The sequence below is a fragment of the Geotrypetes seraphini genome, chromosome 2 (genome assembly GCF_902459505.1).
Source record: "Geotrypetes seraphini chromosome 2, aGeoSer1.1, whole genome shotgun sequence".
Taxonomy (NCBI): Eukaryota; Metazoa; Chordata; class Amphibia; order Gymnophiona; family Dermophiidae; genus Geotrypetes; species Geotrypetes seraphini.
Genome location: NC_047085.1, coordinates 81,934,630 through 82,057,622, shown reverse-complemented (window position 1 = coordinate 82,057,622; position 122,993 = coordinate 81,934,630). Strand labels below are relative to the sequence as shown.

Below are 122,993 nucleotides of genomic sequence, written 5' to 3'. Positions count from 1 at the left end.
ATCCCCATCAGCTAAGCAGGTTTCGGAGATTCCTGCTAGCTCAGCTGTTGGGGGATTCCCCTGCCAGGATCAGCTGAACTGGCAAGGAGATCCAATTTCTCTCTTCCTCCCTCTCTCTCTCACACTTGCTGATCTCTCAGTCCTACACCCCTCCACTCCAACAACCCCCACAGGATGCACTGGGAAGGGGAAGGCCGCCATTATGAAGTTGGGCCTGCTAACGGGAGGGAGTGGGCATTCCTCCTGGTGGATTGTCATTGAAGGTATGGAGTTGATGTCGGGATGGGGAGTTTGGGAAGTGTCAGGGTGGGGTGCTGGGTGTTTGGTGAGTGCTGCCAATTGTGCCAAGGAAAGGTACCGGGGGGGGGTCTTTGTGTAGGGGGCTGCAGGATCGGAGGGAGGGAGAGTGGAATTGGATCTCCCCACCAGTTTAGCTGATCCTGGCAGGACTCCCAAAACCGGCTCAGTAGATCAGAATTCCCCTGTGATCAGCTGATAGGAAGCCTGGTTTTTTTTCCACTCTGGGTGGTGGGAAGGGGTCATGACACTTAAACCCTCCAGTGGTCAAGTTGTCAGTTTGGTCACCTTGGGACACTTAGATCTGTTTTACATTTGTCTAAGTCTCAGCATGTAAGTTTCACCTAGGACATCCTGGGAAAGCTTCGCTATTAATTTAGGACCTCCAGGTTGAACCCCTCCTGGTGCCGCCTGTAACACACCTGCCAACATGCCCCTTTGTTTTGATTATCGGCACTTGGACCTCTCTGCTATTAGGACATCCAAGTGCCGACTTAGATGAGTTTTTGGAAGTTTTAAAGTTTTGATTATGCCCCTCATAGTAGATGACGTAGATGGACAAACTATAGGTCATATGGTCTTTATCTGCCTTAATTTTTTTATATTTCTATGACAAATGAGATTATGGCATTTGATAGTATTGCAAAACTACTGAGCAGTTCATTGTGAACAAGTGCAAAACCTGTCTGTATTCAGGGCTTCTCAAGAGTGCTTGTCGGACCATTTGCTTCGAAATCTGATTGAATGCAATATCATATTTCCCATCCAATGCTGGGGACCTCTGCTAGTATTTGATAAAGTATGTGCATAAACAGTAGTCCTTCCCGAACACTGCCTCCATAATACCTCCACTGAGGTCAGGTAAACTTGTGCGCATAAGCTTATGCATATACAGTCTGGCAAATTTATAAAATGCTATTTATGTATAGAACACTGCTGTATTTTTAGTGATGTTTTCTAAAATAACTCCTGTAGTGTATAAAAGTGAAAATGTATTTAAAAGTAAAATTAACACTGCAAAACAACATAAAAGCTAAATCTTTTAAAATTAAACTGCAGTGATGTCTGTCCTGGAAATACAGAAAGCAGAAATACCAGCAGTGGAGAAAAGAAGGCAGCATCTTCTGTTATAATAATGATAGACTACTTGTAGCATGTGCAGTCTCTCACATTTCCAGACAGAAATCAGCTGATTTATTTGCACCAATTGCAGTGGCAATGGTTAAGGTACTGGTGGAAGAGGGGCAGAATGCAGGGCAGATGCAATCGGTTGAATCTGTTTTGTTAACAATCATTGCCATGGAGTCATGTGTCACCTCACCGCAGTACTGTAAGAGAGCACATTTTCGGTGAACCTAAAAGAAAAATGGGTGGGTGCTAAAAATGTGCTCTCTACCTCCTTCCTCCCCTCAACCACAGCTGCCGCCAAGGAGCGCCTGCTCCCCCACCCCTTGAAACTCAGGCTTCTCAAAAGAAATGATAAGTCCCTGAGCTGGTGGAGATCCCCAAGCCCTGCCAGCTGAAGATCTCCCCGATGGCAAAAATATCAGTGTTCAGTTTAATAGTCGAGAGCTCCTTCCTAAGCTGCTGATGCTGACACGCTTGTATCTACTTGGATTCTGCACATGTGTGAAAACTGAGCTTGCACAGAGTACCAGCATTGGGATAGGGTAATTCAGAAATTGAGAGGGAACTTGGAAGAATAGGGTTTGAAGACTAAGGGCCAGATTCTGGAAATGGCACCTACAAAAAGGGTGCTGGCCCTGTGTCAATCACATGTAGGCGCCGTCAACAGAATCATGGTCAGTGTCAAATACAACCCACAAGACTGCACTGTAACTACCAGCCCTACCCTTTCTTGTTCCAGAGCAGAACCGGCAGCTGCGGGAAGGTAGAGGAAGTGAAAGAGTTGGCAAGTTTTAAGTAGACACAGTAAAAAGAGGGAAATTGAGGATTGGATAGAGGCAAAAAATAAATTAAAGAAAGCTGAAAAGAAAAGGAGATAAAATTGACAAATGAACAGGAAATCCTGGCAAGACGAGGAAAACAGAAATAAGAGACTGGTACCATCACAATTGAAAAAAGTAAATAGCTAGACAACAAAGGTAGAAAAAAGAATTTTATTTTTAGGTTAAGATAAAGTAGCGTGGTAGCTGTGTTAATAAAAATTAATAAGTAAAAATACAAACAAAATGGAAATAAGATGTTATCTTTATGTTGGATTAATTGTAATACCTTTTTGACTAACCTTATTGACCAAAACCACCTCCTTCAGGACAGAACAGGGTACCATAATAGCAGTATACTATCCTGATCTGAGGAAGGAGGTTTTGGCTTCTGAAACCTTACTGAAAAATACATTTAGTCCAATCAAATGGTATCATTTTCCATTTTTTTGTTTTATTTGCATTTGTTAATTTGTAATGTAGTGGTTGGAATATGTCAGTCTGTTATCACATTTTGCACAGTACAGGGGGACATACATAACTATCTTTTCTGGTGTTGCATTGTATGAAGAGTGGCTTCTTGGGGGTTCAGTTTAATTTTTATTTCTATTTGGATATTTATTCTGTACTGGGTGAAGGTCTGTGTTCTCTATATTTGAAAGAGACATGTTTTATTGTTAGCATTGATTGCTTAATTGATCTGTTTTAATCTGTTTGATACTGTCTTTTCCTGGGTAGGTACTTGTGAGACTGCTATTATGGTATGTTGAAATTGCTTTGTAGGTCCTGAGTGACATTTGTAATGCTTTGTATTACCGTATTTTTCACTCCGTAAGACACACCTGACCATAAGACGCACCCAAGATTTAGAGGAGGAAAACAAGAAAAAAAAAATTCTGAACCAAATTCTCCCTGCCAGGCTCTGCACCCTGTCCCCCTCCCTGCCAGGCTCTGTGCCCTGTCCTCCCCTTGGTGGTCTAGTGGTTGGCCGGGACAGGGCAGGCAGACCTAGAGGCAGGCAGGGCCACCCCACCCCTGCCATATCCTAGGGTCACCAACACAAGACTCAAATCTGCTAGTTATGATGGTACCTCACATTCATTCCTTTAATTCCATAGCGAATTTTATCTAGCATTTATTTTCTCTCACATAAAATCACTCACTCGCTTTTTTTTATTTTCTTGACTCCCTAACTTAGCATGTCACTATAATCACATAAACTTCATAATTAACACTGTAGTACCTCCCATACCTTATGCAGACCTAAATAATCCATTTGGTTTTTAAATGAAGCCTCTTAAGAAGTTTCCAAAACAGATTGCTGTCAAGAGTTTCCCGCAAAGCCTGAATTTACCAAAGACAATTTCCCAAAGCACAAGCCAGGAAGAAACCCCTTAACAAGCAAACTAAACTAATCAGTCTATTATAGGTCGCAGATCAGGGCCCATCACATGCCAACCTGGCTCCGAGCTATCAAGGATCGTGTGCGGACTCCAAATGCAAACTCACAATCACATCAAAGAGTTGGCTATCATTTGAGTTTACAAAATGTATTTCTTCTTTCCAGATGCTTCATGAAAACGGTTTCCGATAATCGGTTCTTGAGTCACACCCTCCCTTCCCCCCCTCCCCCCAAGAACAAAAAATACCTTGTAGCTAAAAATATTCCCCAAGCTCAACTCTATCAGAATTCCCAAATAAATCAATCAGGAAAAAGAAAACCAATTGCAATGAAAGCTGAGAAGAGCAAGAAGAGGCAATCTTGCAGGGAACGTCGGGAAAGACTTTGCTCCCCTTACCGTGTTTGTTTTCTCTGCATGCAGGACCTCTTTGCCCCACCGAGGGGATATAGACCGATCATACTGAGAAGTGCAAGGAAGGCGCCTGCAGTACCCTACACCTGCAACTGAAATCCACCAATGGCTGCCACTGCTGCTGCTCTAAAGCACCTGTTTAGCCAAGGGTGTGGAAAGACCTTGCTGCACATTCCATCGGCAGCCAACACAGGGATCGGGTGAACTGGGGCAGCCATTCACAGAGCGGCGCAGGACAAGGCAGGAAATGAAAAACTCGCATCTGCCTGCTTGCCGCTGCTGGTGCCGCTCAGGGGGGAGAAAGCAGGAGAGAAGGACTGGACCGCCATTCATGGAGCAGCAAGGCAGGAAGCGAAAAATTCGTGCCTGCCTTCTTACCACTCCGACTCTGCCTGCTGCTGGGGAGAAAGCCGGAGGGAAGGGCAGGAGGCTGAAAGCTCCTGCCCTACAGCGCCAGACCACCAGACAAATTAAGGTAGGGGAGGGGGTTAGTATTCGCTCTATAAGATGCACCCTTATTTCCACCCACTTTTTTTTGGGGGGGAAGTATGTCTTATAGAGCAAAAATACGGTACTTCACACTATATCTGGTATTGGATTTAGATCATATATTTCTCAGTAATGGTTCAAGGCAAGTTACATTCAAGTACAGTAGGCTCCGGTTAGGAAAGTGTACCCATAACCAAAGCTGGTTTTTAGACGTATCTAAAAACAGCTTAGGCCTTTCCCCTGCCTCTAGATGCACAGGGAGAAAAGAGGTGTGTTTAGAGGAGGGGAAAGGGCGGGAGGTGGGCCGACCTACACCTAGGCGTACAACAGGTATAACCAAAACATTTACAGGTTGCCTAGTCGGCACTTAGACCTTTTTGACTTAGACGTACCAGGTCTAAGTGCCGAAAAAGGGGCCGCTGAGCTGATGGCCGCTGGCGCCATCAGTTCAGCGGCCCGGCAACCTACCCACCGCAACCATTGCGGCAGGAGAGATGCCTCATCTCCCCTACTGCGATGCCATCACTCCTCTACCCGAACTACCGCTGCAGGAGAGATGCCCTATCTCTCCTGCCGCGGGTCACGGCAATTCCGGTAGAGGAGTGATGGCATCGCGGTAGGGGAGATGAGGCATCTCTCCTGCCGCGATTCATCACCCCCCACCTCACAATTAACATCAGGCCAGGAGAGAGCCCAAGCTCTCCTGGCCTGCGGTGACCCTGGCCCCGGAAACACCCCCCCCCCCCCCCCCGGCCGCTACTGGAATGGGCCAGGAGGGAGCACAAACCCTCCTGACCCCGGTAAACCCCCCCCCCCCCCCCCGCCGCTACTGGAATGGGCCAGGAGGGAGCACAAACCCTCCTGGCCCCGGCGACCCCCCGCCGCTACTGGAATGGGCCAGGAGGGAGCACAAACCCTCCTGGCCCCGGCGACCCCCCCCCCCGCCGCTACTGGAATGGGCCAGGAGGGAGCCCAAACCCTACTGGCCCTGGTGACCCCCCCTGCCGCTACTGGAATGGGCCAGGAGGGAGCCCAAGCTCCCCTGGCCCCGGCAACCCCCTACCGCCCACCCCCCACTACAATACGGGAAGGAGGGAAGTGAGGCTCAAAACTTTGCAGTGTTCCCTCTAAGCTGAGCAGGTGTCCTCCAGCTGCATTGCTACCACTAGGGGGTGGAATATTTTCAGTCGCTAAGGACAGGTATGTTCCCTGGAGTCCTGCAGAACTTGCCTGTCCCTCACAATTGAAAAATGTGACAGTAAAACAGCACCCTCTATTGGTGAGACTGTGGGTGGAGGACTCCTGCTCAGCTTAGAGGGAACAGTGGCAGGGAACCCAGGCCTTCCTGCCCTCGATGCAACCCCCCTCCCCCCAACGATCGCCCCCCAGAACCCCCGATCGCCCCCTCGCTGACCCATGACCCCCATGGCCGACCCCACCCCCAACCTCTTCCCCGTACCTTTTCTAAGTTGGCCAGACAGACGGGTGCCAAACCCATCCGGCAGGCAGCCGACTCCAGAATGGGGCTGGATTGGCCCAGCCGTCCCAGAACCCCGCCCACAGGTGGGGCCTAAGGCACCTGGGCCAATCAGAATAGGCCCGGGAGCCTTAGGCCCCTCCTGTGGGCGAGGCCTTAAGCACATGGGCCGGGTTGGGCCCACGTAACCGGTGTTGATTTTGACAGACACCGATTACAAAATCCATCTTTTAGGCGAAGGCCTGGCTCCTCCTTCACCTAAAAGCCCTTCTGTTGGACGTTTGGGGCTTAGGCGTTTTTTGGTTTCATTATGGCTAAAAAGTGTAGACGTCGTGTGGGTGTACTTTTAGATGTAGTGGTGATTGGGCGTTTAGGCAGAGGAAGGCCATAATCAAAACAAGGACGTATGGTTTGGTTATGGACACTTTCCCTGCTTCTGCTTTGAACGTTTAAGGACTTAGGCCAAAAAGGGACTTAGACGGTTTTTTTGATTATGCCCCTCCACGTTCTTATGTTAAGCCATTGGTCTCGACCTATCACTTTAGAACTGTTGTACAAGGAATGGTTTTGTCAAGGTTGGACTATTGTAATGCACTCTTATCTGGGAATTTCCAAGACAAGAGGAAGAGCGTTACAATTGATACAAAATGCTGTGGCCAGGTTAATTTTGGGTGTAGATCAGTTGACATATAAGACACCAATTTTGAAGAAATTACACTAGTTAACAGTTTTATTTTGAGTACAACACAAGGTTATTTCTGTGATCCATCAAACTGTTTACCATCAAACACCGTGGTATTTTCAACAAATCATTGCAAACTATAAACCAGGCAGATCTTTATGATCTGAAAATAAAAATTTATTAACCTCAAGCAAGCAAGGTAACTATGCAGACACTAAATCTATAACATTCTGCATATCTGGTGTTAAGTTGTGGAATGCTTTGGTGGGTCAGTTGCGACAATGTATTGATCTGTTTCAATTCAAGAAATAGCTAAAAGCCCAATTATTTGTCACTGCATTCTTATGACTTAATAGTTCTTTGGAAAAGAAAAGATAGTTCTCCCCTGTTGATTTTAAGCTTTTAGTTTGTCATAATTATGTTTGTTTGACTCATGTGAACCATTTAGTTCATAAGTGGTATAGAAAAATTTTAAATAAATACACATTTTTCATGTCCCTGGAGGGCTTATAATTAATAAGATTTGTATCTGAGACATTGGAGGGTTAAATGCAAGTCCAAGATTTCAAGCAACATCAGTGGGATTTGAACCCTGGATTCCCTAGTTTCAAGTTTATTAAAATTTTTGATTAATCGCTTAATCTTACTTCAAAGCGATGAACATACATTAAAAAAAACAATTAAAATTACAATATTAAAAATAATACATTATTTAAACATAAACATTAAAATAAACTAGACTATATACAAACTTAACAAACAAGAACAAAAGGCGAAGGGGATTTGAACTACAAATTATTATAGAAAAGGTGGTCAGGTAAAAACACAAGGTTAGGAATTTAAGATGGATGGTCAAATACAACATTATTAGTAAGTTCAAGATTAAGAATTATTGCTCAAAAGCATCTTTAAAAAGGAATGTTTTTAAATTAATCTTAAATTTATCAATATTATTTTCTTCTCTTAAATAAATTGGAAGAGAATTCCAGATTTGTGGGGCAGTAACGGAAAAGATAAATTGTCTTCTAGTATTGATGATCTTGAGAGAAGGAATTGTCAGTAAATGTTGTTCGTTTGACCGCAATGTTCTGTTTGAGGAGTAAGGAATCAGTGATTTAAAAATAAATGCGGGTGTTTTAAAAAGTATTGATTTAAAAGTTAGTAGGCATAGTTTATAAGTTATTCTATGAGATACCGGAAGCAAATGAGCGTTTTTAAGAAGTGGTGTTACGTGATCAAATTTTTTTGTCTTTGTTATAAGTTTGATGGAAGTATTTTGTATGATTTGTAGATGTCTAATTTCACTTTGTGCAATTCCTTTAAAAAGGGCGTTGCAGTAATCGATTTTAAAGATTACTAAGGAGTGGATAAGGATATTAAGTGATTTAGAACAAAGATATTGTGAAAGGGAACGGATTTGACAAAGTCTATAGAAAGATGATTTGACAATACTACCAATATGTTCGTGAAAAGTTAATTTACTGTCGAATATAACTCCTAAGATTTTAATAGTATTAACCAATTGCAAGGAAATATTTTTTATAGTAATAGGAGCAATAAGTTTAGGAGTTTCTTTCCATGGGAAAAGCATTGTCTTTGTTTTTTCAATATTAAGGGCCAACCTATTTATATCTAACCATTGATAAATTTGTTCAAGTTTATTGTTAATTGCTATGATATCTGAAGAATTGTTGGGATCTAAAGGGTGTAAAAGCTGAATATCATCAGCGTATGCAAATACATGAAAACCTATAGATTGGCAGACGGTCATTAAGGGAGCAAGAAAGATATTGAAAAGTAGGGGAAAGAGAATAGATCCTTGGGGAATACCATGAGAAGTTAGTGAACTTTTAGAATTTGAATTATTAAATGCAACAGTAGATGTACGATCAGAAAAATAAGATACAAACCAAGATAAAACTTGGTCGGTAATACCAATTGAATGTAATCTGTCTAATAGAAGTTGGTGATCTATGGTGTCAAAGGCTGCAGAGAGGTCGATAGAAATAAGTAAGACCGATTGATGATGGTCTAAAAAGTAGTGTATTGAAGAAGACATACCAATCAATGAATGTTCAGTACTATGATGCTGTCTGAACCCTGTTTGGTTCGGATGAAGAACATTAGTTTTTTTAATGAATTCAGAGATTTGATTAAAAACAACCTTTTCTGTCAACTTTGCCATGAAAGGAAGATTTGCTATTGGTCTATAGTTAGAAACTTCTTCCGAACTAATCTTACGATCTTTAATAATGGGTCGAATAACAGATGTTTTCCAGAGTTTTGGCATAGTACTTTGAATTAAACTTTCGTTAATTAATTTTAAAATGAAAGGACCAAAGATTTCAAAGTATTTTTTTAGGATAAATGGAGGAATTAGGTCTGCTTTGGAACCCTTAATATTGATGGACTTAAATATGGATTCTAATTCTTTAAGACTAGGTAAGTTAAAATGGGAACATGTAGAATATGATAAATTTGTGATAAGATGATCATGTTCAATTATGGGCTGCTGTTTTGTAAAAGATTTTCTAATATTCTTAATTTTTTCAATAAAATGATCGGCAAGATCCTGAGCAGTCGGTAATGAATTGTGAGCTTGTATTTGCTGCTTTTTTGTAGTTGTTAATGAATTTAGTAACGCGTAAAGTACTGATGGATTTTTGGCTTTTAGTATTTTTCCTGAATAAAATTTTGCTTTTGTTTGGTTAATTTTTCATTTATAAGATTTTGAGTGTTCTTTAAATAGTTGAGTGTTTTCATGTGTTTTATTTTTCCTCCATTTGCGTTCTCTAGATCTAAGCTGTTTTTTCATAAGAGAGAGGTCTGCTGTATACCATGGGTTTTGAATTCTTTGTGCTGAGATTATTTTAGTTTGCAGTGGAGCATGCTCATCTAATAATGTATTTATGGAAGAGACCCATTGAGTTAATAGGTCTTCCACATCAGTGTTTTTTGAATCGGAGAAATCAAGTTTGAATGATAAACTAATTAATTCTAGAGTGAGGTTATTAAAATCTCTGATATTTAGCGTCTGATGTTCAGAGTATTGTGGGAAATGGAATATGATATAGAAATTAGAAAATGGTCAGACCATGGAACTGGCAAAGATGAATTTACAACATAGTTTGAAATTGAAGAACTAGGTACGATAGCTATATCTAATATATGACCTGCTTGATGAGTTGGTTGTATTAATAGAGGATATAGGTCTAAATAGTTAATTTGAGATAGTATAGCTTTGGTGTAGTTATTAGTAAGATCATCGAAGTGAATGTTGAAATCTCCCAAAATTAATAGGTTTAGCGTAGAGGAACCATAGTCAAAAAGAAGGGACTGTAAATGATTAAGGGTTTCAGTGTTGATAGGTGGTGGTATGTATAATAAAAGTATGTCTGTTTTCGGCCTAGTTTGAATGGAAAATTGTAAATCAGTTCTCGGCTGGTTGCTCTAACCTTGTTTTGTAATTGGCAAACTAAAAGCTAGTGGAGCTGAAGCCTGGTATCCACTTGGCAAACTACCAAAAATATTGCTAGATAAATTATTTTATGGTTGTCAGTAACCTCATTTTCTATTAGAGTACTGCTAAATAGTTCATATGACCAACAAGAAGATGCTGGACTGGGGAGCTAGGGCCTAGATGCACTAAACAGTATCATAAGACCACGTAGGTCCGCTCTGATCCGATTTTTGGCTGTTTATAAAACAGCTATTGATGCACAAAAAATTTTGCATGCAAATGATTTGCGTGGAGGTTCGTTGTAATCCCCATCTCTACCGTCAGATTGATCGCTGTGAGAGTGACTCACACATGCGCAAAGCAGGCAAGGGAAGCCCGAACAGCTGAAAGGCAGGGGAAGCCTCTTGCCACTCAGCTGTTCGGGACAGGAAACTTGGGGGTTTTTTTGTAATGGACACAGATGCTGTGTCTGTGTTATACATGCATAGTAGTGCTGCCCGATTTCCGATTCAAATCAGGTGAATCAAATCGATTCGTTTTGTAAAAAAATCGGCCTGGCCGATTCAGTGGCCAACCCTTCTCCCCATGTCTCCTGAAGCAGGAGCGGCAGCACTATCTCTTGCTGGCCGTCCACTGCCGCTCCTGTTTTAGGGGGCGACACTAGAGGATTAAGTCATGTGATGTCAGCGCCTAGCTGAACTGACATCTTACTCTTAACCTCTTCACCCAAGCTTTTCCTGAAAGGGGCCTTCGACATTTTGGCCTGCCCAACCGCACCTGATTCAAAAGCTGTAATAAAAATACACAAACTGCAGCAAATGGTTTTACCGATCTCATTCATTTTGTCCACTTTCAACTAAACAACAAAGAAAATGCCCGAAAAATGAAGGCGTGCAGCAGCAGTAGCGAAGATCTAGATGCAACAGTAGTGCTGCCCGATTCATGATTCGAATCGTTTCATCGATTCACTTCGGGTGAATTGATTCAAATCAATTTAAATTTTTAAAAAATCGGCGTCCCGATTCGGACCCTCTCCCCTCGCCCCCTAAAGCAGGAGCGGCAGTGCTGCTCTTGCTGGATGGCCGCTGCCGCACCTGTTTAGGAGGGCGAGGAGGGAGGTTCAGTCGGGAAGTGCTGCTGTCCGGCTTCCCTCTTGGCCTCCCCGAAGGACTGCACCCCCCCTCCCGAAGGACTGCGCACCCCCACCCCCGGAAAGGCCTCCGTGTTCCCCCCGGCCTCCCAGAACCGTTTACCTTATAGTTTCAGCCTACAGCGAAGCTCGCGGTTACAGCGTCTTGCAAAGTGCTTTGCGCTGTTTCCTCTGCTGTGGTCCCGCCCTTCCTCTGACGTCAGAGGCAGGATCGCAGCGGAGGAAACAGCTTAAAGCACTTTGCAAAGGCGCTGTCACTGCGATCTTTGCTGCAGACTGAAGCTATAAGATAAACGGTGCGAAGAGGCCAGGGGGAACACGGAGCCTTCCCGGGAGGGGGGGGTGCGCAGTCCTTTAGGGGCGTAATCCTTCAGGGGGTGGGACAGGCCTTCAAAGGGGGGACAGGCCAGGGATGGTGGCATAGGCCTTCAGGGGGGATAGGCAAGCCTTAAGGGGGGCAATCCTTCGGAGGGGCAGTCCCTCGGGGGGTGGGACAGGCCTTGGGGGGTGCAGGCCTTTAAGGAGGGTGCAGACCTTTAAGGGGGGGACAGGCCTTCAAAGGGGGGACAGGCCTTCAGAGGGCAAGGGTACAGGCCTTCAGGGGAGACAGACCTTCAGGGGAGGGGGGGCCCTTGTGTAGAAGTACACGGAGGGAGGGAAGGGGGTTCAAAGAGACGTGCATATGCCGGATTTTGGGGGGGAAGAAATAATGGGTCTAAAAACAGGGAGAGAGATGATGGACAATGGGATTTAGGGAGGGAGACGGGCAGAGAGTCTCGGCAGGCGTGGTGAGCAGGCGAGGCGAGCGGCAAAAGCCTGGGATTTTTTTCTTTTCCTTTTTAGCATCGGGGAAGTGGCGAGAGTAGCTCCGCCCCCCCCCAACGCATCAGCAGTAGGCGCAGACCCCTCCATAAAAGGAGGCAAGGCGACGGTCCGCCACTGCTTAAAACGCCAGGCAAGGGGCTGAGAGAGACGGGCAGAGAGTCTCGGCAGGCGTGGTGAGCAGGCGAGGCGAGCGGCAAAAGCCTGGGATTTTTTTCTTTTCCTTTTTAGCATCGGGGAAGCGGCGAGAGTAGCTCCACCCCCCCAACGCATCAGCAGTAGGCGCCGGGCCCTTCCATAAAAGGAGGCGAGCCGACGGTCCGCCACTGCTTAGAACGCCAGGCGAGGGGCTGAGAGACGGGCAGAGAGTCTCGGCAGGCGTGGTGAGCAGGTGAGGCGAGCAGCAAAAGCCTGGGATTTTTTTTCTTTTCCTTTTTAGCATCGGGGAAGCGGCGAGAGTAGCTCCGCCCCCCCCCCAACGCATCAGCAGTAGGCGCCGGGCCCCTCCATAAAAGGAGGCGAGCCGACGGTCCGCCACTGCTTAGAACGCCAGGCGAGGGGCTGAGAGACACGGGCAGAGAGTCTCGGCAGGCGTGGTGAGCAGGCGAGGCGAGTGGCAAAAGCCTGGGATTTTTTTCTTTTCCTTTTTAGCATCGGGGAAGCGGCGAGAGTAGCTCCATCCCCCCAACGCATCAGCAGTAGGCGCCGGGCCCCTCCATAAAAGGAGACGAGCCGACGGTCCGCCACTGCTTAGAACGCCAGGCGAGGGGCTGAGAGACGGGCAGAGAGTCTCGGCAGGTGTGGTGAGCAGGTGAAGCGAGCGGCAAAAGCCTGGGATTTTTTTCTTTTCCTTTTTAGCATCGGGGAAGCGGCGAGAGTAGCTCCGCCTCCCCCCAATGCATCAGCAGTAGGCGCCGGGCCCCTCCATAAAAGGAGGCGGGCCAACGGCACGCAGCCGTTCAGCGCGCGGCGAAGGCGAGCGGCAAAGGCGCTCGCCTTAGCGAGAGCGCCTTTGCGAAGGCAGAGCCCTTCCACATTCATCCAGATACACTCCTCTCTTCTCTAAACAGAGCCAAGTTTCAAGTTTCAAGTTTATTTAACTCTTGATATATCGCCTATTTTAAATATTCTAAGCGATGTACATAATATAATAAAACATAGAAACATTAATATACATTTAAAAACAGCAAATTTCAATAATGACTAACAAGAAAGCGAGGAAAAGGGTGCAAAGTTACAATAAGGGCATAGGAAGAAAGGGAAAAAACGAAAGGTTGGGTAAATAGTTACAAGGCACTCTTTAAAAATATTAATTTAAACAAAGTAGATACATTAGAGTTTTAAAGGTCATAGGCGTCCCTAAACAAATAAGATTTTAAAAGATTTTTAAAAGCTGAGATATCATGTTCCATTCTAATATACTGAGGAAGGGAGTTCCACGATTGTGGACCTGCTACAGTAAATATGTCTGCTCTTCTCGTACCGATGATTTTTAGAGAAGGGATAGTTAGTAAATTTGATTCGGATGAACGTAAAGATCGTTGTGGTTTATAAGGGATCAGAGATTTTGATATGAATTGTGGCTCGCTAGATGTTAGAGTCTTAAAGATTAGAAATATAATTTTGTACAATATCCTATGATTAATTGGTAACCAATGCGCGTCGATCATCAGTGGGGATACATGGTCAAATTTTTTAGCGTTGTAGATAAGTCTGATAGCCGTATTCTGGATAATTTGGAGTCGCCTTCTTTCCTTCTGAGTGATGTTTAAGAATAGAGCATTGCAATAGTCGATTTTTGCAATGATAAATGAGTGTATTAAGATTTTTATGGAAGAAGGGTTTAGAAATTTGGAAATGGCTCTTATCTGACGTAGTTTGAAGAAACAGTTTTTGACGATAGAAGAGATATGATCATGGTAAGATAAACTGTCATCTAGTATAACCCCGAGAATTTTAATTGATGCTTCAGTACTGATAGGAAAGTTATTAAGAAAAAATGGTTTTGCAAGACAAATGTCTTTTTTCCAGTTGAATAAAATGGATTTGGTCTTATTAATATTTAATGATAATTTGTTTGAATTCAACCAATTGTGTATTTGTTCTAGTTTATGGTTTATGGAAGCAATGTCTGTGACATTTTCGGGATCTAAAGGATGGATTAGTTGAATATCATCAGCGTATGCGTATGGAATAAAACCTATGGCCTGACAAGTTTCTAATAATGGCGATAAAAAGATATTAAATAATAGTGGAGATAAAATGGATCCTTGTGGGATTCCAAATGTTGAAGTAAAAGTAATAGAGTCTTCGTTGTTAAATTTCACAGATGAAGTACGATTGTTAAGATAAGACTTAAACCAATCTAGAACTGTGCCGCTTAAACCTTTTTCTTCTAGTCTATTTAAAAGCAAGTCGTGATCAATGGTGTCGAAGGCAGCTGAGATGTCTAAGGAAAAAAGGATTACGGATTTGTGGTGGTCAAGATAGTATTGAATGTTGGAGGTTAGACCTATTAAAGAGTGTTCTGTACTATGATATTTTCTAAATCCAGTTTGATGTGGATGTAGTGCATTTGTTTTTTCAAAAAAGTCGGAAAGCTGGTTAAATATTAGTTTTTCAGTGAGTTTGGCCAAAAATGGAATATTCGCTATCGGGCGGTAGTTAGATAAATCGTTTATGCTGGATTTATAATTTTTAACGATTGGGGTGATTGATGAAGACTTCCATTGAGATGGTACTATTGATGTAAGTAGGCTGTTTTGGATAATGGACAAAATAAAAGGGCCAAAGTGTGAAAAGTATTTTTTCAGATAGAAAGGAGGGATTATTTCCGATCGAGAGCTTTTTGTGTTGACTTGGGAGAAGAGGGATTCGATATCTTTTAGTGATGGGATTGAAAAGTTTGAACATTTAGCTGTCGGAAAGAAATTTGGTTGATTAGGGATAGTAATAGTGGTAGATGTACTTTGAGTGAAGGAATTCCGAATATTATTTATCTTAAGATTAAATGCATCAGCTAGATCTTGGGCTTTGAGAGAAGATATGCGAGAGGAGGTTTTTAATTTATTTATGGGGTCCATTGATTTTAAAATATTGTAGAGAACAGAGGAGTTTTTTGCTTTTTCGATTTTTTTAGAGAAGTAAGACTTCTTAGCCAAATTGATTTTAGTTTTGTATATAGTAACCATATCCCTGAAATTTTGTAGATTGTCTGGTGTCTTATTTTTACGCCATTTTCTTTCTAATGAACGTAATTGCTGTTTAATTAAATGTAACTCTGCACTATACCAAGGATTGTTAAACTTGCGCATGGAGATGGTTTTAGAGATCAGTGGTGAAATTGAATCTAAAAGAAATGTCAGGGATGAATTCCAGGCTGATAGTTGACTTGTGATAGAATTGGAATGAGTAGTTAGAATGTCAGGGTCAAGGATGGAAGTTAAATCTTTATCTTCCAGATTTTTAAATTCTCTATAGGTAATAGTTTTAGTTTTGGGTGAAGTGTCAGTATGAGTAATTCTAGGCATGTTAATTCTAAAAGTTATAAAATGATGATCAGACCAAGGAATGGGAGAGACCATCAGATCAGAAAAGTTTGACTTTTGTGAAGATGGTAAAAAAATCATGTCCAATGTATGGTTTGCAATGTGTGTAGGGACAGTTATTTGCGGGTGGATGTTAAGAGGGATAAGAACGTTCAGTAAATCTTGTGTAATAGGGTTCGAGGGGTCGTCAAAATGGATGTTTAAGTCACCGAGGATGTATGGAATATTGGTAGCTGAAGAGAAATCGAATAAAGTGTCTTGAAGTAATGAGAGTTTGTTAGAGTTTAAAGGTGGTGGAACGTATAATAAAAGAAAGTTAATTTGGCTATTAAAATTACATTTTAATTGTAGGTATTCGATTGAGGCGGATTTTGGAGATTTATCTAATATACTTAGGAAATTATTTTTAAAAATGACGGCTATGCCTCCACCCTTGCGGTTATGTCGATGGTTGAATATGTAACTAAAATTTGGGGGACAGCAGTATGATAGGTAAGCCTCTTCTCCATCTGCAAGCCAGGTTTCTGTGATGAATAAAGCTTGAAGGTTATTATTTTCAATTTCATCTTTAATTAAATGATATTTATTTTTGACGGATCTGACGTTAATGAGACCGAAGCTGAGAATGTTGGCATTGTTGGTTTCTAAGCTATTAGGTACAAATGTGGTCGGGATATTTATGAGAGAAGAATAATGAAGGTTATTAGGTTTAAGTTTAATGGGGCGATGACCCCAAAGGGATGGGATGTTGTATTTCTCCATTGAGTCTGGCATTGTTAAGTTTGGTTGGAAAAGTGGTGATGATTGTTTATGAAAAGGGAGAGAGCCTAACAATATAAAATATAATAGACCAATGATATAAAGAGTTCTGGATCTAATGGAAGTGTGAAAGGAATAAATATATTGCAGTTTTGTGGCGCCCTCTGGTTGCGCACGAAGGAGCGCACTAAGGAGCAGAACCTGCTCCTTTTGCGCGCTCCTTCGGCGCGCGCCAAAGGCGCGCGCCTCTGCGGCATGCGCCGCAGAAGGCTTGTTTAAATAGAACATCAGCTGACCTGATGGGGGAGGTGTCCGGCTCGCCGCCGCTGTGCGGCGGCAGAGGAAGCTGAAAGCTAAAAGGATTAAACAGTAGAACAAATTAAAACAAGGTAAGATTAAAAGTTTAAAATAAAAACATAAAACATTAGTGAGACAAGGCAGCAGAGTTTCTAAAGTGCCAGGTAGGTAGTGCAGGAGTGCAGTGAGCCCTTCCACTTTGAGCCAGAAACACCCCTCTCTTCCCACACACAAAAACAGATACTCTCCCTTATCACACGCAAGCAAGCACTCAGGCAAACACACTCTTTCCTTGACTTACATTCCTTTTATTTTTTATTTTTTTCTTTCTTTTTCTTTTTTGAAATGGCAGGGAGAACTAGGAGCGCCAAGACTACTATCAAGTTCAACACTCCAGCATCTGGAGAGACCCGGGGGATGGCCAAGGACTCTACACAGAAGGCAGAGAGTGCCACTGAGCGGGGAACAGATGTCTCAGTGCTGACCGAGGCCATCCCCCTCCCACGGTATGCTTCGGTCTCTACGCAGACAGAGGAGATGAGACAGGTAGAAGCGGACAAGGACATTATGCAGGAACTTCGGAGCCTCAGGGAGGAGGTGAAAAGCCTGAGGTGCATCAGGGAGGATGAGGCCTTCATCGACGATGCCATCCAGGAACTGTCTCATATCACAGAACAAAGCCTCGACAAGACCATCCTTGGCACTCCCAAACCTACAGCTCTAAATTCAATGATTGGAATACAGGAAATGATTGGAGATGCCGGTCCCTGGCAGCTGGTAACCTCTTCTACTGGCAAGCAAAGAAACCCCTCCCCCCCATCTCACTTTTTTCTTCTTTTTCTCTCAAACAGGGCAGTTCTACACCAAGCCCACAACTTTCCCTGAAGAACAGATTTCATGTCCTTCAAGAGGATGAAACAGAGGGGGCTCAGGAGGATTCCGAATACAGAACATCGGCTACAGTTCTCGCTGCTCGATCCCCCCCCCCTCGGAAGGAGCGTAGAGTGCTGGTCATCGGAGACTCAATGCTAAGAGGCACCGAAGGACCAATTTGCAGACCAGATTTGCAGTCGAGGGAGGTCTGCTGTCTCCCTGGAGCCAGGATCCGGGACATCACCACCAGTATAGACAAACTTCTGAAACCTACTAACCATTTCCCTATGTTTCTCATTCATGTAGCACATCAGACAGCATCCCTAAAGACTTCGAGGCCCTGGGAAGAAAGCTGAAGCAGACAGGAGCACAGGTGGTCTTCTCATCAATTCTCCCAGTAAGAGACAAAGGCAGAGACAGGGAAGAGCGTATCCATCGGACCAACGAGTGGCTTCGCGAATGGTGTTTAGAGATGAACTTTGGATTCCTGGACCACGGAGAGGCGCTACAAGGACTACAGGGACCTGACGGACTACACCTAACAAAGAGAGGCAAGAAAGTTTTTGGACATCGACTAGCACGCCTACTTCGGAAGGCTTTAAACTAGGTAAGTTGAGGGAGGGTTCATACATACATACCAGAGCAGCAAGGATCCACCCTGGGGAAGCAAGTAAAACCCACACTTCTGAGCCTAAGGTAAGTGCCCATAGTATACACAAAAAAAACAAGAGTCACACTAACGGGGATAGGCATCTCATCACAAATTTGGAGAGCAATGTATGTTAATGCACACAGCTTGGGCAACAAAATCCTGGAACTAGAAACAGAGATAAGGAATGCTGACCTTGACATAGTAGCGATATCCGAGACCTGGTTCACAGACTCGCATGGGTGGGATATGGTTATACCAGGCTACAATCTACTTCGTCGGGACAGAGAGGGCAAATTAGGAGGGGGGGTAGCACTATACACTAAGGATTATATCAAAACTACCAGGATCACAGAGGTTAGATACACAGGGGAATCACTTTGGGTAAACCTGGCCAGAAGGAATGAAAAATGCCTTTACCTCGGTGTGGTATACAAGCCTCCAAGACAACAGGAAGACAAAGACAAGGAATTGATTGAGGACATAGAGAACATCACTTTGCGTGGTGACACAGTACTGTTAGGGGACTTCAACATGCCAGATGCAGACTGGAACACCCTCTCCGCGACTACGAGTGGTAGCAGAAGAATTTTAACCTCCATTAAGGGTGCACAACTCAAACAAATGGTATTAGAGCCCACCAGGGAAAAGGCAATACTGGACCTGGTACTCACAAATGGAGACAGTGTCTCGGAAGTATAAGTGGGAGACACGCTGGCCTCCAGTGACCACAACATGGTATGGCTCAACCTCAGGAAAGACTTCTCTAAATCAAACACAGCAACGAGGGTCCTCAACTTTAGGGGCGCAGATTTCGACCACATGAGAGACTTTGTCCATCATGAGCTGCAAAACCATGCAGAACCTGACAATCCTGAAACTATGTGGTCAAATCTAAAATCCATCCTGAACGAAGCATCTAGCCGCTACATAAATACAGTAAGCAAACGCCGGAGAAACAAAAAACCACAATGGTTCAGCAAGGAAATTTCGGACCTCATTAAAAAGAAAAAAGAAGCATTTATCACCTACAAACATCTTGGGAAAAGGGAGGCAAAAGAAGACTATCTGGCCAGATCTAAGGCTGTCAAAAAGGCAGTCAGGGAAGCCAAACTTCGAACATTAAAAAGGGACAAATCCTTCTTCAGGTACATTAGCGACAGGAAGAGAAACAAAGATGGGATAGAACGCCTTAGGCAATCAGATGGAAACTACGCAGAATCTGATACTACCAAGGCAGAACTGCTAAACGAATACTTCTGCTCAGTATTCACCTGTGAAGCACCGGGAGCTGGTCCACAACTACAGATAAGAAACAGCCAAAATGACCTGTTTCATGATTACGAGTTTACACCCAGTAGCGTCTACCACGAACTTTCAAGACTCAAAGTAGACAAAGCCATGGGACCTGACAATCTACACCCCAGGGTACTCAGCTGAGTGAAGTTCTGGCTGAACCACTATCCGTGCTCTTCAATCTTTCCATGCGCACGGGAAAAGTACCCCTAGACTGGAAAACAGCTAACGTAATTCCACTCCACAAAAAGGGCTGCAGAACAGAGACAGAAAATTACAGACCGGTGAGTCTTACATCCATAGTGTGCAAACTCATGGAAACACTGATCAAACAGAAACTCAACAAAATTCTAGACGAAGAAAATTTACGTGATCCACACCAACACGGATTTACCAGGGGAAGGTCCTGCCAATCGAATCTGATTGACTTCTTTGACTGGGTGACCAGTCATTTGGATGCCGGGGAGTCCCTGGACGTGATATATTTGGACTTCAGCAAAGCTTTTGATAGCGTCCCACACCGCAGGCTGTTGAACAAACTAAAATCGATGGGATTAGGGGATATATTCACTACATGGGTAAGGGATTGGCTAGATGGTAGGCTTCAAAGGGTGATGGTAAACGGTACCCCCTCCAAAACGTCAGCAGTGACGAGTGGAGTACCTCAGGCTGCGTCTTAGGGCCGATTCTATTCAATTTATTCATAGGAGATTTGACCCAAGGGCTTAGAGGAAAAGTATCACTGTTTGCCGACGACGCCAAATTATGCAACATAGTAGGCAAAAGCAGTGTGCCTGACTTTATGACGCAGGACCTACGGCAGCTGGAACAGTGGTCATCAACTTGGCAGCTAGGCTTCAATGCTAAAAAATGTAAAGTAATGCACCTAGGCAAAAAAAATCCACACAGAACTTACACACTAAATGGTGAAACCTTGTCCAGGACCACGGTGGAACGTGATTTAGGAGTGATTATTAGCGATGATATGAAGGCTGCCAATCATGTGGAGAAGGCTTCGTCCAAGGCAAGACAAATGATGGGCTGCATCCGTAGGGGTTTTGTCAGCAGAAAACCTGAAGTCATAATGCCACTGTACAGATCCATGGTGAGACCTCATCTCGAGTATTGTGTTCAATTCTGGAGACCACACTACCGGAAAGATGTGTTGAGAATTGAGTCAGTTCAGCGAATGGCTACCAGGATGGTCTTGGGGCTCAGGGATCGCACGTATGAAGAAAGGCTAAAAAAACTGCGGATGTACTCACTGGAGGAGCGAAGAGAGAGGGGGGACATGATTGAGACCTTTAAGTATATCATGGGGCATATAGAGGTGAAAGATGATATCTTCAGTCTTACAGGACCCTCGGTAACCAGAGGACACTCGCTGAAAATCAGGGGAGGGAAATTTCAAGGTGATGCTAGGAAGTACTTCTTCACCGAAAGGGTGGTCGATCATTGGAACGAGCTGCCTCAGCAGGTGATTGAGGCCAACAGCTTGTCAGATTTTAAGAGAAAATGGGATATTCACGTGGGATCTATAGGGGAGTAAAAGTCAGGGAGTGGGTCATTGGTATGGGCAGACTCGATGGGCTATGGCCCTTTTCTGCCGTCAATTTCTATGTTTCTAAAGGGAGATAAGTTGGACACAAGGGATGGTGTGGAGGGGGGATAGAGATACTGGATAGGAGGGTAGTTGGGGGGGAAAAAAAGGGAGAGATGGTGGACCCTGGGGTAATGGGGAAGGAGGGAGAGATGCTGGATGAAAGGGTAGTTAAGAAAAGGTGGATCTGTGGATGGAGACGAAAAAAAAGAAAGATGCCAGACCTCTGGGGGAGGGAAGGGAAACGGAAGGGGAGGACAGAGATGGCAGATGGATGGTTAGCATGGAGAAAGAAGAAAGGAGACCCTGGCAAGCAAGTTATCAGAAGACAACCAGAGCCTGGGACCAACAAGATTTGAATAATGACCAGACAACAAAAGGTAGAAAAACTAATTCTATTTTCCATTTTGTGATTACAATGTGTCAGATTTGAAATTTGTATCCTGCCAGAGCTGGTGTTAGACGCAAACGTGAGCTAGGATGTAACAGAGAAAGGAAAAGTCTTTTTTGTTTGTTTATTTTGTTTACACCACAACACCAGTGTGGTTAGGAGAAGGCAAAGGGGGTGAAGAGGCTATAAAATAAACCCTCACAAACCGAAAAAAACTTAAACTGAAGCTTTATGAAGCTAGATGAATTAAGGAACTAAACGATATAAAGCTGTTATTTGCTTCATTTTTATCTATTTATTTATTAATAAAAAAAATATATATGAGGTTGATGAAATAAGTAAGCACTAAGCACTTTGATACAGAAGTATTAAGAAATGTGCAATAATATAAGGCACAATGCACTTTTAAAATAGTTGGAAAAAGAAAAAAGTAGAAAGTAGAATGAGCCAATGAGGAAATCACGTAAAGCTTGCCGCAATGAGAGTATTTTGAGGCGGTGAGTGGTGGGGCTGAGGTTCAAAAATTAGTTAAAAATTAAAAAATTGTTGAAGTGCTCAGAGTATTAAAGTACATTATAAATTCTATTCTCTAGGCAAAGAATACTATTATATATTCATCATAAGTTTCTGGAGAATATTAAATAAACTCACCAGGATGTTTGAAAAACACACCCAATTGGGCAGGAAAATCGAATCAAATTAAATCGAATTGAAAAACCAATTCAGTAGGCTGAATCGAATTGAATCAAAAATTTTTTTCCTGAATTGGGCAGCACTATGCAGCAGTACTTAGGAGTAGGACAGCTTATCTCAGAGGTCCTGCTGTGACCTCCAGCGGTAGTGGTGAGAGCTCAGGGCTTCATACGGTGCGCGGGTTAGGGGATTGCTTTCTTCTTTTCTTGTTCAGGCTGTCTTAAGACCGGTGACGGTTTCCTGTCCTGTCCTAGTTAGTAAAAAATGTATTAAAATTAGTCTAATAAAAAGCTTACTTGATTTCCATTTTCTATTTTTAAAACATTTATCAATACAGCTACAATAAAAAAAAATATATATTTTTTTCTACCTTTTCTTTCTGCTTCAATCATCCTCGTCACTCTACTTTCCATTCAGTGTCTGTCCTCTCTCTCCCTTCCATGCAGCTGCCTTCTCTGCCTTTTCCATCCACTGTGCCCCATCCCTCCCCCTGTGGTCCTGCCTCTCCTGCCCAGCTTTTCTCTATTCTCTCTCCTGCCTCACCACTCATCCCAGGCCAAACATCTCTCTCTCTCTTTCTCTACATTTGTGGATTTAGCATCTTTTCCACTCTCCATTTCTCTCTCTTCCCTTTGCTTTTCCAGCTCCCTGTCTCAGCATCTCTTTCTTTTCCTTTTTCCTTGACTTCAGTCTCCCACTCTTCCCCACTGCCTTATCTAATCTCTCTCGTTTCCAGGCCTTATCTAATCTCTCTCATCTCCAGGCCATCTCCTTCCATGCCTGCCCTATAGTAAGGCATCTCCACCCCCCCTCCCCTGAGATTCAACAATCCTCCATTCATGCCCCCAAGGTTTGATAACACCCCCTATTCTCTTCCCCATTTCTCCCTCACTTGCTTTCTTTGTCATACCACACACACACCATCGGCAGCGCAGCCTTCAAAACTTGCTGTTCTTGCTGGCTTCCTGCCTACTTCCAGTTTCCGCGAAGGCAGGACCCAGCAACTTATAGAGGATTTGAGGGCATGTAGTTCATGTATGCCATTGCAGAATAGCACTTGTATAAGGGAAGGGGATTGGGACTTGTATACTGCCTTTTTTGTAGTTATACAGCCACACTCAAAGCAGTTTACATACAGGTACTTCAAGCATTTTCCCTATCTGTCCCAGGGTTAGATGCACTAAGAGAATCGGTAAGACCATGTGGGTCTTCACTGATCCCATTTTCTGGCCAATTCAGAAAGAGCTATTGATGCACTAAAGAGTTTGCATACAAATTGTTCACAAGGATCTTAATTGTAATCCCTGACTCTGCTGTCCGATGAGTACAGAGCCGGCAGGGGAAGCCCAAACACTTGATAGGCAGAGGAAACCCCAAAAGCGGCCTCCTGCCACTCAACTGTTTGGGGCAGGAAACCTTTTTTTCTTTTCTTTTTAATGTGCACAAATGCTGTGCGTGTTACACACATACAATATCTACCTCATTAAAAAAGAAAAAAAAAACAAAAACGCAGCACCGGGAATACCCCCCTCCCCCCACACTAGCGAAAAACTGCAGGATGGATGGCCATAATAAATACAGTAAATAGATTTGATATGCCATTGTTTCTGAAACAATGTCAAGGGGGTTTCAAAGACTGTTACATAACAAGTGACCAATAAAAATCTGTATAAACAAAAAACATAAATCATGTTATACTGGCTAATAATATATACTGGAAAGGATAAAATAATAAATTAAATGAAACTCGGAGGGAGTTATCAGTGGGCTACAGTTGAGATAGGTTTTCTAATCTCTAACTTGCACTGGTTTAAGAACATAAGAGCTGCCATACTGGGACAGACCACAGGTCCATCAACACACCATCCTGTTTCCAACAGTGGCCAACCCAGGTCGTAAGTAGAGAATGACACGGGAACATATTTTTCCCCATCCCTGCAGGAACTCAAATTTCCTCATCCTGTCCCCGCCTCTGCCCTATTCCTGTAAGCTCTGCCTTAACCGCACAAGCCTCGAACACTTGTGATTTTAAAGTGTTTGAGATTTGAGCGGATGACGGCAGAGCTTGCAGGAATGGGGCAAGGGCAGGAAAAGAACTCTGGGACGAGATGGGAAAATGAGTTTCCACGGGGCCGGGGAAAAATTTGTCCCCCTGTCATTCTTTAGTCACAAGTACCTGGCAAGATCGCAAAGAGTAAAACAGGTCCCATTTTATACAACGAAGCCTGGTTATTAATAACGGGCATTAACAGTACAATAACATGCCTACGAGAACTGACAGCAGCCATTCAGATAGCGGCACAGGGCCAGGCGGGAGCATGAAAAGTTTGCGCCTGACCTCCATGCTCCTGACCTATGTGCCGCTGGCTGGGAAATAGGACAAGACAGCCATCTAGGGAGGGAGGGATTTTAAAAGGTATGGCGGGTACGGGGGATGATTTAAAAAGGTACTGGGGGGTGTAAAAAATTGTTAATTGGCTGGGACGGATCCCTCCTGTCCTGGCCTACCACTAAACCACCAGAGGGAGGGGGGTGGGGTATCAGGGTGCAGAGCTTAGAAAGGGGTGTGGGGTTGGGTGCAGAGCCTGGCAGGGAGAATTTGGTTCAGAATGTGTTTTTCTTGTTTTCCTCCTCTAAATCTAGGGTGCATCTTATGATCAGGTACATCTTATGGAACGAAAAATAGGGTAGGTCTTTTTTCACCAGCTTTAACCACTGTGCCACACTCTCCCCCACTAGGTGCAATACCATAAATGGCACCTAGTGGATGATTGACAATTGCACTCAATGGCACCAAGGAGTTAAGCACCATTTATAAAACCAGGGCCTAAATGCACAAATAGTAAACCTCCACTCATAAATAAGTAGCAATAACAGTTTAATCACTGCACTAACTGAAAAGAGGAAGAAAAAGCCTCAGAATTTTCTCTGACACTTCAGTTTGTTTAGTGCCTTCTCATTCAATTATTGGCAAAAAAAAAAAAAAAAAACCTCCTTTGGCATCACAATTCACACAATCTTTTGGTTTCATCACTTTATAATAATTTTAATTATAAAGAAGGGACTTAGCTGCTATCTGCCACAAGTCCACAGGTCCTCCCAAAACTGCTACTCAGGAAATTATTTATAAACCGGACCAGCTGGCTATCAGAGTGGCTTCATACAGAGCTTCTGCGCATTCGTACTTTTGGATTGTTTAGCTTTTCCACATATCTTCCACATCAAGACTAGCAGGGACACCTGAGGAAGACAGTCTTGTTGAAACACGGACTGTGTTGGGTCCAACGCTTCCAGCGGCCTGGGCCCTGAAGGTTTTTATGTGGATTGCTATACTGTTTTTTTTTTATTTCTTTATTGTTTTTTGAAAATATTTTTATTAAGGAACAATGCACAGAAGCAATACAGAAAGGTCAGACAAGGTACAGTAAACAAAACAACCAAACTGATAGAAAAGCAACCAAACTGATAGAAGGAGCCTCCGGGCAAGTTCCATTATAAGATGTAAACACCCCCCTCCCCCCCCCCCCCATCCTGGGAGTCAGGCCACTCTAGAAAGAACTCCAGCAGTCCAAATAGGACACAGCAGTCCAGCCAGTTGCACCCTTCCAGCACAGACATTCCCATATTGCCATTTGGGACATACTAGACCTCCACTGTTGCACTGTAGGATACTTCTCTCCCACCCAATGCTGCAGAATAAGCTTCTTAACTAGACCCAAGGCCACCAGCACAAAACGCCGACGGGGTTCCGGTACACCAGCCTCGATCAATGGACTTGTGACACCCAGCAGCAGAATTTTATAGGACTAGTTCAAAGAAAGACCAAGGACGCCCTCCACCACCCGAAGCGCCTGCACCCAAAGGTCCCCCAAGCGAGAGGATTCCAAGAAGTGGTGCACCAGCGTGCCCCGTAAGGCAAGGCAACGAGGGCAAAAATCGTCAGGCCACAACCCCATCCGATGTCCCTGACAGCGCGTGACATAGGCCTTATGAAGAATATTAAGATGTACCTCCTGCAAGCCCACATTAGGGGAAGCCCGAGCACATTCCACAAAACTCAGGGCCAATTCATCCGCAGTAACCCCTTCGTTCAAAGCAGTACCCCATTCCACCACCAGCAAATCCAAAAACCGAAAGTCCATATCAGGAACATCGTTTCTCCACAGTGTTTCTTTGGTTTTACTTAGCTGCTATCTGCTACAAGTCCACAGGTCCTCCCAAAACTGGCTAGCATTTTGCAGCTCAATTACTGCTGCTCAGGAAATTATTTAAAAACCAGACCAGCTTTAGACACAATAAAAATTTCAGCTGACACTACAACTTACAGTCAATAATGGAAAAAAAAGAACTTCAGCATTTTAGCATGTCTTGTGAAATTCTACAAAACTAGCATCTTGGTGTTTTTATAAAGCTCTCCACCTATCTCAGGAGCAACTTCCAATCATAGGATAGGAACTACTGCTTATCAGCTGTGGGAACCAATCATAGTTAAGTAAAATTTAAAGGGGGCATTACTGCACATCAAAACAAGACAGCTAATCCCAATGGACAACAAGTAAGAACTTATTACAATCTTCACTTCCAAAGGTTGGATAAAGGTGAGACGGTCGATATTGTCTATCTGGATTTTCAAAAGGCATTTAACAAAGCACTTAATGAAAGACTTCTAACTTACAGCGCTGTTTTTAGAATCAGGGGAGGGGGAACAAAAGACACATAGATGCTGGAGCTAGTCCAGCGGCCCCTGCCCCACCAAAATTTGTGCCAGCTGCTTCTTTCTACTACCTACCTACTCACGTGGGATCTTTAAGGGAGTAAACTCAGGGGGGGGGATACTTGGAATGGGCAGACTTGGTGGGCTATAGCCCTTTTCTGCCGCTTTTTCTATGTTTCTATGTTTTACCTAGCCTGGCACCACTCAATCAGCAGTAGAGTAGGGAGCCTCTTTATTTGCTCCAGCTGCTGGCACTATATATAGCTGCTAAAATTAGTTTCTGCTTTCAACTTCTGCACGGTGCCAGCAGCTAGAGGCACTGGATCAAAGAAAAGAGCTCACCATTCTGCAGTGGATTTAGTAGTGCTGGGCAGATAGGACTTAGGAGATGAGAGCTGGGGTTTGGAGATTGGCACTGGTGGGAGAAAGATATTGTTGGGTGGGGAAAGAGAAACATGGGCTTATGCAAGGCAATGTGAAGATGGAGGGGCACAGAGATGAATACTGGGATTACGATGGAAGAAATATAGGTTAAATATTAGAGAAGGAGATGAATGGAGGCTGATAGGAAACTTCTCAGTGGTCCAAACCAACAAACACTTATGCTTCTTTTCAGGGGCTAGAATGCCTGTGCCCATTCCACTACTTCCATGATGGTGGTAGTAGATGCTATAATTTCCCACTAAGCTCATATGTATCATATATAAGGGCCCATCATGAAAGGAGGAGCAATATTATACCCCCCAATGAAACAGCAAGAACTTCAGAGAACTTTTCCTGGCCTGGCCTGAGCACCAGTTACCCTGGCAATTAAGCCTTGCTGGTAATATATTGAGCTGTTTAGAATGGAACCATCCTAGAAAAGCAAGAATTTTGAGTTTAAGCACTAAAACTCATTCTAAAAATCAGTAGGTTATTCATTAGAATTTAACTTTTATGCTGAAACACCATGTAGCAGGCTATGCACTGTTACACACAAATATCTCCATTGTATGTAAATAGTATTAGCCTGTACAGTTTCACAAAATTGTGATGACTTGAGTGCTATATATCATCAGAAGATTAAATAGCACAGCTAAGCTAAACTGAACATACTTGGCTCGCTGTTCCTCATGTCTCTACATCGTTCCTTTATAAGGATATAAAAATAAACCTGACAAATGTAGCTCCTTGCCAATGCTAAATGGAGAAATAGGATTGCAAGTGGACCATAGAAGAGGAGGTGAACAAAGAACAGACAGAACCACATAGAACAAATATGTCTGCTGTTTCAAGACCAGTTGGCCGAAAGAGAGGATGAGGCAAATGGTGACGAGCTGGGAAGGTATCACAGCTGGAGGGTAAAGCAGGTGTTCATGAGACTGGTGCCTGACCACACCAAGTTCGGACATTAATCAACCTGAAAATAAGAGGCTTCTCTTCACCCTAGCCAAACCATTCCAGGCGCTTGTGTTATGCACCCCTACCAGCAGATGAAGGCAGAGACCAGTGCTGATGTCACCCTATATAAGGTGCCTGTGCAGCCGTCAGATTCCAATATGGTTAATGCACTTATGATCATTGGTGGGGTCATGGGGAATATATTGCTAATCACTCTTCCTTCTCTTTGCAAAGAATGTTATAATGCCTCTGTATCACTCCATGGTGCAACCTCACCTGGAGTATTGGTCAGATTCCAGATGGTTGGGAAGTAAACCCATGCAGCTGGGAAGGTGTCTGGTAGGACCAAAGATATATCTATGGGGAGGAGGGGCTGGTATAATTATCCATGTTGAAATCATCCTCCTTGCTGAAGTTGTTTCCAATTAATTAAATTTAGAGGTTCTCCTTTGTCTGAGGTGATAGGCAGTCAACTGCCTGCAGGAGCACTAAAGTTAACAAAAAAAAAAATACCAGGAGCTGAATGGCAATGAAAAGCTGGAACGTGTTTCAGGCTAGCAGAAGTAGACCAGTAGTCATCCATCTGTGGGCCAGGGTTATCGAAGGACACAACGACCATTAAGGTGAGCAGACTGTGAACCCAGCTGTCCTAACATACCAGTCTCCAAAGATGGATCCTGCTCCCTATGGACATCAGAACGCTTTTTTGTTGGGGGGCAAAAACTCCACATTAGACCCTGCCCAAGCTCTGCCTCAGACCCCCTACCCCCATAATAACAGTACTAAATATAGGACAACAAACTAAAAGTACTAATATACACAAACAAAACCCTAAGATGCCAGATTGCATGCAGTACAACATCAGAAATATAGAAAGAAATGCATGTTCTCCTATACCAGTGTATCTCAAACTGTGTGCCACGGCACAGTGGTGTGCCCCAAAGAGATTCCGGATGTGCCATGAGAGATTCCAGAATTTTGCTTTATTTTAAAAAAATTCCTTTCATAAGTATTCACTAGGAAAGATGACATGTACATCGCATATGCATGATTCAGCCAGTGTTATAAGTGTCTGTGTGCGTAAGGTTACAACCGCCCAGACAAGCCTTATTCTTTGATGTGATTGGTCCTTGAAAACTAACAGCAAGTAATTTTAGTTTCCCTCCAGACCAGCACAGAACGGATGGGTTTATGTTTCTCTGCCAGCAGGTGGAGACTGAGACACGTTGACTTTTGGCATTAGTACAAGTAGGTTGTGCAGTCCCATCTACAATCAGTCTGTTCTTAGTCTCCAGCAGCTGTACGCCTGGCCACCCTTTAAGTACATACTACATCTTTGAGAGCCTGTGGAGTCTGCTTTCTTATCCTTTACAGCTGTTTGCTGTGGGAACATACAGTCATGTGAAAAAATTAGGACACCCCATGAAATATTCAGTTCTTTCTTAAGAAATGTTCACATATCATGTCAAACCCTTTTTTAATTTATCTCTGGAAAAGAAAGTGATTTAATTGCAGGTAAACAACATAAATTTTCCTTGATTTACTCATGAAACAAAAAATATCCACAAAGACATAAGAATAGTCTTACTGGGTCAAGCCCAGTAGCCCGTTTTCACAGTGATTAATCCAGATCCCTAGGAGTAGCAACATTGCATGCTACCAATCCAGAGCACACTATGGACTTTTCCTCAAGGAACTTGTCCCAAACCTTTTTTAAACCAACTACATTATCCATTCTTACTACATCCTCTGGCACCGCATTCCAGAGCTTAACTATTCTCTGAGTGAAAAAAAAATTCCACCTATTGGTTTTAAAAGTATTTCCCTGTAACTTCATCAAGTGTCCCCCAGTCTTTGTAGTTTTTGACGGTGTGAAAAATCGATCCACTTGTACCCGTTCTACTCTGCTCAGGATTTTGTAGACTTCAATCATATCTCCCCTCAGCCATATCTTTTCCAAGCTGAAGAGCCCTAACCTTTTTAGTCTTTCCTCATACGAGAAGAGTTCCATCCCCTTTATCATCTTGGTTGCTCTTCTTTGAACCTTTTCTAGCGCCACTATATCTTTCTTGAGATAAGGAGACCAATCCTCCAGGTGAGGTCGCACCATGGAGTGATACAGAGGCATTATAACATTCTTTGCAAAGAGAAGGAAGAGTGATTAGCAATATATTCCCCATGACCCCACCAATGATCATGAGTGCATTAACCTTATTAGGACTCTACACCTGAATAAGGTTTTGCCACTGCATTTGTGTCTTTCATTCCTTAGCTACTCTTCTCATAGCGCCTGTTGCTCCACAACCACTTGTCCTTCATCTTGAGGTGTCAGCTGTTTTTGGCTCTGCAAATTATATATTGCATTTGATATAATTCTACAGGGCTAATACAATTTTAACCTTTTTGATATTTCGGGATAGGGGTCTGGGAATGGGTAGTACGGTACTGTTTCTCTCTCATTTTGTTTTATCTGTACTGTGTTGATTGGTGTTCCTTTCTTCCTATGAGAATATTGATTGATCTAAGCTGCTCTGCTATTGTAGACAAAGAGTGGTATATAAAGTCAAATAAACTAACAATAACCATATTTATACCTAAGCCCATCTTAGCATTCTCTCTGTGAGAAACTGCCCAGACCCTATATGTCCTGTTTGTCTAAATTAGATTGTAAGCTCTTCTGAGCAGAGACCGTCTATTACATGCTAAGTGCACATGTACAGCGCTGGGTATGCCTTTCAGTGCTTTAGAAATTATAAATAGTAGTAGCAACTTTCTGTGCATGAAGACTGTAAAGTGTTTACTGCAAAAGGACACTGCTGAGATACAGCGCCTGTGTGTATGCAATCACACAAGGCCACTTTTGTTAATCTCATGCTAAACTAAAACAGCTGGAGAAACATCTTCTTGCAAAGACACAATAATCCTGAGTGGAAAGTTCCAGTCTGCTCAAAATGCTAGTAAAGTGACAGACATTCTGCTAGAAAGGTATAAGAAATGATACCAGAACGTGGGAGGAATTACCATTATTGTCATGAAGCAAGGGTGGACTCTGCCTTCCCTACCCCTATGACCTACAGCAAGCAGTTGGCCACTATAAATAAGTATTATGTATTCACAGGGACTTATTCAATAGAGATGTTTTCCATAGGCAGAGAATGAGAAGCATCCGTTCTACACAAGGTCTATAGTGTTGTAACTGAATACCGTGAAGTGTTTTGTACTGTCTGCAAGGTCTGTTCCATGTATTCACCGAGGGCAAACTTTTCACAGCTGCCTTTTCAATAACGTAATCCAGATCTTATTCCTCTGAACTTCCAAGAAGACGCATGTTTTGTCAGGGACCTGGCAAATTACTGAAAGTAGCAGAGCCTAGCTATATTGCTCAATCATGACTCTTTGAAATCTCATTTCAATAAAATCTCTGTGCACTAGCCTTTATTATTTTCGGTGCGTTGTAGCTGAAATGGATGACACATAAGGCAGAACACCCATGCCTCTTGACCGAGAACACTAATATTCGTATCAATTACCACACGGAGAACCAGCTGCTAAATTAAACCTTTGGAATACTCACAGTTATTTCAGGGCAGAGCTAAGTAAACATTTACTATCCTGCACTCTGGGTAGCCTGGGCACTAAAGTACAGTATCATAAAGGTAAGATTTGACTTTATGTTGTAGTTTGTCTCAGGTTTTGGTGAATGGCTTATATATAAAAGGAAAATATAAGCAACTATCTTGATCATAAATTAAAATTGTCTAGTCATTTTAAATAAACAGCTGTTATAGTAGACAGGTTACTGTAGAAAAAAAAATACAGACGTGCAAGACATATTTGTATGTGGGGTTTTTTTTCAAATTTCAGCTGCTTAAACGCCCCATCAGTACTTAAAATAAAATTTTACAATTTCTCCTGAAAAGTATTTTGTTGGTTTATGGGCCAGTTACTAGACTTTTTCCACAAAGCTTCACATCTCTTCAAAAACACATGTATCACATTGCTCTGTTTTTGCTGTAGCTCAGGCATGGTGTCTGGTCTTTAATGGTGAGTTAGAATACTGTGACTTGTACATCTGTTAACTGGAAAACAACTGATTCATTGGACTTGGGCTAGACTCCAAGCATTTCATGTTTCAGTTCAGTTTTGTATGACTAAATGTGGAATTGACAATGTATTATGTTAACCTCTTTTATTTAACTTCATAAATTATACGATATTAATACATCCAATATTTCTGTTAGTAGTCATAATAATTCAAAAAAATAATACAAAAATAATCCATTTCCTATTGGACCAATATACTAACAAAAAGAGAAGTAACCCTTACTTTTTTTTAAACATAGTCCTCAATAAGAGAGGGAGGAGACAAAGAAAGAGAAATTCTTCCAGGAAAGACCACATATTAAAAATTTTAAAGGAAATTAAGTGAAGGCCGATGGCTTAATAATAACAGACTTGAGTTATACCGAAAATCACTATGGTGCAAATGAAACTCCTTTTCCTTCTAAAAAGAAACGTAACTGCTGAGAATCATAGAAAATATATCTATTGTTTTGAAATACAACAAAACATTTACAGGGAAATCTTAACTGAAAAGAAGCTCCTAATGATAGAACTTTTTCCCGGTATGTAAGAAATTCTTTCCTTCTGGTCTGAGTCCATTTTGAAACATCCGGATATATATATATTCTTTCTCCCAAAAAAGAAGCTTGGAAAAGATATGGCTGAGGGGAGATATGACTGAAGTCTACAAAATCCTGAGCAGAGTAGAACGGGTACAAGTGGATCGATTTTTCACACCGTCAAAAACTACAAAGACTGGGGGACACTTGATGAAGTTACAGGGAAATACTTTTAAAACCAATAGGAGGAATTTTTTTTCACTCAGAGAATAGTTAAGCTCTGGAATGCGGTGCCAGAGGATGTAGTAAGAGTGGATAATGTAGTTGGTTTTAAAAAAAGGTTTGGGACAAGTTCCTGGAGGAAAAGTCCATAGTGTGCTCTGGATCGGTAGAATGCAATGTTGCTACTCCTAGGGATCTGGATTGGTCACTGTGAGAACGGGCTACTGGGCTTGATGGAGCATTGGTCTGACCCAGTAAGACTATTCTTATGTCTTTGTGGATATTTTTTGTTTCATGAGTAAATCAAGGAAAATTTATGTTGTTTACCTGCAATTAAATCACTTTCTTTTCCAGAGATAAATTAAAAAAGGGGTTGACATGATATGTGAACATTTCTTAAGAAAGAACTGAATATTTAATGGGGTGTCCTAATTTTTTCACATGACTGTATGTTCCCACAGCAAACAGCTGTAAAGGATAAGAAAGCAGACTCCACAGGCTCTCAAAGATGTAGTATGTACCTAAAGGGTGGCCAGGCGTACAGCTGCTGGAGACTAAGAACAGACTGATTGTAGATGGGACTGCACAACCTACTTGTACTAATGCCAAAAGTCAACGTGTCTCAGTCTCCACCTGCTGGCAGAGAAACATAAACCCATCCGTTCTGTGCTGGATGGAGGGAAAGTAAAATTACTTGCCGTTAGTTTTCTTTTTTTTTTTTTTTTAATTCTTTATTTAGATTTTTCAAATAAACAACAATTTGTGCTTAACAGGCAACATACGATATTAATACATTCAATATTTCTGTTAGTAGTCATAATAATTCAACTTCATAAATTATAGATGAGCAGTAATTAGATTTGTTTTTTTTTCCCAAATGAAGAACTAGAGTTCCACATAGCTAATGTGAACTTGTGGGTTTCTTTGGGTCTGGTTTGGTCTGCCAGTTTTCTCCTACTAAGTCAGACTTGCAGTGCGGTTGGAAGGTGATCTGGGATCTAGTGTGAGGGCTTCCATTGGCAACTACTTGATGATTTTTCTTCTTTTTTCTATCCCCTCCCAACTCTTTTGGTCCAGTCATTGAAGTGAGAATCCTCAGCAAGTCATCACATCACAGATCCTTCCAAAACTGCAAATGTGGACCCTAAATCTAACCACTAGGTGATGTTGTTTCACAATGGCAATAACCCTCTCCTGCCCCCCTGAGGCTACTGGGGGCATGGTTCAGACCGCAGGAGTTAGCTAGGCTGACTCCCGCAGTTGGTGCTGAGTTTGGATATTCAATACTGGGCTGCTTCTGGTGAGCTGCATTGAATATCAGGTCTACTCGTATTTTTAGACACTAAAAACTTAGCCATCCATGTCAATACCCAAATCTAGATGATTTTCATAGCAGTCAAAGATAGAACACCTTTTTAAGCAGTCCAATTTGGCCGCTCAACTTAGCCGGCCAGTGGTCTGAATTTCATGGATAGCCAGCTATTCACTAACCGCTAATGGTGGCCATCTCATGCTGAATATTAGTGTTTAGGTGGATAAGTGCTATTTAACTAACCAGGAGCTGTTCCTGGCCAGCCAAATAGCTCTGAATACCGGACAGTGTCTCAGCTGTATACACATCCTTAGCCCCAGCTGATACAGAAGCTGATCTGGGAAATAAGCTTAGGTCCATCTACATGGCAATGCACTGTACTGCCTACAACCTACTGGATTACAATGGGCATTTTTCCAAGTGTATCGCAAACTAGTGTGCCTCCTGAGATTTCAAGTGTGCTGCGTCACACTGGAGAGGAGGAGAGGTGCCGATTGACTGCCTATAGGACGTGCCTCTTGCGGCGAGAGGCATGTCCTGGAGGCCAGAGGTTCTCAACACGCAGTGCCAGTGCAGTATGTCTCACAACTTCCTGCTGCTGTCGCCTATCTCCTAGGACTCCCGCCTTTCTTGTCTTCTCTCCCCACCCCAGAACTGGCAGCATCAGCTCACTGTGTGCTTTTAACTTCTCCACAGAGCTGCTGCTAGTATTAGTTTAGCCGCGGTTTCATCAGGCAGCCTCGGCCGGCCCGCTTCGATAACACAACTTCCTCTTTCATCAGAGGTGGGCCGGCTTAGCAAAGGCCCCAGGCTGCCTGATGAAACCACGGCTAAACTAATGCTAGCGGTAGCTGTGTGGGGAAGTTAAAAGCACATAGTGAGCTGCATTTAGGGAGAGGAGAGGTACTGCTGAACAGGGGAGGAGGGAAAGTGAAGGGAGGAGAGATACTGCTGGACATGGAGAAGCGGGAGGAGGGAAAGGGAAGGGAGGAGAGATACTGCTGGACAGGGGGAAGGGAAGGAAGAGGGAAGGTAGACAGGAGATGGGAGAAGGGGTACTGCTGGACATGGGGAGAGGTGCTGCTGGACAGTGGGAGGAGGGAAAGGGAAGGTAGAAGAGGTGTTGCTGGAACTGGCAGAAGAGGAGGGAAAGGAAAGGTGCTATATACTGGAGGGGAGGGTAAGATTGTACATGCGGAGAGAGTATATTAGTTGTGAGGGGTTGGGGGAGGAAAGGAAGGAAGGAAAATTGTTGCAGGAGGAGAGTGATGAGAGAAGGAGAAATGGACATGAGGTAGAGGAGAGAAAGAAATGGTGCATGGGGATACAGCATGTTGGGTTGTGGGGTGGGAAGGAGGGATGGCACTCAAGGGAGGAGGCAAGGAGAGAGAGAAAGTGTGTAGGAGGCAGAAAGTGTTGGACTCATGGAGAGGGAGAGATGGATGGGGAGGACAGAAAGGACCGAAAGAGAAATGTCACACTTGGAGGAAGGAGGAGAGGGCAGACAGTGAAAAGTTGTACTCATGGAGGGAAAGAGTGAGATGTTGGTTGGGAGAGGGAAGGAGGACCGGAGGAGAAGAAGCATGCTGGAGGAAGAGAGAAAGAAATGTTGGACTGTCGAAAAGGAGGGAAAAATGTTAGACTGGGAGGGGGGACAGAAAGGAGGAAGGGAGGGGAGATGGACTGCAGGAGGCAGAAAGGAGGAAGGGAGAGAGAAATGTTACACTGGGGGGGGGGGAGGAGAGATGACTCAAGGAAGGTAGAGATACCAGCAGGGAATGGAAGGGAAGGAGGGGAGTCTGGTATGCTATAGAAACAATAATAATAGTAGTAGTAGTAGAGAAAGATGCCATACTGGGAAAGGGGGAAAGGAAGGAGAGAGATGTCGAACCACTGGGAGGAGGGAGGGAAGGCAAGAGATGTAGGACTACTGGGGGGAAAGGAGAGAAGGAGAGAGATGTTAGACTATGGAAATGCGGAGGGAAGGAGAGAGAGATAAGAAGGGAAGGGAAGACATGGAAAAGTAGATTTTGAGAAAAAAGCAGAAAAATGGAAAAACTGAATGTTAAGTTAATGCCAAAGATGGATGCAGGTGAAGGAGAGAAAAACAGCCAATGAATAAGAAGGCCCTGGAAACACAGTTAAGAGCACAGAAAAATAAAATCACCAGACAACAAAAGTAGGGAAAATGATTTTATTTTCAATATAGTGATTGAAATATGTCAGTTTTGAGAATTTATATCTGCTGTGTATATTGTGTGTAAATGGAAAAAAATGTATTACAATTAGTAAAGGGGAAGGGGTCTGGTGCAGAACTTGGGTTGGTCTAAGGCAGAGCTTAGACAGTCTAAGATTGGGGGTACTCAGTTGATATTTGTTAGACTTAGGGGGCACTTAACTTGAAGTAGTTGAGAAACACTGCTGTAGGCAATCAGCCAGCACCAGTGTCTCTCCTTTTCTCTGGCCCTCTTCCCTGCTGGCACTCACCACAGGCATCTCAGGGCCCGTCTGGAGGGCCTCTACCCATGTGCAGACATCGACATAATGATGTTGTGCTTGAAGCAAGTCTCTTTCAATTGAAAGAAAACATGAGTGAAAGGGCATAGGATGAAGTTAAGAGGATAAATCTAAGGAAATACTATTTTACAGAAAGGGTGGTGGATGTGTGGAACAGTCTCCTGGAGGAAGTATTGGAGACAGAGACTGTCTGAAATTCAGAAAGCAAGGGACAGGCCTGTTGGATCTCTTAGGGAGAGGTGGTAATTGTGGATGCTGTGGGTGACCAGAGTGGATAGACCATTTGGCCTTTATCTGCCATCATGTTTCTATGTTTCACTTTAACCCAATTTTGAGTCTTTTTTTGCAACTGAAGCACTAATCTTGTGCTTACCTGAGAGCTAAAGGTCATTTTGGTTCCTAGAAATTTGTCCACATGGCGGCTAAATCAGTACGGAAGGACAGGGAGAAAGTACTAGGAGCAGAGCCCAAGATGGCAGATCAAATGTCCCCTCCGAGCCCTTCCATCAGCTCAGCCTGATGAAATTGTTGTGGAAGTCCAATTGGCAGTGGAAGAGGCATTCGCTTAAAAAGCTGCAGCAGCTTCAGGACTTAATTGATTCTGCACATGAGCAATTAGATAGTATGGAACTAGAGATGGACGCTCACCTGCTTCGCATGGACGCATTGGAGAATTCACTTGATTCTGTGGCACAGGAGCAACAGCAACTTCAGAAGTGTGTAGCGGTGTTGGAACAGAAGGTACAGTAGAGGACCTGGAGAACCAGTCCCAATGTAACAATGTGTGGTTCATTGGACTCTCTGAATCGGTAAAAGACCTAGAATTTTTTGGGGGGAGGGGTCCTGAGGCCCTGTTTACCTAGTTGTTATAGGTGGATATACCTACCTTGAGTTGGTGAAATTAGAACACTCAGGCTTAGAGTGCAGGGAGGAGAGCATAACCGGCCATGTGTAGCGATTGTGTGGTTGTTGAACTTTGCGCACAAACAGACCATTTTGTAAGCCTTCTGTCTTCGTAAAACCTTGGAATATCAAAATTAGTTAGAGTGCAGCGCAAGGCTTTTGATCCTGTGTGCTCCCAATTGTATACCTATAAGATTTATTTTGCTCTGCTCTACCTGCATGTTTGCATTTAGTCTACAAGGGCATTGGAGAATGCATGTATTTGAGAATGTCACTACTGCCAAAGGCTTCTTGAAGGCTCTTCCTGAAGCAGTGATAAGCTCATGTTTATTTTTTCACTCAGAGAATAGTTAAGCTCTGGAACACGTTGCCAGAGGATGTGGTAAGAGTGGTTTATGTAGCTGTTTTTTTAAAAAAAAGGTTGGACAAGTTCCTGGAGGAAAAGTCCTCTCCCATAGGCCACTCTCACTGCATCCCAGAATGCACAGGGAAGGAGGCCTAAGACTCCAGTTGGCCCATGTGCCTAAGGCCCTTCCTATGGGAGGGGCCTTAGGCATCTGAGCCAATCAGAGCCTTAGATCCCTCTCCGGTGCATCCCAGAATGCAGCTCACCATTTTGGAGTTGCAGGTCGGCCGGACAGAGGGTGTGAACATCTCTATGGCTGGACATTCAACTGAAAGGTAGGGGGGGGTTTGGGGTAGAGTAATGGGGGGGCCTGAGCCTTGGGCTGCTTAAGGAAAACCACACCCACGTCCAGCCGTGGGTGAGCTTAAGTGTCCCAACGCGTCTCCCTGCACCTATGACAGATGCCTACAGTGTAGGTGGCCTGTCTCAGAGTATTTTTTTTAAGAAAACATGCATCCCGATTAGCTGGTTAGACAGCAGTAGAATGCCTACCACTGCCTAAAATCGGGATGCCGTTTATAGAGTTTGCCCCTGAATGTGTACAATAAAGGTTTTTACCTGACTACTGAAGGGTGGCCAATGATTGCTGTTTTTTAAAACGGGTTTCAGGGAAGATCCAGGAAATTACAGACCAGTAAGCCTGACTTCAGTGACGGAGAAAACAGTGGAACCAATTATAAAAAAATAAAATTGTGGAACAAGTAGACAAACATGATTTAAGGGGACAGAGTCAGCATGGGTTCAGCCAAGGGAGATCTTGCCTCATCAATTTGCATGACTTCTTTGAAGGTGTGAATAAACGTGGATAAAAGTGGGCCAGTTTATATAGCGTGTCTAGATTTTCAGAATGCTTTTGACAAAGTTCCTCATGAGAGACTCCTACAAAAATTAAAGTCATGGTATAGGAGGCCATGTTCAATTGTGGATTAGGAATCGGTTATCGGACAGAAAACAGAAGGTAGGGTTAAATGGCCATTTTTCTCAGTGGAGAAGGGTAAATAGTGAAGTACCACAGGGATCTAGAAATTGGAATTATGAGTCAGGTGATTAAATTTGCAAATAACTTTAAACTGTTCCAAAGTTGTTAAATTGCATGCAGACTGTGAAAAATTGCAGGCAAACCTTAGGAAATTGTAAAACTGGATCTCCAAATGGGAGATGATGCAAAGTGATGCACATTGGGAAGAATAGCCCAAATCATAGTTACCAGATGCTAGGGTCCACCTTGGAGGTCTGCACCCAAGAAAAAGATCTGGGTGTATTGTAGACAATACGATGAAACCTTCTGCCCAATGTGCAGTGGTGGCCAAAAAAGCAAACAAAATGATCAGAATTATTAGTAAAATGATTGCAAACAAGACTAAGAATGTTATAATGCCTCTGTATTGCTCCATTGTGCAACCTCACCTTGAATATTCATTCAATTCTGGTTGCTTTATCTCAAAAAATTATAATGGAATTAGAAAAGGTTCAAAGAAGAGTGACCAAGATGATAAAGAGGATGGAACTCCTTTCATATGAGGAAAGACTAAAGAGGTCAGGGCTCTTCAGAGAATAGTTAAACTCTGGAATGCATTGCCATAGGATATGGTACAGTAGCTGGTTTAAAAAAAAAGTTTTTGACAAGTTCCTGGAGGAAAAGTTAATAATCTGCTATTGAGTCAGACATGGGGGAAACCAATGCTTGTGCTGGTCAGTAGCATGGAATGTTGCTACTGTTTGAGTTTTTGCCCGGTACTTGTGACCTGCAGTGGCCATTGTGAAGACAGGATACTGGTCTAGATGGACCATTGGTCTGATCCAGTAAGGCTTTTCTTATGTTCTTACCACTCTTTATTGTCTCACATTTTACCCTTTGAGAACGGAGGTTGGAGGCGATTTCAATATGTTTTGGGACCCAACTATAGATTCCTCTCATGGCACTCAAGGGGGTATATCATATGTGTCTAAGGCAGGGGTAGGCAATTCTGGTCCTCGAGAGCAGGAGCCAGGTCAGGTTTTCAGGATCTCCACCATGAATATGTATGAGATGGATTTGCATGCACTGCCTCCTTGAGATGCAAATCTATCTCGTGCATATTTATTGTGGATATCCTAAAAACTTGACCTCTCGAGGACCGGAATTGCCTACCCCCAAGGGTTTGTCACGCTTGGCACTAAATCAATCTTTTAGATATCTAGAGAATGTTACTTCCCTAAGAATGGGATTACACACACCATTCCAGGGCACATTCCACCCAGACTCACATTATATTTAGTTTCGTGAGATCTCATGACTTGTGTATAAGACCTTATGAAGTCTCTGACCATGCTGTGCTATGGGTGGTCTGGGACCTGGATGGTGGTAATCCTAAAACCTGGAAATTTCCCTTAGACTTGTATAGAGAGAAAATATAGAAAATACTTGCTCTCTCAGTGGAAGGATTATTCAGCCAATAATGCTGAGCATAGGACAAACCATTGTTTGTTTGGGGAAGCAGCAAAGGCTGTTATTAAGGGGAGTATTCTAGACATAAGAAAAAATCCTGAGCAACAAGTAGTAGCTGCAAGGCATCTTTATGGTAGGACTTCCACAGCCACAAATAAGGCCCAGTTATTGGAATCACTGGTTTCCCTGAATGAGTTGTTATATCAGAGATCTCACAAATCTCAGTTATATTAATTATATTAAGACTGCCTTCCTTATTAAATTTATCACAAATTATAGTTCTTTTGAAACCAGGAAAGGATCCTCTGGAGCCTGGATCTTATTAATCCATTTCCTTACTTAACTTTGAAGCCAAATTGTTTGTGAAAATACATGCAAACCGCATGGCAAGAGTTCTTTCTGAGGTGACACACTCATCTCAGGTGGGTTTTGTTTGAAACTGCTTTGCGGTGAAGAATGTGAGAACTATATTGGCTTCATTGGAAACGATTGAGAGAATTCAAAGACCTTTTCTACTGATTTAGTTTTGACGCTCTAATAGCTATGACTTTACAAATGATTCTGTCACACTGGTAATTTGCCCAACTATTAAATACCTCTTTTTGGTGGGCTTCGGTCCTGATTATTCATAATTATGAATGTAAAGCTAATTCCCTCACTAATAAGAGCTTTAAAACTAATAAAATATGATCACCAATAAAAATTGTCTCTTCTCAGGCCTGAATTTTAGATACATTTCAACTGGGTTATATATTGGGTACAATATTTAACTCTAATGTTTTTCCTATTGTTAGCTTAGATTAATTTGTGGTGTTGTACCTTAATATCCTGGTCTCCATAGGAATTGTTTTTATATGGCTTCAAATTTATATTAGAGTAGATTACACGGATGCTTGCTGGTCCTTTATGCATCTGTGATTAATAGATATGTATTATTTGTACTGTAAAATTTCCTTTTGATATATTTATGTAATGATACATTTCATATGTTAAGATTCCAATAAAAAATTTTAAAAAATTAAAAGGCCTTTGACTGAGTTGACTGGGGATTTACTATATGTATTCAGTTTTACAGAAGTATGACATTGAAGATACATTTTGGACACCGTTCGAGCACCTTATGTTTGCCCCAAGACTCAGTTGTTAATGGATGTGTGTTTGCTGATTTTTCTGTTTAAGAACATAAGAAATGCCTTCCCCGGATCAGACCTAGGTCCATCTAGTCCGGCGATCCGCACACGCGGAGGCCCATTTAGGTACTCCTTTAAGGAGACCCGGTTTTCCCGTATCCCTCAATATGATTAGCAAGAAGGTATGCATCCAACTTGCATTTGAAACCCAGAACAGGAGTCTCCATCACAACCTCTTCCGGGAGAGCATTCCAAGTGCCCACCACTCGTTGTATGAAACAGAACTTTCCGACGTTAGTCCTGAACCTGCTGCCGCTCAGTTTCAGGCTATGACCTCTTGTCCGTGTCACATCTGAAAATGTTAGTAATGCTGATTCCTGATCTATTTTGTCAAATCCTTTTAATATTTTAAAAGTCTCTATCATATGACCCCGCAGTCTTCTCTTCTCGAGGGTGAACAGTCCCAGTTTCTCGAGGCGTTCTCTGTAGCTCAAATTCTCCATACCTTTGACTAGGTATGGAGAATTTGAGCTACAGAGAACGCCTCGAGAAACTGGGACTGTTCACCCTCGAGAAGAGAAGACTGTGGGGTGATATGATCCCCTCTCCAGCAGAGTTATATCCTTCTTAAGGTATGGAGACCAATGTTGAACACAGTATTCTAAGTGTGGTCTAATCATAGCTCTATAAAGAGGCATTATAACTTCTTCCGATCTACTCGTGATCCCCTTCTTAATCATGCCCAACATCCTGTTTGCTTTTTTCGCCGCCACTGCACATTGAGCCAAAGGTTTAAGGGTTCTATCAATCACTACCCCCAGATCCTTTTCTTGTTCGCATTTGGTTAATGTCACCCCCAACATCCTATATTCATGTTCTTTGTTTCTCTTTCCCAGATGCATCACTTTGCATTTGTCTAAGTTAAAATTCATCTGCCACTTTTTCGCCCACGTTTCCAGCTGGTTGAGATCCTTCTGCAGATTCTCGCAGTCTCCTAGAGCTCCAACTGCCCGACATAATTTTGTATCATCTGCAAGTTGTGATCATCCAAGTGTTGTACAATGGTATCTTTAATTAGCGCTTCAATTATCTTTCCAGGAACAGAGGTGAGACTCACAGGTCTGTAGTTTCCTGGTTCCCCTCTTGTTCCTTTTTTGAAAATTGGGATGACATTTGCTATCTTCCAGTCATCCGGTATTTGCCCGGTTTTTATTGACATGTTAGCCAAGGATTGTAATAGTTCCCCAATTTCCACTTTAAGTTCCTTTAATACTCTCGGGTGAATTCCATCCGGTCCAGGGGATTTATCACTTTTTAATTTGTCAATCTGGACGTATACCATGTCCAACTCCACATTTACTGTTGTTAGGCTTTCCTCAATGTCGCCGGTGAATATAATCCCTGTGTCTGGCATTGTTGTTGTGTCCTCATTCGTGAAGACAGAAGCAAAGAATGAATTTAGTTTATCGGCTACCTGTTTGTCTTCTTTAATTGTCCCTTTTCTTCCTTGGCTGTTGAGAGGGCCCACTGCCTCTCTTGCTGGTTTCTTTCCCTTCACATATCTAAAGAAGGGTTTGAAGTTTTTTGCTTCCTGAGCTATCTTTTCTTCATAGACCTTTTTTGCTTTCCTTACCACTTTATGACAATTTTTCTGGTCGGTTTTGTGACAGTTCCAAGCCTCCGTCGTTTTTTCTTGTTTCCATTTTTTAAACGAGTTCCTCTTTTCCCTCACTGCATCCTTCACCTCTTTGGTTAACCAAGCTGGTTCACCTTTTTTCTTATTTCGCCTTCCTTTAGATATCCTTGGTATGTAAAGATTCTGTGCTTCTGTGATGGTTTTTTTCAGCAGAGACCAGGCTTGATCTACTGTCTGGATTTCTGTTTTTCCCTTCTTCAGCCGTTTTCTAACCATGGTTCTCATACTGTCATAGTTTCCTTTTTTGAAATTAAAGGTTGTGGCTTTAGTCCTGATTGGTTTCCCCTTACCGATGCACTTGATAGGGATGTCCTTTGTCCCTGCCCCCTCTTTTATTTGTTCTATCTCTTGATCCCTTACTGAGTGAGATACACATAAATTCTGAGATTGAAGGAGTGGGATTGGGAGAGCATGTCTTTAAATTATCGGCCTTTGCCGATGACCTACTGGTCCATATTACTAATCCAGTTCAATCTACCAATTTTAGAATATAAAAACTTAAGAGTTGCCATACTGGGACAGACCAATGGTCCATCAAGCCCAGTATCCTGTTTCCAACCGTGGCCAACTAAGATCACAAGTACCTGGCACGATCCCAAGGAATAAAACAGATTTTATGTTGCTTATCCTAGGAATAAGCAATGGATTTCCCCAACCCATTTTAATGGAAAGTTTTGTGAAATATAGTGAATTCTCTGGATACAAATTAAATTGGCTCAAATCTGAGGACCAAGCATCAGATGCCACTGATAAATTTTGGAGGGGACACGTTTACTTTACATTGGGCAGGCATTATTCTCTCCGTTTTGGTTTTCACTATATATTCCTTAAATATTCACAGATTATAGTTTATTACTAGCTGATGCCCCGGCGTTGCACGGGTATTTAATTATAGCAATAACACTGTAAATGGATTCAAATAAAGATACTTTATAGTGGTGAATGAAATTATTTTTTAACAGCTTTATAAAAAGTACAATATTCAAATTATAATGTGAAATATTTGACAAAATGAATACAATACAACTAACACAAAACTTGATTATAAACAACATTTTTAGTTTCACCTCCAGGAGCAAGAACATATAAATTCTTGGGTGAACCCACCCTTGAGCAAGCAACATAGAGTTGTCCATGGGAAAAACAGGGGGATCTTAAATCCAATCCACAGTATGTAATAGTCTGTCCCTGTGATTTGTTGATTGTGATAGAGAATGCAAGTCTCACTGGAATTTGCAATCTCTTAAACTGAAAAGGAAGATCTGTTGGAATAAGTGGCATCCAAAAGTTTCAGTATTGATTTAAACAACTCAATATGTGGAAACTCAGGTTGAAAAGAAACTCCATGCAGTTTTTTCCCGGTTCAGAATGGAACCTGTGTTCCTAGTTCAGCATATGTGAGTACTCATGTAATGTAATAACATTATGAACTGGGGTGCATGAAGGAAACAGTTACAAACACAGTTAGAACATACAAACTCTATATGTATGGTGTCCGTGGTAGAATAGAAACGATGTCTCTAGTGGTTATAGTGTCATAGAAAGTGTTTTATAGTTGGAATTACTGTGAGAATGGCAGCTTTTTACATCCTTTCCATTGACATGAATGGGTGAAATCTCAGTTTCTGTTTGTAGCTCCGCCCACGTGTGCAGGTGGGCCGCGAGACCCCCAGAACATATCACCCCAGGTAGTGAGGGATCTGCATACCAAGTTTCGTTCAATTCGGTCAAGCCGTATTTGAAGTACTGTGAGAATGGCAGCATTTTATAATTTTAGCATTGACATGAATGGGTGAAATCTGATGTTCTGTTTGTAGCTCCGCCCACGTGTGCAGGTGGGCCGCGAGACCCCCAGAACATATCACCCCAGGTAGTTGGAATTACTGTGAGAATGGGAGCTTTTTACATTTTTACCATTGACATGAATGGGTGAAATCTGATTTTATGTTTGTAGCTCCGCCCACGGGTGCAGGTGGGCCACGAGACCCCCAGAACATATCACCCCAGGTAGTGAGGGATCAGCATACCAAGTTTCGTTCAAATCGGTCAAGCTGTTTTTTAATTACTGTGAGAATGGCAGCTTTTTACATTTTTTCCATTGACATGAATGGATGAAATCTGATTTTCTGGTTGTAGCTCCGCCCACGTGTGCAGGTGGGCCGCGAGACCCCCAGAACATATCACCCCAGGTAGTGAGGGATCTGCATACCAAGTTTCGTTCAAATCGGTCAAGCCGTTTTTGCGTGATCGCGGCACATACACACACACACACATACATACCTCCGATTTTATATATATAGATTTCTAGACCACTTTTGTCCAAAGCAGGTAACAAATTATTGCATACACTTTAAAACATTTAACAAGTCACAACATGTAAATATCTGAGTCAAAAACTATCAGACTTCTCGTCAAAGTGCTGTAGAAAGATATGAATCAATACTTCAATCAAAGCTATTACTGAGTAGCATACTTCATTTGACAGCAAAGATATTTTTCAATATTTTCCTAAATTAATATAAATCTATCTGTTACCAAAGGTACACTGGCAGTCTATTCCACTCTGATGGTCCACCACATGAGACCACACTCTTCCTTATAGATTCATAATGCAAACATTTCTCAGTAGGAACAACCAATCCAGATTGAGCTGAGGAACGCAAGTTTCTTGAAGGTACATAAGGCAGTATAATTGCCTCTTTATAAGACACAGAGTAGACCCTTCCCCTTATTAAGGGCTCCTTTTACCAAGCTGCATTAGCGTTTTTATCGCACGCAGCATTTTAGCGCACGCTAAACCCTCGCTACACAGCTAGAACTAATGCCAGCTCAATGCTGGCGTTAAGGTCTATCGCTCGGGGCAATTTAGCGAGCGCTATTCTGCGTGTTAAAGCCCTAACGCGGCTTAGTAAAAGGAGCCCTAAGTGTAGTATTGGGTTTGTAGGAGTACCTTTTGTTGCTTCAGAGTGTTCCCATTTTGTATATTTTTACATATTCTGAGTTGGACATTGTTTGTAAAATGTTGCTTCATGTGTCTATTTAAAGTAGACCCATAATAAGCTCCTGCTTGCCATCTCAACCTGGAGGCCCTATGATAAAATGACCCTCTTTATGTAATTTCTGTATGATTTTAATTCATTTTTACATGTCTTATATTGCTTCTCCTGTCTGTGTTTAGGTAATGAGAAGAATTGAAGATGTCAGGATTCTTGACTCCATTCTGCAATAAGCAACCTACAACGAAAAATGAAAAATACAAAATGGACAATCATAAAGCCTCCAACACCAGTGAAGACAAGATGCAAATGAAGAAACAGATTACTTTGTTCAATGGCATTTCTTTAATAGTGGGAAACATGATTGGCTCTGGAATATTTGTGTCCCCCAAAGGGGTTTTGATGTACAGTGCTTCCTATGGACTGTCCTTGCTTATTTGGGCAATAGGAGGAATCTTTTCCATGTTTGGTGCTTTATGCTATGCAGAGCTAGGAGCGTCCATCACTAAATCAGGTGCCAGTTATGCCTATATACTGGAAGCCTTTGGTGAATTTATTGCCTTCATCAGACTGTGGTCTTCTTTATTAATTATAGAACCCAGCACTCAGGCAGTCATAGCAATAACTTTTGCTAATTACATTGTGCAACCAATTTTCCAATCCTGTGAGCCACCATATGGAGCAGTCAGATTGATTGCAGCAGCCTGCATGTGTAAGTAAATCTATGAAAAAAGGGCATGGCCCTTAAAAAGTGTAATATGATTAGATGTTGTAGGAAAAATGCATTTTTGTAAAAGTATTTCAACCAGTTTTATTTTCAATTTCTGAATATTCAAAAATGAAAATTCTTAATATGAAAAAATTTTAAAATATTGGGGGGCCAATATCCTATGGAGAATTTGATGTTAAGAATGCCTAGGTCAAATTATCTAGACATCTTTAACCATATGTTTAGTGAGATACGCAGTTATCTTGAATCGCTGAATATTGCATGTTAAAATTGTCCAGATAAATTTATCCGGATATCATAGGCCCTCAATTTCCACAGCTAAAATAAACAAATAAAGAGGTCCTCTAATTAAGCTGTGGTGAACACTAATGCATGCTTACCACAAATTAAAAAGCCCTACCACGGGGTGCACTCAGACGCCTCATGGTAGTTATAGAATTTATTTCTTAGTATGTTAATCACAATTACTGCCATGGTTAACACGTTAATTATTAATCATGATTAATAATTGATCACATGTACCCCTTCTGCCTGCCTTTTCCCCTCTCTTCCTGCAGCAAGGTCTGGCATCTCATTTTCCCTTTTCTTTCCTCCTGGACCCAACCAGAATATGCACTCCTGCCTCAACGCCCTTTACCTTTTCAAAGTCCATCTTCAGCCCTGCAGCCAGTGGCAGCCCTATTGAAAGGCTGTTTATAGCCTGCACCAGGCCTTTTTGACCTAGCTTGCTCCCTTCTGATGTAACTTCCTGTTTTGAGAAGGAGACAGGTCAGGTCAGAGGGAAGGGCTAGTGTAGGCCACAGGCAGCTCATCAATAGGGCTGCCTCTGGCTCTAGGCTGAAGACTAGCTTTGAAAAGGTAAAGGGTGCCGGAGGGATATGTGGGGGAGGGGGGGTGTTACAATCAGTGGATGGGTCCAAGTATGGGGTGTAGAAGGAAGATAGAGAATTAGACCTGGAGATAGAGGGGAAAGAGAGAGTTGGACCTGGGGCCAGGATAATGGAAGATACTGAGCTCTTTCCATCACACTCACCCACCCACCCAAGCTATAGTGCATGATCAATGGCTGATGTGGTAGCTAAAGCCCCATCAACCAAAGAAATCTACTACCTGTGTCGCCCCTTTCCTCCTCATATTACCTCAGAAATAGAGAAGTCAGCGGCAAGCCTCCAGTCACTGAGACTTGTACTCCATGAACTGAGCATGCTAGGGGAATGCCGGTATCAACAGCTGGAGGCACTGAGCCCGCTGACTTTCTCGGTCTTAAGGCAGCAAATGGAGGAAGGAGGCCATTTTGGGAATGTATTTCTTTGGCTGGTGGTTCTTTGGCATCCCCACCAGCAAAGGTATGATGTGGGAAGGAGGGAGAGGAAATGCATGGTTCCCAAATCCCTCCCTGAGTCCCCCACCCCCACCCCATGGACTGCTGGCCTTGCCCCATCTTTAATCGCACAAATAATCATGAGAGTATGTCTGAGGATGGAGAGTAGACCTGTTCTGCACTAATTGGTTAGTACAGCTACATTGCCATATGCTAGCCAATTAGTATGTATTTAGCATGTGAGCCCTTACTGACTACAAAATAGGTGTTGGTAAGGGCTCACGCTAATGTGGAAATTAACATGTGGCCATTAAAAGGAAAAAGGAAAAATAGGGCCATTTTACTGCATGCTAAAATTGGCTCTGCAGGCGAGAAAGACCTACACTGAGGATAGTACCGGTCACTTTTTAGTGCTGCTTAGTAAAAGAGCCCTAGCAGGGGCATAGCCACGGAGTGGGCCTGGACATCCTGGCCCACCCAGTGTGGACTCGGGTCTGCCTGCCCGGTAGGCACAGGCTGCTGGCAATAGTTCCTCCGTGCTGCCATCGGCTGACCAGAAATTTGTATTTTGCGTCAGAGGGAAGGCTTCTGGGTCAGCTGCCGGCAGTGTGTAGGAGCCACTGCTGATGACCTGAAGATGCTGCATGGGCTGGGGGGGGGGAGGTAAGAAGGAAGGGAAAGAGAAGACTGCACAGGCTGGGAGGGTGTGGGAAGAGAGGGAAAGAGAGGCTTCTGATGGGCTGGGGGATGGGAAGGGAGGCAAAGAAAGAAAGATGCCTGCCTACTTTGGGCTCAGGCCCAACCAAAATTGACTGTCTGGCTACGCCACTGCTAGACAGTGACTGAATATTGTTTCTTATCTTATTAACTTTGGACCCTTCCCCTGGATCATCTTCTATCCCTCCTGATGCTTTACACTAAATAGCTATCTCTTAGCTAGTCATTGAGTTGTCCAGTCAAAGCTTAAACAGTCTGCAAGGCCAAAATTTATAAAACCCATAATGTTATGTATATGCTGTGGCTTAATGAGGTGAAATGATTTTCTTGATGCCTCAGAATGAGCTCCATGGAGATTCTGTTAAATGATAGCTCACACAATTAATCCACAGCAAAAATGTATTGCACATCACATAGCAGCCATAATTTGTTCTATAAATAACTGTGGCGAGAAAAAAGCTGCAGATTCTGCGAAAAGACTGCTGCATATATTTAGACCCCCAAAGAGCTGGCACAGCAACCCCTGTTAAACCTTTAAATAGTCCATCTTCCAAACAACTGCATTTTTCTGCTTGCATTGGCTTCATTTTGATATTAGCCCTCTGGAAAACTGTGTCTGATTGCCCAGTTGAAGACCATGGGATCTGAACAAGCAAATTTTGGGCTCCACCTTAGGGAATGTACTCCTGAGCTAAAGGAACAGCAGCACTGACTGAAAAGAGAAGACTGAGAGGGGACATGATTGAAACATTCAAGATAATGAAGGGAATAGACTTAGTAGATAAAGACAGGTTGTTCACCCTCTCCAAGAGTTGTGGAAAACTGGAATGCTCTTCTGGAGGCTGTCTAAGGGGAAAACATCCTCCAGGGATTCAAGACATAGTTAGACGAGTTCCTGCTGAACTGGAACATACGCAGGTAGGGTTGGTCTCTGTTAGGGCACTGGTCTTTGATCTAGGGGCCACCGCGGGAGCGGACTGCTGGGCACGATGGACCACAGGTCTGACCCAGCAGCGGCAATTCTTATGCTCTTAACTGTCTACTGTAACCAGCTCGGTCCCCTTAACATTCTGCCAATTCCGTAACGAAAGCGCACGGGACATTGGTGCATCAACAATCCTGCCTGGACTTCAGCGCACCGTGTTCAAAGTGTTCCTGTTACCGCTGTGAGTGGGAGTCTGGGTGAGGAGAACCCCCCAGTAAACTGACAAGTGTTCTGCTATGTCATACTCATGTTTACCATTAAGATAGCCAGACGTCTTTTGTGGATTCGTTATAGCTGTCCTTTATCTTTATCTTTATTTTCCATTGTTTTAGCACCCACATATCCAGGGGAGAGAGGGGGTGTGGGAGGGGGGTATATCTTTTATTTGGTATTATTCCATGATGATAATGTTGGATGGGGGAGGGAGTTTTATTTTTGTATAGATACTAGTTGATTAGAAGTGCTTATTTGATTATTATTTGTATGAGTGGAGGGGCATAATAAAAAAAAAATGTCTAAGTCCCCTTTTGGCCTAAGGCCTTAAACATTGAAAGTAGAAGCAGGGAAAATGTCCATTATCAAAAAAAATGTCCAAAAGGAGGTTATTTTTGATAATGGCCTGCCTCTATGTTCAGCTGTTTAAACGCCCAGACCAATAAAACAAAAAGAAAAGTTCCAACCTAAACTGCAGTCAAAAACAACCGGGAGCAAACAAGACAAAACTGCAGATCTGTACAAGACGTAGGCAAGATTTATTTGTGACAAAAAGATATATATGCAAACCCTTTTACCAATCAGGGGACCCGACACAGTCCGTGTTTCGGACAAACCTTCGTCAGGGGTCCATGGTAAAAATAGAGGGAAAAACAAAGAGTCACAAAAAACTGTATAGTGGCAGCTTGGTCACATATGTAAAATATGGATAAAGTCTTCCCATAGACCAGGGGTGTTCAATGTCGGTCCTTGAGGTCCACAACCCAGTCAGGTGTTCAGGATTTTCCCAGTGAATATGCATGAATACGCCCAGACCACCACTACGTCTACACTAACACCATATAACAACCTAAAAAAAGCCTAACTCCCAAACGCCCAAAACAAGAGTTTTTAGGCAAAGGAAGAGCCAGTCCCTTTCCTAAAAGCTGGATTCTGTAACCTGTGTCTGTCAAAAACAACACCAGTTACAGATTCCCCTCCCCCCCCCCAACGATCCAGGAAGGAGGGAGCCCAAGCCCTCCTGCCCTGCAGCACCCCCGAACCCCCCGACATGATCAGGGCAGGAGGGAACCCAAGCCCTCCTGCCCTGGCGAACTGCGACACCCCCCACCCCCGCTGACATCAGGGCAGGAGGGAGGCCAAGTCCTCTTGCCCGGCGGCACTCTCACCCTTCCACCGGCCGATTCCGATGAGGCCAGGAGGGAGCCCAAGCCCTCCTGGCCCGGCAGCACTGCGACCCCCCCCCACCCACCCAACATGATCGGGGCCAAGAGGGAGCCTAAGCCCTCCTGGCCTGACGGCACTGCGACCCCCCCGCCCGACATGATCAGGGCCAGGAGGGAGCCCAAGCATTCTTGGCCCAGTGACACCCCCTAACCCCAACCCCCACTAAAATACGAATCTCCCCCACCGAACCCACAACCTCCCCAACCCCCCTACCTTTATATCATTGGTCAGACGGACGGGTGCCAAGCCCGTCCGTCCGTCAGGCCAGCCATCTGTTGAATGGCTGGCCTTAGGGCCTGATTGGCCCAGGCAGCACAAATCCCACCCACAGGCGGGGCCTGAGACGCCTGGGCCAACCAGAATAGGCCCAGTAGGCTTAGGCCCCTCCTGTGGGTGGGGCCTTAGGCATATGGGCCGGCTTGGCATCCGTCCATCCGATCAATGATTTAAAGGTAGGGGAGTTGGGGGAGTCGTGGGGTCGGCAGGGGAGTTTTCGTATTTTAGTGGGGGTGGGGGGCAGGGGCTGTCACCAGACCAGGAGGGCTTGGGCTCCCTCCTGGCTCCATCAGAATCGGCGGGGGGGAGGGGGGTTGGGGATCGCCAGGCCAGGAGGGCTTGGGCTCCCTCCTGGCCTCGATCGTGTCAGGCAGGTGGGGGGTCATGGTGCCGCCGGGCTAGGAGGGCTTGTGCTCCCTCCTGGCCCTGATCGTGTTGGGCGGGTGGGGGGTCACGGTGCCGCCGGGCCAGGAGGGCTTGGGCTCCCTCCTGGCCCCATCGGAATTGGGCGGTGGGGGATGAGGGTGCCGTTGCACAGGAGGGCTTGGGTTCCCTTTTGCCCGCCCTGCCCCGAAGTGCCGCGTTTCGGAGGGGGGTGTGCAATCATCATCTCGGCAGGAGAGATGAGCCATCTCTCCTGCAGCAATAGGCAGGTTGCTGGGGCCGCTGAGCTGCAGCGATCAGCTCAGCGGCCCCTTTTTCAGCACTTATACCTGTTTTGACTTGGTCTAAGTCAAAACGTATAAGTGCCGACTAGGCAACCTGTCAAAATCTTTGGTTATACCTGTTGTATGCCTAGGTCTAGGTCGGCCCACCTCCCGCCCTTTCCCCGCCTCTAAAAATGCCTCTTTTTTCTCTGTGCGTTTAGAGGCAGCGGAAAGGCCTAAGCTGGTTTTAGATACATCTAAAACCAGCTTTGATTATGGGTACTTGGACGATCAGGCTTTTTGATCGTCCAAGTACCCAGTTAGGCCACTTTTTAGACGTTTGATTTTTTTTTTATTATGAGCCCCATATTGTTTTGCACTTTCTGTTAGCATTGAAAACTAAATAAAGATTAAAAAAAAAAAAAGATAGCCAGAGAACGTGAATTTAGATCTACAGATCTAATATGTCTGTGCTGTCAATATTTCTAAAGATCAGATTTACCACTTTACCCAAGGAGTGTTCACCAGTCCTGGTTTTGAACTTATAGGCCAAACTTAATGTGACATTTTGAAGTATTTGATTCTGTTGTTAGGTGCCATCGACTCGTTCTCGAGTCCTAGCAACTTGGTGAATTGCGGATCTAAAAAGAAATCGGTTATGTGCTAGTCCAGAAAGGTCTTCCAAAGCCCATTAATGAATCAGATGAGGTTGCCAGATAAAATCTCCCTCCTGGAATTAGGAAAGTGTTGATGAAATCCCTTTTAATTAATTATTTATTTGGTTTATTTCATTTTCTATCCCATTCTCCCCAATGAGCTCAGAAAAGGTTACAGGTTAACATACATACAATACATTCAAGACAGATTACAGTTGTTATTTTTACAAAAGCATATGTTCATCCTAGTTTGATTTATACAGAGGATCTAGTCCCAATACATATTCCTTCCTTCATAGTCACTCATATCGCAATAGGCTGGGGATTAGGTGAAGAGGTAAGTTTTTATTGCTTTCCTAAAGTTCAGGGGTCCTTTGAGGGATCTGGTCTGTGGGGGTAGTTGATTCCAGTAGATTGGGAAGAACTGGGAGTAGGATCGTCGTGTGGCATTTTGTGGAAGAAAGGAGGCGTGTTTCCTCCTGGGAGCGGAGTGGTCTGTTTGGCATGTATAGAGGTAGCTTAGTTGCTAAGTAGTTTGCTGCTGTGTTGCGCAAGGATTTGAACGCTAGCTTCAAGCCTTTAAAGATGCAGCATTTGGCTATGGATAGCCAGTGGGCAGATGATAGAGCCTGAGAGACAGGGTCATGGGTGTGACCATTTTACTGCATTGCTAAAATCTTTAGACGTGTGATTGCTGCATTTCGCACACGTTGGAGACGCTGTACATTCTTTGCTTTGAGACCGTTGAACAACGCGTTGAAGTAGTCCATGCGGGAGAGGACAAGAGCACAGTGAAGTCGGATTCCGAGAAGTAGTTCCTTAGTTCTCATAGTTGTCTCAGGTTGTCATTGCAAACAACAACAAAGAAGAATTACGGTAGCAGTATTTTAAAAAACTTAACTTTTTTAAATCTATAACTATATCTATAGCTATATCCTTTTTGCTAGTGATTACAGTGAATATGTACATTAACAATTAAAAATAGACCCTGCAGACAAATTCAAGTAATCTTGGAAGCTGCACTAGTATAAAAGGTATTTTTGCAGGTGCTAACACACTATCTCTTCTCCTTCCAGCGATCACTCTTTCTCTCCCTTCCCTTCTCACCCTACTCTTATTTCCCCTCTCCCCCATATTCTGATTACTTCCCTTCTCTACCCCCAGCACTTAGTCTCTCATTCCCTTTCCTTCTCCTAAAGTGCTCACTCACTGTTTCCTCCCCCCTGGGGATACCAGATTTTGCATCTGGTAAAAGAGGATGTGTGGCCCCGCTGTGTTCCGCCCTGGCCCCGCCCCTACTCCACGTAAACCTCCTCTTCGGGCCATGTCTGGAATGCATCTGTGCATGCACAGATGTGACGTGATGATAGTGCACGCATGTGCGCATGCATGTGATGTCACCGCATCCACGCATGTGCAGATGTGCTCCAGAATTGGCTCCGCTTATCAGCTTTTCAAAACCCGGACAAAGTGTCAGGTTTTGAAAAGTCATCCGGATGCCTGGGTAAATCCGGATGTCTGGTAACCCTACTCCCTGTCTCACCAATTAGGCACTAAAGGCAGAAAAAAGCATTTTTATTTTGAATGTTTTAAATCAGGGATCTCAAAGTCCCTCCTTGAGGGCCGCAATCCAGTCGGGTTTTCAGGATTTCCTCAATGAATATGCATTGAAAGCAGTGCATGCACATAGATCTCATGCATATTCATTGGGGAAATCCTGAAAACCCGACTGGATTGCGGCCCTCAAGGTGGGACTTTGAGACCCCTGTTTTAAATGGAATGTTAGCTTTGGGAAATGTGCATAGCGGATACCTTTGTATTTTGTTCAGCCCCGACCCTTGCTGTAGTTGGTTAAGATCCTGAAGCATCGCCAGCTGAGGTCCTCCTCCAAAGATGACTAGAGATCCCTTCTATCAAGCTCTGCAGTTTGCAGTAGCATCCATAAGGCAGCAACTAAGTGTGTATGGGGTGCTGGCATTGGTGGTTTAGGTATGTTGCTGCTCCCTGCCAAACTTAGTAAAAGGGAGTCCTGATTGCCTTTGGAAGAAGACTTCAGCTGACAGAGCTTGGGGATCCTCATTAGTTCAAGTATTTCTATTTTGAGGTTGAGGTAGGGTTGCACTTCCACCTACTTGTTGGCTCAGGAGCACACCAAATTGACTGTCTGGCTATGCCACTGCTGCCAAATTTAAAGGTCCCATGGACTACACAATCTGGCTCCTTGCAGTAGCACTGGAAGACTATCGCTAGGTATCACCATTTTGAAGAAGGCAGCTGCTGGGCAGGATATGAAGTGAAACAAAAGTGTCAATAAAATTGTGGAATAACTTGTAAGTTTCAAGGCTTTACATCATTCTCTTCTTGGTTGGGCTGAGAACTTTTCAGCAGCCTTTCATACATATAGAGCAGTGGTCTCAAACTTGCGGCCCGGGGGCCACATGCGGCCCGCCAGGTACTATTTTGAGGCCCTCGATATGTTTATCATAATCACAAAAGTAAAATAAAAGAGTTTCTTGATCATAAGTCTCTTTAGCTATAAATGACAATATGATTATTAAGACTTAGCCAAAAGGAAAGATTTATAAACTATAAAGAGTTTTACCTCATGCAAAATTGCCATTTCTTTAATAAGACATTAACTATTTTTTCTGAGGCCCTCCAAGTATCTACAAATCCAAAATGCAGCCCTGCAAAGGGTTTGAGTTTGAGACCACTGATATAGAGCAACACTGAATATTGTGAATGAACTGATATTGTCATGGCCGGCATTAAAATGCTGATTATCAATGCTGCCGGGGGATAACTTAAAGTTATTTGATACATCATTGTTTAGAAACTTTAAAAAATAATATTTTACTCTTTCGCTTTACTTACAATTTTATTTTATTTTTTTACCAAACCAAGTTAATGAATTCATATTCTCTTCTGTTCATATTGACTTTTGTAGGTACCTTAACTTTCATAAACTGTGTCCATGTGAAGTGGGGAACAAGAGTACAGGATCTTTTCACATATGCAAAAGTGTTGGCCTTAATCTTGATCATATCAGTTGGTCTTTTTAAGTTAAGTCAAGGTAAGAAGCACATACTTGTATATACTAATAATTGTTCTCCAAGATGTACATAATACATTAATACAAAAGTTAAACTAAATACAGTAGAATAGTAAACTAGATTTCAGATTAGTTGGAACATAGAAATACTTGGTCAGAATGCTCATGTTGAAAATTTCTTTTTGGAAAATATTTAGCAGGATTGATTCCACATTTCTAAATGAGCATTCACATAGCAGAGTCAGAGGATGCTATGAAGCATTATGTGCATTGGTAGGTAAAATACTTTGATGCTGAACCAGTAAAATCTGGTTTAGCATTGATCGTTGAAGACAAGGTGAGTTTAGAGCATGGAGGCCTCACTCCTTAAAGGGGATGTTTACTACAGTGCAGTAAGTTTTTGCACTTAACACACCTTAAGTCCAAAACAAGGAGTAGTACAAGGAAAACCCTGTGGTAAATGATGGGGGGAGTAGGGAGGGGAGGGCTGAAGTTCATCATATGCTTTGCATTACCTTTACAGGGCAGACACTTAGGCCCTGATTCTATATAGGATTCCCAGGAGGGGCGTCCTCTATAGAATCGGTCCTACTCTAACCCCAATTCTGTAACCGGCGTCCATGTTACAGACGTCGGTTGGAGAATCGGGTTAAAGTAGACACGGCTGCTACACTTATTGCAGCAAGGGATCTCCCTGCTGCGATAAGTATAGCGGCCGCCTGTCTGATCGCTGGCAGGAGGGTGCCGAACCCCTCCTGCTGGAAGGCCACCCCCCGACACTCCCGATCGCCAGCAGGAGGGTGCCCAACCCCTCCTACCAGAAAGCCGCACCTCCTCCGGACCTCCCACGCTAACCCCCCCCCACCGCGCTACCTCCTCCCCAACTAACCTCCCCCCCAACTAACCTCTAAATTGTTGGCCGGCCAGATGGGTCTTGCTGCCGTCCAGCCGGCAGGCCCGCCTCGTCGAAATGAGGCAGGCCCGCCCCTTCCAGGCCCATCCCCGCTAAGCCTAAGGCCTGATTGGCCCAGGCTCTAAAAGCCTAGACCAATCAGGCCTTAGGCATAGCGGGTCCGCCCATCCCCACTAAGCCTAAGGCTTGATTGGCCCAGGCAGTTTCAATATGGTGAGGGCAAAAATTTAATTCACTTTAGTAAACTGGCCCTATGTGGGGGTTTTCCCACAAATTTTGTATACATGGAATGTTAAAGTTTAAAAATCCTTACAAACTGCTATTATGTAGTTTGTTCTTGGGATTTTTAAAATTATTTACTTGCTTTTTCAAAATCCAAGCAGAAGGTGAATTACGTTTGGTCTAAGCGAAATAGTGTGGTAGCCGTGTTAGTCCATCTTTTAAGATAATATAAAACAGAAGGAATAAAGGTGATTTCTTTTTTATTGGACTAAATGAACTGTTTGGTTAGCTTTCGAAGGTAACCCATCTTCTTCAGATAAGGAATAAGCAAATGTTGACAAATACCAGTATATATAAGTGAAACATACTATAACAGCATTCCAATGATAGTCTCACAGGAGAAGGGAGGGATGGACAAGGCAAAACACAAAGGGCTAGATTCACTAAGCCCACCGATCGTGTTTGCGATCGTGTACCAACCCGATTTTCCTCCGACCCAATTCACTAACCTCTGTGCCGATCATCCTCCGATCTAATCCGATCCACGCATGCAAATGAGGGGAATTGGCATGCAAAGTAGGAAGGCAGCAATTCACTAACCAAAATCAGGAACCCCAACTGGGCTGGCCAATCAACAAAGAAGCAACTGCTGGGGACCAGTCGCTCACGTCCTTTCCGACTGCCCTGCTCTCTGCCCTGACTCTCCTGTTCTCTGCCAACTTCAATAAACTGCATCTCCTGCTCTCTGCTGCCCTACTCTCTGCCCTGATTCTCCTGCTCTCTGCCGCACCGCTCTCTGCCCCGACTCTTCTACTTCCCCTTCCCCTCAGTGCGAGCCCGTGGTTTTAACCCGCAGGTTTAAAGTGGGTTAAAACCATGGGCTCGCAAAGTAAAAGTAAAAAAAATAAAAATGTTTCCAGCTCTGTAAGCATGTGCAGACCATCTACAGGCAAAGAAGATGGTCTGCACATGCGTCAGGATCGCTCTGTAGCAATCTGTGTGGTCGGTGGGGGTGTGCCTCCGATTGCCCCCATTTGCATGAGGGTGTGTTGAGAATCAGTCGGCCTGCCACGGATCGCCCACGGATCGGGTAGGATCAGTGGGCTTAGTGAATCTAGGCCAAAGAGAGCTGAGATATGGAATCTAGACCAAAGAGAGACAGAGATATGGATAGGTGATAAGAAGGTAACAAAGCAGTAAAATATAAAGTAATGCAATAGAAAACCAAGGTCTTTGTTGAGTCCTGTCTGGTGGGAGTCAAAATATTTTATTCCTTTGATTTCAAAGGTCTTGTGTTACTGGATTGTCTTAAGACTTCCTTTTAGTATTCTCACCAAGTTATATATGCAAGTGCACAGGTGGGTTCATAATCTAATTTTTATCTATGGCAATAGAAGATGAATCGCCCACGGTCATAAAAACTGTTGGTGGGAACAGTGGGATTTAAACCCTGGCTTCCCTTTCATAATTCACTACACTAGCCATTTGGCTATCTAGTTGAAAGCTTCCATTATAACTTCTATGTTCAGATGAAAACCACAAAGGAAGATCAGGAGAGTACCGGGACATATGCAGTCAATTGAATCTGTTTTTTTGTTATTTTTTTTCTGAACAGTCAGCTTGCAGTACCAGGAATGATCTGGGAAATTACAGACTAGTATGCTTGATGTCAATACTGGGCAAAATGGCAGAAATTATTATAAAGTACAATATTACTGAAAACATAAACAAACCTAGTTTAATGGGACAGACTCAACATGGATTCAGCTAAGGGAAGCTTTGCCTTAAGTATTTGCTTAATTTCTTTGAAGGCATGAATAAACATATGGATAAAGAGGATCTGACTGATGTAATATATCTAGATTTCAGAAAGTGTTTGACAAAATCCCTCATGAAAGACTCCTGAGAAAATTAACAATGTGAAGCAATGTTCCATTGTGGACTTCAACTGGTTAAAAGATAGAAAACAGAAAGTAAGATTAAGGGCTCCTTTTACAAAGGCACACTGGTGGTTTAACGCGCATAATAGCGCGCGCTAAACTGCCGGACACGCTAGCCGCTACCGTCTCCTCTTGAGCAGGCGGTAGTTTTTGGCCAGCATGGGGGTTAGCGCGTGATGAAAAGTCGCCTGCGTTAAACCCGCTAGCGCGCCTTTGTAAAAGGAGCCCTAAATGGACAATTCTGGAGTGCCACAAGGATCAGTACTGGGACTAGTGCTTTGTTAACATATTTATAAATTTTGTTAACATATTTATAAATGATTTAGAAATGGGGATGATAAGTGAGGTGATCAGTTATCAAATGGCACAAAACTGTTCAAAGTTGTGAAATTATGGGGTCCTTTTACTAAGGCACGTTAGCCGTTTTAGCGTGCGCTAACCGCTAATGCATCCATAAACTATAATGTTCAGCTACTTTCAAATTGATTTCTGCGGATCCCACAGGGAGATGGGTTCTGGTGGATATGAGCTTGGGGAAAGATATTCTGAGGCTTGTTAATGTCTACGCATCTAATTCAAATCAAAATATATTTTTTTAACTCTTTAACAGTTGATTCTGCCACTGGCTGCTTCTAATTTAGTGGTGGCGGGGGACTTCAATGCAGTTATGGATCTGATATTGGATTTAAAAAACCTAGTAAAATACTAAAATCATTAGGGCTAGATAATGTGGTACAATCCTGTGGTTTAAAGGATATACGGTGGATTCTTCATTTTAATGAGCAGGAATTTTCATTTTTCAGAATAGATTATATATTTGTATCAGATCATTTAGGACTCATTTTACGGAGGCGCGTTAGCGGTTTAATGCGTGTAATAGCACGCGCTAAACTGCCAGCCGCGCTAGTCACTACCGCCTCCTCTTGAGCAGGCAGTAGTTTTCCAGCTAGCGCGGGGGTTAGCACATGATGAAAAGTCACATGCGCTAAAGCCTCTAATGCAGCTTTGTAAAAGGAGCCCTTAATGCAGCAGGTTACAAAGACTGCCATAGATCCAATCATTTTGTCAGGTCATGGTGGAATTTGGATTGAACTGAAAATGGATGAACAAAATTACAGTAGACCTGGAGTAGGAGGAATGTGTGGTGCAGTGGTTGGATCTACAGCCTCAGCACCCTGAGGTTGTGGGTTCAAACCCCGCGCTGCTCCTTGTGACCCTGGGCAAGTCACTTAATCCTCCATAGCCCCAGGTACTTTAGATAGATTGTGAGCCCACCGGGACAGATAGGGAAAATGCTTGTGTACCTGATTGTAAAAACCACTTAGATAACCTTGATAGGCGGTATATAAAATCTTAATAAAAACTTAAAACCTGTCTGGAGATTCAATAATACATTGTTTGTAGATTCCAACTTTATTGAGAAATTTCAATCAAAAATTACTGAATATTTTCAACTCAATGTTTCAGATAATATCTCTTTAGAAACCTTATGGGATTCTTTTAAAGCTACTACGAAAGGGCAAATAATCTCATATTCGGCACACGTCAGGAAACAACTCAATAAAGAATTTTCAAATTTGGAGCAAAATATTAAAGACTTGGAGTCACAATTGGCCTTGAAATGGGAACAAAATACTTTGCAGGCCCTCTTAAAAGTTAAATATAAATACAATGAGATTTCCTCTCAAATGGCTAGGAAAGAGTTGTTCTCTCAGCAGGCTCTGTATTATGGAAACTCGAATAAAGCGGGGAGAGTATTAGCTAATTAACTTAAAGCTAAAAGAAGGAAAGTAAAAATTGTGGCTATCACAGATGAGAATGCGGAAACTCATTCTCAAATTGGAATTATCTTAAAACAATTTTTGAAATATTATAAAACTTTGTATTCTTCCAAGCTTTATTCAAATACAGAATTTGAGGATTTAAAGTTTTTGGAGTTAATTAAGGGGCCTAAAATTCCTGAGCATATAAAAGGAACTCGATGCGCCTGTATCAATGAAAGAATTACAAGCAGCATTGAAGTCCCTTAGAGTTGGATCTGCTCCAGGTGGTGATGGTTTCACTGTAGAGTCTTACAAATCATTTCAAAGTACCCTATTACCTCATCTATTAAATTTATATCAGGTTCAACTGACTAAAGATTGCATTACAGGTACTATGGCAGAATCGTTAAGATCCTTATGTTAGTTTCAAATTACAGGCCTATTTCTTTGATAAATGTAGATGGCAAACTTTTGGCTAAGTTTTTGGCTTTGCGCTTGGCCAAGGCTCTCCCTTATATTATTGGTATGCACCAAACGGGGTTTGTTGCTCAAAGACATTCTTCAAATAACACCAGGCTGGCTTTTCATATGTTAAATTTAACAAAAACCATGGATGATCCAGCCTTCTCTGTATCCTTGGATGCAGAGAAGGCCTTTGATCAGGTAGAATGGACCTTTATGTATCAATTGGATTGGATTGGTTTGGTATTGGTTCAGGATTTATACAAATGATTCAAAACTTTCATAGTTCCCCTTCTGCCAGATTATATATAAATAATACTTTTTCGGAACGTTTCTGTCTGGAGAGGGGAGTTAGACAAGGATGTCTGTTATCTCATTTGCTGTTTGATATTGTTTTGGAACCCTTGTTATTGGCTATACAACAGGCAAAGGAGAACCAGGGTATTCCTTACCGCAGATCGGGAATACAAGATCTCTGCTTATGCAGATGACATATTGCTTCATTTAAGGAATCCAGAAACAACCATTCCACATTTACTAGATTTGATTGAAATATTTGGAAAATTTTCAGGATATAAAATAAATTGGAGTAAATCAGATTCTTCTACTTAATGTACATTGTCAAAAAGGATTGTTTGATTCATTCCCCTTTCTTTGGAAGGAAGAGGGTATATAATACTTAGGAATTTGGATTTATAAAACATTGGAAGAAATGATGAAAGTAAATGAAAAGTCTTTATTGCTAAAGGTCACGGAAATGTGTGAACAATGGAACCTCTTACATTTGTCTTGGTGGGGGAGAGTCCAAACAGTTAAGATGATGATTTTGCCTGTGGTTTGTTACCAAATGGGTATGTTATCAGTGTTTTTTCATAGGTCCTTTTACATTAAATAGTATTCTCACAAAATTTATTTGGCTGGGGAAAGCAGCAAGAATTGCCTTAGTATCTTTACAAAAGCCAATTGTGGAGGGTGGGGTAAATTTTCTAAATTTTTATAGGTACCATCAAGCCTATATAATGCGTCAGGGTATGCATTGGATTCTCCCGGAGCTCATGGAAAATCTTCCAGACTGGTTATGGTTGGAACGGCAACTCCTGTCTCCATTGAGATTGTGTCACGTTTTGAGTATCAAGCTACCTAGGTTGTATAATGACAATAAAATTTTATTGGACACTTGGGAAACATTAAAATTTATTAATAATTTAACAGCTATTTCAATTCATAAATCCACTTGTCAGTCCCTTTGGTTGAACTCCAAGATTCAAATTGGTGGGTTTAAGGTCATCTGGAAGCATTGGATTAAGGCAGGCATACATACTCTAGATCAGGAATCTCAAAGTCCCTCCTTGAGGGCCGCAATCCAGTCGGGTTTTCAGGATTTCCCCAATGAATATGCATTGAAAGCAGTGCAGGCACATAGATATTCATTGGGGAAATCCTGAAAACCCGACTGGATTGCGGCCCTCAAGGAGGGACTTTGAGACCCCTGCTCTAGATGATGTAGTATCAGACGGAAAGCTGCTTGATTTTTCATGGCTGCAACAAACATTTGGTATTGCTAAATCTTAAAGTTATAGGTGGTTGCAGTTGAAGCAGGCCATTCAGGAGGGGTTCCCTAATTGGAAAAATCTTAAAACTCAGTATAGTTTGCTGTTCCTGTGCTTCCAGATGGATTTCCTGGGTCACCAGGCCGCTTAGTTGTATAAATTAATATCTGGATTTTTGAATAAGAAACCAAAAACTGGTCTTCGTGACATTTGGAGCATTGAGATAAAGAATCAGATTACTGCTTCTCAATGGCCACGAATCTGGACTTGGAGGATGAGATGTATGGTGTCTGCATCTATGAGACAAACATTTGTGTTTTTTTTTTGTTACATAGAGCATTTTGAACTCCGGTTAGATTACAGAAATTAGATAGTTCCAAGTCTAATAGATGTTAGCACTATCATCTTGAACCTGGGACATTAGATCATTTATTATATTATTGTCCCTTGATACTTCAATTTTGGAGATCCATTTGGGATCAGGTGAACAAAGTAATGGAAAATCCAGTGGCACTAACATACGACACTGTGCTATTTGGCACTTTGATGAGAGCTAAAAGCCAAATATCATCTCACAATAACAAACTTCTCTTTATTATGACAGGGGTTGCCATAAGCTTATTTTAAGGAATTGGAAAAACTGGGATCCCACCTTTTGGTGGGAGTCTCTGTGTCACGTCTTTAAAATGGAATGTATTATGGCTATACAACAGGGACATTATAAAAAGTTTCTGAAGATTTGGGAGCAATTGACAAAATTTTTGCAAAGAGTGATTGTTGATTTTGCCCTTTGATCATGCACGTCCAGGGTGGGTGGCTGGGAGGTGTGGTTGGAAAATATTTTTAATTCTTTAATTTGAGTGCAATTTTTGAATATGAGAATGGGGGGGTGATATATCTATTTGTCATAGATTACAATTTTGATTGAATTTAAGTGCTTTTATCGTTTAATATGATTGTATAATATGTTACACTTATTTATGGCTTCAAAATGAATAAAGATATTTAAAAAAACCAAACCAACGGCTAACGCACCTTAGTAAAAGGACCCCTAAATGTAGTTTGTGTGAATTTGCAAAAAGACCTTGGGAGGCTGGAAGACTGGGCATCCAAATGGCAAAGGAAATTGAATGTGGCCAAGACGAAGTGATGCACAGTGGCATGCAGTGAGGGACTTCAGGGAATCCTCAGCTTTAAAGCTCTGCTTTTTTTGTTTGTTTGTTTATTTTTTGCATGATACAATTTGATTTGTTGAGTAGGCAGACTGCTCAGCCAGTCAAACAGCATCAAACAAAACGTAAAACAAAAAAAAAAAGCAGGGCTCTTGGATTGGGGATTCTTCAATCCCCCTGAAGGCCCTGACAGTACTGATCTGAATTTGATTGGATGAGCAGCATTTGCTTGTTGCCTGCTCAACCAATCAAATTCAGAGCAGTGCCCTCAGGGTCTTTAGGGGGTGAGACAGATCCCCTGAAAGTCCTGATCACACGCCACTGGTGTTGCATATTGGGAAGACAAACCCAAATTACATCTACATGATGCTAGGATACATGTTAGGATTTACCATCAAAGAAAAGGATTTTAGCAGTCATCGTGGATGATATGTTATCTTCTGCTCAGTGTGTAGTGGCAGTGGCAGCCAAAAAAATCAACAAATAATATCATAATTCCTCTGTATCATTCTATGCTGAGACCACACCTTGAGTATTGCATGCAGATTTGGTTGCCATATTTCAGAAAGATATAGTGGAACTGGAAAAGGTATAGAGAAGGGTGACTAAAATGATCAAGGTGATGGAAGGACTCCGATATGAAGAATGCTATAGAGGTTAGGGCTCTTCACTTTGGAGAAGAGATGGCTAAGGAGAGATTGAGGTCTATAGGATCCTGAATGGAGTGGAACCATTAAATGTAAATCAATTGTTTACTCTTTCAAAAACTACAAAGACGATGACACTCTATGAAATTATGCAGTGGCCCATTCAAACAAAGAGGAGAAAATATTTTTTTCATAGTGTATAATTAAGTTCTGAAACACTTTGCTAAAGTAACTGGTAAAAGCAGTTAATGTTGGCAAATTTCAGAAGGAAAAGTCTAAGGAGAAAGCCACTGCTTATCCTTGGGATTAAAGAGGGCAATTATTAAGCTATGCTGGTGCTTTTAGTCACATTATTTAACCCTTAATGCAACTTAAAATAACTAAGTAACACAGTTTGACTTAATTGACTGCAACAATATGGCCCCAGAAATCAAGTAAATCATAGTAAAATAATCCCAGCTTTTATCTGGGGTTATTTTACTTCTTAGGAGCATTGGGCCTCAGAGTTGTAGCCAGAAGCTCCTGGGCACAACCTGAAAGGGGTCAGAGGGCTGCCTGTAGGCTTTTGGTCCCACACATCTGTTAGACGGAGCAAAAAAAAAAAATAATCAAGTGTGATAAAGTACCAATGTCATTTAAACAAGACCAACATTTATTTTATTGATCCTTAGAAATTATAGCTAATTTGGCAGGAGTCCAGAATACTCTGTGCATAAGAAATTGCTTTCATTGAGTGATAGAAGATGATTTAGAAACTCAAACTAAGGAGGGTCATAACTTCCCCTAGTCTTTCCCATAATTGTGCTTCTAGATACCTTCTGTAAAACAAAGCACAATACCTTTGGAATAACCTGAAGCTTCTGATAAAATCTCAATGCCACTTGTCATTGGGAAGATGCAATCACTTCTTCTAAAAGCTGGTCATCAAGCCGTGGGGCAAAGTCTGGATATACAAGTCAAGCCTGTCGCTATTGCATCCAATGAAAGTATTGCATGTCAGGAAAAAAAGCTCTCGCTGCAGACATTCTAAAAGATTTCAACCCATTACATTCAAGTAATTGGCCTACTTGACAGATATCTGAATCCTGTCATAGTCTGAAATGAATTACCGGTACCTTTTTATTTATTCAAAACTTACCCCCCTTTTACAAAAGTGTGGAAGAGGATTTTAGCGCCGGCTGGTGCGCTGAATGTTCTGCGCTGCTCCGATGGTCATAGGAACCCTATGACCGTTGGAGCAGCACAGAGCATTCAGCGCACCGGCTAAAAATCTCTTCCGTGCTTTTGTAAAAAGGGGAGTTAGGGTTATTCTGGAGGGGCATTAACTTGTTAAAGAAGGAGGGTTCCTCTTGACCAAGCATGTTGATTAATTCTTTACATTCTAAATTGGGAGTCATCATTGGGAGCATTTTCTGAAGTTTCTGTTATTGGGGTAATTTAATGGGAAAGCAGGCATTTATGACTCCTTCCAAATAGACAGTAGGGTCTATCCTTAATTAACAGCAGCTTAACCCAATTACTACCCTGCTTCAACAAGAAAGCAGAGTCATATTTGGCAAAGTCTAGGAAGTTAAATCCTCATATAACTTTAGGAAACTTTCTGAAGAGCTATTATTGGTGGTTCTCTCCCCTCCCCCCCAAAAAAAAATTAACAAGGATTCTATTCATACAGAATCTCACTGAATTGATTCATTTTCATGGCCTGTAGATATCTAAGCATCTTCATTGTAATTGAGTATGGGAACTTAGCAGTAAGGCCTTGTCGCAAGGTGGTTATATGTACCCTCTTGATTTCAAAGGAGGTTTCAAAGATTACATTAAACAACTGTGGGACCCACTACTGCAAAAAAGCAACCAGGTCTATATCTTCTTTTCCTTTGAAAACTCCCAATATGCAGACATTATTATACCTTGACTAATTATTCATATCTTCCATTTGAGATTCAAGCATCTTCACTGACTTTGTCAAGCATTACTTAGCTTGTAATGTTTCAACTTGATCTCCAGCTTTCAGCACACAATTTTGTTTCAGAAGTTCTTTAATGCAGAAAAGCACCTGAGGCAAAATTTGCAATGTATTTTCAAATTCTGTGGTTGAGGCCTTTGCAGAGGAGGGTGGGTTATGCTTCATGCTTGCTCATCAAGGATATTATTTTTTGGTTTCATCTTGATCACTGGTAAGACCTCAGGATTGAAGACCAAAGGAAGCCAGTAAAATATGCTGCTTAAAATTTGGTCTTCTGGAGTGTCAGCTTCAGACTGCTATCTTTGTTGAGCTTGCTAGCAGCCCCACCACAATTAGCTGCTTTGTAATCAAATTAGAATAATAATGTATTTATTTACCACTTATAGCCTAAGTCAGGGGTGGGCAACTCCAGTCCTCGAGGGCTGGAATCCAGTTGGGTTTTCAGGATTTCCCCAATGAATATGCATTGAAAGCAGTGCATGCAAATAAATCTCATGCATATTCATTGGGGAAATCCTGAAAACCCAACTGGATTCCAGCCCTCGAGGACCGGAGTTGCCCACCCCTGGCCTAAGTGGTTTACATTCAGGTATGCAACAATTTTTTTCCCTATCTGCCCCGGTGGGCTCACACTCTACTTAATGTACCTAGGGCAATGGGGGATTAAGTGTCTTGCCCAGGGTCACAAAGGGCTAGATTCACAAAGCAAACTGATCGTGTACCGATCGGTTTGCGACCCCTTTGCGACCAGATTTCCCTCCAGCCCCATTCACTAACATATATATGGGCAACTCCGGTCCTCGAGGGCCGGAATCCAATTGGGTTTTCAGGATTTCCCCAATGCATATATGCATGAGATCTATTTGCATGCACTGCTTTCGATGCATATTCATTGGGGAAATCCTGAAAACCCGATTGAATTCCGGCCCTCGAGGACCGGAGTTGCCCATGTCTGCACTAACCTCTCCTGCGATCCACTTCGAATCTGTTCATGCAAATGAGGAGAAATGCATGCAAAGTAGACAGGGACGTGATTCACCAACCAAATTTTTCAAACCGACTGGCTGGCCGATCATCCCAGGAAGTGACTGCTGGGGACCAGTTGAAAACAGCTTCCGACTCTCCGAAGCCCTGCTCTCTGCTGCCCCGAATCTCTCCTGCCTGCCGCCCTGATGCTCTTCTCCTGCCTGCTCTGCCCCGATGCTCTAAAAAAAAGCAGTTTAAAAAAAAAGTCATGGCCCCGAACATCTCCTGCAGCCCCAACTTTCCCGCTGCCCCAGATCACCTGTCTGCCCCAACTCTTCCAACCTTCCCCACAGTGTAAGCCCATGGTTTTAATCCATGGGCTTAAGTGGGTTACTACCACAGGCTCAATTAAAAAAAGAAAAACAAAATCTCTGCCGGGCCTGGAGATCCAGCGTATGCACAGACCATCTACAGATGGTCTGCGTATGCGCTGGGATCGCTATAGAGTGATCCGGGCAGGCAGATGGGGGCATTCCTCCGATCACCCCATCTGCATATTGTCGTTTTGAGAATTCATTGGACCTGACTGGATCGGGCACGGATCGGGCCCGATCGGGCAGGTTCGTGAATCTAGCCCAAAGAGCAGTGTGGGATTTAAACCCACAACCTCAGGGTGCTGAGGCTGTAGCTCTAACCTCTGCACCACATACTCCCACTAATGATAATGATAATGATGATGATTCTGGGTGAAAAACAAGGTGAATTTGAGACCTGTGATTGATATGATTCAGAGATTCAACATGGTCTGCACTTTCTTAGCCATTAGATATGGAAAGCAGTTACTGACAGTAACAGGATGCATAAGGCAATCTTTTCCCCTCTTTGAGAATAAAGAGTAGGAAAGAAATAGAAATAAAACTGTGTTTGTTGTAATTTCTCCAGTCTAATATTGTTTTGGGGGTATTTTTAGGCCTTTACACTTTTTCTGATTTTCAAAGCAATCGTACAAACGACTGCTGAAATAAAATAAATGACTGGTTTACACATATTTTCCCAGGAGAAACAGAAAATCTAACATCTCCATTTGAAGGTTCAACAACTGATGCAGGTTCGATAGCGCTTGCTCTGTATTCTGCCCTCTTCTCCTACTCTGGATGGGACACACTGAATTTTGTCACCGAGGAAATAAAGAATCCTGAGAGGTGTGTACATATGAGCAATAGATCAAACAACACTGAGGCTTGTTTTATCTAAAAAAACATGAAAATATGTTAAGAGGAAGACTATTGCATTTATGTTTCTATATTATACAGGTAATAGATTCCACATGGAGCAGTAATATTCATTTCAAATCTGCATTAATGGCCTTAGTCAATAAAGATATTTCCAAAGGCACGGGGGGGGGGGGGTGGAATTCTGTAAATTGATGCCTCCATAAGTGTTCTGATAGCATGCAGTGAGCAACAGTTCTATAAAGGGATTTCAAGATGCCATTATAGAATACTAGTCTTTAAGCCCATTACATTAATGGTTGCTAGAATAGATGTCTGTCTGTCTTTCTTTCTTTCTGTCTCTCTACCTCCTGCTGTATTTCTCTCTCCCTGACCCCCTTTCTCTGTCTGTCTTTCTGTTCCTCTTCCTGCCCCTGTGTCTTTTTTCCTTTCTTTCTGTCTCCCTCCCTCCCACTGTCTGTCTGTCTCTCTCCCTGCTCCATATGTAACATTCCCTCCCCTTCATTTCCCTATGCAGCAGCATTTCCCTCACCCGACCTCACTTCCCTGTGCAGCAACAGCAGCAGTATTTCCCTCTCCGTCCACTTCTCTGAACAGCAGCAGCGTTATTTACCTTCTCCTAAAGGACCCTGTGCAGCAGCATTTCCCCCAACCCCCCCCCCCTCCTTTGCTTCCCGCGGTCTGGCCTACCATCGCACTCACTGTGATAAAGGAGATCGAGAGGGCACAGCAGGAAAAACGGCACTACCGGTAGAAGTTTATTGTTAAGTTTAAAGTTGCCGTCGTGGCTCCTCTCACAATCGCTGCCTGCGTCGGAAGCCTTCTCCGACGCAGGTGCGGCTCGTGAGAGGAGCCGCCGCAGCACCTTTAATCTTAACAATAAACTTCTACCGATAGTGCCATTTTTCCTGGATTTAGGTTTGCACGAGGTGGAGAGCAGGGAGGCCAGCGGTTTCCAATTTGTTTTGTGGCCACCAGGTATAAGATTGCAAATAAGGCCCGTCTCCCATTTTACTTGCCCCTGAGCGCCAATTCTGTGCACGTGTCCGCCGCCAGTACTCCCAATGACCTCCTCGCGGTCCAATGCGATCAGCCATAGCGATGTTTCTCTGGTGGTGGGTGAGTGAGGGCGGGAGGGGGGAGTTGCGGCGTGTTTGCTGCCTCTGTCAATCGGCCACTGCCACAGCTAAGCGCGCATGCGCACTCCTACCTGCGGGGACCTACAGCGCACAGAAAACAGGAGCACGCAGTTAAGAGTGCGCATGCGCGGCTTAGGCTTTTATTATATTAGATTAATGTACACCCAAATTGGAATGCCTAAATATAGGCATAACCATTTATGCCAGGTCAACGGCATGCCCATGTGCACCATGCAAAGTGCATAATTTATAGTATTCGATAAGTTATGCATGTAAGATAGAGGCACGCCCATACTTCATCAATGTTCTGCCCACATATATGCAACCTTCGCAGTCACGTGCTATAGCTGTTAGGTGTGGCCTTATAGATAAGCATCCAGTGCACTTACCTATGTAATTGCCAATTTTGACACCTTTAAGCGTAGGTGCCAATTTATATAGTTGCCCATTGAATGGAAAATCAACCTTTTTCAATAAGGCAAGGGTCCCAAAACTTGATCCTTGATGGCTGCGCTGCACTCAGTTTTCAGGATTTCACTGTGGATGTGCATGACTTCTAATTGCATGTCCTGACTCCATCGAATGCAGGTTCTTCTCAGGTACATTTAGGGGGTAGTTTTATGAGACTACAGTTTATGTTTCTGTTAGATGTGCTGCATAGAACAAATCAGCTACCTGCCTTCATTGTATGCAAGTTGATCTCATGCATATTCATTATGGATATCCTGAAAACCAGACTGGCAAATAGGTACTCCAAGACTGACTTGGGAAATACTACAATAAAGTACCTAAGATTCCAGTAGGCCCAGGTGCCTAGGCCCCTCTTCGGTATATCCCACAATACACCGGGAAGGTACAGGCCCACCATTCAGATGAAGGCAGGGATGCTGGCCAGATAGAGAGAGGACCCGTCCAGCCAGCTATGAAAAAAGGTTAGAGGGGGGGGTCTGGAGGGGGAGTTGGGGGACTAGGGGGTCTGGGGGTGGGTGGATGGAGGGTCATGGGGGGGCTGGGTGGTCCAGGGGAGGATTGACTGGGCATCCCTCCTGCCGGTGAAAAGCATTTTGGGGGAGGTGTCCAGTAGGAGAGATTGGACATCTCTTCTGCTGGTGAAGAGCATGCCAGTTTTAGGGGGGGTGTTTGGGCAGGAGAAATTGGGCATCTTTCCTGCCACAATCGTTATGAGTGTAGGGGGGATGGATTGCCTGGGCCACTGAGCTGATCGCGGCAGCCACAATCAGCTCAGCGGCCTGATCCAGAACTTATGCCTGTTTTGACTTCGTATAAGTCAAAAGGTATAAATTCCATCTGGCAACCTAATCTAATCTAATCCTTAGGTTTGTATACCGCATCATCTCCACGTTCATAGAGCTCAACGCGGTTTACAGTAGGAGAAATAGGAAGGAACTACAACAGAGGGTTAGAGGTAGAAGTGTGAAGAAAATTTAGAGGACTTGGGATGCCAAGATATAAGAGTTTCCTTGATTCCTAAGTTGGAGGGAGACTTACATTTTTTGAGAAAAGCCAGGTTTTCAGATGTTTGCGGAAAACTTGGAGAGAGCTCAAGTTCCGAAGAGGGGAGGTAAGGTTGTTCCAGAGCTCAGTGATTTTGAAGTGGAGGGAGGTCCCTAGCTTTCCTGTGTGGAAATGCCTTTTAGCGAGGGGAAGGATAGTTTTAATTTGTGGGAGGAACGGGTGGTATTAGGGTTTGAGGAATTCCAAGAAAGAGGGATAAAGGGAGGGAGGATACCATATAGGATTTTGAAAGTTAAACAGGCGCATTTATAGTGGACCCTGGCGATTATCGGAAGCCAGTGGAGCTTGGCCAGGAGCGGGGAGACATGGTCAAATTTACTTTTAGCGAAGATGAGCTTGGCCGCGGCATTCTGAATCCGTTGGAGTCTGTGGAGGATTTTCTTAGTTAGGCTTAAGTAGATAGAGTTGCAATAGTCCAATCTGGAGAGGATGATGGATTGGACAAGGAGGGTAAAATGTTTTTGATGGAAGCAGGATCTAACTTTCCTCAGCATGTGAAGGCTGAAAAAGCATTTTTTTTACCAAGGATTGGAGGTGGTCATTGAAGGACAATGTGGAATCAATGATGATGCCCAAGACCTTGCTCGAGAACTCAAGCTGCAGAGAGGAGCCAGAGGGTAGTGGGATGGAGGTGGGTAGGTGATCTAGTTTTGGACCGAGCCAAAGAAGTCTTGTTTTGGACTCATTCAATTTCATTTGCACAGTGTGGGCCCAGGATTTGGGTTATGGCTTGCCAGATGACTAAATCTAGGTCGGCCCACATCCTGCCTACTTCGCGCCCTATCCTCTTCTCCAAAAACGCCCCTTTTCACTCTGGGCGTACAACAGCACAGAAAAGGCCTAAGCTGGTTTTAGATACATCTAAAAACAGTTTTGATTATCGGTACTTGAACAACCTGTCTTTTTGATCATTCGTCTAAGTAGCAACTTAGGCCAATTTTTGAACCTTTTTTAAAAATTATTATTATGAGCTCCATTGTGTCTATCTTTTTAGGAGCTACCTGGACAGAACTTGAGCTCTCTCCAAGTTTTCCGCAAACATCTGAAAATCTGGCTTTTCTCAAAAAATGTAAGTCTCCCTCCAACTTAGGAATCAAGGAAACTCTTATATCTTGGCATCCCAAGTCCTCTAAATTTTCTTCACACTTCTACCTCTAACCCTCTGTTGTAGTTCCTTCCTATTTCTCCTACTGTAAACCGCGTCGAGCTCTACGAACGTGGAGATGATGCCGGATACAAACCTAAGGATTAGATTAGATTAGAAGGGGGTTCTCCAAGTTCTTAAATACCTTATGGAAAGGTACTTTATTGCAGTATTTCCCAAGTTAGTCCTGGAGTACCCTTTTGCCAGTCTGGTTTTCAGGATATCCATAATGAATATGCATGAAATCAATTCGCATACAATGAAGGCAGGTAGCTGATTTGCTCTACGCAGCACATCTGACAGAAACAGAAACTGCAAACAAAAGCTGTTTGGACAGAACACACTTTGGATTTTAGAAAACTTGCTCCAAAAGGGTATATTAGATAAACTGCACCAGAAGTATGTTTGCTCACAAATAAAAGATTCAATACCAGTCAAAAAAGAGCTAGATAAAGATAATTTAAAGTGGGTTGAACTGAACTAAAATTTAAAAATAAACAAGGAATATGTTATCTTATTGAGATTCTGGGGGATATTAAGAATACTGTCTGCCTCATGAAAAGTACTGAGCTATAGAAGGACAAGGGTCTTGATTCACAACATCCTATATTTATGGGCTTTGCAGATTATTCAGGTTTTCTTATTATGAACTACTTTAAAAAGGTATAGTTTCCAAGTTTATTAAGACTTTCTATCCCACACATTATGGTAAAACCTTCTCGTGGCTTACAATTCTAAATAAAATTTGGGGGATGTATCATTTAATATGACTAGACCAGCGTTTTTCAACCGCTGTTCCGCGGCACACTAGTGTGCCGCGAGATGTTGCCTGGTGTGCCGTACGGTCAGGGCCGCCATCAGGGCAGTACCACCAGTCTAGGGAGAGGGGCAGTCCGCCCCACGTGGACAGGAGAGAGCTGGACGGGGGACCCGCGGAGTTCAATACATCTCCAGCCGCGAGGCTCGTCTTCTGTTCCTGCCTGCCCTGCAGCTAACATATAGCCGATCGCAAGCGTTCCCCGATGTCAGCGCTGACGTCGGAGGGAGGGCTTAAGCAAAGCCTGCCCTCCGACGTCAGCGCTGACGTCGGAGAATACTTCCGTTCGGCTATTTGTGCGCGGCAGGAAGCAGAAGACAAGCCTCGCGGCTTGAGCTTCGTTTTGCTGAGAAAGTTGCAAAGATGGGACGGAACACAAAAGGGGGGGAGGGAGTGCGTTTTGGACACAAGGCATAAACTTGAGAGAGAGGAAGGGAGGGAAAGAGATGCTGAGGTGGGGGAGGGAATGGGTTTTTGGACACAGAAGGCATGGACTTGGGAGAGAGGAAGGGAGGGAAAGAGATGCTGAGGTGGGGGAGGGAATGCGTTTTTGGACACAGAAGAAATGGACTTGGGAGAGAGGAAGGGAGGGAAAGAGATGCTGAGTTGGGGGGAGGGAATGCGTTTTTGGACACAGAAGAAATGGACTTGGGAGAGAGGAAGGGAGGGAAAGAGATGCTGAGGTGGGGGAGGGAATGAGTGTTTGGACACAGAAGGCATGGACTTGGGAGAGAGGAAGGGAGGGAAAGAGATGGTTGTGTACACGGGGAATAGAAGAAAGGAGAATTTTTGGTCATAGGGAGGGAGTGAGGTACAGTTAGTGGCATACCAGGGTGGGGGGAGGGCGGTCTGCCCCACCCCGGGTTTACGTCCCAAGGGGGTGCACAGCTGGCCACCCTCCAGTGTTGTCCCTAGGCCGGCAAACTGCGGCTCTTTAGCCATTTGAGTGCCACCGCCGCCAACGGTGTTGTTGGCAGTGGCAGCATTATAAAATACTTTCTTTGTGTTTATTTGATTCCTATTCAAGAGAATTACTTTATATATAGTCAATATAGGCACAGAGTTAAATTTTTTAACATTTTCTAATGGTGGTGTGCCTCGTGATTTTTTTCATGAAACAAGTGTGCCTTTGCCCAAAAAAGGTTGAAAAACACTGGACTAGACAGTGAGGAGATGTGGAGATATTCAAGGAGGACTCATAAGAGTTTGAGGGGGAAGTTATCAATGTGGGCTACCATTAAGACAAGTTATTTACCATAACTCATGCTATTTTAGCACAAGCACTCATTACATCAAATGTTAAAATAACATGACTTGTGGCAAAAAAAAAAATCCATCTTAACGGAAGCCCATATTGATAACAATGCCCCCCCCCCCCCACCCCCATATATGAGGACTCGCGGCCACTGCCAGATAGGAGTTTTCAGTGCGCTTTAAGGTTTAACTTATTTTGAGTTGTATGGTACAACGAGTTTATGCCACTAGATCAATCGGACCCCTGAGGAAGGAGTGTGGACTCCCACTTGGATCCTGCAAACTCACACTTGCAAACCATTTTTTGGGTCCTGTGGACTCACTTTGCTCCCTCAGATTAACCATGCCCCCTAACTGTATCCATGACATTCTGTTTGTCTATCTCGTTTGTCTGTTTAGATTGTAAGTTCTTTCGAGCAGGGACTGTCTTCTTTGTGACTCTGTACATCTGGTAGCGCTATAAAAATAAATAGTAGAGCAGCAACTAGGTCCCTGGAGTAGCTTTGTGGTCAGTACCATGGACTGTAGAAAAGGGGATCTAGGCCCATATCCAACTAACTGGCACATTTGTGGAAGAAATTGTGAGTGCCCCCAAAACCACAAAATACCTACCAAACCCACAAATAATTGACATCTGCGGGCATAAGAGCTATTGTGATGTACTTTTTGCTATTCCTGGAGGGCTCACCATACAATATAAGGGAGTTATGTTATGGTGTGTACTTAGGATGCAAAGTTCACTGCAGTGCCCCCTAGGCTACCCCCAGTGTTCTGCTGGGATGTCTCTGTGGCTAGTCTAGTAAGACTACTGGCCCCTAGATGTCCCAATAGCTTGTTTTTGCGCCTTTTCCCTTGGATGCTTTTTGTTTGAAAATGGCCTTTAAAGAAAGACACACTGAACAAAAAATCATCTAAATAGGGTGATTTTTGAACCAAAAAAATTGATACTTTTCTGTTTTGAAAATGCACATGTTTGGCACTGGAGTTTTGAACGTTTTATTGCAAAATGTCCAAAATCGGATAGGGATGTCATATTGGATATGTCCATCTTTGTGTTTTATTAAACACCAGCACAAATTCTGCAGACATTGTGGCTAAGACAAAGCAATGGACATTTATGTCTCCTTGGAAACAGGTGTAAATATTTGCTGGTAAATTACACGAGTAGATCATGATTATGCATGCATGCTACCCATAATCTATCCTCATTGAAGGATCTAAGCCCTTACTGGGCAGGCTTGCACGGTCTGTGACCCGTATATGAACATTCAGTTGAGGACAGGCTGGGGAGGGCTTTGATGGCTGGGATGGATAAGATGGGCTGGAGCGAGCTTTGATGGAGACTCCAGTAGATAGAACCTAAGCACACTACTGGGCATAGCTCTGGGTTTCTGGCCCAGAAATATCTAAGAAAAAGGACCATTTAAAATAAATGATTAATTTATGGAGCATGTATGGTTGGGCAGACTGGATGAACCATTCAGGTCTTTATCTGCCATCATTTACTATGTTACTCAAACATGCCTACAACTGTGTCGCAAAGAAATACATGCATTGTAGCTATCATGCATACCTTTACAAGGATGGGGATACTTTTATAACTGTCATTTTACAAGCCTATCCTCTCATACACAAATGAAAATGTCTTTAGACAATTGCTACCCTAGGGCTCCTTTTATCAAACCGTGGTAGAGCTTTTAACCATGGGCCGGTGAGGTAAATGTTCCAACGCTCATAGGAATTCAATGAGCATCGGAATATTTATCTTGCCAGCCCACGGTAAAAAGCTCTACTGCGGTTTGATTATAGGAGCCCTTAGTTAGCAAATACCATTGCTAATAATAGGGCTTCCATTAAATAACAGTCATTTAATCACATTAATGCACATTAGTAAATCATGAAACTTTAGTGGAGAATCCCAGGAAAATAGGCAATACCAACTTCCCAAAAACTCAGAAACTAGTAGACAAACAGCGAAGGAGACTCTGGTGTCCAATCACTTTTATTATATATCAAGACTCAACACGATCGTGTTTCGGCCCTCAAATGGGCCTGCTTCAGGAGTCTCAGCTGGCAAGGTGTGAGAACAGTATAGAATATGAAGTCAGAACTTTCCTTTCCTCTCGGCTCTATGCTTCCTTTAGGACCTCAGAGGTCCTAGGAGCAAAGAGCCAAGAGGAAAAAGAGGTTTGGGAACAGTTTGTGAGCCCTTCAGAACTGTACCTGAATGTAACTCACCTTGAACTATAGCTTAAAATGATGTGAGCCAAATCCAAATAAATATGGTTTCTCCACTGAAGTTGTACTAGGCGAACAGCGAAGGAGACTCTGGTGTCCAATCAATTTTATTATATATCAAGACTTGACACGATCATGTTTCGGACCTCAAATGGCCCTGCTTCAGGAGTTTCAGCTGGCAAGGTGTGGGAACAGTTTAGCATATCAAGTCAGAACTTTCCTCTCTTTTTCCTCTTGGTTCTTTGCTCCCTCTAGGACCTCAGAGGCCAATTAGGCCCTAGGCCCTTCCCCAGTGCATCCCACAAAGCACTGGGAAGGTTCAGGCCTGTCATTCAGAGGAAGGAAGGCCTGCCTGCTGGACAGAGGGAGGGAGGACCCTTCCAGCCAGCCATCTATTAAGGTTAGAGGGGTGTTCCTGGAGGTGGGTGCGTGGTCAGGGGGATGGGGGTTCAGCAGGAGGGCTTGGGCTCCCTCCTGTCGATGATCGGTGTGGGTGGGGTTGACTGGCAGGAGGGCTTGGGCACCCTCCTGCTGATGATGCGGGCTCCCTCCTGCCGATGATCAGTGTGGGTGAGGTTGACCAACAGGAGGGCTTAGGCACCTTCCTGACGATGATCGGTGTGGGGGGTGGGGTTGTCTGGCAGGAGAGATTGGGCATCTCCTGTTTCGGGGCAATGGGTTGCCTGGGCTGCTGAGCTGATCGCGGCAGCTGCGATCAGCTCAACGGCCTGAATCAGAACTTATATCTGTTTTGACTTGGTCTAAGTCAAAATATATAAGTTTTGTCTGGCAACTTGTCAAACCTTTTTGGTTATGGCTGACAGGCGACTAAGTCTAGGTCGGCCCACCTCCCGCCCTATCCACTACTCCAAAAATGCCCCTTTTTGCTCTAGGCGTACAGAGGCAGGGCAAAGGCCTAAGCTGGTTTTAAATAAGTCTAAAACCAGTTTTGATTATCGGTACTTGGACAATCCGTCTTTTTGATCATCCACGTGCCAACTTAGGCCGCTTTTTGGACATTTTTATTTTTATGAGCCCCATAGTAAATAAGGCAGATTTGATCAAATATTGGCTAATAAAGATGGAGCTGGAATTTCTATTTTTAACCATTTTAACCAATTTCTATTTTTTCTATTTAATCCATCAACTGGATTTAATAACTTACTGTTGTGTTAATGATATTTCTTTCTCTGTTCTAATATAGACTCTCACATTATGGTCAGATCATTCTCTTTCTGATTTTGTATTATATTGGAGCAATTGAAAATGAAAGTACAGGGACATTTAAATCTGACATATTATACGGTATAACAAGGAGGGTGATTGATCAAGAATGGTGCTGGTCAGCCATTGAAGAAACTATCCCCCTCACATTCCTGATCAAATAGTTTGGGTAGACAAGTGGAATACTATAAGTTACTGGGGTGTCCAACCTGCTGCTTGAGGGCCGCATGCGGCCCCGTGAAATATTTTGTGTGGCCCCGGTCAAGGGCGATGCAGTGTTTTCCTCTGCTGCCCCGGGGTATTTACCGTCTTGCCGGCTCCATCCTCTGTCTTGCTGCAGTGTTTGTGTGGCCCCAGAAACACTTTTTTCGGCCAATGCGGCCCAGGGAAGCCAAAAGATTGGACACCCATGGACTAGACTTTAAATTCAATTGCTTCCCCCCTCCCTCGTGTCAAAGAAAGGTAAATAAATAAATAGTTTATGGCAGACCTGATTAAGCGGAAATAGAATTGTAGAAAAATGGAGTGCAAGTATCATACAGAATTGACCATATTCTAATAAACAAGAATGGAGGAAGGCGGTAAGGGCCTTATTCTATAAACAGCACCCAAGTTAGGCGCCACTTAAGTGCCCTAATCATGGCTGCCTAGCAACACCTAACTAAAATTCACAAGCAACTAAATTGTTTTTTAATTGGTTAAATGGTGTGGTAATTGACTATGCCACTAAAAAACATTTTTTTTTATTACTAATTACCCTCCTCTTTTACAAAAGCCAGCAGTGCAGGCTGGCGCAGTAAATGCTCCGACGCCCATAGGAATTGAATGGGTGTCAGAGCATTTGCCGCGTGACACTCAGCTGGCAAGGCTTTGTAAAAGGAGTCTTAAGGTTGCACATGGATATCTGTGTGGCACCTAGCAATGCCTAAATCAAGGCACTCTCCAATGCCTAATGACACCTACTTAAAAAATAGGCATGGTCAAGGGTAGAGAACAGACAGCAAAAGATCTCGCTGATACATGCTCTGTTAATAATTCTCTGGATGTGCAATCTACAGCTTCTCAATTGGCAGTTTATTTTAAATCACATATAGAAAAGCTTCAATCAAAGCTGAAGACAAAAGATCTGCTTAGGACATTGATCTGGAATCCGATTGGTTGCCAGTGGACATGATTTGGCATTCTTGTTCACCTTTATTAATAGAAGACCTTGACAGGCTGCTTAAAAAAAAATTCTGAGTCACATTGCATTCTTGATAATTGTCCTACACATTTGATGAAATTGATCCCAAGTATCTTTAAGTAACTACTATTACAGTGGCTTATTTCCAATTTTAAAGTAGAAGAATTTCCTTAAAACATTGGAAAATTTGTTCTTACCCTAGTTAGGAATAATATGGCCAATTTCTGTGTCAGAGATTATAAATGATAAATTTTTAGCTTCCGTAACTAATATTGCTAAAATAATGGAAGGCTTAGTCACTGGATATTTAGAAAATTACCTGGATCAATTTAACATCTTGTATGTTTCTCAGTTGGGCTTCCATGCTCTGAATATTGCTGAGATCTTGCTATCTATATATTAGTTACCCAAATTAAGTATATCATGAGTCATGGTAATCAAGCTTTAATAATGCACTTGGATCTTTCAAGTGCTTTTGATCTTGTTCATCATGATATACATTTAAGGATGCTGGATAGTATTGGAATATCAGGTAGGGTCCTAAATTGGTTTAAGGGTTTTCTTTCATTAGATCATATGTGGTTAAGATAAACGGGGATTTTTCAGAGTGTTGGTCGTCTAGTTGTGGGGTCCCTCAGGGATCCCCATTATCACCTATCTTATTTAATGTGTTGTTATCCTCTTTAGGAAATTTACTTGAACAGGCTGGTTTCCAGGCTTATATATGCGGATGATTTTACTATTCTGCTCATTATCGATTCAACATTAGAACACATACTTCCCAAGGTAATTAGATGTATGTTTGTCAGAGCTTGGATGAAACAAAAAATTTTTTACAAAGTAATGGGGAGAAAACAAAATTTTTATTGATTGGCAACAATGTCAAAAGGGATAGTCACTTTGGGAAGGGGTAAAACGCGGACCTTACGGACCTGACGGACCTCGCGGATCTAAACCCATACGGCCTTAAAAATCTGAGGTCCGTGTCGGTCCTTGTCCGTGGCGCTTGTAGTTTCTGTCGCTGACAGACCTTGATGAGATTTTAGCACTGACGGATCTGTCTCAGCATAGGGAGGGAAAAGTGTTAGGATCCGTCAGCGCTAAAATCTCTTCGAGGTCTGTCAGAGCCAGAGACTCGTGCTGGAGTTTGGAGACCTCTTTTCCATAACGCACATCCAAAACCTATGTCCCTGCTCTCTTGGCTTCTGCTCTGCCGCTCCAGCACTAGTCTTTGGCTCTGACAGACCTCGAAGAGATTTTAGCGCTGACGGATCCTAACACTTTTTCCTCCCTATGCTGAAATCTCATCAAGGTCTGTCAGCGACAGAAATTACAAACGCCACGGACACGGACCGACATGGACCTCAAATTTTTAAGGCTGTACGGGTTTAGATCCGCGAGGTCCATCAGGTCCATGAGGTCCGTGTTTTACCCCTTCCCAGTTACTTCTCCTTTCAGATAGGCAATATAACTTACACTCTGGAAGAATCAATTAAGATGTTAAGTATTATTTTTGATTCTAAATTAGTCATGATGAAATGAGTTAATCATTTGATTAAAAGTTTTTGGACCATGCAGAAACTAAGAAGGATCCAAAAATATATTTCTCTGGATCTATTTAGGGTAGGTGTGCAATTATTTATCTTAAATTAGATTACTCCAATATAGTTTATCTGGGAGTATTTAAAAACTCACAGGAGCAATTACAGACAACCCATAATATGGCAGTTCACCTAATTCTTGCTTTAAAAACTTCAGACCTTGTCATCCCCTTTTATATGACTTTGAACTGGCTTCCAAATCAAGCTCGTGTGATGTTCAAATTATCGAGTTTGATTGTCAAGATATTATATGGCCTACTTCTGTCATATATGATAGTTGATCTGCAGACCTGTATTTACACAAATTCATCTCATTCAGCATTTTTATCTATTGTTCTTTCTCAGTCCTAGAAATATTCAATATAAGAAACATTCAATATAAGAAATAAGAATATATTTCAATCCTCATTCTCATATGTAGCAGCTAATTTCTAGTAAGCACGCTCAAGCAAGTTTAGGGGGCTCATTTCTAAAAGAGAAAAGCATCCCAAAAATGGCATAAAGTGGCATTTGGACATTTTTTTTCTTGCTAAAATGTACAAATCATTATTTTCAAAACCCATATTTTAGGTGTTTTTCTAGGCTGCCATCTCCTGTTCATCTAAATTCCAATGGGACTTGTTGAAGGTATGTTTTGGGCGGGCTTAGGATTTGGACATTTTGCAACAATAATCAAACATTTAATAAAACATCTAGGGCCCCATTTAGATGTTTGGAGCTAGACCTGTTTTAAAAGCAAATAAGGGACAAAAAGATGCCCAAACTGACCAGATGACCACTGAAGGGATTAAGGAATGACCCCCCTTACTCCATCATTTGTCAATGACCCTTTGCCATCACCCAAAAAATATGAAAGAAATGGTACATTCCAGTCTGTTTGATAGTTCCATTTGAGTAGAACAGAGGTGGTACTGCAGTGAACGTCGCACCATAACCTGCTTATATTGTATAGTGAGCCCTCTAAAACCCACCCAAAACCTACTGTACCTACATAAAAATGGGTGTCAGGTCAAAAGCGCGCCGGGACAAAGGCGCGCACAGACAACTGAGCGTAACGCAGAGGCGCGCACCGAAGAAAATCACTGTTTTTAGGGGCTCCGATGGGGGTGTGTGGGGGGGAACCCCCCCACTTTACTTTATACAGATTGCGCCGCGTTGTGGGGGGTTTGGGGGGGTTCTAACCCCTCACATTTTACTGAAAACTTTACTTTTTCCCTAAAAACAGGGAAAAAGTTAAGTTTCCAGTATAATGAGAGGGGTTACAACCCCCCAAATCCCCCACAACGCCGCCGCGATCTGTATTAAGTAAACTGGGGGGGTTCCCCAACAAAACCCCCGTCGGAGCCCCTAAAAACACTCTTTTTCTTCGGCGTGCGCTTCCGTCTTGCGCTTAGTTGTCGGCGCGCGCCTTTGTCTTCCGCGGTTTTGTCTATGAACCTGCAGACATAAGGGCTATTGTAGTGGTGTACATGTGGGTACAGTAAGTTTTGGGTGAGTTTGGAGGGCTCACTATGTAATATAAGTGGGTTATGGCGAGATGTATACTGGGACTTTTTAATATGATTTTCACTGCAGTACCCCTTAGTGTGCCCCTCTGCTCTGCTGAAATGTCTTTGTGGCCACTGTCCTAAAATACTGGCTGCTTGTAGTCCCAATGGTTTGTTTGTATACATTTTTCTTTTGGATGGGGTTTTTGGTTTCTGTTTTTGAAAATTATCCTATAAGATAGATGCAGAGAGCACAGAAATGTCTAGAAATGGTCATTTTCAAAATTAAAGATAGACCTTATTATTTTCTCTACAGGACTTTTGGATGTGTTTCTCAAAACATCCAAACTTGGACTTGGACATCCTATCAAAAATGACCCTCCACATCTCTTTAGTTTTGCTTTATATAAAAAGGCTGCTAAAACTCAGTTATTTCAGAAGCATTTCATTGGTAACCATTAACATGTATTAATTATTATGAATATTCCTAGATAAATGATCTAGTATCGCTTTTGTTATCCTCTTAGATATGATATTTCTTGTTTTATATATTGGCTAAATTGTAAATTAATTGTGAATGATTATATTAGCTTCTTGATGTCATTGATTTTTGTCAATTGTAAATTACCTCAATCTATTTTTGCTACAGGCAGGAAATAAGTGTGAAATTTAATGTAATAGCAGAATATAGGATCTGTAACTATAACTTAACCCTTTACTTTTGAGGCACTGGTCATTTTTCCATTTTTGTCTCTATTTTCTAAATGCCAGTGTGTTTTTTTTCTCTTTGTTATATAAGTGCCTCTGGGTACATCTACGCCCCCTTAGGAAGAAGTGCACCTATAAAATTTATACATGTTCAATAAAAATGTTCTAAACATGTTGTAATTTACAGTATATTTTTTTAAAATTGTGAATGTACAACACTATTTTTTGTAAATCATGTAATATTTTGTCATCGTTCAATATATCCAATATAATTATAATTGCTTAAAGGGTACCATCTAGTGGTCAGATTCAATGTCCATGTTTTCAGGGATCAGGAAGAATCTGTGGTGCCTGGCGCCCAAACAGGACTCTTGTAATGAATAGACAAGCAGTGTAATAAATAGACTATGCATGTTGGGAGAAGATGAGGGGGTGGGGGGAATCTCCTGAATAGTTGAAAATAATGGTCCATAGTACCAGATCTCAGCTCTGATTGAAGTATTATGGTGCAGGGGGAACTGAGAAAATTGCCAAAAATCAGCATTTTTTCATGGGATCTCTTCATTTCTTTTCTTTCTTCTCTCTCTAGGAACCTCCCTCTTGCCATTGCCATTTCTATGCCCATTGTGACTATCATTTACTTGCTCACCAATGTTGCATACTATGTTGTACTGGATATGCCAGCTGTTCTTTCAAGTGATGCTGTTGCAGTGGTAAGTCAGCCATTAATAAGTATGATGTTAATGTTACTTTAAATATTAGCAGAAGACACTTTTTTTTTCCTCAACTATTACTTGGTTTATTTGTATTATCAAATGATTGTTTTGGGTGTAACATGGCGGGGATGGGTGGAACTGGGTGGGCCTGGGGCTAGGGGGTCTGGATTTTACATATGTAAAATCTGGTAACCCTATGATAGAATAATGCTTAGGCAACCTGCTGGCACTTTCATGGGCAAGTGTACACTTGCACTCATAAGTTCTAATATTCTGTACATTTACACTTGTAAGGGATAAGTCCAGCGTTAGGGGTGGGCAAACAAGGCAATTGCCCTGGGCCACCATATCACAGGGGCCTCAAACCTGCCTGAAGTTGAAAGAGGGACAGCCTGCAAACAAGCCTTGGGGCTCCCTCTTCATAAGAACATAAACATAAGAATATAAGAAACGCCTTCACTGGATCAGACCGAGGTCCATCTAGTCCGGCGATCCGCACACGCGGCGGCCCATTTTAGTACTCCTTTATGAATTCCCGGATTTACCGTATCCCTCAATATGATATGCAAGAAGGTGTGCATCCAACTTTCACTTGAATCCCAGCATAGTAGTCTCCTCCACAACCTCCTCCGGGAGCGCATTCCAAGCACCCACCACGCGCTGTGCGAAACAGAACTTCCTGACATTTGTCCTGAACCTGCTGCCACTCAGTTTCAGTCTATGACCTCTAGTCCGTGTCACATTTGAGAATGTTAGTAATGCTGCTTCTTGGTCTATTTTATCAAATCCTTTTAATATTTTAAAAGTCTCTATTAAATCCCCTCTCAGTCTTCTCTTCTCGAGGGAAAACAGTCCTAGTTTCTTGAGTCGATCTTTGTAGCTCAAATGCTCCATCCCTTTGACAAGTTTCGTGGCTCGCCTCTGAACTCTCTCCAGCAGAGTTATATCCTTCTTAAGGTATGGAGACCAGTGTTGGACACAGTATTCTAAGTGCGGTCTGACCATTGTTCTGTATAGTGGCATTATGACCTCTTGCGATCTACTCATAATCCCCTTCTTAATTATGCCCAACATCCTGTTTGCTTTCTTCGCCGCCACCGCACATTGTACCGAAGGCTTTAAGGTACTGTCAATCAGTACCCCCAAATCCCTTTCTTGGCATTTTGTTAGCTTCACCTCCAACATCTTATACTCATATTCTTTGTTTTTCTTTCCTAGATGCATCACCTTGCATTTGTTTATGTTAAAGTTCATCTGCCACTTTGTTGCCCACTTTGCCAGCTGGTTCAGATCTTTCTGGAGGTCCTCGCAGTCCCGTTGAGTGCCAACCGCCCAACATAGTTTTGTATCATCAACAAACTTTATTATATTGCATGTTGTTTCCTCCTCCAGATCGTTTATAAAAATATTGAACAAGATAAGTCCAAGAACCGAGCCCTGGGGCACGCCACTGGTCACTTTCTCCCAGTCCAAGAATTTCCCATTTATGCTAACCCTCTGCCTTCTGTTTTCTAGCCATTTGCCGATCCATCTGTGCACTTCTCCTCCTATTCCATGGCTTAGTAGTTTATTCATAAGCCTCGCATGTGGGACCTTGTCAAATGCTTTCTGAAAGTCCAAGTAAATTATATCCACTGGATCTCCACTATCCATTTGTTTGTTCACTTTGTCAAAGAATTGCAGTAAATTTGTCAAACATGACTTCCCTTTCCTGAAGCCATGCTGACTTGCCCTTAATAGATTGTGATCCTCCAAGTGTTGTACAATGTTTTCTTTAATTAGTGTTTCAATTATCTTCCCTGGAACCGATGTGATGCTCACTGGTCGGTAGTTTCCTGGATCCCCTCCAGTGTCTGCCCTGGGCTGCATCATGTTTACCACTGGCCCTGGCAAGGGGTGTGTAAATGCAGGAACCCAATTATAGAATTGCTATTTTAATACTTGGGATCTCATTTTTTTGCCTTCTTCCAGGGACAAGGAGCTACCACAAGAAAGCATCACAAAAATGCTATCTAACGATGCTTTTCTTACTTCGGTTTTGACCACTCTTTCCTGCCTGCAGATCCCAAGTTCCTGCTTAACCAACTTCCTCAAATGGTTCAGCTGCAATAATGGTTCACTGCCTCCAAGAAACTTATATCATCCATATCCTCCCTACTGTTTTTTAATTGATCCACTCTCCCTCTTAAAGCCTATCCTGGCTTCTTGCTAACATTAGTAATAATCCTATAGTATCCTCTTCCATTCCCCAACCTGCACTTGCAACTTCAAAGTAGAAGAGGAGGAGATGCAACTAATTAGCAACCAAGGATCTGTCTGTTCATCTCTGTCTGATTAAAAATATCAGCAAAAAACAGACTTCTCTTGTGATAAGTAGTAGAAATAAAAATGCAATTATATGCAGCTATAAGTTTTCAGATCTTTTTGCCACTAGAGAGGGCTGAAAGTTAATTTTCTAAATTTATTCCAAGCCTCAAAAAATAGGTGGCTAGAAATAACTGCCTTCCAAAACATGCTTTTTTTTTCATTAAAAAAATTGGCCTTTTAATTTGGCATCCAAAGAATAGCAATAGCTACAGTATTTGTTCATTCATGTGCATCAACTCAAACCCTTGCATTCTCTCCAAATGCTCTCCTTCGATCTGTTCAAAACTCTGCTGAACACCTCCCATTCCACCAATGTCGCTCTGCCCATACAACCCTCCTCCTCAAGTCACTGCATTGGCTCCTTATTCATTTTCACACACAGCTTAAATTCTTCTTACTGATCTACAAGTGTATTCACTCAGCAGCTTCCCAGTATCCCTCCGCTCTCATGTTTCCCTATATTTCTCCCAGGAAATTCTGCTCATCGGGTAAGTCTCTCATCTCTTAATCTGTACCCTTCTCCTCTACGGTCAGCTCCAAACTCCGTTCCTTTTACTTTGCTGCACCGCATGCCTGGAACAAACTCCATCTCTGGAAGTATTCAAATCCATGCTCAAAGCCCACTTCTTTAAGCTACTTTCAGTTCCCAAGTCCAACTCTTTTGCTAAGCACCCATCTGTTTTATCATTTCCTCTGTAATTCCCCACCTGAGCACTGTGTACAGATGTACCTTTTTTGGTCCAGTTTGTCTGTAATAACTAGATTATAAGCTCTTTTGAGAAGGGACTTTCACTTCCATGATAATGTACAGTACTGCATATGCCTGGTAGCGCTATGGAAATGATAAGTAGTAATAGTAGCTGAACAGCTTTGTTCCACATGTGCATTGCTGCTTTTTTAAAGTTCAGAACATTCATTCAGGCTTTAGACACAAGAGGGCGCTACTGCATTATTTTCTCAGGCTTGAATGGGATCATAATAAAACTTAGCCAGATCAAATCAGTATACCATACACCATGGAGCTAATCAGTACAACTGTCCCATCTAGAGCTGACAAGATCCAGAAATAACCAGTTTGGCAATGTTTGTGGTTCATTGAGTTTTGTATGGTTAAACACCGTCATATTTACAAGAAGCACTGGCTATTTATTTACCTAGCAGGAAACTGAGATCAGAAACTGCTATGAGTTTGAAGACTGATACTGTATGATATGTGGCAACAGGTCAGTCAGCTTTTTCAGTGTCTGCAGCGAGAATGTGAAATAAGTTACCAGGAACTTTGAGATTATGTAAAGGTAGTGACCATTTTCGTAAATTGCTTAAGACAGAATTTTTGTGCAAGCTTTTTAAGATTAAGAAATGCAGGGGGGGGGGGGTTATGATATTACAGGTTGCTGATAATTGAATATATTGTTTTGTATTGTCAATAGTTTTATGATGTAAATGGATTTTATGTGTGTTATTTGTAACTCGCTTTTGTTTTAGGTGGGAGATAAATTTTAAAATGATTATTTTTTTCTTAAAAAATTTACTGGGGCAATGGGGGATTAAGTGATTTGCCCAGGGTCACAAGGAACAGCGTGGGTTTGAACTCTAGAGTTAACCAGTTGTTATACAGTTCTGTCTCTGGCACTATTCAAATCACCCCATTGCCCCAGGTACATTAAATAGGTTGTGAGCACACTGGGACAGACAGGGAAAAAGTGCTTGAATACCTGACTAAATTCATGTAAACCATTCTGAGCTCCCCTGGGAGAACGGTATTGAATAAATAAATCAATAAAAATAAAATGTCAATCTTTTACACCACCCTTATTCTTTAAGCTGTGAATATTTTGTTCTCTTGTAGACCTTTGGTAATGAAGTCCTTGGTTATGCTAAGTGGATCATTCCTATTGCAGTGGCCATGTCCTGCTATGGTGGACTGAACTCCTCAATCATTGCAGCGTCTCGGTATAGTATAATAAACAGACTCTGCAAATTGTAGAAACTTGTGTATAGTACTCCCCTGATATTCGCGGGGGTTCCATTCCAGGAACCCCCGTGAATCTTGAAAAACCACGAATATGGTTTTTTTGTGGGAGAGACTGGAAAGGGCAGCGGGAGAGGCAGGAGAAAGCAGCTAGAGCGTCGGTGAGTGAAGGAAATCACTCGTTGTATGCTCCGACCGCCTCTTCCTGTACTAAAGTCGGGCCTTACCAATCAGGAGCTGCATTTCAAAGCAGCTCCTGATTGGTGAGGCCCGACTTTAGTACAGGAAGAGGCGGTCAGAGCACACAGCAAGTGATTTCCTTCACTCGCTGGCGCTCCAGCTGCCCTCTCCTGCCTCTCCAGCTGTCCTCTCCTGGTCAGCGGTTCGCGGTCAGAAAATACCGCGAATGACCGGGACCGTATCACTTATGAAAAAAATAATCATCATAAGCACTACAGTACATATAATACCAAATGCAAATATATATGTAACTTTTCAGTTTTCAATCACTCAGGCCCCGATTCTCTAAATAGCACCGTGGTCGGCAGCCCCCTTAAAAGCGACTGCCGATCACTTGTCAATTACATGACAGCGCCATTTAGAAAATCACATCTCAGGCAAAGGTAGGCACCAGAAATGTAGGCCAGAGTTTTCAAGGCCTACATTTTCAGTTCCTACCTTTGATGTGAATCACACCTTCATAGGTGCTTTACGGCACCTAATGCCACTTGCGGAATTAGCTACGCCTACAGTGGCATTAGGAACCGTAAGGCACCCATGAAGGTGCAATTCCAGGGGCTTTTTTTTTTTTTATAGGCGCTGATAGACACCTTGAAAATCAGTTTAGAACATCATTTAAACAATGTTTTTCACTTAGCATGGGTGCCTACTGGTGCCTAAAAAATTGGTGCCATGGATAGAACATGGCCCTCAGTGTTTAGCAAAAACTATAATATATTATGTTTATACTGGATTTTAGAAGACGCTATCAGATTTCCAATCTGTTGTCAGCATGCAAAATATCATAAAAATGCAGAGTGTCAGTGAGAATTTGCCCCTAAGTGGACCACATGTTGTAAAATATTCATTCTGAAAACATTTTTAGGGCTCCTTTTACAAAGCCATGGTAGTGGCTGCTGCTGCGGTAATCAATCTGACACTCATTTATTTTGTTTTCTATCCTGTTGTCTCCAAAGAGCTCAGAACAGGTTACAGGTCAAACATACATAATTTCAGTTCACGTTTACAATACAAGTTTTTATCCTAACCCGACACACACTAGGAGTCTAATATCAATATAAGTGGAGGGCCATAATCAAAAGAAACATCTAAATCCAATTTGGACGTAGGTGCTAGTCGCCCAAAGTCAGCAATGGCAAAATGTCCATTCTCAAAAAGTATGTCCAAAATATGTTGTTTTTTTTTAATTGTCTATCTGTACGTCCAGTGATGTTCGGAAGGGGGGGGGGGGGTGTTTCCAGCAGCAAGGACTGGGCATCCCTCCTGCCGGCAATGTTCAGGATGGGTTCTGGCAGGAGGGCCTGGGCATCCCTCTTGCCAGTGATGTTTGGGGGGTTCCGATAGGAGGGATTGTAGGCACCTACCAGGGCAGGATTAACCAATAGGCCAAGTAGGCACGTGCCTAGGGCCCAAAATGGTCAAGGGGGCCCGATGAAGGAGGGCATCAACATTGTTTTGGGCCCCTCCAGCATCAATCAGCAATAGGGGCCCCCCGATCGGCAACGCGGGCCCCACCCTGATCGGCAACGCAGCCCCCCCTCCTCAACAGAAAGTAAGACAAGCAAGCAACGCGGGTAAGAAAGGCAATGGGAACTGTAATTATGCAAGTGGTGCTGCTTGACCAAAGCTTCCCTCTGATGCAGCTTCCTGTTTACGCCTGGGCGCATGGTGAGGTGGGGCGGGGCAGGGGACCCAGTGTACTTGGGTGCCTAGGGGCCCTCGATGAATTAATCCTGCCCTGCCTACCACAGGCCTAAGGAGGCATGTAGGGCCATCCTAGACCTGCCTAAGGCTATTTCCAGGTAAAGGAACGCCCATGCCAAGCCTTTGGCTAGCTTAGTTGGGCCAACATGCCTTCTAGGCAGCCTGCCTCGGATTTATGTGTGTGTTTTTTTTTAAACATGTGTCCTGATTGGCTGATTAGGCAGCAGTTGGCCGCCTACAATCGGGATGCAGTTTATAGAATTTGGCCCCTTGTGTCCAGATATTCTGTTCTAGTACCTGGATTTGGTTTCCCTCTGATTATCCAGGTCTGGCAGTCAGCGTTTAAAGAAACACTGACCACCATTGGCTGAGTATATTAGGAGCTTAGAAATGATGCTTATAAATTTAGAACTCAATGGATCTGGTGAATGGAAACCTTCAATTCTGAAGCAAAATACTTGTGCTAAAATAATTTGTGTCAAAGGTGACCACTGATTAATTTTAGTACAACACCTGATATAAAAATGTACTGCTGATTAGAAATGTGGGGTTCACTAAAGCTTTATGTGAGCTCTTATATATGATGGTCTGCCCTTCAAGAAAATTTATATTTAGAGAAAAAAAAATAAGAGTGTGAGGAGCTGGCTATACTTTGGTATTGTACATCACTTTCCCCGCCACCTTTTTATCAAGCTGCGCTAGAGGTTTTTAGATCGGGCCACCGAGGTAAGTGCTAAATGTAGATCTGCCATTCATTTGTCAAGATTTATAAGTTGAATTTATAATCCTATCTTTTCTTTCCCACTCTAAATCATCCTCTGTTGTCACCAATTTTCATCTCATAACTTTAGAAGTTTAATGAAATTTTGAGCAAAAATGTAGGCACTCAGCTCTATTATATTTTCAAAGAGGCTAATTTAAGAGCAGAACGCTCAGTATGGATAACGGTTCTTTGTACAACACAAAAGAATGATACTTGACAAGGTTGCTGTTTTCCTTAGACTTTTCTATGTTGGAGCAAGAGAAGGTCATTTACCATCCAGTCTGAGTTTGATTCATGTGGATAGTTTCACACCCGTGCCAGCTCTCCTCTTTAATGTAAGTAATGCTCTTCTTCCTCATCCAATCTTGGCAAACTTTAAGAAAAAGAAGAAAGAAAACACTGATCATTAACCTTTCAGCTCAAATGTCATTGCCCAAATTCAAAGCAGGAAGAGTTCTGAGTCATTCCCTAGTATAACATTTCGGTTACTGTTCAACATGGGTTATAAATTTAATTAAGATATACAATGATATTATACTCACAAAGTGGTTGGTAGGAATTTTTAAGATTATTTTTATCTAACGTCAACTCTCTGGAATGTTCCTCTATTCACCCTTACTTGACCTTTGCAATATGCGCATAAATCTGGTACACAGATAAGAATAAAGCAGTTGGCAAGGAGAAGAGAACTGATTCATCACAATTCTCCTGGTCAGTTGACCTGCAGATCTATGTAATCAACATAAGCATTTATGTATAGACACAGAGCTGTATAGTGAAGGAATAGCGTAATGGTTACTACAACAGAGGGTGATCCTGGGGAAATGAGTTAAATTCCCACTACAGTTCCTTGTGACCCTCTATTGCCCAGGTACAAAGAAAACAACTTAGCCTACTGGGGACAGAGAAAGAACCTACATATAGGGGGGAAATTCTACAAATGGCGTATTTGCCTCCCAAGACGCTGCTTCGCTATCAGTACGTTTACCCATATTTACTGCCAGTTTGTGTTCAGTCATCTACGGCAGATTTTGTTTACCCTATCCATTCTGGTTTTCTGATACTCTGTGAACTACCAATAGGGACCCCTGAGGAAGGAGTGTTCCTTTGAAACACGGACCGTGTCGGGTCCGGTCCACAGGAATATCGAGACCAGTTGTTTTGGATATATACTTTTTATGCAATCTATGCATTTTGTTTTTAGAATTTTTCTGATTTTAATAAACTCCTGTACCCTGTACATTTTCTTGCAGTACTGTTTTTGGTTTGCCTTAACTTAGACACCAGTAGGAGCCCTAATGATGCCTAAGTTAATAGGGAAACACCATTTGAAATGGCAAAGAACTTTAAATTTAAAGAAAAGATGCCAGAATTGTACCTACGGAGGCACCTACTGATGCCTAATGCCACTGGAAATGGTGTTAGATGCCGTAAAGTGCCTATTTAGGCGCAATTCACAACAAAGATAGGTAGTGGAAATATAGGCCTGGCCTACATTTCTGGTGCCTATCTTTACCAGAGGCGCGATTCTCTATGTAGCGTCTATGACACTCGATCGGCAGCCGCTTTCTAGGCAACCAGACAACTGCTGAGCTCTAGAAGAACATAAGAATTTGCCACTGCTAGGTCAGACCAGTGGTCCATCGTGAGTGGATTGCTGGGCACGATGGACCACTGATCTGACCCAGAGCGGCAATTCTTATGTTCTTATGTAGGTTTCTAATTGGTTTATATGGTACCAAAATCTTTGATAAATAATCAGGTGTGCCTAAATGTAAAGCTTTAAAGGTCAAAGTTAATGTTTTGTGCATCAATCGAAATTGTATAGGCAACCAGTGGTGCTCCTTCAAGAGTAGAGTCATGTCGTCATATCTACAAACATTGTTGAGAGCCCTAATGGCTGTATTTTGTACTGTTTGTAGTTGAGGGCAACTTCTAGAAGACCAGAATAAATTATATTACAGTAGTCTAGTTTTAAAATTACTAAAGCGTAAATTAAAGATTCACAACTAGATTTATCTATAGAAGGACAAATGGCTCTAATGTGATGAAGTGACGCAAAACAAGATCTGGTCACAGAAGATAATTGTTTACTAAATGATAAGGATACATCACGATGTACCCCCAGGTACTTCATAGTGTCAGATAAGGTGATGAGATTACCTTGTAGAAACAGAGTGACAAGGAGAGTTTGAAGTACCTGTGATCCAAATTCCAGAGGTTTTTTTGAGGGTTTAAGACTAACTTATTTTTTAGTGCCCATTTATCAATCATGTAGTAGTGGATAGGTATGTTTATGTGGAGACATTTTATTTATTTTTTTTTTTTTACTGCAGAAACCATATTTGAAAGTTAATAGGGCATTCATATTGGAATTTAATTTCTAATTTAGTTTTCGTTTCATTCTACAAAACCACACAAAAGTTCTTTGTTTTCTTATTTTCAGGGACTAATGACGCTGATTTACCTTCTTGTAGAAGATATATTTATACTTATCAATTATTACAGCTTCAGCTACTGGTTATTTGTTGGACTGTCGATTGCTGGGCTAATAGTCTTGAGATTCACACAGCCAGATAGGCCAAGGCCTGTAAAAGTAAGTAACCCACATGTACAGATAGCCAGGTTGAAGAGGATTATTTCCAGCAGAGCAATTAAAGTGCGTCAATCTGTTTTAATGTGGCTTGACTGTTTTGAAAATTGTCCTTGAATGGCTTATTGATATGTTTCCTAAATAAATTATACTCAGAACCAGTGGCGTAGTAAGGGGGGACAGGACCGCCCCAGGCACCATCTTGGTAGGGGGGTGCCAGCACCTCTCTCCCCCCCATGCCATGTTCACACCCTCCTCTGCCCCCCCCCCCCATACCTTTTTAAATCTTCACCAGTGAGAGCAATTACTTTGGTCTGCTGCTCACGCCAGCCTAGCTCCCTCTGAAATCACTTCTGGGTCACGGGGCCAGGAAGTGTTGTCAGAGGGAAAGCCAATGCTACTGTGAGCAGCAAGCTGGAGAAATTGCTCACACTGGCAAAGATTTATAGAGGTATGGGGGTGGGAAAGGAGGGCACAAGCATGGCATATAGGCCATGTAAAGAGTAGGGAGGCGGAAAGAAGGGTGCAAGGGGCACCACCACTCTAGGTGCTTCCTAACCTTGCTATGCCACTGATTAGTACTTCAGATTTTTGATTATAACTGGAAAATCCTAATAACCTCCCAAACCTAGCCCCCATCCACCCACACACTGGGAAATTAGGGGTTTCAGTTTATAACTGAAAAGTCAGCAAAATTGTGCTTCCTTGGACACTCTTGATGACACCATCCAGCTGCTGCTATTGCATCCAGATGGCATCATCAAAGCAGGACCTGCCTGTATCTCCTTCTCTTAAACTCTCAGTGGCTGTTTCTGAGGTGATGACTGGGGAGGTTAGCAGGGTTTGCAGCATTCGATTCAGCAGTAGCAATGAGTAATGACTGCACAAACCATGCTAAATCTTTCACAAAACAAAACCCAAAACGAAAGAATGAAAACTCAGTAATCCAACAAAAACTATTTCTTAAATATACCACTTGAGAAAGTGTTCTTAATGTTGCATAATTATTTTATAAATTTTTTTTAAAAAAAATATCTTTATTAGCAATTGCAAAAGGAACATACAACCAAGAGGGAATCCAGTAATAACAGGGTATTCAGAAGTGTATCAATACAAGTGGGGTAATAAATATAACATAAAGAATAAAATGGTCCTCAGTTATCACAACTCCCAAAATTGTAAAGGAGTTGGAATCTTAATAAGCCAAAGGGGTTTAGTAAGTATAATACATCCTAGGATGTGTTGTTTTATATAAATGTGCAAAATCACCACAAAAATTATTTATGAAACACACCCAATAAGCACTCAGCCCTGTGGGTGAAACGCAAAAAATGATTATGCAGAAATGAGTCAGAAGGGAGAAAATGACTCCTAATCTAACTTTAATACATGGAGAAACAATGTCAATGTTGAGTACAAAAAAGTACTTATCTCCGTTGGCGATGTTGATGATCAAAGTATGCTTTTCAAAGTCCATGCTGGAAATCAGCTCTACAGAGCTCCGTTACGGAGGCAGCAGCCTCCTTCCTCAGGAGCAACGCACTGGGAGACGGCAAAATACGCCTGAAGAGTGATCATGAAACTCCAAATAGTTGAATCAATATGGTGCTTCGGTATGGAGAACGCCCACAGTAATCCTGCAGATCAAGGGAAAACATGATGAGATCAGAGAAGACGTGATGAATTCATCTGCTACATCAGGGCATAACAGACAAATTAACAAATAGCACTGGAGCTTAACTAAACCTGCTAAAAATATACCAGTTCAAAAAACAAAAAATCATCAAAGAAAAAAAAGTTATAGAAAAAAGATTGAAATAATAAAGACTGCAAAATTAAAAATCAAAAGATGAAATGCCACTCTGTCAAAATCCATCTATCACTCTCTTGCCCCGCTTTCCACCAAAACCGTCACCTACTCCCGTAAGGCCCCCTGGTACCTCCCATACCACAGGGTACTAAAACAAAAATGTCGATCCCTGGAACGCATCTGGAAAAAATCTAAATCCCCCACAGACAAACAAATCTGGAGAGTCAACATTAAACTTTACAACAACACTCTCAAAAATGCTAGGAAAAACTTCTATGGTGACAAGATCTCCAGATCAAACAACCAGAACAGCATGCTGTTCAATATCTGGCGCTCCCTAATCCCCAACACCAACCCTTCCACACTCCCCTCCTCCCCATCAGCCGACCTACTAGCAAACTTCTTCAATGGAAAGGTCACCGCCTTAAGAAGCTCTTTCCCCCCCGTAGTCTCCTACAATTCTCTAGTGTTCACCACCCCCATTCCCACTCCAAATGTCATCACCCCTGTCCCAGTCAATAGATCCTGGACTGCCTTTGAGCAAGTATCCGAATCGCAGGTCCTCAAGCTCTGCCAGAAATTGAAATCCTGCAATTGCACCTTGGATCCATTTCCATCCTATCTATTTGAGAAAATACCCGCACAGGCCATCTCATCTCTCACCAAACTCATAAATTCTGCCCTATTATCGGGCCTCTTCTCACCTGAAATGGGACACATTGCATTGACCCCCCTACTGAAGAAAGCTGACCTAGATCCCTCCATCCCATCCAATTACCGCCCTATAGCGAACATTCCGCTCCTAACCAAACTGCTTGAGTCCATTGTCTCCTCCCAACTCTCAGCCTACCTGGAAAGATTCTCTACCCTCCTACCCTATCAATACGGCTTCAGACCCAACTTCAGTACCGAAACCCTCCTGATTTCCCTAATCTCGAAGATCCAACAACTTCATTCTCACAAAAAATTTGCCGTTCTCCTTCAATTCGACCTCTCTGCAGCCTTCGACGTTGTCCATCATGACATTCTAATCTTCTTACTCTCCGAGATAGGCATTAGCTCCACAGTTCTTGACTGGTTCTCAAACTTCTTACGCTCTCGCTCTTACAACGTTACCAAGAATGGTACCTCATCCTCCCCGTGGAAACCGACATGTGGAGTCCCACAAGGCTCCCCCCTATCTCCTATCCTCTTCAACATTTATATGTCCTCCCTGAACCTCCTCCACCTTTCCCCCCTAGAAACACTCTACACTTACGCAGACGATATCCTGGTCCTCCTCGAGACCGACGCAAACCTCACCAATCTCGCAGTAAACATCTCTTCTTGCATAACCAACCTTCAATCCTGGGCCCTCGCTGTACAAATGAAACTGAATGAGTCCAAAACCAAACTACTCTGGCTTGGCCCTAAACTTGATCATCTACCCACCTCCATCCCACTGCCCACAGGCTCCTCTCTACAACTGGAGTTCTCTAGCAAAGTCCTGGGCATCACCATAGATTCCTCGCTATCCTTCAACGACCACCTCAATTCCCTGATAAAAAAATGCTTTTACAGCCTTCACATGCTGAGGAAAGTGAGGTCCTGCTTCCACCAAAAACACTTTGCCTTGCTCGTACAGTCCATCATCCTCTCCAGATTGGATTATTGCAATTCCATTTACCTTAGCTTAACAAAGAAAAGCCTCCACAGACTCCAACTAATCCAGAACACAGCGGCCAAACTTATCTTCTCAAAAAGTAAATTTGACCATGTCTCTCCGCTCCTGTCCAAGCTCCACTGGCTTCCTGTCATCTCCAGGGTCCACTTTAAATGTGCCTGCTTAACCTTCAAAATCCTCCACGGCATCCTTCCACCTCTTATTCCTCTAGCCTGGAATTCCTCAAATCCATCCTTCACTAGATCCACGCAAAAACTAAAATTATCCCTCCCCTCCTTAAAAGGTATCTCCCTCGTTGGTAAACTCGGTTCCTCCCTCCACTTCAGAATCGTTCAGTTATGGAATAGCTTCCCTTCCCCTCTCCGCAACTTGAGCCCCCTTCTACCATTCCGTAAGCTTCTGAAGACCTGGCTCTTCTCCAAAACGTAACCTCATCCCCTCCCTAGTATTATCACACCTTTCCTCTCTTCTTACCTACTTCTATAAATCTATTGGAGTTCCGTTCCTTCCCTAACCTTGTAAACCGTGTCGAGCTCCACCCGTGGAGATGATGCGGTATATAAACCCAAGATTTAGTTTAGTTTAGTTTAGTTTAATTTAACCCATAGGGTTGTACACAATTCAAGATGAATATCCAACATTGTTCCCGAACAGTAAATCGTTCAATTTTGTTGCCACGATAATCATCAGGGATCTTTTCTAACACCAGTCATTTAAGATCTCGAAAGCATGGGTGGGAAGTAGTGCTGCCCGATTCAGGAAAAAATATTTCAATTCGATTTGATTCGATTTTCCTGCCCAAATGGATTTTGTTTTTTTTGGGTTTTTTTTTTTCAAATATCCTGGTGGGTTTATTTTATAGCCTCTTCACCCCCTTTGCACCTCTCTTACCCACACTGGTGCTGTGGTGTAAACAAAATAAACAAAAAAGACTTTTCCTCTCTGTTAAATCCTAGCTCACGTTCGTGGTCTAACACCACCTCTGTCAGGATACACATTTCAAATCTGACATATTGTAATCACAAAATAGAAAATAAAATTATTTTTCTACCTTTTGTTGTCTGGTCATTATTCAGATCTTGTTGGTCCCAGGCTCTGGTTGTCTTCTGATAACTCACTTGCCAGGATCTCCTTCTTTCTTCATGCTAACCATCCATCTTCTATCTCTGTCCTCCCCTTCTATTTCCCTTCCCTCTCCCAGAGGTCTGGCATCTTTCCTTTTTTTCATCTCCATCCCCAGATCCACCTTTTCTCAACTACCCTTTCATCCAGTATATCTCCCTCCTTCCCCACCACCCCAGGTTACACCAGTTCTCCCTTTCTCTTCCCAACTACCCTCCTATCCAGTATCTATACCCCCTCCCCCATGTACAACTACTCTTCCTTTCTGTTCCTTCTCTCCCTAAATCCCATTATCCATCATCTCTCTCCCTCTTCTGTTTTTAGATCCATTATATTGTCTATCCCTCCCCCCATTCCCCTCTCCCTCCCCTAACTCACCTCTCCCCCAAGTTCATCCATCTTCCCCCTCCTTCTCCTCCTCATCTCTCCTTCTCCAATCCACCAACTCCAAGTCCATCTCTCCTCTTCCCTCAGCTCTGACTCCCAATACAGAAGCCCAGTATTTGGCTGGCAGAAGGCAACACTCATGTATTGTGGCACCTACCAAGAGCTCCGGGCGCTTCACACAGCGGTCATATACTTTTCCTGTGAACTGCAGAAGATGCGGGCCTTGCAAAAGCCGCGTGAGAAGTGTCTCTGCACTGCAGCACTTCCCAATGCTCTCGCACCGCTCCTCAGGAGCCCCCATGCGGCACCATGTCACCCGGTGCTCACAGGTGCGTGGGGCTCTGGCCGTCATGTGGCCGATGAAAGGCCAGGCGCTGGCAGGACCCGAAAGAGCAGACATGTGCCACTGAGCAGCAGCAACAGCAAGAATGATGCATGCAGGTGGCGAATCAGGGGCGTTTGCCGGGCTCTGGAGGGAAGCATGAGCGTGCATGCGGGAAGATGAAGCGCGGGCATCTGATTCTAGCCAACCAATTAAAAATCACCTTGTTGCCGCCGTTCTGCTCCCAGAGGTCCACTCGGCTTTCCCTCTGCCATTGGAGTCCTTGCTTCTGGTGTAACTTCCAGTTTTGCAAAACCGGAAGTTACATTAGATGGAAGGATTCCAGTGGCAGAGGGAAAGCTCAAATGGGTCTCTAGCAAAGGGGCAGATGAATTGGTGAGTTCGATTTTTTACAAAATCAAATCGATTTGAATCGATTCACCCGAAGTGAATCGGTGAATCGATTCGAATCGCGAATCGGGCAGCACTAGTGAGAAGAGCCAATTAGAGGTTATGTAAGGAGTCTAAAGGCAGGTTGGATGCCAGATGAGGTAAGAATTTTTTTACAGATTTTATAGATACAGATTTTTTTATTTTTATTCATTTCTAGCACTTAATACACCGCAAGTCATTCCCCAAGGCATCTGTATGAGCAGAGACCAGTTTTATATTCACACTTTCTCTTAGATTCATTGTGGTATGTGGTATATGATCAGAAGTAAAAAAGTTTGTGTGATGGGCAGCAGTGCATGAAGCAAGCAATGGGTTCTTATGATTTTTTAATGCAAAAGAAAAAAATGCAGATATTTGCTTCCTTTGTATATTAGATGAAACAACTATCTTCCCTTGAAGATAAATCCTGGGTCTTGCATTTTTTTACCATATACTGGTGGGGGCACCAGCACCTCTCCACCACTGTACCTCATTAAATCTTCGCCAGCGTGAGAAATTTCTCCGGCCTGCTGCTCATGCCAGTCTAGCTCCTCCCTGAGATTACTTCCTGGGCCAGGAAGTGATGTCAGAGGGAAAGCCAATGCTGGCGTGAGCAGCAGGCTGCAGAAGCTGCTTGCACTGGCAAAGTTTAAAGAGGTACTGGGGGGAAGAGAGGGCATGAGTGTGGTGTGGGGAGGGGCAGGGAAGGAGCAGGGGGTGAAGAGGATGGTGCATGGGAGCGCTTCCTAACCTTGCTACACTACAAGAATGATGAGTAGTAAAGGTCAGAGGAGGCTAAGAGCGTGGGAGAGGGAATTGATATTGGGGACTGGGGATTCTGCTGGCAATAGGGTAAGGATTGAGATAAAGTTAGACTAGGGAAGGACAGGGGTGAGAGATACTGGGACTGGGGGCAGAGTTGACTCAAGGGACTGTGGTGTTCTGAGCCAAATTTTCATCGGCATCCTCCCCCTCCCCTTCTCACTCTGGTATCTGTGCCTCCACTGTGTCCCACCCCCTCCATGCCTGTAATCCAGTATCTACCCCTCTTTCTCAAGTTCCCTCCTACTGCTAGTCAGATGTGGCACTGACTCAGGGTGCTGGCGAAAAAGGGTGCCAAAATTTCAGTCCAGCATCTAACCCTCTGGGAATCTGAAGGTAGATTGAACTGGGATTTTGGCCTCTTTATCACCAGCTTCCTAGGTCAATGCTTCATCTGGTTCATAAGCTGAGCCAGCCCTAGGTGGGAGTATGAATTTTGGGAATGATGATGGCAATTGAAAGAAAGACCCTTACTGCTGGGGATGATGAGAAGCCTGAGAGTAAGGTGACTGCTGAGCACGAAGGTATGATTAAGAGGGAGATACCTGTAAGCAAATCACATATTGGGACCCTTTTACTAAAGCTTAGTACACTCTAAATGCTAAGAAGCCCATAGAGTTAACATGGAGAAACAGGCTACCACATGACTACATTAAGGATTTTTTGTAATTTGCCTGTTTCTGTGCTACTGAATTTTTCTGTCAGGGGGAAGCATTGATATTCTAGCTTAGCAGATCCCTAAGCTTCATATCACAGGACAGTCAGAGATACCTGCCTGGAAGCTGCTATAGCTCAATATGTAAAAGCCCTATGTTTCTCTTCCAGAGGTCATGGATTCAAATCCCAACCAGCTCCCCCAGCACATATTTTAATTATGGCATTCTACCTTGCTGGTGCACCTTGATGATCTCACAATGAGGTCACCATTGTGCAGCTGCAAACATCCATTTGCAATGAAGTAGAAGCCATGCTAAGGTCTGTATCTGTTTTTAACCTTTTTCAAATGAAGTTATGTATGCAATCTATATATTTTTGTCATGTGCTTTCTTTGCTTTCAAGAATGAGCTGATTGGAGCACTGTTTAGTCAGAAAAAAAGGGTAGCTTTTTAGCAAGAAAACTAAAGCTATGTTTTTCATGTGCTATGCTTCAGTCAATGGATCTGTTCCTCTAATTAGAAAATAGCATTGCTGTTTGTCCACAAAAATAGAAGGTTTTGCATGCAATATATTTGTTTTGATATGCCCCATTTATGTGGTGCCTTATTAAATGTATTCTGAACTTAATAAAGCAAAAATAAATCCCAGAGAGCTATTTAGCAGATCACACTAAGAACGTCCAAAGAGTGCCTAAGTTCTGTCCATAGATATCAGATCTATTTGAAGCCTAAACTAAGCTCAAAAGTAGACCTGGTTTTCATTCACCTACAATATAGGCATCACATGGACGTCCTAGGTTGCTCAGTGTTATGTAAATGAATCTAAGAACGCCCAAATTGAGTCATTGCCAAAACCACGCCCACGCCTATTGAGTAAGGCGCAAGTTTTAAACATGGGCGTCCATGAAATTGTGGTTATGTCTACAAAGTGACATCTATGTCCTTTGGATACCTAAGTACCAACTATCACGTGTTAAGACCCTTAATTGGCTCATTATCCACTTAGAGTGGGTGCCTAAAGCACGCCTAACTTTAGGCATGACTTAGGTGCTGTTTATAGAATCGGGGCCATGCTGTTTGTAATCCGCCTAGAACTCCATTTAATGAGGATTCAGCAGGATACAAGACTGCACATAACATGTCTGAGTTTTAGCTAACAATTTTACCTCCCTCCCTCCATTTTACTAAGCCACAGTAGATGTTTCTATCGCAGCTCAGAGCACTAAATGTTCTGACACTCATAGAGCAGCATCTGAGCATTTAACATCCCAGGCTGCGGTAGAAATTTCTATCACTGCTTAGTAAAAGAGGGCCTTAATTTATTCTTTAATGTTATATTACATTAATATCGCATGTTGTTTTTGTACTACAGCTTAGCCTCTTCTTCCCTGTGGTATATTGTTTGTGTACCCTGTTCCTGGTGATAGTGCCTTTATATGGTGCTACTGTTGATTCCTTGATTGGAATTGGAATAGCTCTGTCTGGCATCCCTGCATATGTCTTGGGAGTCTATTTACCTGCTGAAAAAAGACCAGAATTGCTCAACCAGTTTTTTGGTAAGTTAAATCATTTTTATCTGAAAATGTATTTTTATACAGTGGTAAGTAACATAACAGAATAGTAGATGTTAACAGAAGAAGATCCATTGACTATCCAGTCAGTCTAGCCTTTTCAGTAGTGTAGCCAGACCTATTATTTTGGGTGGGCCAACTGATATGCTGAGTGGGCCTTCTCAAACAACTGCCACCACAACTACCACTACCATACCATTCGCACATTATCATGCATCATGCCTCCTCTCTTTATGCCCCTGGATCTGGCATTTGCTGCTGCCCTCTTCTGCCCATGGCTCACCAACTTCCCCTCTCAGTGTACCTCAGTTTCTGGGTAGCAACAGCAACGCACATCCACTAATTGTGGCGGCCCTGCAGGCTTCCCTCTGCTGTGACCCACTAGAAAGAAAACAGGAACTGACATTGGCAAGGGCGGGGCACAGCAGAGGGAAATCTTCAGGGCTGGTTCTGGAAGTTGATGTGTGTCGCTAGAACATAGGGAGAGGGGAGATATGATTGAGACATTTAAGTACATCACGGGACGTGTCAAGGTGGAAGATAATATTTTCTTTCTCAAAGGCCACAAGAGAGCATCCGCTCAAACTCAGGGGCGGGAAATTTCATGGAGACACCAGGAAGTAGTTCTTCATGGAAAGAGTGATTGATCATTGGAACAAGAATTCCAGTGCAGGTGATCGAGGCCAGCAGCGTCCCAGACTTTAAGAATAAATGGGATACCTATGTGGGATCCCTACGAGGGTCAAGTTAAGGAATTGGGTCATTAGGGAATAGACTTAAGGGGGTGGGTCAGTAGAGTGGGCAGACTTGATGGGCTATAGCCCTTTTCTGCCGTCATCTTTCTATGTTTCTATGTTTTTACCCCTGCCTACAAGGGTAAGGGAAAGGTTTAGAGAGAGGGGGAAGTTGCTGGGCTGTGGGCCAGCGAGCAGGGCAAATGCTGGTCCAGATGTAAGCAAGAGGGGAGAAAGGTGGCCACTACTGGTTTGTCTTGGATTGGCCTGAGCCAATAAGAACATAAGAATAGACTTACGGGGTCAGACCAATGGTCTATCAAGCCCAATAGCCCATTCTCACAGTGGCCAATCCAGGTCACTAGTACCTGGCCAAAACCCAAGGAGTAGCAATATTCCATGCTACCGATCCAGGGCAAGCAGTGGCTTCCCCCCTGTCTTTCTCAATAACAGACCATGGACATTTCCTCCATGAAATTGTCCAAACCTTTCTTAAAACCAGCTATGCTATCCGTTCTTACCACAACCTCTGAAAATGCGTTCCAGAGCTTAACTATTCTCTGAGTGGAAAAAGTTTCCTCCTATTGGTTTTAAAAGTATTTCCCTGTAACTTCATCAAGTGCCCACCCATTGCAATGCCATTGGCCATTCCTGTCTACAGTACACTGTCAAGAATCTCAGCTAAGAGTCATAAAGCATGACCCCATATAAAATATAATTTCTTAGCCATGACAATATGGGTTGTTTTATTTTTCTGTACACCACCATCTTGAGTAAATGAGCATATAAGATCCCCTATTTGGTTCATACTAGGACCCCTCTCCTCACATGTCCAATCACAATACTTTCTAATAATCTAAGGACCAGATGTTCAAGAAGGTTTAACTGGGCAAGAAAGGCTTCTGCTGTCTAGATAAACCCTGCTGAGTTGGCCATCAGCAACTGGGTAAAGGTGGGCAGAGTCAGTATTTAATTGATTAGTGATAATAGGCAGTCCATTAGCTGGTTAAATATATGGATAAAGATAGGACAATAAAAGGTTATCCTATGTTTACCTGCCAAGCTAACTGTATACATGTTGGCCAGTGTGCAGTTTGCTTTCAGGTGTCTGCTTAATCTGGTTATTCAGTGCTAGTGCTTAGATATGGCCCAGAATTAGGGTTACCATATGGCTCCAGAAGAAGGAGGACGGATTGAGATATCCGTATTTTACTTCCATTGCTTTCAGTGGATGTGGCACGTAGATGTCTCAATCTGCCCTCCTTACCTCCATTGTTTTCAATAGAAGTAAAACCCAGATGTCTCAATCCATGCTCCTTTTTATGGAGCCATATAGTAATCCTACTCAGAACTGACTATCCAGGCTCAGGTCAGCCTGCAGTTGTCAGCAATTTAAGATTCACTAACTGCTGTAGACTGAATATTACTTTCCTAAATGCCCAAACACCTAGCTTCCAAGGCTCCTAGGGTCTTTCCATAAGAATAAGAATAGCCATACTGGGTCAGACATTCCATCTAGCCTGTTTCTACAGTGGTCAATCCAAGTCACAAGTACCTGAAAGAAACCCAATAGTGGCAATATTCCATGCAACTGATCCCAAGGCAAGCAGTGAGTTCCCCCATGTTTGCCTCAATAGCAGACGATGGACTTTTCCTCCAGGAACTTGTCCAAACCTTTTTTTTAAACCAGCTACGTAAACTGCTGTTACCACATCTTCTGGCAACAAGTTCCAGAGCTTAACTATTCTTTGAGTGAAAACAAATACTTCCTCCTATTAGTTTTAAAAGTATTTCCCTGTAACTTTATTGAGTGTTCCCTAGTCTTTGTAAAAGATCAATTCACTTGTACTTGTTCTACACCACTCAGGTTTTTGTAGACTTCAATCATATTTCCCCTCAGCCTTCTCTTTCCCAAGCTGAAGAGCCTTTTAGTCTTTTCCAAGCTAAAGAGCTCTTTAGTCTTTCCTCATATGAGAGGAGTTCCATCCCTTTTATCATCTTGGTCGTTATTCTTTGAACCTTTTCTAATTCCGCTATATCTTTTTTGAGGTACATCAACCGGAACTGAACGCAATACTCATGATGAGGTCAGACCATGGATCAATACAGATTTACAGAAGCATCATAATACAGTATTCATAGTCTTATTTACCATCCCTTTCCTAATAATTCCTAGCATCCGGTTTGCTTTTTTTGGCCATCGTACATTGGGCAGAAGGTTTTAGCTGACCCCTAAAATGGACCCTAACATCTGGTAACTATGATTTGCCACCATATTTATACAGGGCCATCACTTCCAGTTACCAACCAAAGATGATGGTTTCTTAGATCCATCAATTGTTACATATACCCAATAAGGTTTATGGACAATCACAAGCTGGTGTTTTGGATACTAAAAATCTGAGAGCCAGAAAACCAAAGATAGTGTACTGTGTGGATTTCTGAGAATGCCAGTTTCAGATATTTCATTGGGCTTGTTTAGCTCAGATCCACATACATAAAACAGGTTATCTTGACTCACCTCTTTGTCTCAAATGTAGATTCACCAATAATGATGTTTTACATGCTCTTTGGGTATCTGCAGTAATTAAACAATTCTGAACATTAGAATTACAATATTTGGAAGAGATCCTCTCTTGCTTGCTTACATCATTTTGAATATCGGGTGGAGTAAACCTAGTTGTACTACTACTATAACATCTTATGACCACATTAGTCTCCAATTGAAAGAGTTGGTTGCATATACATTGGTTTTCAATATATCTGAGTTGTTTACAGTAAACCTAGTTGTGCCACCCTGAATTATGAAACAGTCGGGTCAAGGACAAAGAGGATTCATTAGTCTTTTGCCTTTTCCCCTGCCATTTTATGACAGGTAGAGAGTACTTAATGGTTTCCACTTTTGGGTTTTCCTTGGGCTTGAAGTTAAAGTTAGGCAAATTATAGGCCCTGCCACTATGCCGAATCTAAGGGATGAATGGAGACGAGGTTTCCCTTAAAATAGGTGAAGGGTGCTTTCAAAGATTTGGGATTAGTGTAATTACCAGTCAATCTGAATGTGCTTTATAGCAGGGGTTCTTAACCTGGAGTCCATGAGGATCAGATAAAAATTAACATTTATATTCCTTATACAGCCCAGTACTGTTGATTTTTTCTCGCAGTTGATGAGAGAGTAGATGTAGTAGTAGTAGTCATGGTAGTATAAAAACATAGTAGTAGTAGATCTCTTTTAATTTGCACAAGAGGATTGTTTGTCATAATTATAATGAGTGGCCAGTACTTTTTGCATAATAAAGGAGTGCTTTTTTAGATTGTTTACTTTAAAGTTTAATGCTGTATTTCCCCGCTGCCATGGCTTATCTAAGAGTTTTAAAACCACACGGAGGCGGCCTATACATCCCTCCCCCCCTCCCCGTATGCATCCCTCCCCTCCCCCAGTAAATATTGTACCTCCGCCAGCTACCTCCTGCCATGTTGTGGCCACAGTGCAGGGCAGGAGTGATATTTTCAGCATCCAGCTGGCCCCGCGCTGCTTCCTCAATGCCTGCGTCAGTTCTCGCGGGATTCGTTATGGGGTAATTCATGAAGAGTAAAAAAAAAAATAAAGAGTCTGAAAAAACATCTAAGTCAGGATTAGTATGTCCCATGCACTACATCCCCAAAAAGTTGTCCATCTCAGAGTCATTTTTGAACAGGAAGGCTGAGAAGTTCACTCTAGCCTATCCAAACCATCTTATCATTTGCAGGATTCAGACCATGAAAGACAGCCCAGCACCATCATCATGATTCAAATTGCTAGGGCTCCAATCAAAACCCTCCCAAACCCATCCTAAACTGATTTGCCATTTACGGGACACATCATGCAAATCTGCCCAATTTATATCATTCATATTCTAATTAGAGATCCCCTGTGTTCATCCCATGCTTTTTTGAATATCATCACCATTTTCCTCTCTACCACCTCCCTCAAGACGGCATTCCAGGCATCCACCACCCTCTCCATGAAAAATAATTTCCTAATATTACTTCTAAACCTATCACCCTACAATGTCAATTTATGCCGTTTAGTTTTACCAATTTCCCTTCTCTGGAAAAGATTTGGTTATATATTAATACCTTTCAAGTATTTAAATCTCTATCATATCATTCTGGTCTCTCCTCTCCTCTAGAGTATACAAGTTCAGGTCTTCAAGCCTCCTCTCTTACATCTTTTGGTGCAGACCCCCTACCATTTTTGTCACCTTCCTCTGGACCACTTCAAATCTTTTTATATCCTTAGCCAGATATGACCTTCAAAACTGAACGCAGTACTCCAAGTGGGGCCTCACCAATGACCTGTATAAGGGCATCAGTACCTCCTTTCTTCTGCTGGTTACGCCTCTCTCTTTACAGCCTAGCATCATTCTGGCTACAGCCACCACCTTGTCACACTGATTTGTCACCTTCAGATCTTCAAACACTACTCACCCCTTCTGTGCATATCAGCCTCTCGCCTCCCAGCATATACATTTCCCTCAGAATTCTACTCCTTTAATGTATCACTCTGCAGTTCTTTGCATTGAATTTTAATTGCTAGATATTAAACCATTCTTCCAACTTTTGCAGATCCCTTTTCATGTTTTGCACTCCCTGCAGGGTGTCCATTCTATTACAAATCTTGGTATCATCTGCAAAAATGCAAACTTCACCTTCTAACCCTTCGGCAATATCACTCACAAACATATTGAATAGAATTGGCCCCAGCACTAATCCTTGAGGCACACCACTACTCACCTTCCGTCCTCTGAGCGAATTCCATTAACCTTCACCCTATAACGTCTGTCCTAGAGAATGACACGTGGAAAATGTTTCCCCATCTTGTCCCCACTAGTTCTTTTCCTATGCCTGCCCCATTCCTGCAAGCTCCGTCCTCATCTGCACAAGCCTCAAACACTTTGAAACCATAAGCATTCGAGGATTGAGTGGTTAAGGCAGGGGCAGCATCAAGGACAGCAACAAAACTCATGGGGACGGGACGGGGAAATTGAGTTCCTGCGGGGACAGGGACAAATTTGTTCCCGTGTCATTCTCTAGTCTGTCCGTCAACCAGTTTCTAATACAGTTCACCACTTTCGGTTCTAATTTCAGACCATCAAGTTTGTTCAAGAGCTTCCTATAAGAACCTTGTGAAAGACTTCGCTGAAATCTAAGGCCTCCTTTTATCAAGCGTGTTAGGGTTTTTTATCGCTGGCCACTGCGGTAAAAGCTCTGATGTTCATAGAATTCCTATGAGCGTCAGAGCTTTTACCACAGCATCTGGCAATAAAAAACCCTAATGTGACTTGAAAAAAGGGGGCCTAAGTAAATTACATCTAGCATATGTCCTCAATCCAATTCTCTGGTTGCTCAGTCAAAGAATTCAATCAAATTTGTTTGGCACGATTTGCCTTTAGTAAAACCATGTTGTCTCATATCTTGTAACCCATAAATTCTAGGAAATTTGCTATCCTTTTCCTTCAGCAATACTTCCATTATTTTTCCAACAACTGAAGTGAGGCTTACTGGCCTATAGTTTCCTCTTCATCTCTGCGACCACTTATGTGAAATGAGACTACATCCACTCTTCTCACTTCCCACAGAACCTCTCCCATCTTCAGGGATTTATTGAATAAATCTTTAAGTGGACCCATCAGAATTTCTCTGAGCTGCCTCAATATCCTGGGATGGATCCCATCTGGTCCCATGGCTTTGTTCATCTTCAATTTTTCAAGTTGTTCATAAACAATCCCTCTAAGCAATATTAGAACATTATACCAGCTAGTTATAGCATTCTGAAATATGCATCACAGAAGTCTTTGTATTGTGTTCAATACAAAAGGAAATTAAATTTTTTTTTTAATTCTCAAGTGGTTCTTGGAGTTCCCAGTTCCATTTTTGCTTCATATTTCTATTTCAAATTTGTGAACCCTTGTTTTGTATTTTGATCAAGATTGTGTGTCTGTGGAATATTGAGAGTGGTATTCTGTTTGCATACATGATGGTAAATCAAAAAGTAAAGTCAAAATACGTTTAATGGCTTTAATAGAAGTAACTGTGAGCAATTGAACACATAATTTTTTTCACATAGTCCCCATGCAAGATGACACATTTGTTGTATCATTCAACTAGCTTCTGCATTCCTACAGAGAAGTTTTACGCTGCTCCTGAAGTTAGGTGAGCACCACTTCCTTTACTTCATCATGCTTTGTCTTTTGCTCTCTGGAGTAATACACCCATGTCTCATCGCAGGTGACAGTTCTCTCCAAAATACTCAGATCTTCTTCATACCATCTCAGGAACTGGGTCGCAACCTCTACATGCTGTTGCTTGTGCAGATCACAGACTTTCCTGTATCCCAAGTCATCATGCATTATGGCAAATGCAGACCCATAGCTGATATCCAAATTGGCATCCAATTTGGATCTGTCAGGCTTTTTACCCACTTATAAACCTTTCATCGATTCATGGTGTTATGTCCATAATGAGTCAATATCTGATGGTGAATTACCACAGATTTAATTCACTCTACCCAAAGAAAGCACACTACTGCACATTTTTTTACAATGGCGACATCTTGCAGTAGAGCATCTCTGTTTCTGACCTTGTGACTGCCACACAACTAAAGAAAATGTTAAAAATGCAGCTATTTGTCAATGCCTTCCTATGCTAGTGTTTCAGTAGTCTCTTCAGCATCAAGAAATAGTGTTAAGAATATTTCTGCCTTGAATGTAATTTTAATGCTTTTCTGCATTTTTTTTTGTGTGTGTGGAAATTATGATTTGACAATGTCTGTATTGATATTATGATTTGTTAATATTTGTTTCGAGATAGTATTATTTTTCTGGGGGGGATGGGAAATCTATGTTTGTCTTTTGTTTTGTTTCAATTGTTAAGCAACTAAAGGGCGAGCAGGATAATATGAGGCTCATAATCGAAAGAGAAAAACGTCCCAAAATCGGCCTAAGTAGGCACTTGGACGAACGTTGTCCAAATACATCTAAGTGCCGATAATAAAAACGGGTTTTGGACGTATTTCTAAATGACCTAGCCCTTCATAGTGCCGCTGAACGTCCAAAGCTAAATGGGGCGTTTCAGGAGGAGTGTCGAGGGCGGGAGTTGGGCGGGATGTGGGTCGGCTTAGACTTAGTCTTACAGCATGTATAACCGAAAGTTATACAGCCCAGGATCTATGGAACTTGGACGTTATAACTTAGACCATGTAAAACAGGTCTAAGTCACAAAAACCCACCTAAAGTCACCAGATAAGCACTGCAAACACATAAAACAGACCCCACACACTACCCCAGTGATCACCAACCCCCCCACCCCCATAAAAATATTAATCACACTTTAAAATTCAGCCTCCAGACCACCATCACCTGGCCGCCTGGCATAGGAAAGCCTAGTCGTCCAGCACAGAGGCGGCTTAAGCCGTCTTGAGGGTAGGTTAGGGACTCATGGAGAGGAGGACCCATGCCCATAAGCCCCCATAATCAATTCATTGATACTTAAACATGTGCACTCCCTTATACACCCCCAAAACTCTTTTTTTACTGGCATATAAGTGGCTCCTGCAGCCATAAGGGCTATTAGGGTGGTAGATAAGTGGGTCTAGGGGATTCTGGAGGTGGTTTGGGGGGCTCACCATGACTATAAGGGAGCTGTAGTGAGAAGAAGACATGGCACCCTTTTTGTGACGTTCACAGCAGTGCTCTGTAAGATACCTCACTATTTAGGTGGCATGTCTGGGTGTTCAGTCCATCACTTTGCAGACCCCTCCCACATCCAACAGGGCTTGTTCTAGGCATTTTTTGACTTGGACGAAAAGTTGGACGAAAATGTGGTATAAAAATGGATGATTTAGCAACTTGGACGATCAGATCGGCAGGACATATAATTAGACGATTTTTGAAACAAAAAAAATTTTGGACATATTTTTCGAAAATGTGTCCTAGGCTGTTTTTTTACTTTGGACGACTTGCGACTTAGATGGAAACGGATTTAGATGCCCCTTTCAATTATGCCTCTCCACATATGTAGCAAATGTGTAAACCGCATATTTTTATGCGGTATGAAAATTATTAAATAAATAAAGGCCGAGTGCTGCACTATGCATGGATGAACCATCCAACAGACAAGTACATATGTTGCATTTCGCTAGCTCTGTTCCGGTTATTGTGTAATTTAATAATTGCCTTTAATTTTTGATTCACCCTCGTAATTTCTATGTAGAACTTTGTAGCAATCCTACTTGTTATGGTTTATTATTAGTAGGTGTAATGCTGTTCCAGAACCCAGTTTTTATATTTGAGGTGCTGTTCTTGATATTTGAATCATGGATTAATACTACTGCTGTATAGTAGGTTTCCTACCTGTATGTTAGGATTTTTTTTTCAGATTTTGTATTATTTTACAGTGAGAATGCTAGTAGAAAGATTTATGTTGCTGTCACACAGATAACATGAGTCATAATGACTTCTGTATCCTGGTTCTGATCTGTAGCTGTTGTTTTGGGGAGGTATTTTTCTTGTAGCTGTGGAAAATGTTTACATTTAATTCATAAGAACTGCTATACTGTGTGTCAGACCAAAGATCTATGAGGGTCATGGATGCAGTGCGTCCCAAATGGAAAATGGTTGGGAACCACTGCTTCACAGTACCAGCATTTCAATGAATGTTTGAAATGCTCCAAAGGGAAAAACCACCTATATTGCAAAACTTCTGCCTTAGTCTAGCGATTTAAAATGACTTCAAGAAAGCAATAAAGCAAATCCTTGAATCACAGAAAATTAGTCCTTCTACTTAAAAACCATGTGATTGATGTTCTAAAGATTTGTCTAGCTAACTTCGGGAGCCTCCCAGACATCTTGGTATTGTTAAAATCCCTGCCCCATTTCCCCTTATTGATTTAGGGTTCCTTTTACAAAACCACAGTAGAGGTTTCTTCCACGGGCCAATGAGGTAAATATTCTGATGCTCATAGGAATTCTATGAGCATTAGAGTATTTACCTCACTGGCCCAAGGTAAAAACCTCTACCGTGGCTTTGTAAAAGCCAGCGTTAATGTTTAATTTTATCTGGTCAACTTGATGGCCAGACAAAATTTCTATGGTCAACTAGAGAACTTTGATGCATTTCAGAGCAACACTACACTGATATTCAGCTCTTTTTGGATAAAGTTGTCCAGATAAATCTAGTCACATTAATAACAGGGATAAAGTTATCTAGCTGTTGTAACTAATTGGTTACATTTAGCGAGAGAATTAATTGATTAAGGGGTCCTTTTATCAAGCCGCACTAGCGGGGTTAGCGCGTCGAACATTTCATCACGCGCTAACCCCCGCGGCCGACTAAAAAACTAATGCCTGCTCAATGCAGGCGTTAGCAACTAGCGCGGCAGGCGGTTTAACGTGTGGTATTACGCGCGTTAAACCCCTACCGCAGCTTGATAAAAGGACCCCCAAATACCTCTAAGCATCCAGTTAAGGTTATGCAGATATCTTTATCATACACTGCCTCATTGAGCACTGGTTATGACGTCTATTACAAACTGTCTATTGTCTGCATGATGGTTTTACTTTTTTTGTGTGTCTATTTGTTTTCCAGTAAAAATAACAAAATACATTCAGATTCTGTGCAACTGCTGCTTGACAGAGTTGGATATTGAAATGGAGCAGAAGAAAGACAGTAAAGCCAAATAGAGTTTGTTGGTCAATTGCACTCCACAACTTCTGTCTGAATTTGATTACATCAACCCATTGAAAGACCACATTATGCATCAGCGTGATATTACCACCCTTTGTTTATATAACAATCATACTGAATTTGTACTTTATCAAACTTATATATATGTGTGTATATATATATATATAAACATGGTTCTTCCCATAAGAGTTGTTGTAAATTACAGCAATAAAGGATATGTCATTCTGACAGTTTTTTGTTTCTAGAAAAGGTCATTTTCCATTTCCATAAGTGTCTGTCTATCTTCTTAAAAAAATATGAATGATGAGAAATTCCCATGTTAGCTTTGATTCGTTATTAGTAGATTGGGTATGTATGTATGCCACACCACACCCCCCCTTTCATCTTCTAAAGGGTAGACTGAGTTAAACCAAACTATAGGGTCCTTTTACTAAGGCGCGCTAACCAATTTAGTGCACGTTAACTGATTTAGCGTGCGCTAAATGCTAAGGCGCCCATAGAATATAATGGCACCTTAGCATTTAGCATGTGCTAATCTTTAGTGCGTGCTAAATCAGTTAGCGCGCCTTAGTAAAAGGACCTCCTCTTAAGGGAAAAGTTTACCGTCCAGTCATTGCATTAGTATATGAAACATCACTTTCTGACCACTGGTAAAATGTTGAATTGTTCTTGCAAGCTCAACATGAGATATTCAAAATTTTTTATGCAAAAGATCTCTCTCAATGGAAAAATGATGCAATGCACTTATCTGTAAAATATTCTTAAGAATCTTAAGGCTCTCAGGGGTCCCAACGCAGCCCCATTTCGAGTTCTGCTTCAGGAGACCCAAAATCACGTTTTAATGCTTTTCCAAGAGAAAATAATTCACTGAGTTCGAAAATTCCAAACGTGTCTTGGAAAAGCATTATGACTGCACAGAGGGTTTAAAACGTGATTTTGGGTCTCCTGAAGCAGAACTCGAAATGGGGCCGCGTTGGGACCCCTGAGAGCCTTAAGATTCTTAAGAATATTTTACAGATAAGTGCATTGCATCATTTTTCCATTGAGAGAGATCTTTTGCATAAGAAATTTTGAATATCTCATGTTGAGCTTGCAAGAACAATTCAACATTTTACCAGTGGTCAAAAAGTGATGTTTCATATATTAATGCAATGACTGGACGGTAAACTCTTCCCTTAAGAGGAGGTTCTCACCCCCTCTTCAGAGTTTCACTTTTCTGAGCATTTTTTCAAAGTGTCAGTCGCTTTCTCCTCACTGGTAATTATCACCATTATAGTCAGTCTCCTATTTATCATTATAGCTATTTTACTGACTAGTATTCATACTTAAGTCCCTGCATTCCCTTAATGAAAATGTTATTTCTTGGCATTCAGTACATTGTTCCTTAATTGGGATGATTAGAATATTAGCAGCTTCTTATTAATGACATGTTTCCATGACAAATGCAGTGGTTCAGTCTCAAATGAGTTCTCCATTTTTTTCCTCTTTTTCATCATCTTTTCCCATTCTCGCCTTATTTTTTGTCTTTTTTTTTCCTTTTTGTCATTTAACCTCTTATTTTTGCTGTCTCACCCTCTTCATTTTTCCTCAGTCTTATCTCGGTTTTATATTTCTCTCACTTTCTCTTCCTTCTTTCTTTTTTATACATTTCTCATTATTTTTTATCTCCTTTTTCCTATTCTGTTTCATCTTTCCATTCTCTCTCATCCATTGTTCTCCCCAGTGCGTCCGGCCCTTAGTGATTTAATGACTGGGAGTAATAGAGAAAAGAGAGTTTGACTTAAAAAAAAGCAAACTTTATTAGTTATTTTCCATAGATTTTCCCATAGTTTTAAATTTGAACTTACTGCCAGAGATAAAAACTTAATTGTCATAGCCTAAAGCATTAATAGGTAGCCTCTAAAAGCACACAGGGCCTAGTTCAGTCTTCATTCCCGCCCACCCTCTCCACACCACCCCTAGCACTGCGCATTTTTAGATAAATATTCTAATTAGGATAATAAAAAAATTGTTTTAATTACAGTTTAAATTAGATTCAATGTATGCTGAGAAGGAAACACAAAAAAAAAAAAAATCAGGCATTATACCATATAATCTTAAGGCTTTTTATATACTGTAAGTCCTAGTACTGTAACAAGTTATAATTAATTAAACCTCAGTAATCCTAAAATGCAGACCGCTGTTCAGCAGTGAGAGGGGGTACTATCCAGTATTTTGCATTGAGTGTCACATGTATGATTATGTTCCACTTGGTGAGAGGTCATATGTGTGTGCTCAATGCAAAGAGCTCCTAGCTCTCAGAGAATGAGTCCATTCTCTTGAAGCTAGATTAGCAGTCTTGGAGAAGCTGAGTCGGGGAGGCAGAGAGCAGGTTGCGGCAGAGACCGGGTTTATTTCAGGGCTGCAGGGCTGGCAGGACAGTGAGAAAGGAGGTGAGCGACTGGTCCCCAGCAGTCGCTTCTTGTTGATCGGCCAGCCCAGTCGGTGTTCAAGATTTTTGCTTAGTGAATCACGTCCCTGCCTACTTTGCATGCCGTTTCCCTCATTTGCATGTATGGATCGGAATCGGATCGGTACATAGGTTAGTATATTGGGTCAGAAGGAAACCAGGTCTCAAAGGGCTCGCAAACCGATCAGTACACGATCGGTTTGCTTAGTGAATCTAGCCCTAAGTTCTTTCTGCTAAAGCTAGAAAAAAAGCCATAGGCTAACCCAGCAATATAAAATTCCCTCAGAAAGAAGCTGCACCCTTGGAGGTGAACGTACATGGATTGAGTAGCAGAGTTAGAGAACCAGGATAAAATAGGTGCTCTATGGAAACCTGAAGTATTTGTATGAAACCACAAGCAGAATGCCACAAATCAAGGACCTCCCACCCCTTGTACATGTACTAAGCCACAGCAGAGGTCTCTACTGCGGCCCCGTGCGCTAAATACTCCAATGCTGCTCCAACACTCATAGAATTCTGGACATTGGAGCAGCTTCGGGGCATTTAGTGCTCCAGGCCATAGTAGAAACCTCTAACACTGCTTAGTAAAAGAGTAGCTCATTATCATTAATCTGTGTTTTAAATTACCATTTTATTTTTCTATTTTAACCTGACAATCTCATGACTTTGCAAATTCCATGTCTATGCTAGAAAAAAACACACCAATTAATTCAATCAGGAAGTAAACCCCAACCAATGGCTCCATGAACAGAAGGCATGCCAAGAAGTGGAAGTACGAAAATATGCAGAGCATTTGACATGAAATGAGAAGTAAATACAATATAATATGTAAATAGGGTAGTTTAACTTGCATACTTCAGGCAAAAAAGGATCAGCTGAGTCCTCAGGCCTGCAACTAATCTTCACAGACTGGCAAGCATTTGCTGGCACAAATCAGCTCCTAGAATTGCTGATGGTTTGTTTGTTGTTCTGTTAAATTCTGGAATTTTGACCAGTTTTCCTCTGAAATCTAACTGCTGAAACTCTGGCCCCTGGTCTACCCTGAACCAAGACCCCTGCTGTGGGATTCTAGGTCACCAGCCTCCAACCACTCATATTTTAATATTCTACCCTAAATATTTTACAAAATCTCTGTGTCCTATAGAGTACTAGTGTTTCATGGTAGTATAACCTTAACAGAGGTTAATTTGTAATGCAAAAAGATGTGGTAAACATGGGGGTAGGTAACGTGGGCTTTTGCTATTTTTGGAGATCCTGCCAGGTGACCTGGTTTAACAGAACTTTGCAGCAGAGAGGGGGATGGGGCAGGGCCAAGGCTAATGTAAACCATCTGTTTCCAAAACAACCCTACACACATACACAAAAAAAACACTCTTCCTCCTTTTCCTGATGGAGTACTGGTGGACAAAGGACGGTTGGGTTTTGAGCATTGGTAGGGTCTGGGGGATGGAGGATCACTGGTAAAAGCCTTCTACTCTCTTCCTCTCATTCTTTGCCTTTATGATCCTAATTTTTCATCCCAAGCCCTTCTCCCTCTATGATTTGCCCAGTAGACCAAATTTCAATTTCTAACCTCTGATGGTCCTTAAGCCCCCCCCCCCCGCCTCATGATTATTAGTTCTCTCCTCATGATTATCACCAACTGCCCCTCCATGAACAATTGCCATCTCCAGTTAGCTGATAAGGTACAGGGCTCCTCTTTGAGCTAAGACCAGCTCTTTTCTGTAGAAGAAGCTGTGTGTCTGATGGGCATTCACCCCTTATCTCTATCAGCTTTGTCTGTCATTCCTCATTGTCTCCATAGTTCTACGGGAGAATGATGGAAAAATTAAGGACATGTGACTACTCCCTTCCTTAGAGTGGGGGAGGGGGAGGTAGAATTGATCTGCGTCCACCATCCTTTGCCATGAAGGAGCCAGAACTGATTTACGCTGCCAGCTCTGCTCCACTTCATTTGTCCTGAAAAAAGTGAAAGGGAGTGTTCTGCAAGGAACTGAATCCTGGATAACAGAAACATTTAGAAGGGTTGAATTGGCCCAAGTCCAAAGCCTGTGAGCACAAATGCCAATTGTCAAGGCTACGGTTAAAGTGTTAGCACTGCTCTTCACAAGTTTCAAACTTGTACTAATTCATCCCCCCTTTCCTATCTGTTTTCCTGCAATTATACCTTTTGCAACCCATAATTTTTTGTAAAAGAGTAAACAAATGTTATAGCAAAGAGTTCGATTATATACCGTTTGAGACTGTAGGCTTTCCCCCTTTCTTTAGACTCCATTAAGCATCAGTAATAAAGCTGCACAACTCAGTAATGTGGAGGGTGGGGTGGGGACAAAGGCATCTTTAATACCCTTGCTCTGGACTGGAAATTGCCAATGCAAATCCAGTCATCTGAGATTGTACCTTTTTCAGTCCTTGAGAAGATTATACAAGCAACAAGGTGAGAATCCAGCTGTGACAGATCTCTACTAAAGAGAGTGATGGAGGAAAAAGCCTAATAAAAAACGCACAGCACAAGCCAGCTGCCCAAACGGCTCAAGGCCAGACTGAGCAAATCTTCATGGGCATAAAATCCTCCTTTATTTTGTCTGAAATAGCTCTGTGCAATGCAATTAATCAAAGAAAATCAAGATAGCAGTGAAAAAGCTACCTGTCTTTTGCCACAGATCGGCACACCAATGAGGACCAGCGTTTCACAATTCCATGCTGCCTCAGGGTGTAACCGCCAGTCAATCCTCTCTTCGGGGAGTGCAAATAAGCACTTACACCCTGAGGCAGCATGGAATTGAATATGCATGAGATATACCTGCAAATATATCTCATGAATATTCGTTGAGGTTATCTTGGAAACCAGACTGGCTTGGGGTTCCCTGAGAACTGGGTCGAGAAATCATGGATATGATCAGTGCTGCATGCTCCAGCTCATGCCCCTGTCTCTGCCTGCCATATTAGACTTAGGGATGGCATAGCTTCTGCAAGTCTCTCGCCAGGTGCCCATGCATCCAATATAATTTACACAGTGCTTGATACAATCCAGGTCTATATTAAAACGAGCAAGGTTGGGTAAGCAGAAAGTTAAGGGGGCCACGGTGAGATACAGAACTAAAGAGAGTCACTCTATATGAATCTAGAATAGGGATGGGAATTTGTTTGCAATGATATGGGAAATGTCAACAACATATCTCAAATACTGAACTCCTGTAATATAAGAGCTCCCATATTAGGAGAGATCACAGGTCCATCCTGTTTCCAACAGTGGTCAACCCAGGTCACAAGTACCTAGCTAGATCCAAGGTAGTACAACAGATTTTATGCTGCTTATCCTAGGAATAAGCAGTAGATTTACCTAAGTCATCTCAATAATGACCTATGGACCAAGCCTTTTTTAAACCCCACTAAGCTAATTGATTTCACCACATTCTCTGGCATTCCAGAGTTTAATTACACATTGTGTGAAGAAATATTTTCTCCGTTTTGTTTTAAATCTACTATAGAAGCTTCATCGCATGCCCCCTAGTTCTAGTATTTTTGGAAAGAGTGAGCAAGTGATTTACATCTACCATTTCCTCTCCACTCAGTATTTTATAGACTTCTATCATATCACCCTGAGCCGAAAATAGTGTGCACTCTTTCCATGAGATTGTGCACTATTGGCAAAGAGGGTTGCCATTGCACATGAATGAACTAGTGAGCATGCACAAACCACTGTGTATGTGTATTTAGTGCATGCTCTTTCAGAAAGAGTTCTCGCTCATCAACTTTGCTCCTATGCCCAAAAAAATGGCCAAACAAAAAAAGCAAACTTCCTGGAATCAACACGGGAAATGACATGAAAGGAAAATTTTTTGGGCTGCCCATGCTTAATCTAAATCAGCAAAGGAAGCAGGAATAACAAAAAGGCTGGAAAAGTACGAACATATCAAGATCTAAAAATGGGAAGCAGCTAGTCTCATCAGTAGATATATTCTAGCATATGTATGCAGTTACATCTTCCTTGTGAATGTGTGCACTTATTTTCCTTGAAGTAATTTTGGAAAGGCACTTGAGGGTAGCATGTGGATTAATGTGCCTTTCCTGCCCAGGTGTCCTACTGCAAAATTATCCTTTACATGGAAAAGAGCCAGCATAAGTTCAGAAAAGGAAGATTATAATAATAATAATAACAACAGTTTATATACCGCAGGACCGTGAAGTTCTATGCAGTTTACAATGAATTAGAAAGATTCTACAAATTGAATGGAACATTCATAGTTAGAGATTGGTGGTTAACAGTTTACAAGATCAGATTTGGGGGTGGGATTGTGATGGGGTCTATTGTCCAGATTCGTTACCTAGGTATTTCGAGAACAGGTATGTTTTTAGGTGTTTCCTAAATTCACCATAGTTGTTTGTGTGTGTAATTAGTTTTTCCAGGTCTTTGCCCCATAAGGCTGCTTGATACGATAGAAGTTGTTGATGGTGTCTCTTAAATTTGCATCCTCTAGCCGGTGGGGAAACGAACTTCAGGTGTGTTCTTCTCTTATGTCTATTGGTTGAGAAGGAGAAGAGGTCAGTTAAATATTTAGGGGCTAGACCAGATAGTACCTTGAAGCAGAGACATCCCAGCTTGAACTTCGCATGTGCCTCCATTGGCAGCCAGTGCAGGAGTCGGTAGGAAGGGGTTATGTGATCGGACTTCTTCAACCCGAAGATCAACCTGACTGCTGCATTTTGTATCAGTTGTAGTCTCTGCATTTGCTTCCGGGAGATTGCCAGATGGGCAATGTTACAATAATCAAGGTGGCTTAGTATTAGGGATTGTACCAGAATTCTGAATGCTGAAGCGTCGAAGTATGCTCTAATGGACCTAAGTTTCCAGAGAGTAAAAAACCCCTTTCTGACTAGGGAGTCCACATTGTCTTTCATGGTTAGACCTTGGTCCAGTATTACCCCCAGAACCTTCATTGTAGGTTGAATAGGGTAGTTGAGATTGTTAATGTGTAGTGGTGTTGTGGTGACAGGTGGGTGTGGCGAGGCTATAAAGAATTTAGTTTTATCTGAATTAAGCTTCAGTCTGAATTCTGTGGTCCATTGTTCCATCAGGTTTAGCGCTTCTGTTGCCGTGGGGGTGATTTCGGAGGGAGAAGTATTGAACAGGATAATGATTGTAAAGTCGTCCGCATAACTGAATATTTTTATACCCCGCTGGGCCAGCTGCAAGTCTAGTGATGATATATAGACGTTGAAGAGTAGTGGGGATAATGGAGACCCCTGTGGAACGCCTGATGGGTTTCTCCATGTTTTAGAGAGGTTGCAGTTGAAACGTACTTGATAGGTGCGGGTCGTAAGGAATTCTCGGAACCAGTCAAATACCTCACCTCTGATGCCGATTGCGTCTAAACATTGCAACAATTTCTCATGATCCACCAAATCGAAGGCCGAGCTCATGTCAAATTGCATGATTAAGGCATTATGGCCCTTGCTGAATAAGTTGCGTAAGTATTCTAGGGTTGCTGCAATCACCGTCTCATGCCTAATCTCTTAGAATTCTCTGAAATTGTGAATAAGCATGAGGATAAAGTTGAACACACCTGGATTTTCAGGTGTGTAATAAAGTAATATGATAGGAGTTGATATTTATTGTAGAAGGTAAGAATTAAGGCCATGGCCCATATTTTATAAATGGCACCTAAGTTAAGAGGGAAACACTATTTAAAATGGTACTTTAAAAAATTTTTAAGGCGCCTACTGAAGCCCAAACAACAGCGCCTGAATCACACCTCCAGAGGCTCCTACCAGCACCTAACATCCTGGACCGATGCTTGACTTTTGAAGACTTTTGAATGCTCAGGTTAAAAAATGTTTTTTCACCTTAAGGAAACTTTGTACCATTAAACACTATTTTGACTTATCTTTTCCACTGCTGGTTCAATCTCTGATCTTAAGCATCTTAGATTACTGCAATGTTATATACTTGGGATCCTTTAAGAAAACCATCAAACGATTGAGGGTCATTCAGAATGCTGCCGTCAGTCTCATTTATGGTCTCAAAAAATCGGATTATGTAAGCCCGTACTACAAAAAAATTACACTGGCTGCCGGAGGAAGCAAGGGTCATTTTCAAGTTTGCCTGCCTCTGCTTCAAAACCATAACAGGTTCATCCCCAATCTACCTGTCACACCATTTCGAATTTCCAGGCACCACTTGCACACGTAGTGCCAACCTGTTTGATTTTCCATCCTTGAAGGGCTGTATCTACAAGAGATTGCTTGATAGATCATTATCATTCCAAGCAGGCAAATGGAATAAATGTTTAACCAACTTCATTGCTGGAAAATCCGGTAGCATTATCTTATGACACTGTGTTATTTGGTACTGTAATGAGAGCTAAGAGTCAAATCTCTTCTAATAATAATACATTTTTGCACATTATGACAGGGGTTGCCATACAGCAAATTATAAAAAACTGGAAAAATTGGGATCGGCTGAATTATAATTTTTGGTGGAATTCGTTATGCCAAATCTTTAAAAAGAAGCGGACAATAGCCATACAACAGGGACATTTTAAGACATTTAGGGATGTTTGGGAGCCATTAACAAAATACTGTACTGAATGATTATAATTTTTCCCTTTTTTGCATACACATCCAGGGTGGGGAGGGGGGAAGGGAATACTTTATGATCTCTTATGCTTAAGAACAAATGTTGGATATATGGGAAGGAGGATATTTGATGCGAGTTTGAATTTGATGGTATATTAAGTGATGTTAAAAGTAGAAAATAATTGTATATTGTGTAACACATATTGAAAGTTTTAAAATAAATAGATTTTTTTATTTTTTTTTAATGCACCTTCCTACCAAACCTTCAGGAAGTCAATTAAAACCTATCTCTTTGATAAATTTCTCTGACTCCTTTCCTGTCTTGTTGTATCTTTGAAATGCTTCCGGATAAATCTTGACTAATCTTGACATGCTAATGTAATTTGAAAGTCTTTTTTGTAACATCGCTGTCTGTATACAGTCTCTTCCTCTGTAAACCACTCTGAACTGCTTGTGGTATTGCGGTATACAAAAATAAAGTTATTATTATTATTTAACATCAATATAGGCATGGCTAACACCGGGTGGCATTAGGTGCCAGTAGGTGCCTCTGAAGGTGTGATTCACATCAAAGGTAGGCACCGGAAATATAGGTCCTAAAAACCCTGACCTACCTTTGCCTTAGGTGCGGTTCTCTAAACGGTGCTGTTGCACGATTGACATGAGATTGGTGGCTGCTTTTAATGTGGCCACTGAAAACGGCACTGTTTAGAGAATCTGGGCCATATTCTATAAATGGTGACTTAACAGGCGCTGGTAGGCACCTACCGGCACCTAAGTTAAGAGGGAAACACTGTTTAAAATTGTACTG

The 122,993-nt window shown here is 42.5% G+C and overlaps 1 protein-coding gene across 1 annotated transcript; it reads left to right on the top strand.

Moving 5' to 3' along the window:
• The first annotated feature begins 31,616 nt into the window (after positions 1-31,616).
• Positions 31,617-113,368, top strand: SLC7A13 (solute carrier family 7 member 13). The gene is made up of 10 exons (XM_033933463.1): positions 31,617-31,993; positions 46,752-47,281; positions 56,289-56,414; positions 69,052-69,196; positions 84,147-84,270; positions 88,490-88,593; positions 91,558-91,654; positions 93,766-93,915; positions 102,499-102,682; positions 113,056-113,368. The coding sequence occupies exons 2-10, from the start codon at positions 46,771-46,773 to the stop codon at positions 113,148-113,150; spliced, it is 1,536 nt and encodes a 511-aa protein (XP_033789354.1). The 5' UTR covers positions 31,617-31,993; positions 46,752-46,770; the 3' UTR covers positions 113,151-113,368.
• Positions 113,369-122,993: the final 9,625 nt, after the last annotated feature.

Coding starts and splice junctions, on each gene's coding strand:
- SLC7A13 (XM_033933463.1), top strand. CDS start 46,771: ATGTCAGGATTCTTGACTCCATTCTGCAATAAGCAACCTACAACGAAA. Junction 47,282..56,288: donor GATTGCAGCAGCCTGCATGT/GTAAGTAAATCT, acceptor TGACTTTTGTAG/GTACCTTAACTTTCATAAAC. Junction 93,916..102,498: donor ATAGGCCAAGGCCTGTAAAA/GTAAGTAACCCA, acceptor TTTGTACTACAG/CTTAGCCTCTTCTTCCCTGT.